A 138,599-nucleotide genomic window follows, 5' to 3' on the forward strand; every position below is an offset into this window, starting at 1 on the left:
CTGTTATAATCTATGGGCCGATTAAGAATTCCCTATATGCCATGTCCCCCCTCCTTCCTAACCCAAACCACAAAAACACCACTTTTTACTTTATGAAACAATTAAACAAACACGTGCACCTCCGCGAGAAACACCGAAGTTAGGTTTGCTGTGCTGTTCGCGAGGAAACAAACAAAAACCATCATAATCTAGTTTCAATTTGTTAAGATTTCTTTCTGCTTTCGTGGTTTTGTTGTTTGGTTTGTTTGTGTTTAAATGAGAAATCGTTTCCTGCATCTCTTTCTCTTTTTTAATGCGCCCACGGACTCCAAAAAAGAAGTCCTGTAATGTTTCCGCTCGGTCCAAAGCAGCAGCTTGCAGCACGATTGGAGCCTAAAAGACAAGATTTTAAACAAAGATCCCATTTTTTGCGGCACATTGCAACCTTCCCTTATCGCGTCGTGAGGGGTAGTCAGATTGTACTAAATTATGTCCAACCAAGCCCCCCTTGGATCCGTGGATTAAGAGATTAAAGTGGACCACTGGGCAATGCATCCCCTTTCCCCCCTCATATTACTCGCATGATAATTGCCCAAACTGATTTGCACTTTCACAAAAGCTTGTAGGGACTCTTTGTAGCCGGAGCGGAGCAGACGCTGCAGCTCCTGGAGGAAAAAAAATGCTTTCTATGTCAGACTGAGAAACAAATGCAGGGCTGAGGAAAACAAATTACATGCTGCAGAATTTTTCCTCTCTTTGTTTTTTAAATCATCCTATAAACGCCACATCAGCGCGCCTCGCTGTGCGCTAAATGATTGCGCATTTCCAAAAAAAGAAAAAAGAAAAAAAAAACCTTAAGGTTGCTTTCCGTAATCAAAAGCCTATACTTTTACTGCGCGCGACATATTGATAAAACTTTATTGACAAAATATTGACAATTACATACTTCTTGGAAGTATACTTTGTGTTAAAATTGTAGCAAACTTAACACAAACACAAAAAGTATTTACATTCTGTAAAAGCGGGTTTAACAGAAACATTAACTCTTTTTTTTTAGCATTTCTGTACATGGAATAACGCTCAGTGCTTTTTTATTTTTGCTCTCTCTCCTGTCTTTGCTCAATTCTTGCTTTTTAGTCCTTCATTGCAACTTTCACTGGAGGGTCAAGTCCTGACAGAAGCCTGTGTGGGGGCCACAGCGACACATTGGTAAAGCTTTAGGTTAAAGGAATGTCCTGATACCTTCCCTTTAAGTACTTTGTCTGTGGTCTGATTCACTTATTTTTTATTTTTTTTATAGAAAGATGTCATTTTTTCATCGAAATTCCACTTTTCTTTCCTTAAAAAAAATTAAAAATAAACACCATAACGCAGCACCGCTACTTCATATGTTTTCACAATCACTTTTACACGAGAATCATTAATTAAAGACTGCACACATTGTAAAAAGGAAGAAGCACGACATCTCTCTGTTTGAAAATAGAGTTAGAAACAAAACTGATTATTCCTCTTTTTTGTTGTTATTGTTTCTGTTTTTCCTTGGTTTGCGAAAACTCGTCAAATTAAAAACAGCTACCAGGAAAAAAAGAAGAAAAAAAAACTAGACCATGCATTTCAAGTTTTACAAAAAAAAAAAAAAGCAGTTTGGTGTTTTGGTATATCTTACGTGGAAACGATTTTTTTTTTTTTTGTTTAAAAAAATAAGAGGAGGAAAAAATAATAATAAAAGCCTTCTGAAGTGCAAACGTCCAATGTGAGTTGGAGAAAAATATAATTAGGTGTTGGTTGTAGGTGGGGGAGGGTGGGGGAAGGGGGGTAGTAGTGGTGGTTGGTGCGAGAAAGGGTTCAGGTAGGTGGACTGACACACTGTCGGTCACATTTCCCTGGGTCACTCGGACTGACAGACCCGCGTGGTGACAGCAGTGTCAGTCGGGCTTGTCTCACCCTCAGCTGCCGGTCTCCGGAGATCTGAAATGTGACATTGGCTTTGTACCCTCTCACTTGTCTCTACACGGCATCCTGTATCCATGTCCTCCTTCATTCAGGCGCATAGTCTTTATTTTAATCGTCCGAAGTGACATCAATTTCCTCCGGGCTCGCCTGTTTAGTCGCCAGTCTCCACCGGTTTATGTGATGCGATCCTTTCTTCTTCTGCTGAGACTCCGAGCCCTCCTCTTCCAACTTCTGTCTCTTGAACTTCGTCCGTCGGTTCTGAAACCACACTTTTACCTGCATAGAGAAGGGGGGGGGGGGACCAGAAAAACCCGTATCAGTTTCACGAGATAAACCGCGATTGGCCAGTGCGTAAAACCAAGCGTGAATAGGATAGCATGGCTAAAAACAAGCAGAGAGTTCAGCAGAAATAACAATACTTTTTTAAAAAGGCAAAATGTGACCTGCACCTAAGGAAACAGCCGCCAGGATAAACAAACATCAATTATAGTTCCAGTACAGCACGAATACATGCCATTAAAAATCATGTCATTGTTAATTACTCCAATTATTCTTATTAACTCACATAAAAAAGAGCGACTTCCGCCTTAAAAAGGTCAAACCCCAATTCTATTAACAATATAACAGGACAGAGTCTTTTCCACATCACGCCTTAAAATTATCGGGAGGGAAAAAGGAAAATGAGACAAGGAGCTGTGACACAAATAGAATATTTTAATAAATAAGGTTCACTACTGTTTTAATGCGCGCAGAAACTTTGACGCCATACCCAAAGTAGGTCAGAAATGTATTTAATTTTTTTAGATTTTTTAAAACAAAAATGTCAGCATGTGGATGTCAAGAGAAATAAATGTCTCTGAGGCACGTTTAACATATATGTCCACACGCTCCTCTAAGTGGATTTGTTAATAATCGGTACCGTGGGGGGAATTAACAACATCTAAATCGATAAATTATCTGTTCCTGTTTTGTCGTTGTGCAGCCCTTTCAGCTCTTTAATGGTGACCGAGGTGCGTTTAATAAGCCTTCAGTGGGCTAATTGAAGTAGGTGACGGTTCATTTCTCCCTTCAGCTCCTCCAAAAGGCCCCGCCGTATAAAGGACACACAGCGGACAAAAGACAGCAGGCTGATGGGCTCAAACAGCATCTTAAATATGGCAGGGGGAATTCACTGAACCCGCCTCGCTCTTTGTATCTCCTACCCTATAAAATGGTTAACTGGTTAATTTGCCCTCCATTTTGAAAAGGCAACATTCTCTCCCCCCACCCCCCACCCCAAAACAAAGTAATTCAACCCCCTCCTGGAATGAGGTTAGGCCTACACAATGACGATCGACTGGCTCCAGCAGAAAGCCTCTGTCTTCAAATGACAACGTGGAAACGGTGTGCCACCTGATAATTTCGCGTTATTGTTTGGCAAATGATAAGCAAATGATAACACCCCGCTTTAGTGCCGCGCGTAAATACGCACACGTTTTACAGGCCTGATTGAAGGCTCCATGACGCACGGTACCACGTTAAAAAAACCAAACACATAAAAAGTAACACACCGTCCTCCAGGACAAGCACCACGACACAGTCAGCTTCTATAATAATCAATAATAATCTCTCGAATTACTGTAAAATGAAAGTGGGGATTTCCTAAAAGCCAAAAACACGACACGACGCGCTGAGAAGCAGCACTGAAACAAAAAACACACACACAACGTGAGAGCAGGTGAGTGGAGAGAGAGAGGGCGGAATGTCGAGTAAAATCCAGTGCTTCTTACCTGAGTTTCTGTGAGGCTAAGGCTGTGGGCGAGCTGCTTTCTTTCTGCTCCCACCACATAATGGTTTTTCTCGAACGCGTGTTCGAGCCGCAGGAGTTGCGAAGGTGAAAACGCTGTCCGGATTCTTTTGGGCTTTCTGGCCAGCGCGTTGTGCAAAAGGAAGCTCTCTGGACTCGTTTCATTACCTGGAAGCGAGCAGAAAGTGAGGATCCTCAGTGACGTATTCAAATATATATGTATATTTTATAAGATGTTAACTATTCCATAAGAAACAACAGGCCTGGGCGCAGCTAGAGGACTGCAGTCTCCTGAGGGACTATAAAAGAGGACGATAATAAAGTCCAAAAAGAAGCTGGACATTAGTCAATAAAAAGCCACACGCCGTATTTATGAAAGTGTGTGTGTGTGTGTGTGTGTTTAAATTAATCATTACTGAAGGTTTCTTCTTTTAATATCTGTCAGTCCTTCCGTGTGAAGAGAAGAGGGAAACAAATAAAGCAGACGTATAATCCTGGACTTAATTAAATTAGCTTTTTGTGAACAAACTGTAAATCGACAACACACAAAACCATCTTAGAAATTAAACTGAAAATACATTCCAGTAAAATAAAAAATAAAAATAGCGCTGTCACTTGCAGGAAAAACAAACCAAATCAAACAAATAAAAATAATATTCAGTAATAATATTATTAATAATAACGATCACATAAAAATACCACAAATATAGCACCCGAAATCAACAATAGAAAAGTTCTCAGGCCAAACCAACTTAAACAATAAATTTACAATTTACTCATATTTTGTCTGATGTCAGGTTCAGAAATTTAGAAACAGCATAATCATATAATTACACGTTTAGCTCAAATAAAAATGTATTTATTTCTTTAAAAAAACAAAACTAAAAAAAACTAAAAAACAAAAAACCTGCTGTAACAGGTTTAAACCGCAGACTAGCGAAATGCTTTCATTGCGTTTCTGGATATAGATCATGCGCTATATATAACCTGCAGACTACCGGTGTACAAACATGTCAGAATTTCAATTCGTAAAAAAACAACAACCCGTTAACACATACTCCAAAGCTGCAGGCGTCCTCACAAGCCCAGCCATAAATATTTCTTTGTTACAGATTATTTTTCTTTGTCCAAAATCGAAGAAATTCGTTACGAGGTCATTTCTTTTTACAGCTGCGACACCTTTAGAAACTACTTTTGGCACTTAACGACGCTTCACTTTAAAACTGTTCTGCTACAGCTACAAATATATATTTATATTTTTTTACACCACCTTGCTCTCAGCTTAACACAGTCTAAAAAAACTAAAAAAAACAAAAGTGAAATAATAACAGAAAAGAAAATGCTACAGCCCGTAGTTGTTCGTGCGTAAAACTCATCCAAAGTCGAATACTTTGACAACTTACCTTGAAACCTGTGACCCAAGTACCTATATCTGTGTAATAACCAGGGGTAGAAAGTTGAGGGGTCTCTTTGCTGGCTGGCAAAAAGCGGGTGCGGACTGTGTGAGGATGAAAGCGGGTGAGCGGCCAGAGCGTGCGGCGGGGCCACCGGATGTACTGGAACGGTAGAGTTTGGCGGATGAGAGACCGCCTCGGCAAAAACCAAGTCCGGGTTAGAGTAGACGCCCCTGCCGCCGGAGTGAAAGCCGTTCAGAAATGGGTTCATCTGGCCGGAGTTTGCATAGCTGAGAGCCGCTGGCCTGATGGGCTCCTCGGAGCGGGACGCCGGTATCGGATTATCCTTCGCCACTAAAGACTCTATAGTAAAACACCTCTTGGGTGTAGGTTGAAACATGGTCTGATAGTCCAGATTCCCCAGTTTAGGTTAAAGTTGTCGTAGGCGCTCTTGCTTGAAAAATACTCCACACCCAAGGAAAAAAAGGGGAAAGTTTCTGCGCAGTAAACAAGTTGGGAAAGGGCGGCGGGCAGTGTCGAAGAAGCCAGAAAAGAAAAAGTGCTCGGCTACTCCCAGACTAATCCATGGATGTGATCGTTTTCCTCGCCGGCTTCGTGCAGGCAGATTTGTTAGTTCATGAGCCTAATTAGCGCTGCAGCCCCATAAACAGCTTCCTCTGAAGGCTGTAATGGCATGGTGATTGGTCGCTGCCGCTGCTGCTCGCCTTAAGGTGGAGAAGGGGGAAGACGCTTAAAAAGTGCGTCAATGGGAAGCAGGGGCGCGGAGAGGCGGACTCGAACGCGCAACACGGAACGGATTCGTTCAGAGAAGAGCCCCCCGCGTGCACGCACACATGCCCGCACGCGCACATGTAGACACACAGACACATGCATCCACTCGTGCGCACATATCTCCAGGACATTTAACACATTCAACTAACCAGTAGAAAAGGTAGCCTGCTTATTTGCATTTAGTGTCTACGACAGATTCAGGCAGATCTTTAAAGTGTGTGTGCTGTTACTACTAGAGGTGATTACTTTAAAATATGCAAAAACAATGTGGCGGCAACACATCAGCTCTGTTTGACTCTGTTTTTGGGATGCTAATGGTATGGAATAAATTGAATTTTTCAGCAGCCGCTTATTTGCGCCATTAGTCGGTTTTAATTTATTTTTCCATATTTTCCTGTTTTCTTTTTGTTTATTTATTTATTTGTGACTGGACATTTGTAGAAAATTCTTTTTTTTTCGTTGCTGCTTGTTTCCATTTGTCCCGATTCTAGGATCAACATTAGTATGAGTTCTATACTGACACGCTTACATTTGTGCAGAATGGTTTGTCGAAGACGCAGACGCGCTTAAGCTCAGATTTAGAGGTGCTTCTGCTTTTTTTTTATCTAGTGTGCGGGACACGATCCTGAAACAGTCAGTGTTCAGTAACACTGATGTGTCGCTGTGTGTTAGACGGTGAGAGCTGTTTATTAGAGTAGTGTACCTGTGCGAGTGCGACCTGTCACCCCTGCATGCAGATCAGCGGCTGACGGCAGCAGCACGAAGCTGCAGCCATGTCCGCGCACAGCGGGCCTTCACAAAGAAATAATACACACTTGGAGTCCGCGCAGGCTGCTGACAAGTGAACTGATGCATCCCCCGAAATGAGAAAATGATGTATTGCCTACCGACAGCCTACGTCCAAATGTTTGGAGATTATTTCATCATTTTATGCCTTTTTTTGTTTTTGTTCATTTTAATTTTTTGGCCGCTGCTTGTAAGCTGATACATGTTTCAAGGAAAGTTTCCAACCAAATACATATAATCAGAATAACTCCACTTATTATTATTATTAAATTATTATTATTATTATTATTACTACTCACATGGAGTTTAGGCTTTGCTCATTTATGCGGGTCCCTGAAATTAAATGTGGCCTATAAAAATATACTGGAGCACTGAATGGGCTTCTCAGCGCTATCAGAGCACCAACATGCCCACACACATACACCACACACACCATCTTGTTTAAGATGTTAAAAAACACATTCCAGTTTATTATTTTCAATACCTGGAGGAATCTCCCAGAGGTGGATAGTTTTTTATTCAATTCGCTTATACAGCTCAGATAGAGGCTTTTGGTTTGCATTAAATATCAGCCTATTATTTTTACTGTTATTATTATTATTATTATTACTATTACTTTTATTATCATCATCATCATCATTATTGTATAGTAGCTCAAATCGGGGAGCCAAATTAAAAATGCCAACGCAGTTTTGTTGTTGGGACAACAAACTCCCGCCCTGCTGAGGGTGTTTTCTTACTTTATAGCTCCAGCAGCATGTTACTGGTTTTGTAATTGCCTCCTTTCTGACCACCTTCTGCTTGTTTATATTTTTACTGAGTTTTATACCCTCAGTTAACTGATGATCTTAGGCATGAACCAACACGTTTCCCGTTTTCAGATGTAACGCGTCTTCTTTCTGGTGTTTTACCGACATCTAGTGGTTACAGAAAGAAAGGCTTTACAAAGTTCAGATCGCCAGCGTCGTACGGTTGTAGCCTCCACAAGCAGTTTTGAATTATTATTATCTTGTTTGCCAGGCCAGCAGTCTGACCGCTCCTAAATATTTGGGCATACATGTTTCAGTTTCAGCCTCAAGGTAGCCAAGAAGTTCTGGATTACGATGCAGCATCCCCATGTGTTGTTTATACATTAGCAGTGATGTGGGATTAATTTAGAAACCAGAAACCAAAATCTAAACGACAAGCTTCATCATGTGCAAGTATCAACATAGTTGCTTTACTCATTTAAATTAAGTATTGAAACGCATTTGCAAGCAGGCTTTATTTCTAAAATGTATGTTCATAAGGTTATCTGTGGCTTTATTGATCTAAACTAGGCAAAGCTAAGGGCAGCATACTCTAACATTTTTTATATCCCATTGAAGACAAAGAGAACATACTCCTGGTGAGCATTGTCTTTATTAATAAAGGCTTTATCTGTTCACATGCAACCTGGTGTGATACCATTGATTGCAGCAAGATAGAAGCACGCACTGGATATGAAGCCAGACCATTTCAATACTCTATGCATGCACAAAATGTAAATTCCACTAGTTCTTTAACAGGTTAGAAAGCATCTCATATTAGATGGAAGAGCTGAAATAACTGAAGCAGGTGACACGATTCCTAGTCACCATCAGCCATTAGAAGAGTTGTAGATCTGTGCCATAACATCTATGCAAGGTACAGTCAATAAAAGAGGCAGTTGGTGGTACACTGAGTTTGCATTGAATATTGTAGCAGGTTCACTGGTTTGCATGTAGGTCGGATTAACTTCACTAAGGTAAGAACATTTCCAACCACTGGGGGTTACAGTAATGCTTCACTGAAACCTAAGTGAACACAAGTTCATTGGTTAATGGTGTTTAGAAGGTGAGGAGGTTCCGGTTCAAAACTGCAGGTCAAAATAAAAATAAAACAAAATCACTTCCCAGGAAACTGCATTCTACAAATACTCAAATCAAAGGTATTTTTTGGCCACCAATGAAACACTGTGGCCAACAGTGATGTGGTATTTCTGATTATTATAATTATTATTATTTTAAATCATTTTTTATTGATTGAGCCATGAGCTGAGGTTCAGCGGCGAACGGTGGTCCAGCCATCATCATCTGTCTCGTTTTTGGTGCGGCGAAGGTTTTCTTTGTCAGTACGCCAGCCCTTCTCTCCATCAGCGTCACGATCACGGTCCCGTCCCGGTTCTCTGTTTCGGTCCCTGTCGCGCTCCTCACGTTTATCCTCACCTCCACGACGCCAAGAACCACCTGTGGGGAACAAAGATGTTTCGTAGAAAATATTCCAGCAACGGAAGTTTTTATGTTTTAACTTTGGAAGTTTCGTGTGTCCAAAGTGGATGATTTCTTTAAATTTAAAAAAAAAAAAAAAAGCTTATGTAGCAGAGCATGTATCAATGGGTTTGCAGTGCCCTCTGCTGGCTGAATAAGTTATCTTCACGTTGAAATTTTTGACAGTCAGAAGATGAGCTCAGTGGATTGAGGATTGAGAGTTGGATCAGGGACACCAGCGTCTACAGCGTTTTAAATCTCTCTCAACTGTGATTACTTTTTATTTGATTTCAGGAAGATAAAAACCATGGTGATGTTGTGCACATCAGTTTTCTTTTAACATCTCTTAACAACAAAAGTGTTTGGGAGCAAACCATACTAGTTTTGGAATCAAAATGTTCTCCATTCAAGCTTGATATTTGATTATTATTAATAAAAGCAGAGCTTAAATTATTGGTAAATCTATGCAGTTTTTTTTTAATTGTTTATTTACATTTCATACAGCAATTTTCTGAAACAAAGTTAACATTTGTGCATAAAATAAATTACTTAGATCACACTTAATGAGATCAAACCCAGCAAAGACACTGAAAGCAAGTCTAAAACATGCTCTGCTCACCATCATCAGGATCTCTGGGTGGGCCTCTGTTGTCACGATCATCACGGCGATCTCTATCACGAGGGTCTCTATTGCGGCGATCATCACGGTCACGTCGATCGTCTCGATCGCGTCGATCGTCTCGATCACGTCGATCATCGCGGTCTGCCTCCTCTCTGCGAGATTCTCTCCAGCTGCTTCCCTCATCAGTACCCCCTCTTCTCCAGATACCATCCTCTCTGTGAACGCACAGTGACACCAATTAGAAACTCTGCCAACAACTACCTGAAAAGCAAATTGTCACATCCTCCACGGTGCTACGAATAACTCAGCATACAGGCATAGATCTATTAGCCCCACCTGTTTGGACGACGGTCTCTGTTGCGGTCGCTGGATCTTTCGTCTCCTTCGCCATCATCTCCATCATCATGGGGGCCACCCCGGGGAGGTCCCCAACTTTCCTCTCTGGCCTTCTCTCGCTCACGCCACCCCCCTATATCAGAGGTGTTCATTATCATCATTTTATTAAGACTTGACATTTAGGCACAGACCAGCTGCCTGGCTGTTGGATAACAAGACTTTTCTATTATTTACTGATAGCCAATTGGCTACAGACTTACCAGGTCGGCCCAGTGGTTTCCAAGGTTTGGCGTCATCATCACCACGATGTGGCCCATCATCCATACCTCTTCTTCCAACTCTGTCATCATCTCCTCTTCTGGGGCCCCAGTCGTCATCAGCTCCACGCCTGGGTCCCCTGGAGTCATCCATGCCTCTACGAGGACCTCTGTCATCATCAAAGCCACGTCTAGGACCACGGTCGTCATCTCCACCACGCCTTGGACCACGATCATCGTCGAAACCTCTGCGTGGACCACGGTCATCATCCAACCCTCTGCGAACAGGGCGGTCTTCATCGTCACCACGGCGTGGGCCTCGTTCATCGTCAAAGACCCTACGGGGACCTCTGTCCTCTCCGCTTCTACGAGGACCATCTCGTCTGAAAGGTAACTCTTTCTCCTCCTTGTCATCGTCCTGTCTCCAAGTCCTAAGGAGCACACAGTTGTTGTTAGAGAAGCCATTCCTAGCTGAGTCGGCATTACAAGAAGAAAAGCAGGAACTAAGTGTTGGTGACACACACCTGTCTGGTGCAGGACGACGCCACTCTGAATCCCCACCCTCTGTGCGTCGTCTCCATCCTCCATCCTCCTTTTAACAGAATCACATGATACTTCAAAATTACTCACAGTCCTGTAGACCATATTATCCTTACACAGCCCATCCCAGCCATCTTGGGGTAAGCAAAAGCAACTTATTAAAAAACAGATCCAAACCTTTGGCTTCTCCTCCTGTGGGACCTTTCTCTCCTCCTCACGGCGTCGTTCTCGCTCCTCAATCTCCTGCTGACGAAGACGCTGCTTCCGCTCTTGCTCCTCAAGCTTTCGTAGACGCTCCTGGTACTCCCTCTCCTCCTCCTCTCGCTGCTCTTGTTCCAGGCGTTCACGCTCTTCACGCTCTATTAAAAAAAAAAATTAAAAATCCTTCCTGGTTCTCTGTGGAATATGAGCTCCTGTCCTAACTTTATGAGGACAGGTTGGATCACGGATTCGTGATTGTACAAACCTTTCTTGAGCTGCTCCTCATGAATACGCTGTGCCTCTTCTTCTTTTTCCCGGTAGTAAGCATTACGCCTGTCCTCTTTGCGCTGTCTCTTTCTGTCTTCCAGGCGCGTCTTCCTTTCCTCTATCAAGCGCTCTTGGAAAGCCTTCAGTTTTTCCTTTAAAAGGCACAGAAGTGAAGCTGAAAGCACTGCTTCAGTCCTCATAGTCAGCTAATGCTCAGAGATTGACTAAGCAGTCTTACCTCATAAATGAAGCTACGAGCAGCTGTTATTTTGGACAGGAAGTTCTCTTTGTCCTCCATCATCCTGGACATGCGCTTCTTGTGCTCCAGAGCCTTCTCCCGTTCAACTTTCATGGTACTAATCTACATAAAGAGAAGAACAACTTGTTACATTCCAGATGCTCAGATGTTTTACATTCGTTTTTATCTCTTTATGTAAAGCGCTTTTTTCCTGCCCACTTACCCTCTCCTCCTCCTGGAGCTCCCACAGTTCCATATCCTTGACACGCTGCTCCTCATAAGCTTTTTTGATCAGGGGAATCTCCTCAAGACGCTTTGCCCTCTCAAAATAGTCAATCTGAAGAGAGATAAAACTTAGGGCCCAGTACATATTTAAGTTATCAATACTTCTACTGATTTAATACCATTACCTTTTTCTCCTGGTTCTTCAGACGCTCCTGAAGTTCTTTCTTCTCCTTCTCCAGCTGCTCCACCTGTTTAGCCATGATGAAGTCAGGGTCCAGTTCTTCCAGGTCCTGCAACAAAACCAGTTTGTTAGATCTACATTAAAAATGTAATCCATGTGAAACTTACCCAGATCAAGTTGATTATGGCTACATTTCATCACCTCAATGTCGATATCCTTGAAAGCCTTTGCTCCAAGTTCAGTCTTCTTGATCTGCTCCAAGCGCTCACGGGCATTCTTCTTCTTGATCTGCTTGTGCTCCTCCATGATGCGCTCCTTCTCCCTTTCTTTGGCCTCCTGCCGCAGACGCTCCTCCTCTGCCTTGCGAACCTTCTGCATCTCAGCCTCCCGCTGTTCTAGCTCCTCCTTCTCACGCTGAATGTTTAAGCTCTCCAGACGCTCCTTGCGCTCTTCGATGGTCTGTCTACGAGCCAGGATGCGCTGGTGATCCTTGCGGGCACTTTTCAGGTAGGCAGCGATGGCCTGTTGGTTATGCTCCTCTCGCTCTTGCTAAGAAAGAATAATTAAAAAAATAAATAAGATGCACTTGAATTCAAACAAAGGCATAACATGAGTAATGTTTTAAATATAACATGAAAAATACCGTCACTGTATGTACATTAATAAAGGGGGGGGGGGGGGGGGGCGCTGTATATTAGGTGCCTCTGGTCACTGTGTATCGGTTAGAGGTTGAACTCACCAGGATGGAGGCAGGCTTGATGACCTGTATGGCTTTAGCCAAAGATGCAGACATGGCAGTGAGCTGGTTCCTTATCTGCTCTGACGGCATGTTCTGCAGGAAAGGTCCAACAGGAGCATCCTCTTTGGTCGAGTAGTTCAGATCAGAGCCGAAGCTCAGAGTTTTAGAGGTGTGGTCTATTCTGACCTACAAGACAAAAAGAAATGTTAGATAATCTACAAAAACGCAGCATGTTACTTCAGTAATAGCTCACATCCCTGTTTCTGGACCATCAGTGATGTCAGTGTCTCTACCAATGTGAGTCTTACCTGCAGATCACAATGCCGTGCAGCATCTACAATGGAGCGCTCCAGCTGGAAGGCGTCCACAAATGGAACCAGAGAGGCCAGACGACTGAACTCGATGCTTTGATAGATCTGTGCAACCTAAAATTTAAAAAATGAAGACAATTACACCCATTTCAGGGTAGAAGTGATTTAGAAAAAAAAGATTAACCAGAAGAGAGAGAGGATTACCTGTTGCAAGAGCCTCAGGATGGTGTTACTCTGCAGATGTGGGACATACTGCTGAAGATCAGGTTCCTTCTCAGCCTGATCTCTCACCCAGTTTAACACCTAGAAGAGTAGGAAATTACAAGCAACAAGAAATGTTAATTAAATGAATAAACTTCAAGCTGTATGTAAGAAAATGAACTGAACGACAGCTCCTTGTAATTATTACGTTTGCTGCTGCCACATGAAGCTGGACAGTTTACCTTGGTCACTCTCCCGCTCAGCTTCAGAGGATGAAAGTCGACCTCAAGCCAGTTGTAAAGTTCTTTCACATCAGTTACAACATACTGCAGCAAGTTAAATCTAACCTAAAACACAAAAATCATACATTTGACAAAAAATTTAAAACAAATTAAAGAACAGATAAAAACAAAAAACTATATTCTTAAAAGGGTGTGAAGATTTCTCTCTCTTCTTGAGCACATAGTGTACCATATCATTAATGAGACTTTGGCGGGTTGGTGGAGACTGCAGGGCAAGGAGGGTAGCTAGCCTTCGGTGTTTCTCAACAATGATGCCATCCATGTCAAGCAAGCGAGCAATATCGGTACGCTCAGGGGTGATGGGAATAGATAGCGTAGCCAGGAGGACTCGGGTAGACATCCTGAAAATTGAAAGTAAATTTCAATACATATTTGGTCATGATCAAATTTTAAAAACAAAAACAAACAAACACTGGTGCATTTATCCACAAGGAATTAATGGAATACCGCTGCATCTCCTCTTGGGTCAGATTCTTTCGCATCTCCCTGGACAGATGATAGAGCCGGTGAAGTGTGCAGGCATGGAAGAGAGCGTTTCCAGATTTCCAGAATACAGTAGACACCTTGTTGTAGTAGTTGGCCATCAGCTGTGGTTTGGGAGGCTTCTTGGAAAGAGCAAACAGGCCATGGATGTCCTCAACAGCCTTGAATGCTTCCTGAGAGGAAAAAGAATAATTGCATTAGTACCATTAATTTTACATTCATCATGTTTCAAAGCTACTATAATATTATACATTGCCAGCTGCACATTACAGCATCCCACAACAGTGGAGGCAACCGATCTGAAAATGCTTGTGTAGTTGTTGAAGAGTGTTAGGTAGACTAACCTGCCACAGCTCCATGCTTATGGCGCTGTCCAGCTGCACCAGACGTGTCTCCAGGTGCATGGACTGACTTTCAGGGTTGTTCAGATTGATGGCAGTGCTCTGGTTGTGATGGCGCTGGATCTGACCCAGATGCATGCGCAGGTTGTCACAGAGCTTACGAAATTCTGCCTTGCGGGTGTACTGAAGGCAAAACTTGAATGCTGCAGGGAAGGTAGGATTTTAGAGCCTCGTACTTAAAGGTTTTAACTGTAAAAATGTTTGCAGTTGCAAAACTATTCAGTTATTTAATATTAATAGTAACAACAATAACTGTTCACTTTGACAATTAATTTAATCTGTTACATTATATCTTATTACATCGCATTGCTTTGCGTAACTGCTGTAATACCTTGAGGATTAGCTAATCCTAGACTCACAGCAAACAGACTTGAAATACATTTCTGAATAATAATTAAATGACTTCATTGGGAAAGATTTTTGTTTTATAAAACATACTATACATGCATTGGTGTTAATTAACATCCATATACAGAAAACGATTAAAAATACAAAAACTTTATATTAAGATGGTAGTAAGCAGCCTGGAATATTGACTTAGGACTAGAACATGACATCATGAAAACAGACAGTATTTAAAAAGTAATTTGATGCATGTCCCTACCTTGCTGTGCAATGTCATGGTATAGACGCTCCACCTTGGAGTTGTTTCTCAGCAGGTCAAGGCACTGGCGGTAGGACTCCCACAAGAACTTCACCCACGGAGTGAGGAGCAGGCGATCAGTACGATCTTGAGTGTCCTCTCCACTCACAGCACTCAGGAGCACGCTAAAATCAAAGCAAGTTTCACATTAGTCCAGTTTATTTGTTTAATTGAAAAAAAAAAACAAAAAAAACAAATCAAAATTTAAAGTTAAATCAAACACCAGCCCTAAGAAATGAATTAAGTCATTTGTTAAACAGCTGATTTACTATATAAAAACTTAAGCAGCATCACCTTTCTGGGGTCTGGATGTTATCCAGATCTTCGATGTCCAGGACCATTTGCTGGGACTCCTCCTTGGCTGTCTCAGTCTTCTCCTCTGCCAGCTTCAGGTAGGCCCTAACCACATCCTCCAAAGACTTGATGTTCACCTGGAAACAGAAAGCGCTTACATTTAGACTAAACTGCTATTTTGCATAAATTATTTTGTGTGTGCAAAAATCACAGATTTTTTCTTGCAGACCTGCTGGCAGATGTTCTTGTACTGGTAGAGACCCTCCTTGGCCAGGTGACTCTTGCGAAGATCGACGCAGAGCTCCAGATATTTGAGCATAATGGGCTCGTGGATCTTCTGCCATGTTCGGTGTTTCTTGCTTTTGATGACATCGTACAAGACATCCAAGGCCGGCTGCTTCTTGCCAACCTCAAGAAATTCTGCGCAAACATGTTAAAATAATATAAGTCAACAATAAACGCGTCAAGTCCCGCATCATTAAAAAAAAAAAAAGCAAACGCTTCACACACCGTGACAAGCTAGAGCCGGCTGATTAGGCCGCTGTTGGTGCGTCGGTGATAGTAGGATCTACTTACAGCACCGATTCCCAGGCAGCGTTAACAACACCGTAAAGCTACGTGGAAGGTTAACAGCTCTCTGGCAGTCACTTACTTTTCTAAAAAGTCTTTCTTTTGTAATTTAAAAATCTGCGTAGACTGTTGGCTACATACCAACGTAGCTGCACAATTTCGATATGGCTTCCCCGCCATCCGGCTAGCGTTAGCAGTTAGCCCGGCCGGCTAACAACAACGAGTCACCAACGGCTAATGCCAGCTAACCCTTCGCCCAGTAGTTAGCATGGATGTGGCCCATCTGTTAAAACACGAAGCCGTTTGTATACTCACCGTTCGCTCGTTTCAGAGCATTCTCTGGCCGCTGAAAATACGCCGGCATGTCGATGACCTTTTAGCAAAGCTCAAAATTGGTTGACTTGGATTAATTTTAAGAAATTTTACCAGTCCATCAAAGCCACGCACTCACCCTGTGCAACGGTGCTGGCTGAGAAAGGAACAACCTCGTGAGTAGCCTTGGTAGGGTTGCCAGTTGCGTCACGTGTTATCCCTCCCCCCCAATCCCATACTGTGTGCGCCGCATCTATGAGGCGGTGAAAGGAAATAAAGACAATTAACTTAATACAACGTACAGTTCAGCGTATCCGCGTAGTTTTGTTATTATTTTTATTTCACTTTTATCATTTGTAAACACACCCTTTTCACATCTTGTAGACCTTTTTGGATATGCAAGCACATAAGACTTTAAATGACAAATGATTCCGTTGGCTGTGGCATGTTTTCAGTAACGGAAATATGATCATTAAAATGATACAATTTAAAACGGGAAATAACTTGTAACTCTTGTGCTTTTATGAAAGTTTCTATAGCGTTAGTACCAGTGGCCGTCTGAAGTCACTGGTCCATTTTAGAACGTAGAATAGCAATGCATAATCTAAACTTCCCAAGTGAGGGCTTTAATCAAACCTGGCAACTCTGATGGTACAAGGTTCCCGTATGTGCTCCCCCCAATGGTACCTTCAAGTACTATTCAGAAAAACATTAACTCAAAAAAGATCAATTCAATCAATGCGTGTGAAATAAGATAAGATAGAGCCCAGTTTATCTACCAAGTTCGTAAATTCCCGTGCATAGGTAGCAAAGAGTAAACACAACCAATAAAACCATGAAACAATAGCTAAACAAAGTCAAATAACTCAGTAAAACGGAATATGACAAAATTAAAAGTAGCTCTATAAGTAACATAAAAATGATAATTTAAAGCTAAATAGAATACAATTATTAGCTGTATAAATATAATCATTATGTTAGAGAATGTGCTCCACTGCCAGTCCAATATTGCCACTTACAGTACAGAATGCAATCTTAAAAGCAATCTTGGTTTTATTTTGACTGTTTTACTTTCAAAAACATATATCTGTGCTACAGATTACGTGAAAACGCAGACTTTTCTATCACATCATAATGTGAAATGCTATGAATTCATAAAATTTCAAATTTATATTTTCCTGCCGTCCGTGAACATTACTTGCATTTTGTGAGTTACCATGAACGCACCGTTACGGCTGCTGTGATTGGCTGTGAGCTGCGTAGCTCCTCCCTGCACAGCCCTCCTGTCCCGGAAGAGGGAAGCAGCTTCGCAGAGAGAGAGAGGGGAAATGTTTGTTGACAGCAGCAGAAATCTTCTGAATCAGACTGCTGGCAAGTTTTAGCCCACTTTCTGTCCCATTAAACCCATCCAGCATCGCTCTCTGGCATTCTGATCTCGCATGAACTCTCAAGGTAACTTTCCTGTTACAACTATGTCCGCAGAAGAAGACGCCCGGTGGCTGCTCTCCAGTTAACTTGTGCTTATGAACTGTTTCAGGTATGGAATATGGCAACGACTGAAACGCAGCTTATGTTAAGCGTGGGATTAATCGGTAAGTTTCGGTTAGGAAGTCGTTCTTTTGTCTTTTTTTTTAAGCGAAGTCGGCGTCTCAGATCCGCTGAACATGCAGGACAATCACATGATACTATTGTGATCCGAGAATGTCCCCTCACTGGTTTATTGCTCCTGCATGTTCAACCTGAATGGCTCTGGATGGGTTCCTGAGCGCCTCCAGTAACCTTGTTATTGGTAGTGATGCTCTTAGAAGACCCTGAAAGTCCAGTCTGAATGCATTTCTTTCTCCTGACATGCTAAATGTTGCTACATGTTGCTTTTATTTCCCCTCCTTCAGAGAAAGATGTGAATGGAGACACTTTGTGGGTGTGGTGCTATCCATCTGTGGGCGACGAACTAAGGGAAGTCCTGCTCAGCAAGTGCTGCCTGACACACGATGGCCGTGACTTTCACACTTTTGTGTTTGGTCAGTTTTCCCGTACCTGGTATTACATTACTACAATGGAAGTACAGGAGCCGACAGCACTAAACAAGGTAAGGTGTCTTTATCCAGGCATTAGCTTTATCCTTTTTGTCACATATAATATCTCCATCCCTCCATAGATGAGCATTTCTTTAATGTCTCTCTTTCTCTTCGTCAAGGTCACTCATTTTTCAGTAGTTGTTACAGCAAAAGACTTCAACCCTGAGAAATATGCTGCACTCAGTAGAATACTCTGCAGGTGACAGTCTTTATGAATACGAAGCATCACCTTATGTCTTTGTGCTTTGGGCTGAACTCACACAGTTACATTTATTTCTCAGGATGTATGTCAAACACGGAAGTCCGGTGAAAATGATGGAAGCCTACATCACCGTCCTCACCAAAGGAATCTGTCAGAGCGACGAAAACGGCTCGTTTCTCATTAAGGACTACGATGTTCGGAAAGCCTACTTGGCAGGTTCAGTCAAAGGTAGGACTTCACGTTTGTAAAGAGGAACACACATAAAAATACTGAACACCTTTCCCGGACTTTCCTGTGTACACAAATCTGCTATTTAAGATTTTTGTTATTTGTTTCATTTGTTTTGTTGTGGCCAAACACTATTTGAACTTTTTAAAAGCAAAGAATTCATGCTTTTTAGCTCTTATTAGAAACCCCCGCTGTTACTGGAGGTTTTTAGGAAGTAAAACATATCAGGGTCAGCTGATACTTCACATGAAAATGAAAGTTTTCTTACAACCTTATGCAGTCCTGAGAAAATCTAATAAACTTACCGCTTTAATAAGAGGGTACCCAGGTGCAGCTAATCAAATGTACTTGATTAACTTATCATTGTTAAGTGTGAGAACCTCTATAAAAGCAGAAGTTTTGTCAGTTTGCTGGTCTGGAGCATTGAGGCGTGTGTTAACACAATACCACAATCCTTCCAGAAGTGCACGTTACAGTCATTGAGTCGACCAGAATTCCCCTGTATACCAAAGAGGCCCATCTGTCTGATAGCTGAAGTTTTCCTTAAAAGAGCTGTGCATAAATGACTGACTGTAAAACGTCAATGAACTGAAGCTATGTTGTAAAGAAGACTGGGCCACAATGCCTCTAGTGTTGTTAGAGACTGATGAAATCAGAGAGAAAATTATGAGTTTATGTTATTGCTGTTTAAAGTGGTCGCACGAGCTACCGAATGATGAGGTGTACTTAATCACGTCTCCACACAGTCTCGTGAAAAAGTTTTTTTACACGGGCATAACAATAAATGAATAGCTGGGGACGGCAGGAAAACGTTATGCAAATGCAGTTTGGCATCTAAGTAATTATTATATCCATTTTTAGTTGATGTACAGCTTTTTTTAATTAATTCATTGAACATTTTAAAATGTTAGCTGTTAGTGGAAAAAGTCACAAGATCTCAAATCTTCGACCATGTTTTTGCTCTTGTCTCAGATGTGGTGTCTCAGTTCGGGATGGAGACCATCATCCTGTATACAGCCTTGATGCTGAAGAAGCGGATTGTTGTCCATCACCCTCGGATTGAGGCGTTGCTGGAGTTCACGAGGTGAATTTAAGACTTTCATAATCATATCATAGTGGACATAATTGTGTTGTGTGGGTAACTCTTTTCTCTGTTTGTCTCTCAGAGTTCTGCCGGCTCTCGTGTGGCACAGGAAAGACTGGTCCATCCTCCACCCGTACGTCCACCTGAGTGATGCTGAACTGGAGGATTTAAAGAAATGCCCCGGTGAGGCTGCCTACTGGTTTATCTGTGTAATTAACAGAAAACTCATCACGCAGCTTAGCAACTATCTGCACTGCCATGACTGGGGTGAATGGGTGAATTATTAATGCTCCAATATGTTTGCTTCCTCCACAGGATACATAGCAGGGTTTGTAAATCCGGAAGTGAGCAACAGAATGGATTTGTTTGATGTGTTTGTGAACCTCCCAGACAGCACCATCACAGTATCCCAGAGTGCTAAAGGTAGCATGTGTTCAAAGAGAGAGCAATATGTTGCTTTGATTCTCTCAGACTGATGCTGAGTCTCTCACAACAGAAGCCATGGCTATGGGGAAGTTGCACAAGGACATCGGCCAACTCATCGTGCAGTCTGCGGAGGACGCAGAGAAGTCAGACAGTCAGGTGATCAAGGTAAGAACGTAGTTAAAAACACCGGACAGGAAAGCGTCAGCTGCAAGAAACCTAGTCTTAAATCTAATGTGCCCTTCATCTGCAGGACATTTCTGTCAAGACTAAAGAGATCCTCGCTAACCTGGTTGCTCTTGCTGATGAGTGTGAAGACTCTAAAATCACACTGGAAGGTTTAAAGCAGCGTCATTTCCCTCCAGCGACGGAGAACTTCCTCTTTCATTTGGCAGCTGCAGAGCAGCTCTTGAGGATATAAAGCTGTTTTCAAACACTCTACTGCAGGTTACCATCCGCAGCATGGACTCACTGTTGGGATCATTACGTTTTTTTTTTGTTTGTTTTTTTTAAATGGCACACTGTTAATACAAGGAAGAAAAGTGTCCCTAGCATCAGATTTTATGGTGCACTGCTTATCTAATACATCATGGGACTCACACACCAATAATGGGAGCAATGAAAGGATTAGTTTGGTGATAATTAATGTTTTTTAGCAGAAACTAAATTAATCTACAGCTCGAGTTATTAAAAATATCAACACACAATGTGAACAGACTGGCTGCTGCCTGAGGTGTAGACCTCAGTGCACAGCTGCTTGAGTTTTTGAGTAATCTGAAACGATGGTCTTTATGTGGGATTTGCTGAAAATGTAAAACAATGCAAGTTTTATCCCTTAACAGTAACAGGTATGAGGGGAAAAGCGCCGCAGCTGTTGACTTGGAGTTTGTAGAGCAGAAACAACGAGCAGTGATTTTCCATCAGAGCGTTTTCCCACACGTTGGCTTCCTGTTCACGGTGCAACGCAGCAACTCCAAACGTCACAAAGCTTGTTCATGGCTGGGTACTCACTTTGTACTGTCACATGTGTGTGCAGGTTTTGCAATTACCGATTTAGCTGATAGAAACTTTGCTGTGCGGGGAAATCAGATTACAAGTGTAGCAGACACTGCACAACTTGTAGATTCTTGTTTTTCTTTTAAAGGAATGTCACATTTTCTATTTTGCTAACAGCATTAGCGCCGCGCACAGCTGAAACAGAAGTAAACTGTTGTGCGGTGGGGAATTTTCAGAGTTGTACTAACAGCTTCCACTTCAGTCTTGAGCTGATTAAATAACGATTAATGCTTCCATTCCCACACTGACTCACTTGTATTTAATTACACGTCTTATTTTCCAAGCTGTTTTTTTCTCTCCACTCTTCTAAATCAGTGTCGTTAGCGCCATTGTTGTACGGTTGAATCCATTTTCCACCACATTGCAGTATTTCAGGTGACGGTAACACATAGGCTCGTGCAACTTTGAAAATATATTTTCATGAAAATGTGTAATATTTGCTATATCTATAAATCCAACTAATACTCAAAGTGAAATAAATTTCTATCAGAAAGTAAACTGTTGCTTTAAATAAACTCTTTATTTTGGGGTGTGTGTGTGATGTGGTGGTTGTTCCTGTCATGCTCTCTGCAGTTTGTGGAACATGTGTCAGTGGATTGTGTGTCTTCTATCTAAAGCTGCTTTTCAGAGTCCTCTGTGGTAGAATAAATGTCTCCCAATTGCTGCAGCCTGCAGCTCCTCCTCCAACTGCTCCCTCTTTATCTGCAAAACAAGGTCAGTGTCAGCTAAGTTCAAGAAAGCAAAACAAAACCTGAGAGCAGAGGAGGACCCCGACCCTTACCGTTCCCAGCTGTGGAAAGAGACTGAATGAAACGGGAATCATCAGGCCAAGGACGAGCGCGGTGCTTATGTGTCGGAGAGGAGCGACAAGCAGAGAGTTCCTCTGGAAGGGTCTCACCCTGTAAAGAAAAATCTATTCGGTCAAACCTGATTTTATTCGGAGGGTGTTAAAGACGGCTTTAACAAAAGGCTGACCTTTTCATGAGTAGCACCAGCAGATTAGGAACGGCGGCGGTCATACCGAACAGTGCCGCTCTTGACAAGGCAGTCTCCCACACAGCCTCACAAAAAAGGAAAGATCTTTACTACATCAAGATTTCACTGAAATTACTGATTTTTCTTTTTTTAATTTAAAAATACCTTTTCTCCTGCTGCTTTGGACATGCCAACAGGATTTCCATTGTGATCAAACACTTGGATGCCAGTTTCTGACTCCTCACTTCTTACAGTTAACACATTGAAGAAAGCCAGAGTAGCTGAGGAGAGTAAAACAACATTGCAGAGCTGAAAGTATGCTAGTTTATTTGCTCTTTTAGGGTACCAATAGGCTCAGGCTTCATTTTTTTCCTATTATCCCCAATATGGTCTTCCCAGGCAAATATGTGAGCTCATACCACCTGCTAAACCTTCATTTGGCAAGAGGAAGCCAATCAGGATAAGAAGAAAGTTACTTTAAAAGCAGAGCAGCTTGTTTCAGACAGAGGGTCTGCAAAGCTAAGTGTAAAATACATAAGGATTATTCTGAACTGTAAATCATGCAAAGCTACTCTAATAGAAACCTAAAATGCAAACTTTAAATACAGTGTCTGCATTGGGATGATTTCTACTGTACGAGTCTCCACAATACTATTTATGCAGTAAGCACAGCAGCTTGTATTCAGCACACAGAACTTACCTGAGAGAGGGATTGGTAATATTGACCTAAAGAAAGTCTGCACTGCTGAGCTTCTTAAACCTAGTCTGTTGATAAAAATCTGAGGGAGGGCCTGAAACAGAAGATACAAAGTAGCAATGACTGAAAAACCAAAAGTTTACTTGAGGCATTACGGTTACGATTTCCATAATCAAAATGCACACACCCCTGCACATGTTGTATAGGAGACTGTACCAGTGATCAACAGAAGCTGCTTCAGAGAAATGTTGTACCCCTGGTGCTGGGAGATAAGTGCAGAAACAGAGGGAGGGCTCGAGATTAGAGAAAAGACACTTTAAAAAAAAAATGATTGAGCTATTTGATCACACAATCAGCTCATAAATGAAAATATAGGCCTGATCTAAACACTTTACCTGCTCTGATGAAGAATTTCTGTTTGCATAATTGAACCCAGCACTGTAACTCTGCAGCAGAAACTGAAAGAGTGCAGTGGAATATTTGCCATTAGTTACTTTGTTCATGTCTAATATATATATTTATCAATCTCATCAATATGCTTTGTTACCTGCCAAAACAGAGCAGGTTTCACAGTGCTGTGTGGCAAAAGACTGGCAACAACCTGTGAAATTAAATAAATAAACTTCCTTTTGAAAAAAAAAGTTATATATCTCTATCTATCTATCTATCTATCTATCTATCTATCTATCTATCTATCTATCTATCTATCTATAGATAAAGGAGAAGACACCTACCAAAGGTCCTGATATAGGAAGAAATGCTGAAAAGAAGCAGGTGGACATGAACTCATCAGAATCTCCTGTAAAACTCTTTCAGCGATATACAGCACTGTGCAAAATATATTTTTATTGTAAGGAGACAGTTTATTTTATTATTTAGAAGTGTTTTAAGTGCTTTTGAGGAATAGTTCTGCAGGCTTTCTAAACGTCTTTCAAAGTTTTTCTTTGGACATCAGCTGCTTTCACACTCATTTTCTGTTCTTTCGTTGTACCTGACCATTTTCAGAGGACTGTTCTGAATCATTCAAGCATAAAAGGACATTTAACTTAAGGGATGAACGATTGTTATGTGTAGACACAACAGACAGTCAAAAAAAAAAAAGAAAAAAAAAAAAAAAAAAAAAAAACTACAGCAGACGAGGAGTACCTGAAAGGTATGTGTGTGTGTGTGTGTGTGTGTGTGTGTGTGTGTGTGTGTGTGTGTGTGTGTGTGTGTGTGTGTGTGTGTGTGTGTGTGTATGTGGACCCATCTACTGCTCACCAAAACCTCATCAGAAATGGTCTCAATGGGAGGTGGCTGTCAGGAAGCCATTATTAAGAACTCGGAAACATAGGGATAAGACTGGAGTTCATTTGAGTTCCACCTTGCAAACACACTGCTAGTGCAGTGCAGCATACTTGGATAGAAAAAAAACACACAGTGGAACGCTATCGGTCATGGATTGGCCTCCCCAGAGCCTGGACCTCAACATTATTGAAGCAGTGTGGGATCATCTTGACAGAGAACAGAAGAAAAGGCAGCCAACATCCAAAGAAGAGCTTTGAATGTCCTTCATGAAGCCTGGAGAACTATTCCTGAAGACTACTTAAAGAAATCACAAGAAAGCTGCATGTTTTGAAATATTGTTGCATTCATTATCCTTTTTCATTGCACAATATATAGATATGGACTGCTATTGTGCCCATTTACTTGGATTCTACTAGGGTAGCTTTCATTTAATTCACAGACATAATGGACCCTGGTGCAGCCCATCAATCTGACACAGGTTATTTTCATCCCATTCCCCCCCCTTCTTAAGCTCCTTTTCTTCTACCTGATCACGCAGGTTACTTATATATATGTTATACATGTTAACCTTGTTATTTGAAACTTTATCTCATATAACACATGACCAAAGTTTTTCTTTGGAGATAAAATATGGAAAAGTCTAACAGGTCTATTTTAATGCTTCAGGAATACACATGGGAAAAAACACAGCTGATTGCTGTTTGAACTTACAGGTGTTTATCTGGAAAACCTGCAGCCTTTGTAGCATCTTTAACAACCGTTTAAATCTTTGTTATCACACATATGAACTGATCACACTGCAACTGTATGTATGGAAACTTGTAAACAACACTTGTAAAAGTATGTTACCTGGCGGCCGAAAAATTAGGGGAAGAGCAGCCCCAGAATCAGGGTGGACAGATGACTGTGGAGGCAAAGTGGTCATCCTCCTTTAAATCACATCTGCACAACATAGCTCCTTCCACTTAACAATACTTTAATAAGACTGATAGCGAGGAAATCTTAATTTAGGGTCACTTCTTGCAAGACTTACAAGTGAGATGGTCAGTGCAGCTTCATCCTAGTAGAGAAAATGAAAGAAAGAGAAGTAAAACAACCTGCAGCAGGTTCACAGTGTTGTGTACGTGACCACTGTGCACTCAGATCCTTCAACATAATCTGACCTTTTCATTTAATTTTTCTCCGCTTCCAAGGAGAGAGTGAGCCTTTTGTATCTCAGGCTGCGGGGAGCAAAATCACAAGGTAAACATCAGGTATTTTCCACTCATCCCATAATATCGGATCACTGCAGTGGTTGCTACTCACGTCAGATGAGAGCAGGAGGGTTGGATTAAGGAGATTAACCCAGATCTTGAGTCGACGGAGGAAAGACTGTAAAACAGGAAAAGTGTAGTCATGAAAAAGCACGAAAGAAACCAATTCCATGGTAACTGTGAGAGGTGATGCTATGCATGCTGTGCACCGTTACCTGTCCCTCTGCTTTCCAGTACAACAGGTTAGGATCCATTAGAACAACGAGTACATTCACGTTTCATAAATTAAATCACTCACAGTGACACTATTACAGTACATCGCCTACAAGCATGCATTTCTCATGCTTTTGAGGTCAACTTCTAATTAGACTCAACTTCCGCCACCAGTCACGTGTTCGCAAAGGTTTATGCTACATTCAGGGATGTGGGATATATCAGGCGTCGCGTTTTTTTTTCCTAGTGGCTTTCTGCTCAGCGTGTTCAACAGAGACCGCAACGACCAATTTAGCATTTTTACGGTCAAACAAACACAATTTAAATTAAAAAGAAAAAAAATATCAGCTTCGTGTTTCGCTCACTTAAAATATTTTTGTCTAAATATTACGAGCTGTACCTGAAGGTAACGTGACTTTAGCATTTTCTTTATGCGCCATAATTTGTCACAAAATACGTTTTATGGTCGGCATATTCGATAAATTGAGCTGGCAAAATATTAATACAATTCATTTATTTTTATAGTTTTTCCTTCAAAGGAGAGGTTGGAATTGAGCACGTGTGTAATAACCTGCTCAACCGTGCCTCCAGTGACATAATCCAAAATGGCAGCCACCATCGGAAAACTGCTCAGGACCTCTGTAAGTGCAACTTTATATAACGTTACTTTGCATTTGTTATTCGCGCTGTTGCACATAAGTCATTAGTCAGTGTTGATAGCAGGTATTGATTAAAATAAATAAATAAATGAAAAACTGTCCTCCGCATTTATGTTGTGTGTGCTGCACATTTGAACCTGAGCACCAACTGACACCGGTGTCAACCCGCGGCAACTGCGCAAGCCTCGCTTCATAAGAAGAGCGATGAGTGGAGTTGTGGTTATACCTAAACAAAACCTTAAAAAATGACGTTCGTGTCTTATATAGAAACGTTAATTTCGCCATCTTGATGCATTGTGCTAGAATTTTCTATGGTAAGCAGGGTCAAAGTTATGAACTGAGTTGCCTTGTATTAAGATAAAAAAAAAAAATTAAAAAAAGAAGCTCACTTGCAATTAATCCCATTAATTACACAAAGTCTTAAAGAAAGGAAGGCGGGAACACAGCAGAGGTTCAAATTTAGTATGATAATAATTACCACCTGTAGGCAACTGCTGTGTTCACTTTGTAGGCCATGACTAATATAGATTTATTATTATTATTTGTATGAATGGCAACAAAGCTGGGGCTGAATTGTGTTCAATATTAAGGCAGTTTGTTTTGCGTGATTGAGCTGATGTTGAATTTTATTCTGCAGTCCACATGCTTCAAGAGCCCCAGTTTTTACTTTAAAGGTATGGTGTATAAAATCTCACCACTAGATGTCAGTAGATCCTGCTTTCCAACCCCTCCCAATATAAGTGCATAATCCTAGCTATGTTGGGCGCTGTAGGACAACCAAATCTGGCTGCTGTATATCTTAGTGACTGTTTACCTCAGTTGTGGTATATCTATGTCCATTTACTCTGGAGGAGGCTGTAAAACTTTGAAAGTAGTCTGAAGCAAGTCGATTAGTCAGTGAAGCTCACTTCTATTTGAAAGCAATACTGACGCGAGTTGTTGAGAATATCCTGAACCTTTATGTCAGCAAGCACCGATGATTTTGCTGCAGTTAGCCATCATTAGTGAAACTTTCTTTGGAGTGGATGTAACATTGTTGGACAGACATTTAGTGAATAAACTCCCATACAATGTGAGAATGTAATCAACATATTTATCAGATGGAACTCGAGCTGGCATAATGTTGGCTTATGACCAGCTGTTGTTGTTTTAGCCGGCTCATTGTCAGCCGTTTGTTTGCATGTCTAACCTGCTACAGCTGGATGACAGTGTTCAGTGAGAGCATATTAGTGCAGTTTACCTAGTAGTGCAACGTTACGGTCCCCACCCTTTCCATCAGTCTACAGGTTTAACAACTCTTACAGCAGAAAACGTGCACAATCAGTAACATTTGGCACATGGCAGACATTAGCATTAACAACGATGATCCTCTATCTCGGTGGTGTAAATCTATTTTTGCTTTGTCCTTTTTGTTCTCCTTTTTTTTTCTTTTTTTTTTCTTAAATATAGTTTATGCTGGTGGGGATGAGGGTCCCTTTCTGGAAGCCTCAGCCACTGTTTGCTGTCTGACTCATTAGAATAGCTTCCACATGTTGTACTTCTACACATAAACTGATTTATGTGGAGTCTTAAAAAAGGAAACCATACAGAAAAGTTTCAGACGCATCATAGTGGTTGATTCTTTGCAGGCTGTAAACCAGCGATGTCAAACTAATCTTACATCATGAGCCACATACAGTCCACTTTGATCTTACATGGGCCACATCAAAGAAATTCCTATTTTACAGTTTAACCTCCTAAGACCCAAACTCTTCCACGACATGAATTTTTAATTTCTCTTTGATATTTGGGCATATTGGGGCCTGACGAATGTAAAAACAAAGAATTACCAGATTTATTTATTTATTTATTTATTTATTTTTTTACCTTATTTTTGTTTTTAAGAAAAATAAGAGCTACATATGAGGATATTCATTTTAAAATTTGATAGAACAGTAGCAGTATAATGTCCTCGTAAGTGGATATCAGGCCCATGTAGAGCAAAATTGAGTATTTTAGTTTAAATAACCCAAAATGTGATGTCCACATATGTGGACGCCAGGTCCTAGGAGCTTAAAGAAGTTTAACTACAAATTCAACGTGCAAATATATTTTCTCCACATTATAAAGCTTTTTTCTTTTTTTTCCTCTTTTTTGTAGTAAGTGAAACGAAATGAACGAAATCGGTCAGCACAACTTTTTAGGTTTAAATTGTAAAAAATACATGTTGAAAATCGCATTTAAAATTGTTGTAGATCATGGCCTAGACTGCCCTGTAATTATAATACAAAGTTTTTGTTAATTTATAGAAAATGTCTTTTTTGTTGTTTGTTTCTGTAAATAAAGACATTTATCTATAGGGCCATTTAATTTTTTATCCTTTACTCAAGTAACAGAGGTTAATTACGCAATGTCTGTTACTTAAGTTGTAGTGTAAAAATCCAAAATCCACATTTTCCAAAGGTGCCTAGCGACCAGATTGGAGTCTTTGCTGGGTGTTATTTAGAGGTGGGAATCACCATACAGCCCACAATACGATATTATTGCAATTTTTTTTAAAAATATTTTGCGATATTCAGATTCTGTACATAAAGGTAAACTTTATCAATATTCATTTTATCTAATAACAAAGTCTCACATTCAGTCTTTCTCTCATTTCAGTCAGTTTTATTGTTGACAAACTGAACGGTTTGTATTACAGTCTAGTCCAACTTAACTGAATGCAGCCATCTGGTACAATTATAGCTATTCTGAACTATGCAATTTGTGAAACCTATGCAGCCCATTCAGCAACTGAAGAATTTGAAAGTAAATTAAAACAAAATATAATTTTACATTAAATAAAAAAGTTTTAAACTTAATTAAAATAAAACATGTCTTAAATTAAAATAAGTAATAAGTAAGTCATGTTTATTGCTGCCATAAAAAAAAAAAGTTAAACACATTTGGACAGTGTCAGAATTCTTGCTCAGAAAAAGGAGCTGATCAACATGCTCTGAAGTCAGAGCATGTTCCAGTCCACAAAAACTTTTTTTGTAACAAAATATCGATTTCTGCTGTCCCTGTATCGATACATTATTAGCAAACAAAATATCACGATACTACACACCCCCAGTGTTATCTTTGACAGCCCTGCTGTAAACGGCTTTGTTCTGGTGCCTTTTTTAATAGGGATTTTTACAGTGATGTACAGTAAATGAGTCACTGCAGGGGAACTGCCTGCATAGTTCAGAGCGCTAATGTGGTTTTATTCTGAGCTGATGATAAAGTCATTGAGGTCCAGTGATTGCTGTCTCTGACTTTGATGCATGGTCAGGTTAAATGTAACGTCAATAATGCCTAACAGGGATTTCAGTATTCGTAAAGATACAGACTTCTGCAGATGAGTGTCCTTCAGTATGAGCTTTGATATCAATTATATGAATGAGGAAATAAAAACTGAGTGTCAGACAGCTGCTCCAGCTGCAGCAGGAGGGGAGGAGTCAGAGAAACTTGGTGTGGAGGACAGGGCACTCGTTACTGTTACTGCAGAGCGCGAGGATAACATGGACTAAAAATTCTAACTTTAGAAAGCTTTGTTGTGATTTATTTTTCCTTCTGTTAGTAACAGCACTTGCTGATATAAAATCCCTGCTGCCGTTTCACCGTTTGGGAGCCAAAGCAAGTGGATGACTTAGAAACTTACAGAGGCAGTGTAGCCTCAGTTTCCTCCTATTTTTGGAAATTCTCTTTGATATCCCAGCTAAGCAATTCGTTCAACAAGTTTTGAATAAAAAATAATTTCTTACCTAAAGGTGGTGCGTGTTGATAGACAGAATCTCCGCACACACACACACAGCGGGAATGTTTCCTCAAGCTACTCCAGAACACACTGTAGCCTACATATAACAGTACGGTGTCGCAAAAATAAATCCATTTAAATAATTCATAACCTATGTTGGAAGAAAAGTCACTTTAAAAAGTTAGTGGCACATGCGTTTTTGAAGTATTTATGGTGGCAGTGTATGTGCAGTAGGAACATTGAGATGTGCTGCTCACATAAAGTACTATCTGTATATAACATAGCAGTGGAATATCTCAGTGGGAGTATAGTAATTAAAGAATGAGCAGTACTCACAAAGACCTTGGTTTAGTTCAGTGTGGAGAAACTGTTGGGTTAGACCTTTAATTTTATCAACTCAAATTCATTAAATAACCTCTCATTTTAAAAGGTTTCTTAACAAGGCTTGTGTAATGCTGGAGGATCTTTCTTTCAGCACCACAATCACCTTTGCTCACTAGATTCTCAGGTGGTACCAATGAAGGTAAACCATGAAAAACACGATTAGAGGACATTTTCCTTTCACAGAGGACAAATTCTTTCACTCTTGAATGTATCTGCAAGCTTGAAAGCATTGATACCTTTTCATGTTCCAGTCGTCCTAAACCATTGTTGCAGTTAGTAAAATGGCAACTTGATAACTAAAAGAGCTAAATATCCTTCCAGATTATGGATTATTCATGTCATATTAATGTCTTTTTATTTATTTTTGAGGCGAGGGTTGCAGCAGGAGGGCTGAAAGTCGCAGCAGCTTGTCAGCATGGAGCCTGCGGGGCTGCAAGAGTCCTCACTGCTCCTGCACTCCAGAGATCCTGTTTCTCCACCAGTATGTACAGAACCAAAACACACAGCATGCAGTCAGAAATGAAACTGCCTGATTCAGCTCAGAATGATTTTTCTGTTTTCTACTTATATATAGCACACATCATGAGTTAGTCAACTGATCAAATAACTTACAGATGAAATGAAGTAAGTTATTTGCTTTCCAGGATAAGATGATAGCATTTTTCTCCCTATATTGTTTTTATCAATCTTATTCTGCAAAATAAAATATCGGGCAGTTTTACCAAACAGTTGGTTACAGCTGTACTCAAAAGGAAAAACTATAGTCATTATAATTAACTTTCCAGCAATATCAACAGTATTGTTATATTTCTGATCCTGGTTGGTTAAATTCTGCTCAAGTGTTCAGTGTTGTGGATATAAACTAAAAGCATTTGTTCAAATGTTAGCTTTGCTGTAATATCATGTTTGTTACAGCAGTTATGACAAAAAATACTCTTACTGTCATAAAATTGATGTGAGAGAATGATTCGACTTTTTATTTCTGATTTTTCTTGAACTCGTATGACGGCTGAATTTTTCAGAACTTTGCAACTCGGTTTCCTTTAGATAACATTAATGTTCTTGCTCTGTGTACTTAAAATACATTGCAGCAAACAAAGGGGAGATGTATCTATAAAACCAACTAAAGTCATGTTTGATGTTTGTGTGTTTCACTCTGCAAAAGCCTTGCTTTCCCACCCTCAACCCCACCCACCCATTGCCAGATAAACAGTGTAGATGTTTGTATGTCTGTGTCAAGCCAAACATTGACCAGATGACATTACAATAAATTACTGTTTTATCCAGCATGCATCTTATAGTCAGTTCTGTACAAAGGCAAATTGACAAAAAAAGAAGACTGTTGCATATCTTATATTGATAAATAAATGATAAATAAATAGAGTTTGACTTTGCTGTATCAGGCGCTTCCAGATGGGCCCCTGCTGTCACCCAGCCTGCGCCTGCTTTTAAAGGGACAGCTGTCCACAATGGGGAGTTCAAGGACATGAGCCTCGCTGATTTCAAGGGCAAATACCTGGTTCTTTTCTTCTACCCACTGGATTTGTGAGTATTTATAAGAATAATTTTCAGCATGAGATGAAGAAGTGAATAAAATGTTGGCATTAATGGCCTGAGATTTTCCAGTATTTCTGCAGATGTGCTATGATTTTTAATAAGTGCTTTTTATTTTTTGTTACACCACAGCACATTTGTGTGTCCGACAGAAATCATCGCATTCAGCGACAAGGCCAACGAGTTCCACGATGTCAACTGTGAGGTGGTCGGAGTGTCTGTGGACTCTCACTTCACCCACCTGGCATGGATCAACACGCCACGAAAGGTACATTCAGTGTAATAGTTATTCAGTAAGCGGCACACGGTGCAAGGTTCAGATCACTGTGCGTTCTCTATTCAGTCTCTGAAGTAGAACTTCAAGGAGCCTTTAGTAAATGACTGACCTCAGTGTGTTGTGCTTGCAGCACTTTGCAGTACTGTGAAATAATCTCAAAAGCTGTTATTTCTCGAACACTACTAGAAGCACTATGCAGCGTTTGTGTTCATGTATCTTTTTATGTTTTGTCAGGCTGGAGGCTTGGGAAATATCCACATCCCTCTGCTCTCAGATCTCAACAAGCAGATCTCCAGAGACTATGGTGTGCTGCTGGACGGCCCAGGAATTGCTCTGAGGTGAGTTCATTATGCGCTGTGAAACCACAACTATCAGTCCACAACTGGCTCACAGTACTAAAATATAAGACCAAAGACATAAAACACAAACCAGTAAAAATGTGCACAGCTGTAATAGGAACCCTAACAGAATCTGATAACGTGCATCACGGGGATTACTTTTTATAGAGCGTATTAAACAGTTTTTCTTTGATTTTTGCCATCCAGGAATGTTTCTGCCAGACTGTTTGTTTTGTAAAGTTCTATCCTCACGTCTTTTATTAAATTTTATTTTACATGGTCAGTTTGTATAAAGGCTTTAAATGGTAAATGTCATACATTCACACCCACAGTTCCACAACTCCGTCATCTATACCCAAAAAAACCTTAGAAAAAGCTCTTTTTTTTTTTTTTTTTTTTTTTTTTTTTAATGTCTGGAAAAGTGACTAATGTTGCTGCTACTGTTATCATTGTTGATTTAAATACCCAGTCCTCTGGGTATTTTTAATTTGAAGACAGGGAATATTATGCAACAGGCCTTAAAGTGTGTTTTCTCTCATTTGGTGGGTTTATCCAGATATATCACCAAGTGTTGCAATAGTGCCTGTAACTGGTCTTTTATGTAATTGCTCAATATTGAAGGGAGAACCTTCTAACACTGTTTATAAGCTTGGGGAAACCTGAAGTCACTTGGATGAGTGACGAAATGTTTCTTCCACTGAAAATGCTACGTCCAGATGAACAAAATCAACCTTTTGGGATTTCCTTACCTGGATGATTGAGCATGCATCGAGACCTAAACTTGTTTAGAAAGATGTCTGATGTTTTTGGTTTTTTTCCTTTAGGGGACTCTTCATCATTGATCCAAATGGCGTGGTGAAGCACATGAGTGTGAATGACTTGCCAGTGGGCCGCTGTGTTGAAGAGACTCTTCGTCTAGTGAAGGCCTTCCAGTTTGTGGAGACTCACGGGGAGGTGTGTCCGGCCAGCTGGACCCCTCACTCCCCAACAGTGAGTACACCTGGGCTCTGTGTTTCAGTCCATTCAAGGCTATAACAGCTAATGTGGATTTGATACCATACACTTTTTTTTTTTTTTTTTTCCTCCTTTCTCAGTTTTTGTAATGTTTGTTTTTCAGATCAAACCAACACCAGAAGGATCCAAGGAGTACTTTGAAAAAGTCAACTGAACACTTCACAGCAGATTGAAGGCTTAAACGTGGTACAAATCTAGAAATATACTGAGTTTACACTTTAGCATATGCATTTACTCATAACATCGGGATGCTCTAATAAACAAACGCTTTATAAACCACAGCTCTTTGTCTTGAATAATGCACCAGACCACAGAATAAAGTGGTCTTCATGTTTGTCTTATTTTTCCTGCCATAACTTCATCATCTTAGCTGCCTCTCCTTAGTGGTCCAGCTAGGACTATAATGCTGTAGTCTAGAAATAAATGCTGTAGACTGTTCTAATCAGGTTCAACAGTATTTACCATCAAAGTCAAGATCACGCTTTAATAACCCCTGTACATAAACATGTTTATTTTCTTTTTACAGCAAGTTAATATGGAGGTTCAAAATGTCTAATCAGACATTGGTACACAACATGAGGTGCCAAAATCAACTTCAGTGGGGGAGAACTGGAAATCAAGAGAAAAAAGGCAATGCCACTTCTCATACAAGTAGGGTACATACTGAATTTACACAAAATGGGGGGGAGCATTTGAAACACACCGCAGCACTGTGTGGTTATGAAAACATCTAGCTTTAAGTGTACATAAAGTTGAATTTGTACAGTATGTTTGCAGAAACAAAGCCACTGCCTCTTTCCGTTGAACATTCACAGACGATGTTTTGGGTTAGGCAACAGAACGTGATGGAAATGGCTTACCAGAAGATGTAGGGCCTTTTTAAGGCTTTAAATAACATATGGAATCAAAATAATGTGTCTAGAAAATCATCAAAATGCACCTTTCCATTTTGAAACCAAGAAGATGCCAACAATCAGGAAAAAGAAAAAAAAAAAAACTGACAGCACTGAAGTGAAATCTGATTTGGTGAAAACTTCATGCAATTTCAGGCAAGATGTAACAGCGCCACCAGCCCCACCCCAAGCACCAAACAAACAAATTGTTTTAACTGAACGATTCATTTTTGGAAGAAAGGAAAAAACAACACCCTGTAGTAAATCTGTACAACGAAAATACATTTGGGATCTACATCTAAAGGTACATTATTATGGTTATATACACTGCCCACCATCCATATATTATCTTTACATGTAGACTTCATTCAAACCCAAACATTTAGAAAACATAAAACTAAACAGATAAATGGGATCACATCAAACATCCATTTTTAAAAAAATCAGTTCTTGCTGTACCTCAGCTGTTGCTCAGTCCCTCTGTTCTTTGTCTGTACAGTAAACTACAGCAGGACTAAAATCTCTTGACTGGATGGACTGCTACCCTAACAGGGAGTTAAGAATAATTGAAATTGGTGAATGATTATTGGGTGAACATTTTTAGTTTTTTGTTTGTTTTTTCCCCCCAGTGGATTTCAATGGAAACAACCAATTGTACTATAGTAACAATAATTTGAGTGACTTCATGAATACAAAATAGACTTCAGAGTCAGAACACAAACACAAACCCAACTCTCCAATATTCTGACACAACAGAACAAAGGCTTTCAATACACTCAGGCCTCTTCACTGAAGAGAGCTACACTATTCCATCAATATCACATGTACTGTATGTTCTCTGGTCTCAGGTGGGACTGGGTTGGAAAAGAGAAGCCATGTCAGCCTTAAACATTCGCCGCCTCCCTCAATGTTTGTTTGAAAGCAACTGATAAAAATCAAAAGTTGTGTTTGATATCTCTTCCGCAGGTCTCCTGTTGTTCACTATTGAGTTGCGCGTTGAAAATCTTTCAGAGAGGAGAAAAAAAATATGGAAAAACTACATTGTACAAAGTGAGATTCTCACAATCTCTTTGCAAGAACGAAAAGTAATAAAGAATGACTTGTGCCCGCCGTCTTTTGGGATACGCCTAGGCAAATCCATTAACATCCCTGTGTTGATGCTGCTTCACTTCTTAGTCAATTTTCACATTTGTGTAAATCTTCCTCACAAAGGCACTTGTTCCCATGTATCCTACGGCACCTGAAAAGCAAAAGATGATCTGTGAGCAAGTTTCTTTTTGTTTGACAGCACCAGGTATCAAACTCTGCTGTTACTTTGCAGGTAAATCCATCACGAGACAGGATGATTACTGGTGAGGTATCCAATAAAGGTTTTAGCAGAGAAACGCACATCCCACATCTACAAAATGAGCATTCAGACACACAGCCAGCCCAGGAGGCAGTGTAGTACCTGATGCAGATCAGAGAAAGCTCCACAAAGGTCCTTCAAGGTACATGAGTGTCAGCCTTGGCTTATTACTCTTTCAGCTGAAAAATGAGTTTGGCTTGCAGCTGGTGGGGAAAAGACTACTTAGCTGCACTTAGAGCTGAATAACCGATGTAGAAAATAAGATTTCTCTAAAAAGATAATTGGTTTCATGCAAGAACTACCTGTATGTACATACGACTAACATTTTTCATACTGAATAAGCCTAAATCATATACAGTCAGTGTGCTTTTCTCCATGTTTGACTCAAGCCCAACTATGAATGAAATTTCAGGTTAACATCGTTTATAGGGAGGTGTGAAAAGCTTTTATTAGATTGCTGACCGTAGCAGATGTCTACTGTACTTCTATAGCCCCCTCCATTGTACCACCTGCTGTTTAATATTTTCACGTCCATCTCTATGACTGTCACGTCCCCTCGACCACCACCTGTCTAAACCGTAAACCACTTTCTGTTTGAGCAACAATTCTCCTTTATTCCTGTCGCAGTACCGTGCGCGTGTAACAATAAAATGTCAGCAGTTGTATTAATATCTTCAAATTATTGAGGTCCCCCGTGTCTGCTGACAGACTTCCCAGATTCTCTTGATTTCTGACAGCTAGACTTGCAGCTTGATATACAAAAATAATCCACCTGGGATGATAATTTGCAGCAATCTTTGGAGAATTTGCACAAGATCACAAAGGCACTCCCATTCATGAGCAGGTGGCATTCTTCATGTGAAAATGAGCAATTTAGAGGAAACTTGTGCAGGTAAGAGGAAAAGCAAACCTTGCAAGACATGAATTTAAGTAAAACTGTAAAAATAGTCATGTTAAATTATGGAAGCTGCTGCTTCCTGCCTTTAACATTTTTTAAAGGCAGGAAGCAAAAGGCATGTTTCAGTCACTAAGAAGTAAAGCGAGGTTAAATCCTCTAAATGGCCAAATTCAACCACAAACTGTCAATGTACAGTGTGAATGCTGCTAATAAACGGTTCTTGCTGTGACAGTGATCCATCAAGTATCACCTCAATATTTGCATTTTTACACCAATCAAATTGATCCACAAGTTCTCCAAATGATATTAAAAAAAAACAAAACAAGACAAAACCGCACTCTGAGATATTTGAAAACTGAACTTCAGTGAAAGGTGAAATTGCTCCACACTATGAGTAAGATGCAGTGTAAGAACTGTCTCAGTCTCTGTGCTCAGAGGGCGGGGAATGTGATGAGGAAATTGAGAAATCTTGAGCAGAATTTAATGTCAGACTATTTTTTATGGCGTCACGCCTCACTGGCACAAATAACACTCCTTATTTGTATGTTTCCAATAAAGTGGATGTGTTACCAACATGTGACACGAAGTGAGACGTGGTAGTTGAGATTTTAGCCCATCATGTATTCATCACATCTATTTATTTCTTTTCTCTTTTGTTAAAATGAACTGTGTGTAAAGTCACATAAACACAAAACCAACCCTTTATAAATGAGACCACTGGTGTTTATGCAGTGAACAGCTATTTACATTTGGCAGAACATCTAATAGTTCCTATTCTGAGATGAGTCTTCAACAAACTCTGAGTTTAAAAATAAATTCAAAGTTGATTAACTTTGAGTTTCTTGTTCCAGACCAGCTGAGTGGAGTAAGTTGAATCAACTCTGAGTATGTTCACCCCGAGTTAAGCATGTGAGAGTGGAGAAAGAAAGCATCATCAATGGAGCTCTGATACCACAGTTCACTATGGCAACGGGTGAATAAAAAGTGTTATTTAAATCCAGTAAACCAAGGGATATGAATGTGTGTCAGTGTGGACCATGACAGTCATCTTAAAAAGCAAAGAAGAGAAAAGAGATTTTAATGAGCTTGGTCTGCTGTCACCATCATAGAGAGAATAAAAGTTTGATAACACACATGTGTGTGCGTGTGTGAAGTTCAAAGCTGGATCATCACTTACCCGGCTTGAACTTTCATTAAATGAAGCTTGAATTCTAATTTTAGGTTTGATATTTAAATCTTATTATTTAGCTTTAACCCTACGGGGCCAGAGTGTAGGTGAGAGAAACTGAAGACAGTAGCAGACTGCAGGGTGGATCCACCTTCAAGACACGTTTTTATTAAATTAAAACATTTTTTCCCTCCCTCTCTCTTCTACAGTTTATGAACATTGAGTTGTTTGAAAAAAATATTATCTGGAAAAGTTAAGCCATTATAAATGGATCCAGACAGGATGAACCTAAACTGGATGAGGGCCTGATCTGGTCTGAACCTGTGATCTATTCATCTATTTTGGATCTCTCCTGCTTTGCAAGTAGACTTCGGTCCGTTTGCTAATCTGTTACAGAGCCTATGCCTTTGGGCAGATCCTGTTCTCTGTCGACCCACTGAGACTGATTTGTGATTTTTTGTGGGAAATATGTTGAGATTCAGAGTCTGAATTAAAAACCTTTGAACATGTTGAAAGCATGTAACAACTGAATCTCAAGCTGTGAACAAATTTCAGCAGATATGTTCAGAATACAGACTGCTTGCAGCTGCATATAAAAAGACACTTTAAATACATTTAGTCCAGTTTTCAGGTCTTAAAATCATCTTCACTCAAATATTCACCATCTCCAAAATCCCAGCTTTGACAGACATTTCCCCCCCATCAGTGTGGCTTTTACAACACGACAAATGATTGACAACAGATCATATATTATGCATCTTTATACAGATGCAAGCTATTATGCAGATGCATTTAAGTTAAACATTAACTGCAACAGTAATGTTTCAGAGGAACTGACTAAGAGTCTGACTGCTGGATTACTGTCCACAGAGTAAGAAACATGTAGACTACATAGACTTTATTCTGAGCTGTCTGTCTCTATCCTTATATATTGATGAGTGAATGGCTGTAACAGCCCTGATGTGATTTTTTTTTCCAACCTAACTTCTAAGGTGGGATTTCACTGTTTCTAAAAACAAACATCTGCCAATTAAGTTGCTTTTCCATTTGCTCTTAGATGGACTTTACAAATGAGGAATGAGTGAGTGTCAATCAGCTGGTTTAGGTGCAGAGAAAAACTCAAGAGTTTTTTAGTTCAATGATCCGTTACCACGGTAACCAACTTAGTTAACTTTTTTCCTGGCACAGAAAACCAGGGTTTTCATCTCATGGTTAACAAACTCAGAGTTAGCTAAACCTGCTTCATGGAATAGGGCCTGGACCTACTACGATATAAAATTAGGTGGACGTAAAACTTACCACACATGATTCCCAGGGCAGTGCTAAACACAGCCATGTAGCCAAAGTAGAAGGATGTCTGGAACAGCCCATACATCCTGAAATACAACAGGTTAAAATGTAAGAGGTGTGTAAGATGTAAGCACTTCTACAACAGGATGTTTCATCGGATTAATAAAGAGTAAAACTCACTTAGTTTTGAAGAAATAGTAGTAAAAGGAGTACATGTACACATAAACAGCAGTGGATGCAGCAGAGAGGAAGCTCGTCCATTGCCTGGAAGAGAGGGACAAGCAAACGAGAAAGAGGATTGATGACAGGGTGACAATGCCTCAGTTTTGTGGCTGATATTCCAGAGATCCATGTGGGGGAAAAACTCACCATCTGTAGTCCTCAGCATTGAGAAGAAAGTATGTACACACAATGGTGACACACACAGTCACAATGCACAGGATAACCAGGACCAGCATCATGAAGCCATACACATAGTAGATTTTGTAGGCCCAGAAAGATGTGAAGATGAAGTACCTGTCACATGAGGACAAAAACAAAAAACACTTCAACATGGCTGTCTGGATCATTTTAAACAGAGTCCCTCAGTAACACTGCAATACACTTACATTTCTATGAAAATGGAACCAAAAGGAAGGATTCCTCCAAGGCACACGATGACAGCTGGCTCCATGAACCTGAGAGCACAAAATTCAACATATTGACGTGGCCGTGTATCCTTGAGTGTTCGTGTCAGAGTCCCCCTTCAGGGTAAGGACACATGACAAATTGTGTTACGAATGCGAGAAGGGGGAAAAGTTGACAGATTGGAAATTCAAGTAGAGTCAGACAATGGCCTTAGGTCACATCTACCTTTTCCATTTGGCAGCAAGCCACAGTGCTTGGCAGAACGTTGTAAATGTTAATAAACCTGCAGTCGATCGCTTTTCCATATTTCATAACCTAAAAGTGTTTGTGCAGACAGCTAAAATGTTTTGAACTTTAAACCTGACATCTGGCAACTTAAACACAGGCCATTCAACACCTTGTGTCACCTGCATCGAGTACGACATTCTCACTGCCCACTGATCCGATAAGCTAAGCCTCCATCTTCTGACATTTTATAAACAAAATAAAGGACACTGCCACTTACGAGAATCATAAATAACTCTCCCCTGACCGGTGCCCCTTACAAACTAACACTAACGGCACTTGGGGCAGGGTCTGCATGAGAGAATTATTTTAGGGATACGTGTTCTCATTTACATCGTAGAGGGACAACACTAAAAACAAAAACTGTTGAAAGCGGTGACCTCAGGGTAGTCTTAAGTTCCAGTTACACTCTATCCATTATCTGACCCCACGTCTCTGTCACTAATAATAATAATAATGGATTGGATTTATATAGCTCTTTTCAAGGCACCCAAAGCGCTTTACAATACCACTATTCATTCACTCTCACATTCATACACTGGTGGAGGCAGCTACAGTTGTAGCCACAGCTGCCCTGGGGCAGACTGGCAGAAGCGAGGCTGCCATATCGCGCCATCGGCCCCTCTGGCCAACACCAGTAGGCAAATAGGGTAAAGTGTCTTGCCCAAGGACACAACGACCAGGACAGAGAGCCCAGGGATCGAACCGGCAACCTTCCGGTTACAGATGCGATTCCCAACCCCCTGAGCCACGGTTGCCCACGTCTCTGTCACTAAGGCAAAGACAACTGCGACTGTCCACGTCAAACCACACCTACCATTTCTTCTCAGGGATCGGCCGCGGCACAGCATTAACTCGGCAGGGAAAGTTGGGCTGGCCAGACAGATTCCTCCCCAAAATTGTTCCCACGAGGTTCAGAGGCAGGATGACAAAGAAGCAGATACAGCAGACAGCAACCTGCAAAGATGACAAACATTTAATTGTTTTAGTTGGGCGGTCTGTATTTACGGCCATTATCCAGGGTGTTTTACATCCCCAATCAGTTGTTTTAATTTTGTTGACTGTGTTACAGAAGTTAATGTTCACTGCGTGATCTTATGGTACAAACTCAAATGTTCATTAAACTGGAAGAGTAACAGATGAATGGATTTCATCAGCAGATGCCCTAGATGTTTCTGAGGTTTGGCTGAGTCAGGGGAACAATGGCTATTTCATGACACTTTTGATTGATCAGCTCTGCAGCGCTGAGTGGAGCAAACAAACAGCTGTTTGTAATTTCTGTAATTAGCAATTTAAAAAATATGTGAAATGTTTGTGTGTGTGCATTTTTTATTGCTGTAGTGTCTGAAAACATTTGGCACTGAATGAAGAAATAAAGCAAACAGAATTAAAACTCTACAGTGGGTTTGGGACTCTAGTGTCATAAATATCAGGTGAAGTGTGCATATTGTGTTTCAATTTGTTAGTACACTTTTCTCATTACTTCAGTTGTGTTCCCCTGCATGACTAAATCCCATTGCTGATACCAGAGATCTATGCGGCCACACAATTTAAATGCTGGCTCTTGACTTGGAGGATGTTCTTCATAACATTGTGGTTTTTAGGGAGGTGCTGCAGTGTGAAATCCCACCATGGTTCCAAATGGGATGGCTCTGGAGGCGTGGTAGTAGATAGCAATGAAGTTGATGAAAAAGGCAGTCCCGCACACCATGGCTGGGATCATAAAGGCCCCAATGAACATTTGTTTAATCCATCTCCTGCCTGTATCAAGCCAAAAAATAAATAAATAAATCAGACGGCAAAACACGACAAACTGCTTTATTAGGGCATGTCACACATATTTTGTTTGTAAGAAAACAAACTATTTTATTACCTCCTTGTTTTGCATACAAACTTCCCCCGAAGTAGCCATTGACAGGAGAGGTTGCAGCATACACAAAAATGGCTGTGCTCAGCATGGATCCTCTCCTACAGGGAAAAGAAAAAGTTAGGCCAAGTGAAGACCACTCCCCTTGGCGTTGCATATAATTTTTTGTAGTATTTTATAGCACACTTGCACCCAATTCTTTGTCTAAAACAAAAGAAGAAAGATAGAAATGAACACTTGATTCCTTGATTTACAAAATGGTTACCTTCTTTTTTTTTTTTAATTTCCTCTTATTTATACACAAATGATAATTAATTATTCTTTTTCTGTCTTCTTTCTATTTTCCTAATCATTTTGTTAATGTTAAGCATGACAGACTACAACAAACTAACGTAAGTTAGCAGACCCCTCAAAATGTAAGGTAATGCTTTTTTAACAAGTTAATGCAAGTTCCAAGAACACCTCTTTCAACATGTAGCTCCCAAATATAGCACAGATGTTCTTTTTTCTACAATCCCGTTTCAGAGTCTGTAGCTTTAAAATCAACTGAGCTGCTGCTGTTCACACCTCTTCTAGGAAAAGGTATGACAGTGAAATGAAGCCAATGGGAGCAGCACAGTATCTCTCCCACTTCTTTGTCTGAGTGATCTTATTAAATGTTATTATCAAGATCACAGCACGTCTTTAACTTTCTCAGATGTTATAATATAAAGTCTGGATTTATAGAGGGGAAAAAATGGCTTGCATGTGACACCAGGTTAACAGTCCTTCATACCCATTCTCTGCAGTGACGCAACACAAAAACACAACCCGCACAAAACTCTTGTCTATTGGCTTCAGTCATCAATCTTAAAAGTCTCCATTTTCCAATTGTTCTTCAATATTAGCATTTTGAGCCTTACATCAAAAGGTAATTGTAACCTTAGCCACATTAGCCACTAGACATACCAGAATGGGATTTTTACCATAGCTGTGGAGACTAAAAATAAAAGCCAACAACTCAGTCTTCACTTCTGCAAGAGCCAAGACTGCATGAAATGATTTCTTGGGATTATTTAGAATACTTTCACTGCCTTCCCATGCTGCCAGACAACTTTTTTTTGACTGAGAAACTGAAGTCATTATATCACTATAAAGCCAGCAGACTCTGCAAACAAAAACTGTATTTTTACTTTAGCTTATTTGTTTTGCTGTAGAACTTTTTAAAACACAGAATAATGCACTTTCTATATTTTTCAGGCTAAACAAAGAAAGCGAATAAAATTCGTAGAGGCTTTTAAACCTGGGAGCTCATGTAGTTGTGGGGGTGCTAGAAGAGAGCAACTTTTCACAACTTTACACAAAAATGAGCATTTTCACAGTACATATTTTCCTGATTATTTCATATTTGAATTTTAGCTGAATGATTTAAACCTTGCTCTTTGATAAAACCGTAAGTGAGAGAAGACAAAGACTTTTGATAAAGGATCCAATACACAGAAATCAACTTTGCAACTAAAAACCAGATCAAAAACAGTCCTCAGCGAAATCTTACAATCATAACAAAATGTTCAATTACTCACTCTGTGTACAGATCCTCAACCATAGCGACGATGATAACGATGAGGGAGACTGAGAAAATCTGGCAGCCGGAGCCAATAAGTGAAGAGAAGATCAGTGGATGGCTTGACGGCCTAAACACATCTCCATGTACCTGCTTCCACCCATATTCGTCTCCAAGGTCTCTATCCTGTTGGTACAAAGCAACATAAGGAAACTGAGAGAAAAGCATGATGAGGGGAAAAAAACAACAAGAACAGATCTTAGTTCCATGTTAAAGCATGCAAGTACAGCCAAAGTTTACCATGTCATCCATTTCCTCCTCTTTGCTGTATCTGGCATAGTCCTTTCTTAGCGTTCTCATAAGAATCATGGACACCAGACCCACCAAGAAAATGACCATCATGAAGGAATTAAAGATGGAGAACCAGTGAATCTAAAAAATATATATATAGTAAAATCAAAAATTTTCTTTAAGAGGTAGCAACACTGGAAAGCTCTTTGCATCAAAACAGTACATCAAATAGCCACACTTGAGTAAAACAAATGAGTTATGACGCTGCATGGAAAACAAAACAAAGACTCTTATTGAGCAGGTTGGTCATTTACATTACATCTGTTGCAAGGCTCAACTTGCATCTTCTGAAATGTCATACAGAGTTGTGCTATTACAACAAGCCAATGGTATCCCCACTGGCATGAGGAAGCATGTGAAACACCACAAAAGTTATTTCACTCACTCTGTGCTGAAAGAAGGATGGATCAAGGTACTTGTCAAATCTGTCTTCAAACTTTACATCTGACTTCTTCCATTTCACCTGGATAGGAGAGGTTCATTGGCATTTATGCATGTGTTTACATGTCCTATGTATCCCCAAGAGAGTATAAGTCAAATATGGCAGATATACAATGATTTTTAGCTTCCCAGAATGTTAATCAAAAAGTACTCACAGAATAGGACATTGGGATTCTTGTGTTTGGCACAAGTCTGACTTTCCCTTCGCTGGTCAGATTTACGTCAACGATTCTATTGCCATTGAAGCCGATCTCTAGTTTCTTATACGTCCACAGGTAGTGCTCTTCTCCATTTTCATCTGCCTCACCAACAATACCTTTAAAAAAAAAAAAAAAAAAAAACAACGAAAAAACAACTCGAGATCTCATTCAGCAGTGGTCCAATGGACAGGTGAAAATAAACGCTTTAGTTATACAACATTAACAATCAGGGTGCAAATGCCAAATAAAGGCCACTTTTGATAACTTTGTAACAGCATAATCTCTACTCACTTGTTACAGTCAGGATTTAGTTTTCATAAAAGGTCATTGCTGAGCAAAGAAGTCTGATGCAAAGCTAGAACTATGAATCTACTGTTGTGGCTATATATATATATATATATCTGTTTAATGTTTAATGCCTGAAAAATTGTTCCACATTCTGCACCACAAATTAATGTAGACAGGAATTTTTGTTCTAGCATACATAATATTATGCAGGCGAGCTCACTTTAGTAAGCGGTACTACAAGTGAGCAAGTTCTGAAAGTGATGAACGACAGGTCTGCAATTGCTGAGCTAAATAACCCTGATAAACATCTCATAAAAGAAAGGCACACCAGTGCACTTCTCACACAATAGCAACCCGGATGTTAGACTTATAGATATTCATGACGCTCCTAATTATGCGACACATAACTCAGCAACGTTTGAGCAAATACCAGCGCCCCTCCCACTTCCTTCTACATCAGCTTGCATAGTCTGTTTAAACAGGGTAGGAGTGGCACCATTGTACTACTCCAACATATGTGAGTGTTCACACTGACTGCTTGTTAGAGTGACAGTCTTGACTCAGTAACAGTAGTGAGTCATTAATATCCTTCTTTTGGTTTATATGAAACACTTTTGCACATGGGAAATGAATACTAAAAGCTGCAGGAGAATTTTTATGAGCTCTGTATCCAAATATTCAACTATTTTAATGTTCATTGGGTTGTTATTCAGCAATCAAATTGGAAATATAAACAATTTGTTGCCAATTTAACAATTGTTTTATTTTTAAGCTTCTTTGCAAAAGAAATAAAATACAAGATTGTATCCTACACATCTTAACAATGTCTTGCTTGTTTGGCACAGGAACAGCACTCTGACTCTTCCTGACATGTTCAGTGGGTGAGTGGACGGAGAGGTTTCAAAAAGTGAGACAGCAGCGGGGCACAGCGTGAGAGAAAAGTTAAACCTGCTGTTGCTTCCAACTTTCTCTCCGAGTTATCATTTTATACACAGATAAAGATGAAAAAACACCACAGCCATTGTCTTTAATACATGGGCTGAAGAGCTCACCTTGGGAAGTGTTTATTATTCTGGACAGCCCTAACACTCAGTACATCCAGTGTCTTTATTCACTTTATGTCAAAATGGTTCCACTCATTAGTATATTTTTCAGTCAGCATAATACCATAAAATTATTCTAAAACGTAAAGCTGTATATAAGCTAATCAACCGGTACACTGCACTAATTAAGCTGATTCAAAACAAAAACAATATAATACAACATAGACTAAATCTTGAGTGCCTTTTATTCTGACATTTGACACATGACATTGTGTCCGGTTACACCTCCCTACAACACCGGTAAAGAATAAATGGACCAGTTATCTCAAGAATAGGAACTGGTTTTACTTCTTCACCATCAGGATGAAAATGTCGGTCACTCTACTCTAAATATTACCACATCACCACTAATAGCCAGTAAGAGGGGATGCGTGAAATTCTGAGATGAGAGAGATGTTAAAAATAAATTTGGCTATGTTTTTTTTTGTTTGTTTGTTTGTTTTGTTTTTTTTTGGGGGGGGGGGGGGACTTTACTACTGCTGCATATTACTGTGAAAACAAATCTTTGTATGCTGTTGCAAAAAGCAATAAAAATATTGTTCACAAAAATAATAATTTTTCTATTTTTTTTTCATTGCTGTTGGATTTTGGTTTTTCTCCCTCTACTCCCTATACTGCTAGTAGTGAATGTAATCCTATGTGCTTACAGGGTAATAACAGTCAAAAGATGAATGTCGCCCAATATCAATCTTCAGCAGATTGACATTATACCTATTACATCTATAGTAATAAGAACACACCTCAGAAGCTAGACAAAACAAAAGAAACATGTAAAAGTAGATGTGTTAATAAAATAAAAAGTGGTTATCAACTTACCCCAGATTGGCAGGTCATCTATGTACATTTGGTACCAGTAGTGATTCTTTATGGCGTAGACAAAAGCATCTCGTTTGGCTTTGTCCAACTCTATTTCACAGTATGTTGACTGCATGACTTCCTCTACAAAGATAAAGATCACATTTTTAGTAAGTGTAGGAAGTTTTGTGGAATTAATAAAGCCAGACATCCAGAGACAAGCAACATTTTTTAGTTATAATGCTCTTGCTGATTCAAAAGTCCTAAAGAGGTGGAAGTCAGTGTAAGTACCTTTGAACTTTATTTGCAAGCCGCTGAATTCAAGCTCCACTCCCTGCAGAGCCTCTCCAAGTGTTTCATGGTAATGACTGATGGTCTTCTGGGAGCCCGCACAGAAGGGCAACGAGAAATACTTGTATGTCTCCTGTCGGTTGTGGTAAGGCCCCACTGTGTTCATCCATAAAACTACCTCCTCCTTATCTGTGTACTGCAAAAGGAAAACAGGAGGACTCTTATAATTAAATCCAGGAATGCTACACCAGTTCTGCAAGTACTGCTGATGTCCTATTCTTATTCTATCGATAGTGCACCAAAGAAACTTCTGTGAGTTGCCAACAACTTTTAAAACAATAGCAGCAACTTTCAGAGCACTATCGCGTTATAAATCATGCAAACAAATGTAAATTTCAGGCTCTTTTCACACTGTTATCGAGCCATCCTCGTAGCACTATTGTGTGTTAGCTATGTGTACCACTGGCAAGGAAGTTCTCGTGAATGCAACATCCGCCTCTTTACTTAACAGCTTCCACATTAGCGCCCCATTTATAATTAAGACAATGTAATGCACATTATTATCTTGTTAGCCAGGTGTAATTAGGGAGGCTGGATCTGACAACGGAGAACAAAAGTAATATGAAGAGGGCCTTAAGTTTAATCGATGTCAAGAGTAAATGTTTTTCATTAATTGTGTTTGCGAGGCTAAACGGACGGCAGTTTTATAAATCTTGCCTTTGATTAACTAACTAACGTTAGCTACAGGCTAACTAGCTGCTAACTTAAGTGTAGCTTCCGCCGGTGCTCAAGTAAGGTTGCAAAGACCAGCTTGGAAGATGTGCTAACAAGCTAGCAAGCAAACGTTACTCATAAGCACTTAGGCCGATAAGTAGTGACAACTTAGCCGGCTAAATGAATGCCTACCCGTTTGATAGCTCACCCAGTATCAGTATATAACCCACAAAGACCAAGTCATGAACCCTGTCACGTTTATAATTCTGTTTTGTGGGGTGTAGCTAGCCGTCGCGGCTACAGTTAGCAGGTTACACAGAGCACAAACGTCCATTATTTTCAAGGCTCCCCCTTTTCAGTCGGCCTCTCAAAAAGGTGTCTTACCGTGTGGTCATGTTCGTCTGCGTCGACAGGTGATAAAGAACATACAAGTGCGAAAACCACCGCCGCTACCACCTTCCACCTGGAATATCCCATTATTTTCAGAAAAAAAGTGTACAGAAAGACTGGGGATGTTAGCTTTGCACGGCTATCCCACCTTCTTCCTGGTTGTATGACAGAGGCAATTTTTAGGGATGCTCTCGTACGCATATGGCGTAAGAGCCTCATGAGCGTTCGTCGTATGCACGTTCGATTGGCTGAAAAGAGGCACGTGGCTGACGACGTCCAGTCAGCGCAGAAAACGATGGATACACGGTGATTATAGAAACTCTGTCGGCGCATCTACCGCAACCTTCGGCCACGTCATCCGACTGCAAAGACTGGAGCTTCAACTTTGACAGAGAGCTGGTGCATGAAACATGATCCTCGAGTACAACAAGCGGGTCTATTCACTGTCTGATGAGGCCTCTTAATGGACCCAAAGTTGTCCGAACATTTTGTCAGTCTGAGCCACGATAATGCACAATTTTAAGCAAGCGCAGCAACCTCTAAATGTCCTACTTGTTTGGATTGCAGTTCTAGGTTATTCTTTGGATAAAGCTGATAAGTTAAACCTGAGTTTAAGACTGTAACTTAAAAGTTCCTATGCACTTTGACTACATTTATCTTTAAGGACACAGTTCAGCTCAAGGTAGGCTGACTTGGTAGACTGATTTTCAAACAGACACTCGTCTTCCTTGACTACTTAAATGCTCTATGGTCTCATTTAATATGTACAATTGTCTGAGTCAGATTCTGACGCTTCAAAATCCTAAAGCTGCAACTCATTTAGAAACACAATCTTATAAAAGCTTCAAAAATTCTTTCAGTTCATTAAAAACTTTAAACTCATTCAATTTACAGTGTTCAGAATTCATTAAGATGTTTCAGTAAATCACTTTTTCTTTTGCAAAATAAGTAAAGCAACTCATTAAATCAGTGGTCTCCATGTGAAGTATGACGAGGCCTTTCTGCTTCAGACGTCTTTCCAGCATTACAAAGACTGCACAAACCTCCTGTAGAAGAGACACGAGGGAACACAGTACACATGTTGTGGAAATGAAACAGATTTGGTGTAATCACTACGAGCACGATTAGTGTGATGTTTTCTCACTTTACGATTTCAGGCAGACGGGGGTCTCTGTATAAGCCGTTGTGCAGATATCCCAGAGACCCTTCAAATGTCACCAGCTTGACTCTCTCTGTATTCTGGGCATGCGCTGCCACCTCGTATGTCTGGGGGAGTAAAGAGAAGGAATTTCAGTTTACCTAAAACAAAAATGTTCCTAGAAGAGTCATTAATTACTTACAGCTCTAATGAAAACACTGACTCAGTTTACTTTAAATGACAAGCAGCTGTCTGTGCCACTGATACCTGCTGAGCAACCTCAATGGGAACCAAGTGATCATCCTCAGAATGAAGGAAAAGTATGGGGCTTCTCATTTTCTTCAAACTGCAGAATAACAGAGCTATATCAAATCACAGCATTTTTCTAGTAATAACATTTTTAGCTTATTAACGTATTACATATCTCTTAATATTTCACTACTGTATGTACATAACCAACTTACTTTTCTTCAGTAGGAAAGACAAACTTATTATCTTCCCATGGTGCTCGGTATAAGTAACCAAGGCCTGGAAATTTCCAGTAACGCTTTAAACACAAAGAAAAAAGTCATTGTAAAGTCTGTTGTGATGCAGTAACACAGTCACATGAAATAAATACAGCAAATACTAAAGGTGGTAGGTTAGACGAGCATACCCAAGCAAAAGGGTTAAATGGAGGAATATTTTGCCGAACAGTATTGAATGCGCCTTCAAGGATCACCCCATCAAACACCACTCCTGAAAAGAACGGGAAACAATCACCATGTTGCGCTCACATGCTCTTATGTCCAATTTATGCTTCAGCGGGAACTTTACATCATAGCCCACGACGCAACCTGACGTGCACCTTATAAGAAACGCAGCTAACACGTCTGGTCGATGTAGCCGCAGATATTGGGTTATATATTGGATTCCTCCTGTGCTGCTTTTCACTGCAGTCTTTGAATATATCAGTGAGATAATAACAATCATCACCTCAGTATATGGAAAAATAATCTTAGCATCAACATGAGGACTCAGTAACTAATGGTTACCACGTGGTAACCATTAGTTACTGAACAGAATGGAGGGCACAAAAATAAATGTGGGGACAAAGGTTAAGTCGTAGGCCCTGCAAAGATTCCTCGCAGAAGTTTAAATTGGGCATTACTTCTATTTGCTTGATTCATTAGTAGCAAAACCTACCCTGCTCCAGAAGTTTGTCTGCAGTGTTAGTCGCCACTCTGCACGGAAATACAGAAAAGCATTTTCAGTTTATCCAATACGTCACCTTCTCATCTCATCGATGTTGCCAGATTCATTACAGCTGTCGACTAATTTCAACCAAATCCAATTTGATTATGTTTTTTTAAAGAAATGCAAACTGGTTCGAGGTATCTTGTTTTGAGCATTATAAGGGTGAACCAATACAATGAAAAACAGCTAAATGTGCAACTACATTCATTTCAAAATGAACACGTCTGTTAAAAAAAATAACCCAGATATTAGAAAATGAACAAAAAAATTAGATTAACATAAAAAATAGACATTAAGCACCGAATTATCTCCACCTGGAAAAAGACAGAAAAGCTATTTCTCAATATGAAACGGGAAATATTCAATTCATGAGGGATCTGCGTTGCATAAAGCATTTATCACTTGCCTATTCATAAGGCTTCCTCCGTTTCTATTCAGTCAGTCAGTACAGGTAAGGTTCCATAATTTGCTGCCTAGTGACAAAAATCTGAAGTACTTCCAAACAGGGATCTTCAGGGTGCCGAGCTGGGCTGTGAACTATCTGCCATCATTACCACACAGTTGCTGATGAATTATTCCAGATTTAAATTACCCTCCTGCCAGGCTTAAGCACCAGGAAATTATGTATTTTTAAGATGTTTTCTTTGACAACTGTTAACTTTGCTCATTAATGTTATTAGCCTCCTGATCCTGTTCATCATTTTTGCATATAAAAACAGCCTGGAAGAGTTGGTAGAACTAAAAATGCTATGGCTTCTCATCATTTACCTTCAGTTGTTCATCTGGTGGGTCCTGGTTAAGATCAGCAGCTTATCCTAAGCCTGAAGTAAAAAGAACTGTACCAACGCCATCCAGCTGCTTCTATCAGGTTTTATAGTAGAAATCCAACTTTGCAGCCTATGCAGGACTTTTTTGCCCCAACAAGCAAATTTTACTTTTTACAGTCGAATGGCATTATTGCTTTCTGTCCAATTCGATAATGAAATTTAGAATAGCTCTTGACTGTTGCAGATTATTACTTCAATATTTTAAAAGGAAGAGGATGTGACAAGTATTCCAAACATTTTTTGGGAGTGTGTAAAGGTTTCCAAAATGCTGCACATCAGGAGTCTTTCCTTACTGACCCAGTGCCAAGAGAATGTCCCCAGATAACGACAAGGCTGTTTCTGCTGCGTTCTTTGACCCAGTTGTACACGCAGAGGAAATCAGTGGTCAGACCGGCTTCAGTTGGCTCTCCGGTGGAGTCTCCAAAACCTGCCAGAGTTTGTCACATCATTTGCTATTCACGGTCACGTCAGAGAGCTGAGCTTGAGAGTAAAGCAGCCACAAGGTGGCAGTCACTTAGAGGAAAACCCTCATCAGACATTGACCTGAAGCTGAACTGATCTCTTTTGACTGCCTTACAACAAACAACTCATCAAGCGCAACAAAATTAGTTCACAGTGATTATATGTCTGCAAATGATATTAAATCAATGTGAGAAGGTTTTGCTTTACAATCAATACTAAGGCTAAAAAGCACTGAAATAGAAAATATGTTTAAATAAGAGTCATAAATCTCCATTTGTACCAACCTCTGTAGTCAGGCACTAGGACATGGTAACCAAGAGCACTCAATATCTGTTGACACATAACACTTATTTGTCATCAGAATGGCCACAAAGACCTTTTAAAAGATTAATATGTTTGTATTTGTGATCACTCACTTTTGCAACTCCCACCCGATGAGGAGCTGCCCTGTTGGATTCATTAAAAAAAAAGCCACAGAGCCAAAAAATTGGTATTTTTTCCAAAGTGTGGAACCTCTACTCTTTGTATCTGCAGCTGTAATACAAATGCATTATTTATAATACCTCGTGCCTGTGTTTCCATGAAGATATATGAAAACTGGACTTCCATCGCTTAAAGTGTTTTGGTACCACGCCAAGTCTTTCCCCTGTGCCTCCTTCCACCGACTTTCAGGGACAGTGTGCCTTTGACGGTCAAAACAATGCACCGCTTAGAAATACAACCAACAACTGGATCATTAAAAAACAAGTGTTGTCCTTTAGTCTTAGGATTTTAAAAGCTATGCTAGGAAAAAAAAGAAAAGAAAAAAGTTTAACTTAGCTTATGCTCACCATACGCCGAGGGAAATTCCTTCCTCTGATGTTAAGTACATGTTGATGGTGTGATTAAGGGAGAAATCAGCAGGTTGGCTGAGGTCAACAAAGAATGGCAGGCTGACTATAAACAGGAAAAAAGAGAGGTGCTTTTTTTTCTGAGTAGCAAGCTAAGGATTTACAGTACATCCAAGCGGCAAACTGGATTTTCACATACTTCTGTGTGTGTAAACAAAGTGCTGAATTAATTCTGGAAGCATTTTCACCGAGAAAGGCACCACAACCAAGATAACAAAGAGGGCCAATAAGCCCCTTTTTAGCCACCCTTGGGACCTATAAGGAGACAGAAAAAAGACAGAAATAAAAACAATGTGACTGGAGACTAAAGATGGATATTGATAAGATCTTATTGATTGGCAATTCTGCTTATCGGACAGATTCTTCAACTATTCCTCCATTGATTCTTGTTCCACTGTCTTTGTGTAAAAGAAAATAGGCATACGCAGGTTTTCAGCATGTTCACCTGAGACTTAACACTGTGTACAAACAGAGTGGGAAAACACTGGCAAGTGACTCAAGGGGTGCAAAATCTCCATGAACATGACTCACTGTTTTTGCATCAGTCATATAAACATGAAAGCATTTACAAAAGGTATAAAACAGTCTGGAGGCGTACATTTTCAGTAGACTAGGCCGTTCCTGTTTGCACTGACACCGACTTTCTCTCTTTATCCAAAAATTATTATAAACTTCTGATGACTTTATTCCGCCTACCCCTAACTGTCCAATCTGTGTTAAAACACCAAATCAACACTACAGCAACACTAAAAAGTTTGGCTCCCACTTCTCCTCTTCATGACATCTAAATTCAGCTGCATCCCTGCAGACAGTTTGAATGACTCAGCAAATGTGAGAAGCATCAAGTGAGGGGAGAGGAGGACGGGGGTGTGGTGGATGAGTTTGTTGAGTGGTGCAAAAAAAAGTGCAGCTCTATTCAGGCAAGATCTGAGAAACAAAAGCCCCCCCCCCCCCAAAAAAATAAATACATAAATAAAATCTCCCTCAGAGACACACTGAAGGGTCTGTGGACCAGGTTGAGCAGATGTACTTGGAAATGCTCACTTATTCCCACTGGTGTGCACCAAGCAGCTCTCCACATGTCCTATCAGTCTGTGAATGCAGCATTAATATAGAGACATTAATATGGGAGAGAAGAACTGAACGATCTAATCAAGACGGCAGGCTGTCATTGGAGTCAGTCTGGACTCCCTGGAGGCAACAGCGAAAAAAAGGATGCTATTCAGACTATTGCCAATTAATGGACAATACATCCCACCCCTTCCATTAACACTTTAATCAGCCAGAAGAGCCCTTTTAGTCAAAGACTGATCTCTCTGTACTGCTCGGGGGAAACATCTAGGAGGTCACTTGTTCCAAAAGCCATCACTATCTAAAGTTAACTCCTTGAATTTATTATTCAAATCTTTTCTGAAAAAATAAAGTTCACTGCAGATTTTTAATTAATCACCTCTCTTTTTTCCTGTTTATAGTCGGGCTGCCATTCTTTGCAGGATGACGCAATGCAACCTTTGTTTTACTGGGCAGTCGCTCTGTAGAAGATGCGTCTGTTAGTGATGTTATATTTTCACATTTTCAAGACACTTCCAGTCCCTGACACAGTTTAGTTTTCAACAACACTACAGGAATTCCTGTACTCTGGGAAAATGACTCACTTGTATTGTTCCACTAGTTACTGTATTGATCTGTAGACCATTATGCAAGACATATTTTCAAATGTTTACAACAACGCCCTTTACGAGTTTTTGATATTGTTGTCTTCGCTAAATGCGTTTGCTCAATGCTTCAATGTCCATTTAGCTAGCTAACAACCTATCAACTCTATTATGGTCTAGTAAAAGCGTGCTTGTAGTAGTAACACCATATAGCGTCATGTAGTAAAATGCCTGTCCTGCGCTTACAAACGTGTAACAAACGGAATAACAAACTACACGCGAAAACTGTCTTAGTGCAGACTGCTAGTGGACTTTTAATTCCACTAGCCGTTAAAAGGTAAAAGCTAATGCAGTAAGGTAAGCTAGCTAACTCACTGTGGTGACCGTGTCCCCTCCTTCTTCTTGGATTTGGAAGTCCGCTGTACCCCGCTATTGTGGGAGGATGGCTCATTCTGTTTAACGTCCCTTCTCTTCATTATTTAAGGTCAGTTATATTGAACAAAAAGAGACTTTATCTATACAGCTAAACGTCTGGGACAGTTATATGGCTCGCAAGGAACTTCAGCAAACTTTGACCGAAGTCCGTTCAAAGACCTGATTCGCGGTGAAAGATAAGATAAGATAACCTTTATTAGTCCCACACTTGGGAAATTTGTTTTGTCACAGCAGGAAGTGGACAGTGCAAAAGTTATGAGGCAAAAATTAGAATACAATAAGAATAAATACAGTACACAACTGTACAGAATAGAATAAAATAAAATACTATATACAGTAGAATAAAATAAAATAAATATACAATAAGATAAAAATAGAATACAAATACAAATACTATATACAACTGAGTAAAAATACAACGATGACAGAAAGGATTATTGCACTTAGTATTATTGCATATGTATGGATGTGTGTGTTTGTTCAGTTAAAGTCTTTGTTGTGTAGTCTGACAGCAGTGGGGAGGAAAGACCTGCGAAATCTCTCCGTCCCACACCGTGGGTGCCGCAGTCTCCCACTGAAGGAGCTGCTCAGTGCTGTCACAGTCTGCTGCATGGGGTGGGAGATGTTGTCCATCAGGGATGACAGCTTAGCCGCCGTTCTCCTGTCACTCACCACCTCCACTGGGTCCAGAGGGCATCCTAGAACAGAGCTGGCCCTTCGGATCACCCTGTTCAGTCTCTTCCTGTCCCCAGCAGAGATGCTGCCGCCCCAGCAGACCACGCCATAAAAGATAGCAGAAGCCACAAGGGTGCGGTGCCAGAGGCTGTTAAGGTAGCACATGTTTGCACTACAAAGCACAATATATGTTACACACCTTAAGACAGCAATCTATACAGCTCGATACAGTCTGTGGCAAAGGGTGTCAAACATCAGGTCCGGGGTCAGAAGCAAGAGTCCAGTCTGGCTCTCTGCAAGGCTTTGTGAACAGGGGCATAAATCTTTTTAAAGCTTTTCCTCCTAATAAAAACCTGCGTCTTGGCCATTCACCACAACCACAAAGTAATTAAGTGATAGATAAACAACTAAATTATAGAAAAGGCTCAGTTCTTTCACTATCTACTAAAAAAAGCATTTAAAGGAGAGTTTGGGCAAAATACTTCCTAAAATTAAGTATTATGTAAGTACTCTTCGGGAATACTTCTCCAGGCTACCTGAAGTTCCCCAACATTACTGACTGAAATGCAGCCCCAAAACACTGCAGAGATTTAGGGCTGTAGACATTAACTGTTATCCCTCTCGCTTTACCTCCCTTGCACATATTGATCACTAATTGAACCAACAATTTAAAATGTGGATTCCTCACTCCATAAGACATGCTTCTTGTGTAATTTGACGCACCTCAGCCTTTCCTCCCTGTTTCTCATCATTAACAATGGCTACTTGCCTGCCAGCCTTCCACTGAGAGCATTTTTCATTGATCAACTGAAGGGCCAGATGCATCTTTCAGGTCCTGTGTCAGGTCTTTCCTGACGTTTTATGTGTTTCATGAGGACATGATTTTCTGATCCAGTATTTTAGACCTGACACTTCTTCTTTTGCCCCACACTTGTCCAGTATTGTGAGACTTATTTAATAGCGTGCTGAACACCGTGTAAAACGTTTTCAGCTAAGAGCCCTTAGAGAATCTCATTTCTGGTGCAAAAACATTATTTTATGTCTGTCAAACTGTGTTATCTATTGCGTTTTTTGTAGATTCAGCTAAAGCAATGAGAACATATCATGTGTTATGATACAGGCTGCTAGTGATAAAGAGCCAAAAGATACCATTTAAAATTGTTTTTTTTGATAAGTGTGCTAAGTTATGCGCAGACAGAACTCCAGTCCATTCTTTGAGTAAGTTTATTTTAATGCTTGAATGATTCATAGATCAGCATTAAGTGACAAAACAAAACAAAACCTTTGAAAATGGCCAGCTACAAGCACTGGACTGAAACTGACAAGCCTGGAGAGCTACTGCTCAGGACCACTTTAAAATATAAAATATAAGATGCAAAAAAGAAAAAAGAAATAAATAAAAACAGATTTGCAATCCACACCAAAAACACTAGTGCACCCTTGGGAGCATTTACTGATCACCGACACTCTGGGAGGTTTCTATACTGCAAGAAATATGTTTTAGATTTTTGGCAGCAGTCACATTGGTGGTGTGTTTGGGAGGAAATGTCAATAAAAACCTTCATGGGGAAAACCTTCACGAAGAACTGTCTGGAGGGTTAATATAAGCTGGGATTAATGCACCAAGCTTGACATGTTCTGGATCAGATAACACATTGAAACCACACAGCGTGCACAATTATTGGCGCACTTTGACTTTGTCATTATTTCTATATGCCTATTTTCCAGCTCTGCATCAGATGAATGATAATGATGATGAGGCCCAAAGTGATCCACACCTTGTATTAAGTTGCAGGATTACCTCAGCTACGCTGGAGCACAACCACCTCTGAGTAAGAGTTCTCTGTGCTGTGTTGTAGGGTTCTCTGGTCAAGCCTTGCTCTTGCACTGAAAGTCGTTATTGTTGACTGGCACTGTATAAATACAACTGAACTGAATCAAAATACATAAAGACACGGGCTGCTGTTACTGCACATCATTACGCATGCATCAAAGTAGTTCACTGTGTATTGTCACTAAGCCAGCACACCTCTCTGAAGAGCATTTGGGAGTCTGCAGTTGCTGTCTTAGTGAAAGTTGACTCTGAGATGAAGAAACGGACACTCCACGATTCAAAGGCTTATGACAGTTATTGAAATGAAAAATTGCTAGGATGGTGGATGCTCATATTATACACGGCCAAAGTTTCAAATAATGAGGTGGGTGTATCCTCTATGAGCCAAAAGCTGGGGCTTCATAGGGATCTAAACATTCTTTTCAGTCATTTTTTTCTACTCTTGGCTCCATTAATGTGGTCATCTAAAGCACTCAGCTCTGGCTGTGAGCACAAGCCACTTTCTTTTCTTTTCTGTGGAAGGAACAGCCATTGAAGACAAAGTTGGTTTAAAGTGATGGGGATTGCATTCTGTTTTTTTTATTTACCTTTTACACAGCAACCCAACCTTTCTGGAATTGGTTTGTAATTGTACACATTTCTATTTCTAGAGAGAAAAAAAACCCTCCTTGCAATGCATTTGCTCAACAACAAAGTTGTGACAGCAGTTTTTTTTTTATTTCACATCTTCTTTACATTAAAAAAAAAAAATCCCCAAATGTCATACATTTTCCATCACAACAATCTGAAAGCCTGAATGATGTGGCATGAAAAGGACACTTGAGGACCACTCAGGTTATACAAAGAAAATGAGCAAACGTCTCCAGTAACTCTGTCAGTGTTTGACAGGTGATATTTAGGATGCACAGCAGAGAAAAGGCCTCTAAGGACCAGAGATGTCACTGAAATAAATTAAGAGGATGTTGCAGACGACTGCTTTAAGAACTGTTTGGCTTGGGCTGTATGAGGGAACCGACCGAGAGGACATTGGCTGCTGCGGTGGAGCCCTCTGTTAGCTGATGGGTCAGGTAAACACCAAAGGTCACCTGAAAAAAAATAAAAAAAATCACAAAATAGCAGAGCGTTTGAGTTGCCACACACACACACACAAACAAACACACAACCACACAAAGCATCTACATGAAGGTGCAGTAATTGCTTTTGACTGACCTTCCCGCTGCGGTAAGCAGATAGAGACATTAGCGGCTCTTTTGTTTTGCTTCCTGTGTCTTGGTCAATTCCAACCATGTGACATCTTCCACAATGTCCTGCAACCTTCAGGTTAATCACAGAGGGAGCATATTCATTTTGGACAAATCCGCAGTTGAAGATTTCATCATTTATCTCAAAGTGTCAGCTCACCATGAATTGAGTACTGCCAATAACCAAGTGTGACCAATTATCCTCCTCAAACGGTTCGACACCAGCGATGACTAAATTGGCCCGGAAGCGGCTAATGACACTCTGTGTGTCAAGGAGCTGATCGCCCTCAGAATCGTCCTGCCTGAGAAGGCAAATGGGGAAATTGCATGTTAGTTTGCCTTGCTGTGTAAATGACCCACTGTGATGCAAATGTACAGACATCGACGCATCCTGAATATTTCACTGGAGCCATGTGTATTTTGAATAACATGCCATGTGTTCAAACCTGCTGCTCATTAGGTTCTGAATGAGCTCCACGCTGGCACGGCTGATCATGAGATACTGAGCTTCATTTACCAGGGAGAGCGATGTGGAGGTGGCAGCTAGAAGGGAACAACTTCATATTAGCACAGTGAGCTGAGGAAAACATTTTCATTAACACTGTCGTTTTAAAAAGTCTGGTAATTGAGGTTTTACTGAAATACAGCATTTGGAAAATGTAAGTGAATCTTGGCACACATCCAAATGCGCACTCACAATTCAACACACAAAATGTTTTGTTGGGTTACACGGATGAAATCTTCTATCACTGTGTCCTTGAAATATTCTTAAAAAAAATATCAGAGAATGTACAAGGAAGTGACAGCTGCAGAAACTGTAGCAGAGAAAGAGCAGCCACAAAAAATGAGATGGTTATACCACAATAAATACATTTTTGTTTTTTAAATTAAAAGGAAATAATTATTGATTAGATATTATGACAGAAGTTGTCTAGTAAATAAAACTTGTCAAGAAATATTATACTGAAGCAAGAGTTAGTTTTTCCAGACTGCAGAATTGCTCTCTGAGTGTTTATTTGTCAAATTGCCAGTTATGGCCTAACAAATATTAAAGATTCGAGTGAAATTTCACTCGATATGAGGAAATTTACTCAGGCTGTGAAAACAGTTGCAACAAGTTTCTTAGTGCTCTACAGAAAATGGACAATAACCTGAGATCATAACATTCCTAAAGACGTAATCAGCAGTGGTACTGTACACTGGATTAGTGCATAAACTGATGGATTCAGCCATTGTTTTCTTAACTCCGTGCTTTATTAATGCTGTTATTAATTTTTTTTTTTTTTAAATCAGTTGACTATGGTTAGCAAGCTCATTTAGCAAGCTCCATAAACTACAGTGGTGGAAAACACAAATGCACTTTGTTTTATGCACATGCAATTTTTTTGGATAGTCTGCACTATACAGTATAGCATATATACATATTAGGGGTGCAACGATACTCATATCGATATTGAACCGTTCGATACAGTGCTTTCGGTTCGGTACGCATATGTATCGAACAATACAAAATTTGTAATTTATTTTATCAACTTTCCTTCTGACGATGCTGTCTGTGTTGAGCGCTCAGTAAATCTGCGTTCGACTACTCAGCCTAGGCTGCACTGTCGAGCGCAGATCCACTGAGCGCTCAACACAGACAGCATCATCAGAAGGACGAGCGCAGGGCAAGCTAGCGAGACAGAAGTTAAGCTCTCCTTGCAACATGGCAAATTGAACCTTCCCCACCCTCATTCAGATGTGGCGTTTGGAATTATTTTGGTTTTCATGTGACATATGACCCTGAAGGTAAGCGCGTCATGGACTAAAGTAAAACAGTATGTTGGATGTGCCACGCAATGCTCAATTACATGGGTGGGAACTAGTGTGTTAGCGAGCAGTTAGCTCGTTAACGTGTTAGCCGTCTAGCCCCACGCAGGGGTAGCTCGATAACGGAGCACTAGTGGGAACACAACGAATATGACTGCACATTTACGCCGACATCATCCTAGTGCAAAGACAAGTGGAAGCAGACAAAAACAACAAGCATGCATGTTACAAACTTTACCCGAGTCATTTAGACAGCCGTTAGCACATGATTCTCCTTATGGGGACCTGATATGTTTAATATTGTGGCGAGCTCAGACAAGGAGGAGAGGGAGGTGTCGTTTGGTCTTGCTTACCGTGAGCTAGCCAGGGAGCACAGCCGTTTATTGACATCTGCAGAAGAACACTGCCGCTAGCTAACTCCTCAGCGCGGCAACCGCACAGCAACAACAACACACAGAGCGCCCTCTGACCCCGGAAGGACACACCGTCGCAGCGAGAAGGCGTCACCCGTCACTATGGCAACATAAACAAAACATAACTGTACAAACAGAACCCCGAACAGCCCTGACCCGCTACAATATGCTGCTGAGAATATAGCCCAGAAGAAGCGTATAGTATAGCTTTTATTTTGGAAAGAGCCATTTCTCTGTAATAAACTCTCTTTTCCAAAGATGAGTGACTCCTCAATCAGATACAGGTGTTACCGCGCCAGATCCGCGGCCCCGAACCGTAGTAAGGAAACCTCTGGCAGTTACTTGAAGGTTCCGTAACTGACTCGTAGCCGGCAAAGCTTACTATACAGGTCAACTCCGCTAGCAAAAAGATCGAAGGAGGCGTAGGAAACTGCTTCACCGAACTTTATTTCTTCTCTAAGGCACGAACATAGCGTACAGTGGGCTGAAACAGTTTACTCACAGCGAGCATCGCCGACACAACTCTGGCTGTCGAGGGAGTTATTATATTCCTTTTATTTATTTTCTTTCTGTCTCTTCTGTAGCTAACCGTTACTTTTTCCCCTTCTCCGCTCTCTCTCTTCACACACACACACACACACACACACACACACACACACACACACACACACACACACACACACACACACACACACACACCAGGCAGTCCCGCTACACACATCCCGAATACATTTCCCATCAGGCTTCATCCTTAAAGGGCCATGCCTGTAACACAGGGCTTGCAAAATCGGGCTAGCGATTTTTCCAGTCGGGCTACCAAAATCTATCTCTGCCCTGCCGGTCGGGCTATTGTAGGAAGGAAAAATATATGTCAATGCTTTTGCATTCTTTCGGAAATGTAGCTGGGTAATTATGTCATTGGCATCGGTGAGCCACTGTCAATATGTGACATATTGAAATCGCGTTTGAATTTGCGCTTGTTTTTTGCTTTCACTTTGCAAATATCCAGGTGCCTTCTTTTGGCGCACCGCCGGTCACGACAGGCGGGGGAAAAGTCACTCGGGTCAGAACATGGGGTGCCACCATCATCCCACTTCTGACACCAATGTGGCGAGCTCAGACAACGAGGAGACGGAGGTGTTGTTTGGTCTTGCTTCCCGTGAGCTAGCCAGGGAGCACAGCCGTTTATTGACATCTGCAGAAGAACACTGCCGCTAGCTAACTGCTCAGCGCGGCAACCGCACAGCAACAACAACAACAACACACAGGGCGCCCTCTGACCCCGGAAGGACACACCGTCGCAGCAAGAGGGCGTCACCTGTCACTATGGCAACATAAACAAAACATAACTGTACAAACAGAACCCCGAACAGCCCTGACCCGCTACAATATGCTGCTGAGAATATAGCCCAGAAGAAGCGTATAGTATAGCTTTTATTTTGGAAAGAGCCATTTCTCTGTAATAAACTCTCTTTTCCAAAGATGAGTGACTCCTCAATCAGATATATTTATTTTTTTAATTATTTTTGTTTCAGCAACATTAAATTTAAAAACTGTACTTTTGAGTTAAAATATATATTTATAATTTTAATAAATGACAAATTAAAAAGGCATGAACATTTTTTTTGTATCGAAAAAATATCGAACCGTGACACCAAAGTATCGAACCGAACCGAACCGTGAATTTTGTGTATCGTTGCACCCCTAATATACACATATACATATATACACATATATACACATATACACACACACACATATATACATATATACACACACACATATATACATATACACACACACACACACACACACACACACACACAGTGTAGTTGTCATATAGTTGTACTGTTGTTATTATTAAGTGAGATGTGACCATAGAGATCAAAATTATGTTCTGCAGCTTTTATGTGTATAAATTTGGGCTTTTTAACATTGCAGTCTACAGGGTTTTACTCACTTTTGGAGTAAGCCTCAAGGCCACTCTGGGAACGGCAGCTTTTTTTCCTTATGTGCTTACAACCCTTGGCCTTGTTGCTTAGCTTGGATACAAATAAAAAAGTTCCAAAGATGTGGAGTGTGGGAAATGAAGATGTCAGAAATGTATATTAAACGCCAGGATAATCTGGAGACTCGCAAAAGGCAGATTTCAAAACAAAGAACGATCGGCATCTGCACAGGCGAGGCTGAGATGTCCTAATTTGCTGTAGCTCAAAAGACACAGCAGTACAATGGCACCGACTTCACATGGCTCCTCTCATCATACTCTTTCAAAGTGGTACGATAAGAAGAACTGTGGTGTCTGGATTTGTGTGCATTCCTCTTCAAGGAGCATAAGTCAGGCCAGTGGTAGCAGCCACAAGTCCATTTGTTCATAACAAAGTGGGAGTGACTCTGAGGTCTGCACAGAGCCTCAAGTTCACCATCTGATGGGGAAATTTAAGTCATGCAGACCCAAGCTGACCGTTGTATACATGCAAAAGTATAAGTAAGTATTTCCTGGTATAATCCTAGCCTTAGATTCTCCCTGGATGCTAAATGTCCAGAGCTTTCAAATCCCTCATCTCCAGTTTGTAGCACAGGCTTGCCATTAAAATCCTGGCTCTCCATACTCAGATTAAGTTCACTTTTATGAAGTCATATTAACTATAACAACTGAACTTGATGCACTTTATGCATTTATTTATTGTGTTTTGCTTGCCTTTATATTAACGCTGACATGGGACAGTACTACAATTTCATTGAACTATTGTACAAAATTTAAGTACACAGTTTTAAGCCACTGAGTTGTGACATTTAACTCATTAATCAGGTATGCACTACTTTTAGATAAGCACTTTAAATATACATATCTTGTGTTTACAATGGAACAGCCAATCAGAAAAACGTTGGCTTAAGGCTGGGAGAGTGAATTAGCTAAAATGGCTTGTGTCAGAGTGGCGCACACAAGCTAGGAATAAGATAAATAAGGATTGTTTTGAACTGTGAGTCATCCAAAGCTACTCCAGTGGAGCCCAAAAAGAAAATATAGAGGATGAAATGAACATATTGGGGCATGTTTTCTGCTCCCTTATTAATAATTTTCACACATTGCAAAGTGCAAAAGGAATCAGGTGTGAATGTTTGCTCAGTAGGTGTGATTTTTTAAAATCAAATCGCATGTTCCAGTCTAAATGAGGGATTCACATCCTTGGCTGAGAATCCCTGGCATACGCAGCATTTTCACAGTCTTTCGGATTACAATCTGACGCTCTTAAGCAGTGTTACAGAAAAAGATGTTGCCAGCATTACTGAATGCAAGGTCACACTGCTCGTGTACTGTATTCCACATAAATCTGGAGTAAACAGAGAAAGGCGAGGCAAAACAGGTGAAACGCTTGTACTGGTACCTTCACTCGGCCTTTTCTTCATTTCTCGGGTGAAATCAGGCCTTTGTTTTATCAGGCGGCACGGCTGTCCAAGGAAGTCTGAAAGCCATGATGCAGCCTCATCCCCACAGTCGACAGTCTCCACCCTTGGGGAAGGAGGAAGATTATATTCAGGAGACCCCCGGGGGAAATCTACAGAGTTTTGATGCTGCTTACTATTTGCTGTGACATCTAATCGGAGAATCACTGGGTGAATGGCTTTTTTTTTAAGCTTGTGACTCGTCATGTGGGGATCTGTCAGAGGAGATTAATATCATCCAGTGCTCTATTGTTTGTTTTCCCCTAAAAATGGTAAGCAGCAGGAATTTCATAAGAAGCTGGGAGAGGAGGGCCTTATAATGCCATCCGCAAAGAAGGGGTAGCATAAAGAACGACACAGGTAGGGAGAGCGTTGACACGAGAGAAAAACAAAGAACAAATGACATGTGTCACAATATTTCCTGCAGCTCATGCTTTTCGGATGTCTCAAACGCTGCCAGCTCACCTGTCACCACAAACTTTACTGTGACACACCCTCGTGTGCGAATGATTGTTGTTTTCCAGGGGAACAGAAATGGTATCCATCCCTGTAGGGCGATTGAAGAAAAAGCAAAACAAAAATCCTCGTTGAAGTTTACGGCACAAAAATCGGACTAACTGAAATTTAGACATATATTTTAAAAATGTATTCCCAGTGAGCCATGGACTGAGTGTCTGACCTGGTGCCTGCAGGAGCAATTTGTTGGAGCGAATGTGGACTTGCGGGCGAATGAGACACAAACGTGGCTCCCTCTTCTGACTCAGGCAAACGCCGTTTCCATTTACCACCATCCAGCCTCTGTCATACAGTAAACCCAGCGGGCCCACCGGCCAGTCGTGGACCTGCATGAAGAGCAGAGTCAAATCAAAACAGGTAGAGTGGAAGAAGGGGGAGGAGAGAAAAAGGTTAGAAAAGAAAGACGAGAGATAAGGCTGGGCTGTTCTCAAACCTCATACGCTCCACAAGATTTGATAGGATAGATGTATATGTTGGTCAGAGTATAAGCCACCCCATGGCTGTTTGAGTCTCTCAGTTGAAATCCCTTCAGTGATGCTTCTGTGGGCTTCTTTTCATCTCCTTTATATACTTCTCCATTAGTAATTTTGATTGAAGGAGATTCATTGGAGTCCTCTGACGCTGCAGCAGCTCTTTTTAACTCCTGTAGCCTCTCTTGGTCTACTCTGACGGGTTTCTCTACGAAGCACTCCGCCACAAAGTTCAGGAACTTTTGACAGTCTTCAAATGTTGACATGTAGCCGAAGGACACTCGAACAGATCCGGTCGGCTGGCCATCCACTATGTCGATGTTGTCTCCACAGACGTGGCCGGCCTTGAAGAGAAAAAGAGAGAGAGAGAGACGTTTCATTCTACCTACGCATGCCCTTAACCGACTTTGACAATTTTCTCTTTCTTTCATCTCTCACCTGCAGGTTCCTCTTCACCCGCTGACTGGTGATCCCGAGGAAGGACTGACATGCCCCCGTGTTGCAGAAGCAACCCGTGCGCACGTGAATATTGTACAGGTTGGCCATTCTGTCGACCTGTGAGTGACAGAAATTATTTCACCTCCTTTACATAAACACACAATTATTAGACTGTTATGAAATAGAAGTAAATTCTGTTTTCCACATGCACCTGTGAATAGCCAATTATCTGTCCATTTGAATCCATTAGGCTGAAGTTCAGGACTGCGCCCTGTGTGATTGGACTGTCAAACTGGCCTTCGGTGTATATGTGAGCCACTGGTCTCCCGTTGCCATGGCAAAGACTTGACAGCAGCATGTAAGTGTATCGTGCCAGGCCGAACGTGTGCTGCTGGATGTTGTGCATGCCCCCTGAAGGGAAAAAGAAATAAACGAAGGTTGAGGGTTGTTGTTTTTAACCTGAGGCAGATTATAAACAACCCGCATACGCATCATGATTTCGCTATTAAACAGATTGAATGAATCGCCATGCTCTGGCAACAGTACCTGTGATTCTGTAAAGAGCTTCAAATGCGTGATTTAAGCCAATGATGTCCAAGAAGGACACAGTGCCATCTTCAAATCTTTATCGGGGAGAGAGAAAACATTGCGTTTTGAATACAGATGCTCACAACAGTGAGTTCTCAGAGACTATCTGGCCTTCGATGGGCTGTAAGAATGTTTTACCTGTCAGAAATATTTGCTGCCTGCACATAATAATCTTCTCCGGAAAGGTAAGCTGCTGCTGTGCCTCCTCCAAAATAAGTCTTTTTTAGTATGTCTGCTGCGTCGTTACGGACAAGAAGCGCCCCCAGACCTGTGGGGAAGCCAAATATCTTGTAGAAAGAGATAGGAATGAAATCAGCAGGGCAGTCCTGTAGGCTTAGAGGCGAACAACTGACATAAGAGGCTGCATCGAGCAACACAAACCAGCGGCCTTGGTGGGCGCACGCTGGGTAAAGGCGTCTCGCCTGGATGCCTTTCACATGGCTAAGGGGATACTTCCTCCCTGAGAAGTTGCTCTGTGCTGGGTAGCAGAAGAGGTGCGGTGTCTGGCAAATAACATCTTCAACTTGAGCTTCATCCTTTGCTCTGTTTTCCAATTCCTGCGGGGAGACGGGCTGGGTAACCACCCCCCGGCTAGAAGTCAGTCCTCTCATGCCAACTACAGAGGTATGGCTGTCAGTGAGGTAGCAGAAGTGACTCCCTGCTTGGCTCTCTGTGTGCGACCTCCAGGGAAAGCTCTCAGCCACTAATTTAAGAGCGGCTGTACAACCAGAAGTGAAAATCACAGAGTACTCCTCAGGGGTGGTGTTAAAATGCTGCAATACCCTGTAAGAAAATGTTTTCACTCATTTATTCCAGCAAAGTACCAACTGAAGGAGTTGCTGGCCCATTATTAAGGCTTTTGAGAGCATGCACAGACTTTACCTGTATCTGACCCGGTCCACCGTGTCATGTGTGAGTCTGCTGCTGGGGTTGTGGCTGTGGGGGTTTCCTATTGGGGGGAAAAACAAAAAGGAGATGCTTTTAAATTTCATGGCTCAAGGAAAAATAACCACATAGCAGTAACACTTGGTGGGATTTTATGTGACTTGTCTCACCGTACAGATTGCTTGTAATGTCCCGGCAGTAGTCCCTAAGCACAGACTCGGGATACAAAGTAGCTGCTGCATGATCCAGGTATGTTATCCCTGTTTACAACAGAGAAGCAACGGTTTACAGCCAGCGGTTCCGTCACTACAGCTGCTGCTCAGGACTGAGCACAATCATTACCTTTAATCCGCGTGAACTCCTGCTCGATCACGTCTCTGAAGTTTTCTCCATAACCGTAGCGCCCCGAGACCTGCTGAAAAGTTTCAAAAGTGCAAAGTTGGTGAAAAGCCATTATGACAATTGTTCCGCCGAACAAAGGTAACACAAAACACAGCGGGACTGCTCCTGCTTCAGATATTTCAAACGCAGTCCTTATCACTGCGTAGGTTACTGATCGACTCTGCTAGAGTGTAAAGTCCGGCGGACAGCAGCTGAGCTTTTGTAGTCCTCGTCCATTTGTAGTCCCTGTGCGTAAGACCGGCCGACCCAGCAGATGTTGGTGTTACTTTACCTCGGTGTAATGACTATTTATTTATTTACTGCTAGGAAGACGGAAGACGGAAGAGAGCACCAAAACATGCTGCTCCTTGGACCAATCAAAACTGTTGTAGCTGCACTGCGGTCACGTGGGAAAAAAAAATCTCAACCTTCGCTTTTGGCCAATTTTTGTAGAAGAGCATCAGATAAACGGTTGGCAATCTTAAAAATGTTTAGCTTAGAGAAAAAAAAGTCCTTAAAAATGTACACTGGTTTTTAATATAGGTTAGTTGAATCTTGTAAGCTTATTGGGAGGCCAGGTATTCTTTGTGAATGTGATTAACGATAAGTGAGAGTCATGCAGTTTTAAGTCTATCTACCTTAAAAAATGTTCTTTTATATTGTGTAATTTTATGTGTTTTTACTGTAAAACAGATGGTGCTGTGGGATATAAAACCAAAAGTTGGGACACAGTATATTTCCTTACATCAACATTTCTTAATTATCAGATGAAATATATATTTTTAACACATTCCAAAGGGGGCGCTGGCTGTAGAAATACATGCATTATGCACGTACATATGTTTCTGGCAGCTGATGAGAGATCTGCACTGACACATAATCTATAGCTGTCATTTTCATATATGGGGCATCCATCAGATTTTTGAGTGCGTTGTGTCCGCCCAGCAGACATGAAAGGTTCACAGGTGCTAAGCACATATATACATTTAAATAATATCATGAGCATGAACTGTGTATTCATCCTGTACAGGCATTTAAATTCCTTCCAAGACATCTGAAATCACTGCTTTGAGTAACAAGCATGAGAAATTGCTTCTCAGTACCTCTTACATATCATCCGACTCCTAGCCTCGCTGGCTAACAGGGTGCACAAACGAGGGCATTAATCAGAAGTGACTGATTAAAAATATTGATTAGTTCACAATAATACTGTGTGATGATTAAGATGTGCTAGCTATAGAGCTAGAAAGCCACAGAAAATCATGCAAGGGCAGTGTGTATATTTTATCCTTTATCTAGTTTTTCCCATTTGGGTAACCACTACATGTACTCTGCTTTCAGTAACTGTAACTGATTACACCAGCAGGTCTAAGTAATCACTTCACTGTAATCCAATTACATCTAATCCCTGACTTTTTAATCTAGTTGACAGACAAGGTACATGAAGGAGAAGAAATTAGTCACAAGTGATTGGCATGAAATGCCAGATCATCTCATGGTCTCTGAAAGGATAGAAATAGCTGTCACATGCTATGCCCTTGAATGCTTTGATGCTCCTCTTGTGCTTCTGATTCTACTTGCAGTTTGGACACAAAGAGACACCCTGTTGAACCTGTTTTGTTATAACTGGATAAAACTTTGCTTACTTTTACTGCTTAACCTCTAACCTTGTCTTAACTCTGAAATAAAGGCCTCCTAAAAAGTGAAGCGAGTCAAATCAAGTCAGTATCGAGACTTATAAAGACAGCCTTCCTTCTTCTGTTCTCACGAGGTAAAATCTTTTAATCATAGAAGTGCAACTTGGAGGCTGAATTGAAATCATAGCTGAGAAGTGAATGTCTGCTTACACGTCTGATAGACGGCCATGAGACTCGCAGCAGCCATCATTGTCTCCGTGCAACGCACTGAATAGTAATTAAATATGCCACTTATGCTTCACTGATTCATTTCCTTCACAAATTTGGGTCTCAGCTGAATACATTTTTTCTGTGCAGAAGGGCTGTATTGTATCCAGTATGGCCTCATTACAAGGGCAGAAGGGCTTGTTGTGGGGGAGGGCAGAGGCCGTATGAAGGGGGGTGGGCAAAGCCCCCCACGAAGACATTGTGCTTAACATCACTAAATACCTCAAACGCCACATTGTCCTTTCCACCCCTCAATTAGTCAAGTTCCTTGTAAGAAAGCACAGATTTCTTACAAGGAGATTTATTTTTAGAGAAAATCCTGCCCTGTGCTGGCAGGAAGCTCTCAGAAAATCTAATGAAAAACACAGCAGTCATGCAGAGCCGTTAGACACGAACCAACATCGGTTAACAAAGCTTCTCTTCACCATCTCACTGTGCTTTTTTGATGACTGCAAAAGGCTAGACCTTCCTGGGTCTTTTTGTTGTGGTGTAACTGTAGCTGGTTCTATCTTTGCTGGACACTGTCCAGCCGGAGAGCCTCTTTGCCCTGCCCTTAGGCCTCTTCAGCTAGTGGAACTCCATGCGGAGGAACGCCTCTTTGGTGACTGTGACAGGGAGAATTAGGCAAGAGATGCGGGTTCACTTGCCCTGCGTAGGGGCTTATCTTGGGCTAAGCTGAGGGACTAATAGCAAAGCCAGCCTCCGCTCCAGCCGGTCTGAGGGCACAGGGAGCCATCTGTCCACTCTGTGGATAACTGACAACAAAGGGTCATACGTTGAGCACGGACTACAAACTAAAGCGCCATTCTTTTTGAATACCAGAAATAAGAGCACGGAAGCAGTATTTTGTATATAAGGTCAGTACTTTAAACCACTCATTCTTGATGCATTACAGGCCTCGCACTGGGCTTCAAATGCAAGCTGGTGATTGTTCACTGAAGAGAATTTGTTGGGAACATTGTTGCATACAACAGTAACTTTGGGGTTTAGCCAGAAAGAAAGCTGAAGTTGTTGGTTGTGGACTTTTAATGGAAGCTGAGTAATGAGAGGCTTTGTTTTAATGCACTACTCCTGACTCCCATTAGGTTGAGATAATTTGAGCTGCTTGTTTTTCCTGTACTCTGTGCTGTGCTGTAAATGCATTTTGTTGCACCGTTCCCCTAAGAGATAGTTTGGGCTTGAATTAATTAACACATTAAGCCAGACATGTGATGAATCTCCAATACTGGAGGCTTTGTGTTGATGGAGGAATGCCACACTGAGAGGACTCACACTTATATACTGATATGTGGTGGCTCACAAAATAGCTATAAATAGCCATTGCTCGAGATTTTTAAGAAGCGAATGCTGTTGGCTTGTTGTGATAAGCGAGATAAGTAATTTGAAACATTGTCTTTTAAGAGCATTGCTCCTAAACTGGAGAACAATTGCAAGTCATAATCTCCTGAAATGCTGTAATTTTATCAGTACTGTTTCAATTTCAAAATGTTCTATCATTCTTCGTCTTAGCCTCCAAATTTGAATATATTTTCATACGAAATCCTTCAAGTAATCCACTTAGACATTGTTCTCCATTTCCCCCGAGGGATAATACCCTGTTTTTATTGTCTGAAGCACACTTCTGGCTGCCTGTTCCCGGAGCTGAGTTCCTGTAGATTATCTGTTTTATCATGTATACTCTGTGGGTGCTGTTGTGCACCAGCGTTTTGTTCGGGAAGTCTTGAGTGGGTGCCTGCATGCTAGAGGTGACAGAAATAGGTCAAAAGGGTCTTAGCATTAGCTAAACAAATCCCGGCCTATAGGATTAGACAGAGATGTTTCGCTTTATTCGATGTATTCACAGGAACTTTATAATGATGCACAGAGGAGAGAATAGCTGCGCTTCTTGTTAGCAGAAAGACACCCTCCACTTATTCAAGATATTGGTTGGATTAAGGCCTTTAGCCCAGTCTGGTATTATCAACACTGGAATGTGCTAGAACAATACCATATTGTAAGCTTCTCGCTGCTGCTGGGAAACCCCGTTTTTGTTTGCTTGTCATCACACTGATATTACCAACATTTTAACTGGATACCTCCTGAATGAATTTTGTTGTTAGTGCTAGCATGTCTTAATCAAACCCACACAATCACGCTGTTCTTCTTTTTTCTAGGTGTGGAATGGCGGCACAGAGTACTGTATTTATTGGTTTGTGTGAGTATAAAAGCTGGGATCTATGGGAAGGTCATAAAAATGACACTTTTTGTGAAACACTTGGCATTGAAGGGTTATCCATCTGTACATATGTATGAGGCCACAGCCTGTTAGCTTAGCCTGTTTCAGTCCAAAGGTCACTAAATCCTTGACTGGGTTCAACAGCTCCTGGAGAGCTCCACTGTTTGCCTGCCAACTGGCTGAGCCAGTGAAGGAGGCAGGCAGATAAACCATAGTGTATTGTTTTTGTGATTCATTCTGTTATTGATTAAACAAAGATGCAGAATTGTGTCTTCATGCTAAACTAAGCTGACTGGCTAGAACCCTACTTCATAAAGACAAAGGAATAGTGTCAATCTTCTCATCCTAGGGGCGTAATTTCCACGGGGGTTACGGGGGTTATGACCCCCCAATAATCAGACCCTACCAATATAACCCCCCTAATAAAATTATGAATTATTTTGCATAAATAGGCCGTTAATGTCTTTACTCATTTCAAGTATTACCAGCAAAATAGTTGCACGTTTAAACATCTGGGAATTTATGCAGATTTATTTATTTATTTAGACAGAGATCTTGACCCCCCCCCCCCCCCCCCCCCCCCCCCCGATGTTCAGCACAATGTTACGCCAATGTCTCATCCAACTCTTTATTAAAAAGTTAACAAGTGTACAATACTAAACAAAAGTCCTGATTAACCCCTCATTTCTGTATATTTTTATATCAAAGTGGAAAACGGATGCAGTGCCTTAGTTAAACGATAGATGGAAATACAGTAGACGAAGCAAACCTGACCACCTTTATTCTTCAACACAGCCTGAACTCTTTTAGACAAGCTTTCTTGTAATTTTTCTAAGTAGTCTTCAGCAATACTTCTCCTCCATTCAAAGCTCTTATTTAGATGTTGGCTGGCTTTTCTTCTTTTCTCTGTCGAGATGATCCCACAGTATCAGAGACGTTGATGACCAGGCTATAGGGAGACCAATACATGACTGATAGTGTTCCATTGTGCTTTTACTGCATTGGCAGTGTTTTTTTGGATCAATGTCATGCTGAAAAATGATATTGCTGCCCATCTGACGCATGGTGGGTGGAAATCTGACATCTCCAACACCACTGGCTAAAAAATACAGCCCCAAACAATGACAGAGCACCCACTATGTTTTACAGATGGCTGTAGACACTCACTGTTGTACCTCTGTCTGTGATGTACGTCTTCCTCATTTCATAAGACCTGATACTTTTGACTTTTTGTATAGTTCTTAAGTAATTCGGCCTCAGCCTTTTCTCCCTGTTTACTTTCCTTAAGAATGGCTTCTTCACAGCCACCTGTCCACTAAAAACATTTTTTTGACAAAGTCTTTTTATGATATTTTGGTATATGTGTATTATATTTTATGTTTCCTCATACATAACAACATACAATATGGAGTATATGAATGAAAATAAGAGAACAACTAAAACTAGCTTTTAAGTGAGAAGCAGCCAGTATTTAAAACACCTTCAGAAATCCTGGAGAACTATTGGTCAAACTCAATAAGTAAAGTTTGGCTCCTTGGATGCAAAATATAAAGAAATGAGAGATGGTTGTCATTAGGCATACTGTTAAAACGAGTAGGATTGACTTTAACTGCAGATTAACTGGGAGTACTTCATGCATGCTCGCCAACAGCAAGCCACTATAGCCAGTATATTCCTGCTTTTTCTGACATGACCAAGATTTCAGCTGAAGCAAATCTATCATTTGCAAAAAGGTTTTAGATAATGTCTCACATGTGAGTGATTACTAAGTTAGTCCACAATCACATCAATCTCTTGTTAAATTACTTTTTTTTCTCCATTTAGATTATCTTGTTTATTAGCTACAAACTCTCCATCGTGCCCAGCGTTAAAAGTAAATAGAAAAATCACTTCTCAGCAGAACCATGATGATCTAATGAACACTGCGACCTTGGCGCTTTATAGACTTGAAGTCGTCTCTCTGTCTGTTACGGTGCAATAAGCTGGCCGTCCTTCACTGCATCGAGACATTCTTTATTTGTTCTACAAATACAAAGAATTGGATACGCGGCCACAGCAGAGTCGACATTGCGTGGTGTCAGTGTGATATTAAGAGACACGTCTCTCTCTCTGTCTCTTTCTCACACAAACAGACACACACATCAATTGATCCTCAGGCCTCCCCAGCACAAGTAGCTTCCTTTATATCTTATCTTCTCCAAGAGAGTCACACAACTTGTATTTAGCCGGAACTAAAGACACAGTCCCATGTGAAGATTGCACGCAGCGATAGGCTTATCTTCCCCCGCTCACAACTACATGATCAGAAGACAAGCAACAATGGTCCATGACTCTTCAGAGAGCATCATTTAAGTTAAAAATCCCCCAAAAGGGTACGTGGCTCCGTAAAGCAACATAAAAGTGAGTGTTCCATCTTTGGAGAATTTTCCACTTACTCAACGTTTATCCTCGTTAAGGTAATAATCCATAACAATTTCAGATGGAGGTCTACTTCATCTGTGCCACAGATGGATTCCACAGTGGTAATGCAGCTTACACGCACTTCATGAAAGCTTTTAACATTTATTTTGCCAGAAAGGTCTTTCCAGCTGAATCTTGTTGAGGAAAAGAAATGATGCATATTTCAGGCCGCTCTGGGAATTTAGCTGTAAACAGAAGAACAGGGTAGTTAGCACGAGTAGTGAGGATAACCCAAAAATCACAGGTTTGCTGGAAATTCAGAATAAAAAGATAAAAAGCAGCAGTACCCGATGGAGGCCTGAATGAGACCCTGTGCATAAATAGTCAAATGTTACAGCGGTAATGTTCACTTCAGCCTGCATGCATTCAGTTTACATGTTATTTCCTGACTACCTGACTATTTCTCGATCCTTGCAGAGTGTTTTACTTTACATCTGGGAAAACGAGAATGTCTGACAAGGAAGAAATGGCTTCAGATGGGAGTTTGAACGTTACACTGACGCTGAGGCTGCTGATGCACGGAAAGGTAATGGACATTTGTAAATAGTTCAAATCATTCAGTGCATTTTTGTTGTAATAGCCTAACGGTGTCGTAATAGCTTTTAAAATGTTTACATCCTGCTGAAAAACTGTTGAGAGAAGTCCCGCTGTTATCTTTTCATCCGCAGGAAGTTGGCAGCATAATTGGGAAGGTAGATTTATTTTACAATCCATCACCATTTATAGATTTTTTGGCTGTTTTACTTCTGTTTGTCTTGTTATATTCCTCTTATAAATCCAATCTAACCGACTTCTTTTCCTGCCTGATTTCAGAAAGGAGAAACAGTCAAGAAAATGAGGGAGGAGGTGAGTGTTTGCTTTGACATCTGTAATGAGAAAGGGCGTATAATTTCACGTTGTCAGGCAGATCGAATCAAATCACAGCTGGAATAACCGCGGGGCTTTGCTTCCAGAGTGGCGCTCGCATCAACATATCAGAGGGCTCGTCCCCTGAGAGGATAGTCACCATCACAGGACCTACAGAGGGCATCTTTAGAGCCTTTTCCATGATTGCGCAAAAGTTTGAAGAGGTATGCCCAAAAGCATGAAAGACACTGGCTGCACCTTTTCTCCAGTCTTGCATCACAACACGCGCACACACACAAAAAGACTTGTCAAATAACGCTGATGTTCCGTACAGTCGACACTGAAAAACAACATATTTTGGAAATCTCCCTCAGGATATTACCGCAGCAATGACAAACAGCAACGTGACAAGCAAGCCACCTGTGACACTTCGCCTGGTTTTCCCGGGGAGCCAGTGTGGCTCACTGATTGGCAAAGGAGGCTCAAAGATCAAAGAAATCCGAGAGGTATGAGTCGTTTTCTTTCTTTTTTTTCATGTTGCAGCAGGAAGTTGGTTTTTTTTGCACCCAAACAAGCACAGAAAACAGTCTCCCTGGCACTCTGACACCCTGAGTATCAAACACTCAAGTCAAAATCTTCTTGTTTTTCTCTGCCTTAAACTACATGAAGCTATGTGTATGTTTTCTGGAGGGGTGGCGGGGAGGGGGGTGGGTGAAAATCCCATTGATTATGCCTGCGAGGATGAGCAGGGCCTGAATACTCATTCCGAATGGACAATATTTGTGTGCGCCTCTTCAAATATTGGAGCGCACATTGCTATTTGGCTTGCAGCTGCTCCCTGCATGTCAAAATGTGTTCAGGATAATTTGTGGGGTGCTCGAAACGGCATTTCAATCTGGGTGATGGCGTGCTCTTTTCAGCAATAAATAGCCTTTGTATTTTCTGTTGTCTGGTGATGTTAAGACCACAGGCGCTCAGGTTCAGGTGGCAGGAGACATGCTGCCGGACTCCACAGAGAGGGCTGTCACAATCTCCGGCACTCCACAGGCCATCACTCAGTGTGTAAGACACATCTGCTCTGTGATGCTGGAGGTAAGCGCTGTCAGCCAGCAGATGATCTTCACGTTCAGCGGCTCTATTTAGAAGTCAAGTATGTCACATTTATTTAGAGAGCAGAGGAAGGTAGTAAATTCAGGATGTCTTCAAAGCTAAAGCCCAGATAATTTATATTGATAGTTCTTAACCTTGTCTGTCTGATATACCCAGACGTGTATTATATAACAAACATATAAAACTGGATATTGATGCAGTACTTTTCCCATATCGTTAAAATGTCAGCGTTTAAATTACCACTGTACTGTCAAAGCCTCTTCACGTTTTTAGACCCCGTTTTAAACTTTTCTCACACTGCCCATCGCAGCACATGCTCTTAATGTATTCTGAGGAGCTTTGAGTTTGGATTTTGGGTTTAGTATCCACTTGACCTCTTTCTATTTTGATCAAAAACTTGCCAATTCCCCATTTTTAGCTGTGCTCCCAGTTGTATCGCAGTTTTCTTTGGTCCGATCTTTTATGTTACTTTCTCTGCAGATGAATGGGATATAAAAAGATTCAGGCAGTGCTATAAAGGAGGATATAAAACGCATCAATGCCAGTGAGAGTTCTTTTTCTCAGCTGCGCCAGTGTATAAATTTTCTCCCTTTTTGGTTTGCACGACTGTGTCTCCAGTCTCCACCGAAAGGCGCAACTATTCCCTACCGTCCCAAGGTCGTACCTGCTGGAACCCATGCAGTATTAGCACCACAGCACTCTGCACAAGTAAGTAGCCATAGGGGAGTTGTTTAGCTCTGAATTTAGCTTATTTAAAGACACGCAGCAGTTGAGTGGACTTATTATTTTGTGTGATTTCAAAATTTCACTGATCATCAGGGGGTGTTTCTATTACTAAACGGGCAAAACAGTGTAAATATTAGGGGTGCAACGATACTCGTATCGATATTGAACCGTTCGATACAGTGCTTTCGGTTCGGTACGCATATGTATCGAACAATACAAAATTTGTAATTTATTTTATCAACTTTCCTTCTGACGATGCTGTCTGTGTTGAGCGCTCAGTAAATCTGCGTTCGACTACTCAGCCTAGGCTGCACTGTCGAGCGCAGATCCACTGAGCGCTCAACACAGACAGCATCATCAGAAGGACGAGCGCAGGGCAAGCTAGCGAGACAGAAGTTAAGCTCTCCTTGCAACATGGCAAATTGAACCTTCCCCACCCTCATTCAGATGTGGCGTTTGGAATTATTTTGGTTTTCATGTGACATATGACCCTGAAGGTAAGCGCGTCATGGACTAAAGTAAAACAGTATGTTGGATGTGCCACGCAATGCTCAATTACATGGGTGGGAACTAGTGTGTTAGCGAGCAGTTAGCTCGTTAACGTGTTAGCCGTCTAGCCCCACGCAGGGGTAGCTCGATAACGGAGCACTAGTGGGAACACAACGAATATGACTGCACATTTACGCCGACATCATCCTAGTGCAAAGACAAGTGGAAGCAGACAAAAACAACAAGCATGCATGTTACAAACTTTACCCGAGTCATTTAGACAGCCGTTAGCACATGATTCTCCTTATGGGGACCTGATATGTTTAATATTGTGGCGAGCTCAGACAAGGAGGAGAGGGAGGTGTCGTTTGGTCTTGCTTACCGTGAGCTAGCCAGGGAGCACAGCCGTTTATTGACATCTGCAGAAGAACACTGCCGCTAGCTAACTCCTCAGCGCGGCAACCGCACAGCAACAACAACACACAGAGCGCCCTCTGACCCCGGAAGGACACACCGTCGCAGCGAGAAGGCGTCACCCGTCACTATGGCAACATAAACAAAACATAACTGTACAAACAGAACCCCGAACAGCCCTGACCCGCTACATAGCCCCCGCCTAAGGGGTCAGTCGTCCCCGACGACCCCATTGCCCCACACAAAGTCCTGCAAATGTCCAGGTGCCTTCTTTTGGCGCACCGCCGGTCACGACAGGCGGGGGAAAAGTCACTCGGGTCAGAACATGGGGTGCCACCATCATCCCACTTCTGACACCAATGTGGCGAGCTCAGACAACGAGGAGACGGAGGTGTTGTTTGGTCTTGCTTCCCGTGAGCTAGCCAGGGAGCACAGCCGTTTATTGACATCTGCAGAAGAACACTGCCGCTAGCTAACTGCTCAGCGCGGCAACCGCACAGCCACAACAACAACACACAGGGCGCCCTCTGACCCCGGAAGGACACACCGTCGCAGCGAGAGGGCGTCACCCGTCACTATGGCAACATAAACAAAACATAACTGTACAAACAGAACCCCGAACAGCCCTGACCCGCTACAATATGCTGCTGAGAATATAGCCCAGAAGAAGCGTATAGTATAGCTTTTATTTTGGAAAGAGCCATTTCTCTGTAATAAACTCTCTTTTCCAAAGATGAGTGACTCCTCAATCAGATATATTTATTTTTTAAATTATTTTTGTTTCAGCAACATTAAATTTAAAAACTGTACTTTTGAGTTAAAATATATATATTTATAATTTTAATAAATGACAAATTAAAAAGGCATGAACATTTTTTTTGTATCGAAAAAATATCGAACCGTGACACCAAAGTATCGAACTGAACCGAACCGTGAATTTTGTGTATCGTTGCACCCCTAGTAAATATATACAACCATTGATCATATTTACATGCATTTAGCCGAAAATTTAGGAATAACTTGCTTTTACATGAATAATTCACATGTTTACATGTTGTGTCTAAGGCTGATGTTTTCCACGAGCTGCCCAGGCGCTGTCCTGAATTTGGCAGAGTCTGCTTTGACCTATCAGACATCTGTTTATGTTATTGGATTTCCAGCTAATGGTCGGAGAAGGAGGGGGGGGGAAGGCAGATGACATTTAGATGAAATTCCGTCAGATCTATAAACATTAGAGCCATGGAAAAGGGGAAAGGAATGGATTTTCACTGCACTGACTTTCCTCTTGATGGTCTGTGACAAATTCATTTTTCAAGTAACACGTTATAACATGTCTGCACCACCCGATTACATAACCGTATCTCATCTGTTCTTCCTTCCAGGCCTTTGCAATTCCAGGGCAGTATGCTTTTGCACATCAAGATGTAAGTATGTTCATTTGAGTGACTGACATCAGTCCTAATGACCTACTCCTGCCCACTCCTTCCAAGCCACCGATACGCCCTCTGTGTACCCTATTGTGCGAAGATCAAATTTCAGTAACCCTGATCTGTTGACTTTACTAACACTAACCCACGGTAGCAGCATGCACTGATTGAAATGGAAATGAAGATTTGCAGAGTTCATGATCACTTGTAGCTTTGTAGCTTGAGATGTGACTGTATTTTCAGATGACTGCTATGAGAAGTCAGCATGCTTTCTGAGGAAAATGAATCTCTTGATACTGACACCATGTGTGATGTTTGTGAACTTCAGATTGGCTCTGTTTTGTAGTTGTCAGCTCCTCTGAAATAATCCAGTTTGATTGGTTAGTTCTAACTTCCTTCCTACCCTGCAGTTGACCAAGCTTCACCAGTTGGCTATGCAGCATATCCCCCTCCCTTCCCTTGGGCAGAGCAACCCTACCTTCCCTGGTACGTACCCACGGCTCCCCAGGGAAGTCCATCTATCCCTCTCTCATCACTCCTCTTCGACTCACACCATCAAAACACTGCTGTCACTTCAGTGAGGATCAAGGATTTCTTTGAGAGTAGACGGTGGCTTTGCGGTGATGTATCTGCATTTCATCGATTTTCACAAGAAAATAAGATGAAAAACAAAACAAGAATAATCAACACAATTGTAGGTTTTTAAGGTTAAGCCACCCAGCTTTCTTTTTTTTTACCTTGAAAGTTAGTCACTGAAATATTTATCACTGAAAAGAATATGCGACAGACTGAAGCAGACAGAATGATATATAAGCTAAAAAAGGAAAAAAACAGCAGCTTTCTCTGACAGGGAAATGTGAAAAATGTCAAAAATATTTACAGTTTAGTAAATATTTAACAATTTCTCACCATTTCTCCCATCAAACCCAAATTTCAGCCCCATTTGCCCAGTTTCCCTCTCCAAAGAAAAACCAAACAAAAACAAATCCTAAGTTTTTGACCCCATCCTCCACCTTTTGCAACATTTCTCCTCCAAATCTAACACTGTCTTGGCCAGACCATCCCTGACCTCAACCACCCCACGTACTCATATATTCCGTCACAACTAACTCAGCACAATACATTACAATATTTTGATTAAATAGCGAGTATTGGTGTGGTAGTCATAGTCAAGCAGCATGCATGTATTATGTATATATGTATTGTCTTTTTAGAATGATTATTTTGCCCTATGCTATTTTCTGCTTCTTAATTTAGCAGTGTAACAGTGATAACCTAGACAAAGTAGGGCAACTTGTCGTGCTATGAAAGTGGAAGCCATTAGTGCCAAACTGTTGGTAGCGCTCCTTGTCCTACTTTGCAGGATTGGATGCATCTGCCCCCACAAGTTCACAAGAGCTGGCAATACCTAATGATGTAAGTGTTACATTGTTTGTGTTCTCCCGGCACTAAAACCTGAACTGATAATCTCCATGCATTTGGCTTCATTAAAACTTTCTAGGAGGACAGCTTTAATGAGGAATTGTTTGGACACAAATGTTTCACCTACTTAGCTGCGGAAATTAAATAGTCCTTGCTTTTGGCTGACATCGATTATTGCAAAAGGAATCCACAACAGATTTATTGAAAAGATGTCTGTGGACGGCTGTTAGAGGACTGTTAACTGTGCTGCTTCAGACACAGACAGTCCTGGTTTCATCTGTACTGAATCATGTCAGAACTTGATGTTGTAGGAAACATCTTTTTGGTAAATGCACTTTTCTTGCTGAGACTTGGATGAGTGAGACTGACTCTCAGGTGTGTAAACATAAAAACAAAGCCAGCAGCCTGTTAGCTAAGCTTACCATGGAGGCAGGGAAAGGGGGAGAAATACCCAGCTTTGGTCTGTCAATTCTGAATTTTAATGTTGTATCTTGTTAGTTTAATAATGACTGAACCAAACTGTAAAATCAACAAGTTGTAATATTTAATGGGTGTCTATTTCTTGGGCAAAAGAAGTGTCTTTCTTGAGCATTGAGGGAAAATAATGAAGACTCCAGGAAGTCACTGTACCATCCAGTTTCTTACGTATCCAGTTCAGAGTTGCAGAGATCCGCAGCTTATCCTGTCATAGGACGAGAGGCAGGGTACACCATGGACACATCACCAGACAACCATTCACAGCCAATTTAGAATCTCCAATTAACCAAAACCCACACGTGTTTTTAGACTATGGGAGGAAGCAGGAGTACCCCAAGAGAACCCACACAAGTGCAGGGAGAACGTAAAAACTCTAAACAGAGAGGCCCAGCCCTGATATGAACTCAGGACCTTTTTACCATGAAGCAAGAGTGCTAACAAACGTAGCACTACGCTGTCCAAACAAGCAACATAATTAACAAGAACCACCCTGAGAGCACAAACCTCTGTCAAGGCATCTCATTTTCTTACTTTTAATGGACTTCTACTGTATTTTATGCAAGAAGTTAGTAGTGCAGTTAAAATAACACGTTTTGGGGTCAATAGGCAGATCTAAAATGTAAAAGGTCAGAGGTCAGTTATCACTTTGACCTTCAGATCAATCTTTTAACCTTGAAGAAGAGGTCAGAGGTCAAAATCTTTTTTTTTTTTTACATACCATACTTGTAAGAATCACAATTTTTGAGTCAAAAGGCATTTTTTCCAATTTTTGACCAATAAATCATTAAGTTGACCTTGAAGACCCTGGTAGGTCTAAGCCAAATTTTAATGGATTGTTAACATGACCTCGCTCTGCTCCCCTGCAAAGTTTTATCAGAATTCATTCAAACCTTTTTTGAGCTAATGTGTTTACAGAAAGAATGACACAAACGCTACCAAAAACATAACCTCCTCGGCGGAGGTAATTACTGAGCTTTGGAGGTGGATTTTGCTGACTTCACACTGTAGGAATATTAAGGTGTCAGAGTTACAGTGCACTACTTAGTGACCAAAATAATTCACAATGTTATTGCTGCGTTTACAGAAGAGTATAATGAAGTCACTCAGAGTAGATAGACAAGCTATCTACTTCTTTTTTCTATTACATAGCAGGTGGGACCCAGTGATAAGGTGCAACAGCCACTTATTCTCTTTGCACTGTCTCCCAGATAATAACGGCTGCTGCTGAATTATTTACCATATGCATATTAACATGTTATCATATAATTTTTAAAAAATAATTTCTTGTTTATCATCAACACTACTACTTCTACTGCAGACAGAGCCAAGATAGATGCTCTTTCTGTTTCTAATATATCATCCTGCCTTCTCATTTAACTCAGACAAGAAATAAACATATTTGCCAAAATACCAATCAGTTTGTAAAAAATAAAAGCCAGTGCTTTAGTGGTGATAAATTATGTATCATCTGTTTTATCTGATGGGCATATTGGACCGTAGATATGCTTTCTGTTGTCACAATAATGAAGAGAAATGTGGTTTCCCTCTACAGAAAACGGCCACGGCGGTTGCTCCCAGGTTCTTTTGTAAAATCTAATTTCTGCATTCCTGTTTTGTTATTCGCATGTTTCTGATCTCCAACTCCCAGTTCATTGGCTGCATAATTGGAAGACAGGGTAGCAAGATCAATGAGATTCGCCAGGTCTCTGGAGCTCACATCAAAATTGCCAGCGCCACTGATGGCTCAGCCATGCGCCAAGTCACGATCACAGGTTCACCAGCCAGCATCAGTGTGGCCCAGTACCTCATCAATGCCAGGTAAGACATTACGCAGGACAGCCACGTCCAGCAGGGCATCACTCGCAGCCTGATGATAAGACAGCCAAACACTGAGCTATTATATTGGGACAGAGATATTGTGCTCAGGGTGAGGCTGGATTTGTTCCAACTCACTGCTCTGTTCTCTTGACTGCATTAAAATCCTTATTGTCTCTGCTTTTTAACACATTCCTTCTTTGATTCTTTTGTTTTCTCCTTTCTCACCTCCCTTATCCTTTGTCTCTCCCCCCATCCTCTCCCCGTTTTTCTTTCTCCATTTTTCTCCTCTTAACCCTTCACCGTCTCCAACTACCCCTCCAATCGTCACGGCCTGCAGCGTAGAGATGGCTAAATACACAATGCAGGCCGCTTCCTCTGCGACCCCAGTTGACCTGAACATGAGCTTCTCACAGTCTGCTTCCACTGCCTCCACTTCTGCAACCTCTATGGCCGTCCTGGCGGCCACCACCCAAGCCCCCACCACAATTAACGTCCACTCTCCCTCCACCTTACCAGCCATCCAAAACCCACACTACGCCGTCCCCGTTTCCAGCCTGCTTGGCATGAAAACGCTCCCCGTGCTGGCCGTCCACCCAGCAGCCGCTTCCAGCCTAACGCAGGGTTTATGCCCTTACACCGCAAAAATGCCAACCTCCGGCGTCAAAAAGTCAGAGCGGCAGAAGTTTGCTCCTTATTGACACCTGCTTTTGAGCCCAGGCATCGTAGCCGACCGATAGGACCTAATTAAAAAGGATGGCAAGTATATAGGCCTAAAATCGGCTTACACCAGTGTGTAAGTTTTCCCCGTGTAACATTTGTTCCCCATAAATCAGGATGACATTAGACAGAGGCAGAAAGGCTGGCAGTATCAAAACATGTTCTCGTTAATTAAATGAGGCAGTAGAGGTGCATATTAAGTCAGTATTATCTCATGGACATGTATAACAATTAATGTGGGTAACTCAGGCTTGTATTCATAAAAAAGCTATTTTTCAAATGGATTTGTGTTCCAGAGCTTTATACGAAGACTTATCCCGATGCAATTATTGACTTACCGTAGTTTTCTGTCTGTGTGACTAGTTTTTCCTAGAAAATGTCAACTAGCAATAAAAGACGTGGTGCTTTTGTTGGCAGCAGGCTGTTAAACCTTTGGTTTTTCACTGTAGAAGTTAAGTGTTTTTTTTTTTTGTTTTTTTTTAACAAGGATTGTTCCACTCTTCTGTCATATTCCCCTCCCTCTCTTTCACTATAGGCTCTCATCAGTGCTAACAGGCTTGGGTGTTCTGTAGTAGCGTTGCACTGTTGCAGTTCTGATGGGATTATCTTAAAGCCACATTGGATTCTAGTGGATTTCACCCTACACAGTAATCATGTAAAGCAGGGACTGGCCTGACTAACTCTCGCTCGCTCGTACCGTACACCGGCTTGTTTCTTGTTTATTCTCCAGCCTCGGCAAGTGGGGGAAGGCTTCGACTTGTTTCATCCGAAACGGGGTGCTGATCAGTTATTTAAATAAATGTTTTATTCATGTGTTCCTGGTGTGGCACCCCCCCCACCCCCACCCCACCGCCACCCACCAAAAAATACCAGAATGCAGATTTATTATGTTTGTTGATGAAATGACTTTGAAATAAATGGGACTTTTTACAAATGCAGATTGGTTGCTTTTGTTCTAATTTTGTCGGTGGTGAAAGAATTCCATGTTTTTGCTGATTTCTCCGAGTCATAAATATAAACCTGGACTCTTGAGGATTTCTCCCTTGTTTACTCGTGGCTTTAAGCCATAATTGTATATACCACACATACCCACTTAGCCGAAATTATGGATAATATCTCAGAGTGTTGAAGCTATTTTGTTGAATATACACTGTTTAGGATTTGTGTTTTTTATTCCCTTTGTAGAAATGAGGGATTCTGAAGCCTTCTGGTGTGATTCAGTTTTCTACACTTGGAAACAAACCCCATAAACAAAGTGATATTAATAAGGTCGTAAGATCAACTTTTATTCTTTATTTTTATCCCCCAAACACTGAATTTGCTTCCACAGATTGTACGTGTAAAACATTCAACAGCTGAAATATAGAAAAAATAGAGGGAGTCCATTAGCAGGACACAGCCACATAGAGACTAGCAGGAGTGCGAAGACAACTCTGCACAAACTACTCCATAGTATTAAGGATGCAGTTTGTTTGTGGCAGAGGGCATGCAGCTCCTGCCCAAACAAACTTTTCTACCTGCACTCTCCTGAAAGAAAACAGAAGCGAAGCTGAACCTCACAGTAAATATTCAACACATGCTGTGGCAAAATTCTCATGGGTGCAAAAAAAAAGAACAAGTTAACCTCCAGTCGTCCGCTCAACCGTGCTGCTAGTGGGCAGGTGGGGGTACAGTGCAGTCACTCCTTGTTTCTCCGTGTCCCTGCCGGCTTGTCCCTCTTTACCCTCGCCCCTTGGCGAATCTGACTTTGCTCCCTTTTCAGCGTAAAAACCCAGGAGGAGGAGGAGGGGAGCACTTCTGTTCCGCCTGATCCGTAGCAAGCCACGAGGGCCATTTCCACAGCAGGGCTCCAAATGCTGAAGTGGAGATAATCAATAGTTAATGGGGGCAGAAATGTAATGACAGTGAAGGATGACATTTCAACCTGGGGGAAGGTGTATGTGCACTGAACGCTGCTGCATGTATGTTGATGTGTGCCCAGGGCAGTTATGAGTTCACAGCCAGCTTCTAATGTTATATTAATGATTTCCTTTTTCAACCTGACACAGGCAGGAGTGAGCGGGCCATTGCTGGAGCTTGCTGCCATAATGCAGTTTTGGAAAAAAAAAGCTATTTAGAGGTAAATAAGAAAATAAATAATTTTTTAAAGGTGTACAGGCTGTCGCTCAGGCCCTGATGAAAAACGGCTGCAATACTTTGCAGACTTGCATGTCTGTGGTGCAGATTGGGATTTCTTCTTTTAAACTTCCATCACACACAATAAGTCTGTATGCTAGACTTTTTATTATGAAGCTTCACATTCATAATCCTTAAAGTGAGGCTTTATTCCAGCGTATAAGCAGTAAATATGCAACCAATAGTCTGCTCTTATAAATAATATCCCTTAGATTTATATTTCAGAAGCTTTGCTTTATCTTAAAGTTTGTTTGTTTTATCCATATAAGGAATACTTTTTTAGAGACCTGAACAGCATATAGTCTGCTGCTGTTGTTTTACCAACTGCATTTCTAGGATAATTTCTTTGTGTGCTCAGGTAGTGCTACCAGTGATGGAGAAGGTAAAAGTACCAAAACGGCTTCATAAAAGGGAACAGAAATCCTACAAATTCACTTTCAAAGTAAAATTAAAAGAGTGGCTTCAATAATCTGAAGTCTAAATGTGCATCCAGCTACTATATAGGTAGACTGTATGTGCATTTACATATAATGTAGCTGGGCAAAGTGGAGTGAATGTGGAAGAACATCAGTTATGGCTGCATCAGGTCAAACTGTCACTCTGCTCAGCTTTGTTCTGTGACCACATAGTTGCTAAGCTAATGGCATTTCCTTTCTAACAGCACCAGCTAAGATAATACACCTGCTGGATATTGTGCTGTGAACAGGTTATCATGGTGGTGTTAGATTTTTTTTTCCTCAGCTGCTGTGCCCAGGAATTTATCTTTTACTCACAGCTGTCAGGTAAATGCAGTGAAGTATGAAGCATGCTATCTCCTTGGACTGCAAGAAAAAAAAAGTTTTAGGCATGAAAATGAAAATAAAACTAAGTTGAAAATAGGCTAAAACTGACAGCGTGGCGACTTATTGGCGACTTTGTGCTGCTAGTCATTTAAACTCACCTCCAACTGGCAACAATAAATAATGACTAACTAATGTGAAATAATGTCTTAAACCATTTAAGACCTTTTTGGTAATGAAACAGGCAAATGAACAATAAAACGGGATCTCTATGGATTACATGACTATGTGACACTGATGAACAGCGGGCTGTTGAGGGGATGCAATTCACAGCTTCAGTTAAGATAAATCAGGTAAGAGGAGGAATCTTGGCCGCACACACACAGAAAACATCTTTATGCAACAATTAATCAGAATCTTACATCAGGTGCTTTAGTCTTTTTCTTTTCTGGCACCAAATTACCCCCAAAGACCAAAGTGCGCCATGGAAAACGACTCCCTAATTCCAGATAATTAGGTAAAGTCGTTAATCACAGCAGCGAGTGAACCTTCTGAACCGACCTGTGAAACATCCATCGGGCTCACTAATTGACTGCCTGTTGTCTTGGAGCCATATTTAACTGCTCCATCTAGCGGTCTCTCGGCTGAACGTGACGTCGGAGCGCTGCTGCCTCTCTTCTCTCCCCCATTTATTAAATTATTTAATTTTTTTTGTCACCGTGAGAAATAAAGTGCCAGTGTAGGGCAGCAACATCAGTAGCGCTTTGAAACCGTGGCTGTTCGCCGCAGACGGAGCGCTCTCACTCACTGCGCCGATGAAAGTTGAGCGCAGCACGCTGATGACCTGCGAGCTTCCTCCGAGGAAACTGTGCATTTGACTGGCTTAACGAGCGCCTGTTCCCATCTCTACACTACACATCATTTGTTGCTGTCTTGAGCTCCGCTGTCCAGCAGGCTGAAGGCTGTGTGTTTGAACCCAGCGCACTCACGGATACGGACTCACTCCGAGGATCACAGGTGAATAAGGATGCATCAGTGTTCCTGTGTGGAGGTTTTTTCTTCTTCTTCTCTTATTTGCTTGTCTTAAATTGCTTGAACGCTCGGGCTTCAGATCAACTTAGTTGACTGTGAATAAGCTAATTTATGTTTTCTGCTCTAATGTTCTTTTGCATTTCCTTGATGTTCCCACTCTCTGTGTCACAGTAAAGCCACCGTGCATGCATTTAATTGCACCTATCACCTAATCCCATGCAAATTAGCTTGATTGGAGAAAACTAACGCAGATTGTCGCAACCTACTGTTGCACCTGTGGCTGTTATTGTAAGTTCATTATGTGTTTTTTTAAATATGTAATATAGGACTGAGGATTTTCTAAGAGAGGTTTCAGACTCTGCTCACACACTTAGGGGTGCACCATCCAGTCAGCACAGCCTTTACCAGCAGAGCCGAGCCGAGCAGGCAGCCGAAACCCACAATCCAATGTATTCATTATTTAATATATTCATAGTATCCAGAAAAGTAGGGGGTAGGGTCTCAGGATTCTATATGTTTTGTGATACTGTAGGCTTGTTGTTGTTATTATTATTATTTGGTAAATTCTGTTCTGATTTGTTCATTTTTTTTATTGAAATGCTAGTTCCGTTTTGGGCGTGTTCCAGCTGCATACCCATCACTGTCATCATCATCATCATCATCATCATCATCATCATCACTTCTCTTTGTTCTTATTGAGAAACACACAAAAAACAGCTTTTTAAATTCTCTTTTCCTTAATATAGTTCCAGCCTCAGACTTTCCCTAGTTGGCTTTGTTGCAAGAGCAAACCACTTACCTTCTTGCACTGCATATAACCTTAAAGCCTGTATGACAGTTTTGCAAGGGCTGTTGGTTTGCATGTTTAGGCAAACTTTCTTCTGATTTGGGTCACTAGTAAGATTTACAGTCAGAGGACAAAATTCAATTAGACAGCCCTGCAGCAATCTTTACTCACTGGCAGATGGCTTTATGCTCTTGGATCCTGCCTTAGTGTCCCTTATTGCTCTAATTGGATTTCATCATTTCACACTGTTTATCTGTATGAAAATGAATTTTAAAACGCAGCATCATTAATTCAATACTCTCTCAGCCCTGTCAGATCCAAGCCCACAAGTCACCACCGCCTAAGCATTTCACATCTCATCCCCTGCGATGGGCTTTGTCATAAATTGAAGCAGACCTCAGAGTAAATTGTTATGTTGATGGCATGTTGGGTTGTTGGAGGAGTCTAACTAGGAGAATCTGTAATCTGTGTGCAATAAATGAAGTGCATGCAGTGGCGAGGGCATATTTGTCTGTCTGAGTTTATTCTAGCCCTGAGGAGATGGTTTTCCTCTCAATGACATCCACTTTGATTTTACATAGGGACATTCGCAGGAGTTGCATTCCCCAAGACAATGTGAATATGATGTTTGCTTATCTGGTAGTGCTGCTTGTCAGACATACATTGTGTACTATACCAGCCTTACACAGAGAAGGAAAAAAAAAAGGGTGCTGATACTGTAGTCTCGCCACTGCTGCATCCCTTTCCCATCGCTTTCTGTCACCGTGAAGCGTTTCACTGGGATCAGATTTGCAAATTGTCCTATTTATTCTTTTAAATACCACTCCTATTAATTAAGATTAAATGCTAATTAGAAACAAACAGCTTAGTTGGGGTGTAGAAAATTTCTGGAGATGAGCGAGCTGCCTCAGTACATTTGACCCTATTTATAGCATTATTGCGAGACTGAACAGCCATCAACCGCCCTAACTGAGTGACATCTAAGAAGAAAGTAATAGGGAGGTCAGCCTTTACACAACTCAAGCGCCACGGTTTGTGTTATTGAAACCTTGCCAGTTCAATTTATATGAATAATAGTATCGTATTTGTCAAGGTGGAGCTAAAAATTGCACTCAGATCTCAGGTTGTTGTGGCAGGACTTATCGTCCATATTCGCTCTGCTGTGTAATGAAAACGACAATAATTTATGAGTCATGAATCAATGCGATGGTGAGCTTCACTGAAGCGTGAAGCTGCAGCTAGGCTGAATCCCGTCTTGATTAATCATTGTTGCTGCACCTCAGTGGTCAAACCTACTATGTTCGGTTGCCTGAGATGTAAACAAAACTCTGGCCTTTGACAGAGGGGATTTATAACTTCAGCGACGATAATGACTGAACTGGTGCTGGTTGTGATGTAGCATAACTTAAGCAGCAAGGAAGGTGATAAGTAAATAGCATTAGCAGACAATTGAAGTTCTTTTTAAGCATACTTTATTGCTAGCATCTCCCTTTTACCATAAAACAATCAATCAGGCATGCAAAAATCCCACTGGCTTTATACAAGACTTTGCCCACACCTGACCTCGTTAGTCCCTACCATTGAACAAAATAGGTCAAACCAAATAATACAATTCTAAACAAAGAACAGGAATAAAGTCATGCATGAAACTGACAAACTCATTTACTCAACTAAATGGTTTGTAAAGTAAAACACTGCATACAATATAACTCAAAAGGCTACTTTAAAGAAAACAAACAATACTATACAAAATGAAAAACCCTCCATTTGGTTACACCCAGTGATCCAATCATTGACCTCATGACCCTATATAAACAGGAAGTAGTGGGCGGCCCTTCCCATACACCCGTCTCACATACAGGACCTGAATGCACAACATGGACACCATGGTAAGTATAACCAAAGCAACATAAAGAAACATAATTTACTAGACATGTGCCTGTAAACAGAAGAAAATTCAGATGATCTGATGGTTAGTAGTGTTTGCTTTAAAACACATGCATGGATGTAAAGAATGTAACTACTGCTACCACAAACAAAACCCGGGATATTGTGCGTTAAGAGAAGTTACACCAGCACTGTCTAAATTAAAGCATTATGGCTGACTGTAAAATAACAGAACACAGAATAACAATATACGCAAGTGACAAATGGCAAATGAATTCTGTCCTAGCCACTTTGTCACACTGGTGCCAAACACCGAGGCTGGATGTTGAGTCCGTTCACTCCGGCGCAGGAAGCCACAGAAATATTTAAATGTCAGATGGAAGTGGAAGCATGGTCGGTCCTCAAAAGTAATAGCACGGGGACCGGCAGGAGTTAGATTTGCAATTTTAATGGTTGGAGCAGAATAACAAAATGCAATTGTATTATCAAGGGATAATTATAGTGCCATGCAGAAGGTTGGTCCACATTTCTGCAACAATGAACAGTTAAGTGAGTAGAAAATGAAGTGAACTCCAAAAAGGGAAAAACTATTTCAACATTTGAAGATAGATTTGTCTGTCATTTCTATTGTGTAGAACTGCAGAGTGTGAAAACAGGAAAGGTGCGTGCCTCATTCACACAAGCACCTTTTCCCCCTATGCTGAAATGCTTTCTATCTAATATGTACACACATTGGCAATATAATGAATGCATTGGCAGCAACTAGGGGTTCAGTATCTTGCCCCCGAGTATACTTTGCCATGCAGACTTGAGGACCCAGGGCTTGAACCATCAACCTTTCAATTTAATAGTTCTGCCACATGAGCCACAGCTACTACCCCCAGTCTTTCCTAACCTTGGATTATCTTTTCCAAGGCTTTTTCACACTTGTCATAATGAAACACCATATTGGAAGTTTCAAAGTTTTATAAATACTCCGACTTCTTCTTCAGCTTGTGTCAAAAAATCCTGCACCCAAACAGCACTCTACCTACAAAGCAAGGGACTGCTATGAGGGGAAGACATTCAGGGAGCTCTTTGCTCAGTTCGTTAGGAAGATGAAAGCTAACGGGAGTGGTGGAGATCAAGTTGAGGTCTGGAAGACCAAGACAATGTTCAGAGACAGCCGCCACCTGGATTGCAAGAAAGGCAAAACACAGATGTGTTTGAGGTAGATTTCACAGAAAAAAAAGAAGAATTCATGAAAAGAAGACTTCTTTAACTTCACAGAGGTGTATAGGTCGTGCTTTGGGCTTTTGTTGCAGCCAGCGGAATAGGGAGCATTTCACCGGCAGAGGGAAGAATAGATTCAATTAAATACCTGCAAACTCTAGAAGCATCACAGTTTGAGTCTGTAAAAAAAGATGAGAAGATGAGACGAGGCTGGCTTCTACATCGGGGCAATGATCCTGAACACACCTTAAAATTCAGAGTCAAATACGAAAAGAAACTAAAGGCTGTTTGTTTTTTTTTCCCATGGCTCTGATAGTCTGTCGGCCTAAATACCATGAAAAATCTGTGGCCAAACCTCAAAAGAACACAGAAGTTGAAGCTTTTGCAAGAATATTTAACAAATTCAGAGTAAATAAATAAATGACTCTTAACTTCTACAGCAAGTTGTGTTACTTGCCAAAAGATTAGCTATTAAGCACTGACCATGCCGGGTGCCCAGCAGGGTGCCCAGCTGTTTCCTCGTTTCTTGATTTTCTCACTCTAACTTTATTCCTAGTGGAAATTAGGACATCTTTTATTCATTTAACTGTACTAACAGAAATTTTCAAGAGGGCAAGCTTTTGCATGTCCCTGTAAAATTCCCTTCAGTTAGACACAAATCCAAGGTTACATCCTCTGTGTATATGGTAATTGTTGCTAACTGCATGCAGAGAATTGAAGGATAGAGCTACATGAAGGCATATCAGCTGAAGTTTGGGGTGGACGAGGGGAAAACAATCTGTAACATACAGTAAGGCAATTCCCATTCTTTTAATATGGACATGCTGATATGCATCCATCTCTTACATCTTCTTATTACCCTGGAATTAAATTTTGGGCTAGCACTTAGTATCTATAAATTTGATCTAATTTATCCAGAGAAAATCACATTATTTAGTATTTTTCCCAGGAAAAATATAGGTGGAAAAAACAACAGGCTGCTTTCGAAGGCACAGTCGAAACAAATAGCGTAATAAATAATAAATTATAATAAAAACGTGCAATATTTAATGGCAAGTTTCATGTACTGTGATGTAGCTATGATCAGTGAAAGTGCATTACAACAGGAGAACACTGTCAGTGCTTTTCTTCTTGACCTATGTATTGCCTGGTTACAGAATATTAATAATTGCATATGTTCTCCCTTAAATATGTTATTTGACCTTATTAAAAACCAATTTGCAGGAAAGTATTAAGGCAGAGCCCTTCCTCTGCTCTAAGCTGGGTATAATGAAGGTGACAAAACACAGGAATGTCCATAAAACAGTGTTGATATAGCAAGCAAGGAAATATTAAATAAGATATGAATATTTAATAGGTTACATCAGCCATGCAAACAGAAATAATTACATTTTATGTGCAGTGAAGTCATTTGCAGACAGTACATTAACCTACAAAGTGACATGAATAATGTTTGGGGATGGCTAAACCCATGAGACATCTAACTCCCTTAGACTTATATTAGCCAGTAAAACAAATTCAAAGACATTTATCTGGGATTTGGATGGTGTAGTGCAATATGAAATGTATTGACAAGACAGCCACAGTTTTCTATAGTAGTGCATGATTTATAGCGCATGTGTTGCAGGAATTTAGAGACCCGAATCTGTTTTTATACTAATGAATGCGATGTTGTATTTCACGGGAAATCTGCTTCCTTTGCTGTCAGTTTCCAGCAGAGGTCTTCCTGCTGTTCAGCCTGTCAGGCCTGAGGTTTGAACCGACAACTTTCACATCGCTGTCTGAAAGCCGGCCGACCATAACCTGCTTTAAAGTCCCAGTCATTAAACTTTAATACAATATGACCACTCCAGAGACGTTTTAGTCTTATATTTGAGATATATATTGTATTCCCGGGGTGTGTGGTTTGTTCTCCTGGAGTCTGTTTGCATCATTATTTATTAATCAAAAATTGGACGACCGTCAGATCAAGTCTCAGCACAACAGCAAAGATAAGCTTCTGTTTTTTATTGGCATTATTATGATGCATGTGTTAGTGTAACTGTTTTGGTCCAAGGCACTGTAATATAATACAAACTGCATGTCTGGGGATTTGAACTTTTCTCATACATATTTCTTGTTTAACTGACTTAAAAAAAAGTCTTTGCCTAGACCTTAATCTCATTTTAGCACCTTATGTCACTTAATAATTGCTTGCACCACTTCACTTGGCACAGTACAGAATCCTGCCACTTGCCAAAGCGATTTAAAAAAAAAAAAAAGGGGGGGAAATGCGCATCCACTAGACTCTGTGTGGTTCAAAAAGTGACTGCTCTCCCATAAAAACAAAAATATATACACATAAACACACCTAATTTTCCATCAAGTGTTTGTTTTCTAGCGATAAGTATTTGCTGTTAATTGGAGAGTTGCTTTTCCACTTACAAAGCTGAATTTCCTTCTTTATTTTGCTCAGAAGTGGGTGTTCTGAAGTGTCACACGTGTGTGAATGAACTCACTGATACCAGCTTATATAATCTCTGGTATGCTTTTGATTGATGGCTGCAGCCGGTAGTTAGCATAAATCTGAGATGTGCTTTGAGGTCACACCTGTGCAGGGTTTGTGACCGAGCGCAAGAGCGCTGTTGTTACCTCGGCAGGCAAAAACACAGACTTGCTACATCACAATTAGGTCCCTAAAGAGACTATGGTTGCAGCGTGAAAGACACTAGGTGATTAATGCAAATAATTTATGTAATATTCAATGCTGTATTCTGCAGCGACATGTAGACTGACACTGTATTGTATGTTCATGTCACTTCTTAGTTGTGTTTTTTCTCTTCCTGCCAGAACGTCTTAGCGAGCACTGAAGATAGAGCAGTGAAGCAAAAAACCCAGAATTCTTTGCAGAGCTGTAGGCCAAAGATAAATCCATGACCTTTCAGCAAATAGCTTATATGCAACATTATAAATATAAAAAACGCTTGCCATCACTTGAACCTGAGGAGTGGTAATGAAGAAGTATCCACAAAGGCATCTTGAACAGTGAAAATATTTTCAGTGTTTTCAATCCAGTGTGTAAATCTTCCTGACATTTGGTACACATTATGCTGTGTGCTGGAGAATTAATTAGATAGACATTTGGAAAAGATGTGATCTGTATGAAAATGGCAAGATGGCATAAGGATAAGGCTAATGGATGTAGGCAACAACTTGATTTGCCGATGCTGGGAATCTGCATAATTTTGTAAAGAGTTTGTTGTCAAGAGATAAAAAAGATGCTACTGTTTCCTTTTCTTACCTTTAACAAATCCAATAAGAAAAATAAATAAATAAATAAAACCAGAACCAAAACCTGTCTGCGGCTTTTAGTAGCTATCCCATTGATTCCTGAAGTAATGAAATGGGTCTTAGATGTAATAGTTTTTATTTTATTTTATCAGGAGTATGTGTTTTCATAAAAACAGCAGGGAACTGTGGCTTGAAGTAGAAGTTATACAAAAGCAAGTAAATGGTACATTTGTTTAGGACTATTTTCAGCCATGGGTACACATGTAGTTCTGTAGTGAGCACTCACGTCACCAGTGTATATCATCTCTGTAAGTGGATAGTTAGCAACCCTTTGACTGTGTTGTATGTTGGAGGAAGAATGGAAAAGAGACTTAAGTGTGTTCAGTGCTTATTATTGTCTGAATAGGAAGAGAATAAATGTACTGGTTATGGCACCACAGAGAAGCCAGTGAGGATGGATCTTAAAGCTGGTCTGAAAAGCTTGAAATTAATAAGCACAAACTAAAACGATTGACGTTTTTTAGTTTGTGAGGATTTTTCATCTATCAACCAAGAAATGTCTTAAACCTTCATTCCTTCTAATGGCCAGCAGGGGGCGACTCCTGTAGTTACATAGTGTTGTATATTAGTCTGTGGGGAAATGGCTCATCTGTGATCTTCAAAACGTTTTTAAACGTGTTTATGGTCTAAATATCTAACTTGAAGTGTTACTGGATGGAAAAAGATCAAAATCGTGTTTATGCTGATTACATTCAGTGGCATGTGCCAATATTTTTGTGACTCGTAGTCATGCACCTCTTGATTTTTGTAATCTGGTGCATTAACCCTAAAATGCAGCTGTGTTGAATGCACAAATGTACCATTGTATTGGTTTTTATGGCTGTTTTTATGGCTGTTTTAATGGTATATCAGTACAGAATCTCAGAGATATATAGATATACTGAAGAAGATACTGTAACTTTGCAATGTCTTTGCTTCCAGTTTTGACTTCTTCGCTTCCTATATCAGCGCTGATGTGGCGGCACTGTCTGAGTGGTGACCTCTATCGTACAGGAGAATAATGCACCTTAACAGCAAGCATAAATAGAAGTGACTGTGTGATGATGTTGCAGCAGCATGCAAAGCACAGTCGGCAGTCCAAAGATCTGCATGGGGTTAGGTTAATTGGTGATTCTAAATCGGTCATAGGTGTGAGCATGAACGATTGTCTCTCACTCTGTGTTGGCCCCGTGAGAGAGTAGCGACCTGCCCAGGCTGTGCCCAACCTTTTACCCTATGACAGCTGGGACAGGCTCCAGCCCCACCGTGATCCTAAACTGGCTAACCGGAAACGGATGGATGGGAAAGACATGATGTTTTTGTACATATTGGTCCCAATTAGAGTCATGTTGTGTCTGGTGTCAAAACACCAAGATGCTGACGGCTGAAAAGCACTCAGCTTGAGGCTTCACAGACGTCACAGTGGTTACGGTTGTCTTACATCTACAGCCTATTCACAGGACACAAACACAAACTGTTATTTCATGGCACTTAACCAAGTGCACCTTTTCGCATTGCGTGCCCGCTTAAAGGTTATAAAATGCACCGCATCTTCTTGTTACGCTGCACAGATGAAGTTTAGTAAGTCACAACGCTGACGTTTTCATTACAAATTTGCCACATTTGTGCGAAGTGACAGTGAGAGTTACACAAACTCGAGCAACTTTTACGTAATGAGAAAAGAGAGAACGCCCGCGAGACACGACACCCACATGACTCATTACCAGCTTGTTCACACACCGTACCGACCGCGTTACCTTTGGAATTAACTTGTTGCCGGTTATCCGTGGGAGCTGTTGACAGTGAAGGGCAAATATAGATCTATTGGCATCCTTGTGTCCTTTAACATGATGTTACGGATGAGGTTCTGCTCCCGAATGCCAGCAAAGCCTGAGGGCCACCCAGAGCTCAGTCTGGATGGAGAGCACAACAGCAAAAACCTCTCTCTTTCTTTCTTTCAGCTGCAACAGTGTTATCGGTATGCACCTCGTTCTGCTTCCTCTCAGTTCCACAGCAGCTCCAAGGCTAAAACACTACTCAAATACCACTGGTGTGCCAGCAGTCAATTCCAGCATTTTTTTTTCCTTCAGAATGGAGCAGAATTAATGAATATCAAAATGCGTGGCTTAAAACATGCAGACTTTGTTTTCCTCGCAGTAGAATTAATGCGGCTGCTATCTCTGCTGTATGTGTTACCATTTCAGCTCTTCACCTGCTGTTTAGGGCTCCTAAACACTCTGTTGGAAATTAGTTGTGTTCATTGACGCTGACAAACCAATCAATATGGTGAACTATTTCTTAAACAAACGCGGACAGGTCTTAAGTTAATTGTCGAGTCAATCGATGAGGGGTAATCTCACCTTTTCTGTTTAACGAAATAGGCCGCGGATGTCAACTCTTAGACGAGCCCGTCAGACGGAGCTCGGCGTCGAGCTAAGCCGAGCATTTGGTGGGAGTAGGGAAATGAATGGAAGTAGGCCACTGAATGCAGCAAAGCATCGTAGCGGGCATTTGAATTTCAAGGCGGTGCGGTAAATCAAGTTAAGCAGGAGACAAAAACAAAAACATTGACTACAGCTTTTCAGAAATTTGCAGTGTGTGCAGCGTCAGCAGTTGATCCTGGGATTTTCCTTAACTTCAGCTGTTGTATATTGACTCCTGGCAGTGCTGAAAACTATAAGGAAAGAGATGTGCTTCTACTTCTGATTTAAAAACAAAAAACAGAGAGACAGAGCTTTAGAGGGAAACTTTTAATGCTCCTCTTTGCAAAAGCTGGCCACTGCAGTCAGTTCTAGCAAAGGAAATTTGTCTTTCCAGACTGATATTATGTTCTATTTTCAAATCAAATCTTCCCTTTGTACAGCTGACTGGGATTCATTTAAGAAAAAAAATCTAGACATTGATCCTGATTCTCCCTAAGAGCTTACGAGCTTACGAGATTCAAGTTGTTGGAGGTTTTTTTGACCATTTTTCTTTTACTTTATCACCGCTGAGCCCGATTGATGCAGGGAAGTGTTACAGTATGAAGCAGCATCGATTTCCTACAACGGCCCCATGAATGCTCCCTGTCCTGATGATCCAATTCACTGATCCTGCAGGCTTGCATCACACTCAGCGGGGTGTTCGACAGACATGATGAAGCAGTGCTCTGAAGTGAATTTCTTGCCCTGTTCTCGAGGCTAAATGAGACAAAAGCCACACCTTGGATAAAAAGTGACAAAATGCCGAGCACATAACCCCAGTTTAATTTTCTCTTTCCAGATGGACTGGCTCACACCTGAGATGTGAAGTGTGTTATGTGAGCCAAGGTGTTTTCCCACCTCGCTGGTGGTGGGGAGAGATGCTGCACTCCGTTGCCATGACAGCAGAAGTTCTCTTTGTTCTTGGGTTCCTGATGATGAGCGGCGCTCTGTGTAATCCTATCGCGACCTTACCGGTGAGCCAAGAGCGTCTGGAAAGGGTGTTGACCCAAGCTAGGGAGGACAAACATCAGGACAAGCAGACTGCAGAGGAGCCGCTGGGATACATGGCCCAGGAACAGCCGCAGGAAATCAATGCTGTAGGGCCCAACAGGAATGCCAGGTCAAACCTCAGCTCTCAGGCGCGAGGATCTAAAGGCGAGAATTCCCAGGAGCTGTGGAGCGAACAGGACAGCCTGAACCAAATAGACGAAGCTCCGACCAGTGACGTCACCCTCTCCCTGGACGCCATCGATGAGTACGCGTACCCAGACTACAGGGGGAAAGGCTGCATGGATGAGAGCGGCTTTGTTTTTGCCATCGGCGAGCAGTTCACCCCGGGCCCTTCAACGTGCCCTTGCCTCTGCACAGATGAAGGCCCTCTGTGCTCCAAGCCAGAATGTCCCAAGGTCCACCCTCGCTGCATCAAAGTGGACACTAGCCAGTGCTGCCCGCAGTGCAAGGAGAAAAAGAACTACTGTGAGTTTCGGGGCAAGATCTATGCTTCGCTAGAAGAGTTTAAGGTGAGCCCATTAACTGCATTCACTCATTTTTGACATGCTCCAACTTGAAAGAAGGGCTGACAGAACACTCCCTCGCCATGAGTGGAGTTTATCACAGGCACTACACAGGAGCTAGTTACCTCGCCTTGCAGCATGCAAGCAGGCAGGCAAATTTATAATGGCAAAGGTCAGCACTTGTCTTTTATTTCCCTTTTTTTCTCCTCTGCACAATGTTACTGGAGGCTGAATTTAGCAGTGCAGCTTCAGCAGAGTGTTTCCATATTTAGTTTGTTGATACACATGATAAAAGTTACAGTTATAGTAGTGTTACAACAGCACAGCGCAGCACACTGCTGCATGTGGGTGTTTGAGGAAGAAGAAATACACTGGTGAGATGGTTGTTTTATCTTCTGACACCACTTTGAAAGGTTCAGCTCAGGACTGCACCACAGTCTCAGCGTTAGGTCTCATTTATCAGCGCCTAATGCTCCTATTTATAATGGATAGTGTCTCACCAGGTGGTTGGGGCTAATATGGGATGTCTTCCTCTAACTCATGTTGTTGCCGACAGCTCTCTGCTGAGCCAAATCTACAGAAAGCCTCTACTGCCACTAGCCGCATACATCAGCCTTTCTGCTGTGTGAAGAGGGGGTGCTTTGAAACTAAGCAACAGGCAGGTTTTAATGCTTGATTGCTGCATTCTGGGGCATTGTGCTAAGTGCTACCTCACTCCATTTTCACAGTGGAGTGCCATGCGGAGGCGCAAGCCTCTGCAATCTACAGCAATGCTGGAATTAACCTTTGCTCTCTTGTTAAGACTACATGTATATGACTTTATACATGCAGCTGCTAAACTGAGCTTTGCATGGACACTGTAGGCTGCAGGCTAAATGTAATTCAAAGTGCGCTCTGCCTTTGTGCTACATTTGCTGTACTTTGAGATATACAGGAACGCTCGGATAACTCAGTAATTCCTGACTCTGATCACGCGGCGAGAAAATTGGAAGCATCTTCCTTCTTGTTTCCCATTCCTATTGATTTCTCCATATCCCCCTGATTCGATTGTGAAGTTCAATTCTCGACTCAGCCCTTTCTAAAATGAGGCATTCATTGGCAATGAAGTTGAGAAAGATGGGGCTTCCCTATAGATGTGGCTTTGTGACACTGAGTGCACACAGTCTTTAAAGGAGGCAGACAGGCAGGCGTGTTTTGTGTGTGCAGGTTGTGTGTGTTTGAGAGACAGAGAGAGCTGCAGAAAGGCAGACAATTGGCTAAACAGACATGAAATAAATGAATCTTAGACAAAGATGGCAAGAAATCAATTAATATGGGAGGAGTTTATGTCACCTGTGTTTACTTGTGCATGTGATGAACTGTTTGTAAGAGCGTAAATTGATGTTTTTTTTCTCTGCTATCAGGTGTCTCCGTGTGAGAAGTGCAGGTGTGAGCCGAGCGGAGAGGTGCTGTGCTCTGTGGCAGCCTGCCCACAGACGGAGTGCGTGGACCCGGAGTACGAGCCGGATCAGTGCTGTCCCATCTGCAAGGGTGGTGAGTGGAGATGATGATTTCTTTCAACAAGCCAGTTCATTCCAGTGCAGTTGGTATCCCAGTGGCATTGGCATGAAAGCCCCACTAGTGCCAGTTTTTGCTCAAGGGCACCACAACAGGAGTAGCGAGGTAGCAAAGCATCATTTCGCTGACGCAAAGCAGGCAGCATGCTGCACTGCAGTGTGTGCAGTATCTTGCCACATCGGATCAAATCTGTTTAAATGAAGTCACGGCAAAAAAATATGGCTAATTAGCTCTGAGTCGTGGCCTGTTTTTGTGTAAATATTACTTTTTTCTCTGCGTCATTCTTAATGTCATTTCGAGAGTCGTTTGATTGATTCTGTAGCATATGTTCCAAATCCGTCTACTGTCTGGTACTGAGATTTGAGATACGCTTGCATTTTTTGCTGCTTCTGCTGCTGTTGGGGGGGCGGGGGGTGGAGTTTATGATCCCGTTGGTTTGAGAGCCTGCCTGAGAAGAAGGAATTCTGCAGCTCAGAGTCGATTATATGAAGTTGTTTCCGATGATTCCAGACAGCATGTCCTAGATTATGCCCCCTTGTTTTCTTGGCGTGACTCTAATGCAACATGGCAATGTCAGCAACATTGCTTCCTTCAGCAAAAAGAATGATGACTTGCGATATGTATCTCTGACTTGGAATCTTAAAGCGGCGCAGGCTGTCTGCTATAAACAAGAGCAAACAATCTGCATGTGGAAAACAGAACCCGCTGCATGTGAAAGTGCTTCGTCTGTATGAACCGCTTACAAGGTGACAAGCGCTGCTGGTAGTGTCTCTTTTTTTTTCCGGGTAAAACTGCAAGTGAGATATTTTGATTTTCCGGGCGTCTGTTGGAACTTTTTACACATTAAATGCCAAATGGGAAAATTAGAAGTCGATTTGAAACAGATGATCAGATGATGATGAATGAATTTGGCTTAAATGAACAAAACACACACACGCACAAAAACACCTCTTCTTCAGCATATGTCTGCCATCGGTTCATTATCATTGCACCCAGAATATCACATTAGCATTAGTCATGTATCATTTTAAACTCTGGAAGTATTATAGACATTAGAATTTGCATGTAATGAATGTTCATGACTAGTCATCAATCAGAGATCGTCCCGCTCAAATGAGAAGCCTGTCTCACAACCTTCCAGTGGTAGCAAGTTGAAAAAGATTGGTAGTCATAGAGCGTCGCTCGCTTTATTAATATTTGGCTGCTGTAATCTTGGGGAGTACATGTTGGTCCTTTGTTCTTCCATATTTATTTATTTATTTATTTATTTATTTTTGCTGGACACCCACATTTTATATATATGCACATATTGATCATGCTGAGAGTGCTTTTTGGGCAGTTTTGGGCAGTGCTCCATAATTTCCCCCCTGTGAAATGCCCAGTGGATTAGCTGGGCCACATTTGTAGGCACGGCAGTCCAGGAGACGAATGTAGATCCCGTACAGTATGCACAGAGATGTGGCAGATTGAAGAGAGCGGGCATTTGTATTCTCAAGTATCCCCAAATCCACATGCTCGTTCACCCGATAAGGATTTTCAGTTTTAGGTTGACGTCAGTCCCTATTACCATAAGATTACCACACATTACCTTTCAATGAATGCGGCTTGCTATGCAAGGGATGACACGTTATCTGGCCACAGCTAATACCGTCGCGAGGAATACTGTAGCCCATGGGGATTGTGTGGTTAAAAGTGTTAACTACTCAGCCTGCAAAAACAGTAGGGCACGTCTTCTGTGGCGTTGTTAGAGCTTCCTAAATTGATGACCCTAATAACATCATCAAGTTAATCTCAGCTTGGGCTGGGAGATTTTATATTTTAGCCAACTGACACCCTCTAGAGCTGAAAAATGAAGCCAGTGTAGAAGTTTCGCTCTTTGTCAGGGGCAAGGCTGATGCTGTTTCCTCAATGCAGCCATTGCCGGAAATTATAGAGGGTACAAGAAGGACTGGGAATCCTTTTTTATGGGGGAAAACAAACTTGTCCTGCTCAATACATCATTGTCAATATTGAATAACAAAATGCAATAAAAGTGCTAATAATAGAGGTGATATAACAGGTTTTTTTTTAATGGCTGCCCGTTGTTTCCTGATGTGAGATTATTTTTTCTTCTACCCAACAATGAAATAAAACATATTTATGATTGTAACCAGACTGCATTTGGTTTGCAGTTGTGCTCTTTTCTTATGGACAGCTGCATCTCCTCATGCATGTTTATGGAGGCAGGAGGTCTGCTCACAGTTATTTGCATATTGTGATTTATGTCTTGTTCGTAACCCCGTGACACACCATTTTAAAAAGTCCAGGAAACACCCATGCTCCTTAAAGTTAATGCTATCAGCTCAAATGTCTAACTTTGATAGTTATATATGTTTAAAGGCGTGACTGATTTGAGTGGCACGTGTGCGCGGACCCACGCACACGCAGTGTTGCTGCTAGACATCACCTCGGCTAATTGGAGGCACTCTACTGGACCTCTTGATCTGTAATTATCTGACAAATAATACGGCTTGTTGTGTGGTTAATTATACCAACAGACCGTCCAAGATGTCTGTGCTCCAGTTTTTTTGGTTTGTTTTTTTGACTATGATTCTGTACTGATGTATTTCACATGTACAATTATGCATGCAGCTTGCAAACCAAGCTAAATGGTGTTAAAGAACACCTTTTTCACTTATAACTTCCAAAAGAAAGTGATATCTTTGAAACACTAGTCTAATCTGCAAACAGTGATTGATGGGCAGCTAAGTGCATCTTTTATGTGTAGTCTGTTGCCCTTTAACTTGGGGAAAATTTGTTTTTTTTTAACCATATTTAAGAGTTTTCCAGTGGGGGAGTACCTGCTGGTTCTGGAAGCATTATTTCTCCACTCTTAAAAACGTTAATGAAGCCCTCGGTGTGCTTCCACAGAGAAACACAGGAGCCTGCTGCTTGATTTAACATTACAATTATTTGTGTGGTCAGCTGGAAATCTGGTTACACTTGTGCACCATATATTCTGAATTACACCCAAATTGGCCAAAAGTTCAGAGCGATCTGTTTTTAACAAACACTGTTATGTTTAGCTCTGACGATGATGATGCTCAATTTTCAGCTTAGTGACTGGATGTTTTGTCTCGAAATGCGACCAGTGATTTCTCCCACCAGTCGTTTTACGATCAAAGGTCGTTGCTTTTGTACCGATGATTCAGTGATTCATTCATCATGAATGTCCAAACCATTTGTCGGCTGCGTAAAGCCACTCGTTATGTTGTTTAACTAGAAACTGAATTGAATCTGCGAAGAAACATGAGAACCCAAAATTGCTTCCTCCACTTTTGGGCGCAATGAGACTCTGCTCAGTTCCATTATGGAAATCTGGACTTTCCTGTCTGTGTTCCTTAATATAGTGAAGTGAAGGACTAAATGACCAGAGTGCTCTTTTAAACTTGTCTCAAATACTTGTTTCCATGCATATACCTTTATGACATTTAGCTAAAAGTAGAAGCCTCGTCATCGTCATGCAGCGTCTGTGAGCCTGCTCTCAAACTCCTTTAGGGAGCATAATCTACAGGAGCACAGTGATATTTATGAGAATACAGAAATAGGCTTTGGCAACATTTACGCCTCATTTGTGCAGCAGTCGGGCTGCTGTGCTTTTTTTGTTTGTAACTCTAGCAGGTACACTTTTTATGTATTTTTAGGATCGTGCCAATAATTTACACTTCCTTCCTCACTTTTGCTCTGCCTCCTGCTGGTGTTTTCGCATGTTCACGATAGCTGTGAACATTAGAGCCCAAAGTGTTAATTGACACAGAATCGAGAGTCTGGTATCAGTGTGTGTTTAACAACTTCTTATTGGACGGGGAATCATTTTTGGCTCGTGATTTTGCGACCACGGCTGACGGGGTTGCGGCTGTGCAAACAGGAGGCGTGAGCACTCGACAAACAAACACCAGATATCTTTTGTGAAAGTCTGACTCTGCGCGCTACGCCATCCGCTCCCAGAAAATTAAGATCTCTGTCAGGAACTAATACAAAAATACCCCCAAAAGATGCATCTCTTTGTGGACTTAATTGGACTTGACAACAAAGAACAATAAAAATGTGAAAAATTAACTGGGGGACATCTTATTAAATAATTGGAGGCTATACTAATTAGATGTAAACAGAAGTAAATGAGACATCACTCCAAATGACACCACTGATCTTCCCTTCAGCTCCTCTCAATATCAAAACGATTATCCATCGGATTTCACTTTGTCTTTTATTCATGATGCTTCTTAGCCAGGTATTGCAGGCGCCATCATTTAGATGACGAGGATCATCGATTGTCAGCTCCCATCTTGTCGCTGTTGATCATGCAGCACTCGATATGAGACAGCGCCGAAGAGGTGGCTCCGTGATAAAATACAGATGATGTAAAAAGGAAGAAAAAAAAAAGAAGGGGGCGGCGGGGGGGGGGGATGGTAGAGGTCGTCGACGGAGAGTTCCTCCTCTGGTTCTGTTGTTTGTCTTGTCTACAGATGTTGTTTGAGTTGTGGGCAGATGTTAAGACCTCCCAGGTTCCGCGGTGCATCCGATGTGTCACATCAAAGCTCGGGCTCATTAATGAGAAAGAATTAAACACTCACCCAGATGACACCAAACGGGGAAGGAGGCTGGTAGTGTGCACAGGAAAGTTTTTTTTGTTTTTTTTAAAAAAAGCACCGAAGAGAAGTGAAAATGAAAGATTAAAATCTGTAGAGATAAAAACACCCTCAGATGTGGTTTCTCGTTCAACAAGTAATCCCTCCTGTCTTTTACCTTCATTCCCCAGCAAACAGCCACTTCGCCTCTTTACCATTTTCCTCACTATTGATAAAAATACAACGAGGTATTTCAATGTTTGATAAGTTCATCAATTATGCACAGGCATTATCTTGGCCTTTTCAGGCATGCAAAATCAATGCTTATGGCAGAGCACCCTGCCTCAGATGTGTTATTCACCCTGTATGCTAGGAGACACTCGGGGAAGAGCCAGGGGAGGAAGATGAAAGTAAGAGGTATCACTAACATCCACCCCAGACATTTGTTCATGAATATCAAAGAACAGCTGTGAATGGGGGCAGGTTCTCATCATTTTTCACTCATTATCTTAAAGCAGTGGAACATATTACAATTAAATGGTCTCATAGCCCTCAAAAGTTTGTGACCATCATTCGCTCTATGCCATAAAGTTTAATTAAACAGCATCGATTCATGCAAAGAACATCTAGTCAATGCGAGCTGAAGGGGGAAAACATGTTTTCTATACTCTAAGCTGGAGTCTGTCTTTTTTCTCCCTTTTTTAGTTTTTTTCCTCTTGCCAATATGTTTTGACGTGTTGCTTTCCTTTTCTTGGACATATTGGTAAAGACGTGGCGCTTTCCGTTCTTGCAGATTCAGATTTCTCTCACCGCATCTGCTTTTGAAGAACGCTTAGAGGAAAAAAAAAAATCAATGCAGGAGAAGTCGCTCTCATCTGCACCTCAGCCGTGGCTCCCCTCCCTCTTGTCCTTTGCTCTTGCAGGGTATTGCCTTGGCAACGCACGAGGAAACAAGTGGTGCTCTCCAAGACTCAGACATTAGGGTCAACACTAATCTGGAAGGGGGGGTGTGATAAACAGTATGAACCGGAGCCAAAATCACTTCAAATAGAGCAGCACGAGACACGGTAGCCTGGTTGCCAAGAGGGATACGGGCTCATTTAAACTAAGAAAGGCATGATTCATAGACGGGCCTTTTAAAAAAACAGACATCAAAAAACACATGAGTCAAAAGGGAAATTGTTTGTATGGATATAAAATGGTCTGGTTTGTCCATTTAAAGCATCCCCCATTTCACCCTGATGCCACAGATAGGGACCAGTGCAGCTGACAGAGCTAGTTTCAGTCAATGAATGCAAAAATAATGCTGCTTCATTACTGACTGTTTGCTAAGCCCCTTAGGCTAATGTTGGTACACTTATCAAACACTTCTCACACCATAATGTAGCTTACAGTAATAACTGTGACTAATTTATCATTGAAATTCCAGTAGCATTTCAGCATGTACAGCGATGGATTTCTCGCGGAAGAAAGTAAAAGCAGGCTCTTGGAGAAAGCTACTGTAAGTGTATGAAATATGCACACACATCATATGAGGGTAAAAAAAAATAAGTGAGGCTGAAACTGTTCATCCAAGATTTTTTTTTATTTTGAAAAAAGGGAAAAGTAAATTAAACCGTAATGAGAAACTTATCGATCGATGTTTCCTTTTTTCTGTTACATGAGAAAGAATTTAAAAAATGGGGAATACCTGATGAGTTGGAGTATCTAACACCAATCTAGCTGCACTTGCTGGAGTGTGAACTTTCCCAAACCGAATGACGAGCATGAGAACATTATTCTAATTTCACACATTGGCTCCCACGCTGTGGCTGTTCCAGATAATTTTCTAACGTAACCTGTAACCTCACATGATAATAAAGCTAATGGCATACTCCTCACGTTTGGAAAGGACACAAGACTACTACCGATGCCAGTCTAACATACACACTAACGCTTATGTTTTTAGTCTTGGCAAGGCTACTTGGAAGGTAGCAGTGACCTCTAAGTTTTACCCTACAGAGTGTGGCATTTATTAGAGCCTCGTATGTGCAGAGGAATCCAAAGCTTTCCTTATTACACGACAAACAAAATGACATCCAGCAACAGACTTTATGGGTAGTATTTGTTGTTATAAATAATGTCATGAGGAAATCAAGATTAATGCATGCACTGGTTTAATTTTTTAGGCAAACGTGGAATTACATGCAGGGCATTTTGCATCTGCTCTAATAAGCTAATCAATTCACAAAAGGTTTAGTTTTTTCTTTCCCCCCCTTTTTGTTTGATTTTTTTTTTTGCTGGACCACAACATTTTTATTATTTAAAGGCCATTTTCTTTCCCATTACTGGACTTTGAGTTATTACAATAGCGAAAGGTCGCAATAATGACGATAATAGTTAGTCGCATTATAGTACTACTGGGTCACTGAATGCTTTTCAGCTTTGGTCTGCTTGTTAAGTGTTATTTTCTACATTTTCTCCTGAATAAAAGTCCATTTTAATGTGACTTGAAAATACATTCTCAGTACAGGAAAAAACCCCATAGAGGAACAAAACGATACAAAAACATGTTCTAGGCCTGATGCCAGACCTTTAAACACGCTGGTTTTTTTTTTTTTTTTTTAAAGGATTATGTAAATGAAGGTCTTGCAGCAAAGACTGTCACCTGGACACTGCTGTGATGGCTCTCGAGGCTCCTTTCTTTAAAGGACATTGGTCACGACAGTCGAGCTGCTCGAGTGCAGCTGCATAGCTTGGCTGCAAAGATCATCTGTGCGCGTACGCGAACCTTCACGCAAGGTGCCACTCCCACAAAACCAAAGAGTCAGCGGCTCTCTAAGCGAGGCGGTTACTTAGAAAACCAGTCTCACCGAGCATCTCTGAAAGAAATTATTCATATTGTTGTGAAATCCCTGCAAAGTCCCCCCTCTTTCTGCCCTTACAAAGCAGCCTCGTTTTTATTCTGCATTTATAATGCAAATGTACCCAAGAAATGCATTAAGATGAGTGATTTCGGCTATTCTTCTCTTTCCATTACCTTATAATGCGGCTGTTTTTAACATGTCAGAATTAAGGGGTGCGATCATCAGGATGTGTCCTCGTTTCTCCATCCATTATCTGGCGCAGTTACAGAGCCAAAAGCCACAGGTGCTAATGGCTATCTCTTTCACATGCTTCCCATGCCAACTTCTAACACGCTGCACTGACAGTTTGGGTCCAACTGTTCATGCACATGCACAGTCCATTTGTCTCTGCCTCTTCGGGTGTTTTTCAAAAGCTCTTGTGAAGCCTGATGTGCCCATAAAACCCTTTTTTTTTTTTTTTTTTTTTTTTTTTTTTTTTTTGCCACAGTGAGTGACGGAGAGATGGGGATATATTATATTATATTAATGAAACGATGACAAAAAGGTGGTGTGATATGAATGGCAGAATAATAGGGTGAGAGGAATGAGTAAGCACAGCAGGGCTAAATCCATGCATTAATTAACACAAATGAGTGTCATGCAACTGTCAATGATGGGCTTTAATCCCAGCTCCACGAAGGAAGTGCTTTTGATTAATGCCGCGAAGTGGGAGATTATTTTTCGCATTTTCCCCCCTCTCTCCTAGTACACCCTTGACATATGCATCCCCTTACTGGAGACTCAGTGCTTTAAATGCTACTAATGATGATGAATCAGTAGCGACAGCAGCCCGGGCCACAGGATGAGTTGTTATTCAGATAGCGTGCGCGCACGCGCGTTCATGTACAGACTTATAAACGTGTTGGGGTTGACATTTTGACAGGCCTCGGTAAACTGTTCACATTGATTGATGCGCAGGCTCGCTCCTTCTGGGCGCTGCGTCCAATCAAACGCAGTGGCTGCAGCTGAAAGACTCCCCATTTATCAGCATCTTAATTATACAACAGAGTGGCTCAAGACCTTGTTAGTGTAAGGGAAATAGCCATTGTTATGCTACACCTGTTGTTGTGGAAGCAATTCCCACAGTGTTTATATTTTGCCGTGCGGCTGGAGAGATAATGGATGATTTATGAGCACTTTTTCTGCAGCCACTAGTCGAGGACGCGGGCACATTCACTAGACAAAAACATTCCCATTACACTTTAGGACCAAAAGAAGGTAATTCTGTCCGATAGGAGGAGGACACTTGTGTTTTTGTATTGTAAGCATGGCAAGTAGATTTCTTTGTACACTCCAGTGTTGCCAGATGGGAAGAAGCACCAAAATGAGTTGGACTACAGCTTTTATTTCCTCTGTCGACTCTCTCGGCTAGTTGTTCAGGTCTTAACAACCACTACCTAACAACATCAAAATTTCCATTAGCGAGAGCCAATTTCCTGCAAAATAGTTAAAAAAAAAAAAGAAGAAAAAAAAGATGCAGTCCCTTGGGGTGCACTTCAAAAACCATATTAAACCACTGTGTAACAGTGCTTAATTTGTTTTTATGCACAATTCACAGTCCAGCCTTGAAGTTGCAGAGGAGAGCAGCTGCCTTCAGCCAGACATATGCTTTACAGTGCTTGTGGTTTAGCCAATCTAAGGAGCATGGAAAGAAATGTAATTGAATACCTCTCATGTGCAAACCATACAAAAATAAAAGACAGGATTCAGTTGAATGCCTTAATTTCAGAATATGACAGTGGATGAGATAATCGTTTGATTCAGGTTGTTGAGAATTCAGTGTAATCTTTATCCTGATGGGAGCTGGGTCTGAATCAAAGGGCTGTTCTGCTTAAACCATAAGTGGTCAATCAGTAGTCTGAAGAACATTGTAATGATTTCCCAGGAATGTGTATTTTAAGTGGATTCAAAGCCGGTTGATGATAGATGGCAGAGTGGAAGCTGCATAAATTCCACCTTTAAGAGAAGCGCAAGCCTGAGATCATAAAGGTAAATGTGAAAAGCCTTTCATTTCCTTGCCATCAGAAACGACTCTAGAAAGGGTGTTAGCAAATTCTTGATGCTTCTGTAGCCATTATTTTTTTCCGGGCCTCTTATATTCCCATAACAGAACACTATTTTGGGAAACAGTCAATGAAAAGCCCAGACGAGAGAGCCCATTTTCCACTGAGAGAAATGAACTGACGAGCAGCAAATTCATTCTTTTCTTTGACTGACTGCTTTCAGCTTCTCCTGGATGTCACAAAACTGTCTTAAAGCAAAATAAAAAAACAAACAAAAAAAAAAACAACCCAAAAAACCAAAAGACAACCAACTGCACTGAACTCCATCTGGTCAATGCAACAGATATAACATCTAAAATTAGCAGTTTAACAATAACTGAAGTCCTGCCCCACTTTCAAACTGGCATGTGTCCCACTGGCCTTCATTGCACAATGTACTTTTGCACAAAAGGTTTTCTGTCACCAGCCTTTGTGAAAAGCTGAATTATATGGCCAAACAATTCTGCCAGTCCTCCTTTATGACTAATTTATATTTATTCCCATCCAAATAATTATTTGTACATGATACTGAAACTTTGCCCTCCATAATAGCAACCTACTTCAGCTTGAATTGCACACTGCATTAGAAACATTAGAAAACAATTAAAAAATATGAATGTTAAATGTATAAAATGCATTCAGATTGCATCAGCAAGAGTGACAGTATATCTGATGTATTGTAGAACAGCACCAGCTAAACCACAGTGGAAATAGAGCTGTTGCTCTGTCCTGAGTGGAACTCTGTGTTCTGTGTACTGGAAATAGCCGGGGTTAAATCAGTGCAATTGTTAAGCATGCACATTTGGCAGCGTCAGAATGCAGAGAACAAACTCCGGTGCTGTTGGTGGTTGATGCAGTCAGTGTATGGGATAATTGGTTGGTTGTAGCTGACTAGCTAACTGATGCATAGGTCTGGACTGCATCAGAGCACTGACTGTCTGGCATTAGGCTGTGTCCTCTCTAGTCTTTAGCCATTAACATTATGTTTTCATAATCCCCCTTACCAAAAACACTCAATGCTGGCATTAGCAAAAATATACTCTAAAACATACTCTCCTTTCAGTTCTTCAATGCAAATAATTCATCCGCCAATGAACAACTCAATGCATTAAGGCATATAGACATGGTCAAGACATCCTGCTGAGTGGCAAAGTCATGGTTGTTGGTGCCAGGTGGCCTGATGTAAGTATTTCACAAAGTGCTGATCTGCTGGGATTTTCCCATCTCAGCCATCTCTATGGTTTTCAGAGAATGCCCAGAGAAGAGACAATACACAGCGAGCTGCAGTTCTCTGGTTGAAATCGACTTTTTGGTGCCAGAGGACAATGGTCAGATGCTTTGAGCTGATAGGAAGACAACAGTGAGTCAAACAACCGCTTGTTACAACTGTAGTATGCAGAAGAACATCTCTGAACAGACAGCACATCAAAGTTTGTGGCTGATGGGCTACAGCAGCAAAGGTCCAGCCTGGTGGTGATGGTGGTGGTAATGGTGTCAGGGATATTTTCTTGGCTCACTTTGAGCATCATTTTAAGACATCGTCCTTCCTGAGTATTGTTGCTGACCCTATCCATCTCTTTACTTCACCACTGTCCATCTTCCGATAGCTCCTTCTGGCAGGACAAAGCTCAAATAATCTCAAACTGGTTTGTTTAACATCACAAATGAGTTCACTGTACTCAAATGGCCTCCACGGGCAGAGCACCTTGGGGATGTGGTAGAAAACGAGGTTCACGTTATGGATCTACAGCAACCGTGTGATGCTGTCATGTCAGCACTGAGCAAAATATCGGGGAAATTTTTGAATGTAGGGTTTTACATAAAGTAAATGTTCCCAGACGTGAGTGAAAACAATGAAAGTATCTTCATGTTGATGCTTAATGTCACTCACCAGATTCAGGAATTGAAATGAACTGGAGGTCAAGCACCAGTTTACCATCCTATTTCATAAATAGGCCGGCTGACACAGGTGTCTGCGAATTTGAGGAATTTATAACTGATTGAGATCCACTGAGAAGCACAAAAGAACATGACTTTCAGTCGTGTTCGGTCTTTGAACTGCGTGTTCCCCTCACACCGAGCAGAGCCCTTGGCCGCTCAAAAGGCAAAAAAGAACCGACAAGTGCAACCTTAAAATGACTTCTGCACGTACATGAAAGGAATTTTCAGAATTTTAACAATAAATCAATCCCCTTGACTATCATCAAGTTTGTATTCGTTTAATCTGACCACAGCACAGGTCCCACAGCATTGTAAATCAAAGGAACAAAGCAAATCACGCATTTTTCAGGGCTCTCAGTGTGAGTCTGACCTCGATAATGTGACACTGTGCCAACAACACAAAAAGAAACATATTAAAAATGGATGAGCTAAATTTGAAATTCCACTGTGAAAGATTTGAAAAAGCCCTGTTGTCTGTCGTGCCCTGTTTTCCTCTTTATTTATTTCTTTTATGTCTGTACCACCTACAGGGCCAAACTGCTACGCGGACACGGCGGTGATACCGGCTGGCCGAGAGGTGAAGATCGATGAGTGCACAATCTGCTACTGCACATACGAGGAAGGCACGTGGCAGATTGAGCGTCAAGCCACCTGCAGTAAGAACGAGTGCCAGCGGAGCTAGAGACTGGCACGGCGACGAGAGAGGGACATTGGCACGCAACACCAGTGCCGAGCCTCATGCACACTCTCAGCCTTTCACCCAGTCTAACGGGCATCAGGGTCGGACAGCACCCCTCAAGCATTTCAGCATTAATACTGTAGTCATTACTGAAACGATGCTTTTATGAAAGTTTATAATCCACACACAGAATATCTATTTATCTATGTATTAAATTATTTATGAATATATATATGAAATATAGGAGTCATTAATGCTGAAACAGTGGAAGACTATTTTTTATAGTATCTGTATTTTATTAAGCAATGTATTGGACCAGAGGTCAATAAAACAACAGAATGTATAGAACACACACAGCTGTCTTTGGAGGTGCAAGCCTCAACGTCTCTTAACCCGCGGTGTCATCCGACAAATCTCGACACCCGTCCCTCTACCACCAAAGTGCAGACTAGACTGTGCGCGATTCATTTTGCAGTGCTAGGGTGCAGACTTGCTGTGCAGGACAGCGCAGTGCAGAGTTACAGGCGAACAACAACGAAGAAAGATGAGTAAATTCACGAGGACTCGACTGTTTCCTGATTTCTTTTATCCTTTTTTTCTGGATGTTCAAATGTGCTTTGATTTGAAAGTGCTTTTTTTGTATTTCTCTCGGTACAGTGTGTTCATGTTTCAAATAAATGCCATTCTGTGCTCTGTAAATGCTCCGACGATACCTGTTTTTTTTTTTTTTTTTTTATAGCTGTGAGTTTTTATGTTGATGGTGATTTGCATTTACAGACTTGCTACCTGGAAAAAACAAAAAGCTCGCAGTTTCACTTGAATCAACAAATGATTGTCGATGGTTTGTTGTTTGGAATAAATGATCAGAGTATCAGAGGAGCCTTTGAAAGTGACAAATCTTCCCTTTTTAGATGGGAACGTTTTTCGGTTTTGAAGTTCCTGGATGATATCTCTGTGAAAGCTACAGGTAAATATTTAATAAGTTGTCAAAGAGGATATTAAGTTCCTCAGTAATGCAGGGCTTTCATTTCCGGTAGTTATAAGCAGCCCTATATAAACATGAGCCCTTGGAAGTGCAGACGCTCCGGAGTTGCCCCTGGATTTCCAACTCCATTAATAAAGCCCAGACTGGACAATTCGATCTCATTGATTCCAATTTGCTTCCAAAATTTGGAAACCGAAAGGTCATCCGACTTGCTGCATATATGCTTTTTTGTTTTTGCCTTCGTTATTTTAGTTTGAAGATTAATCAAACGAATGCAGAGGCGTAAGGGCCAATCAAGCAGCAGATCAAAATGAAGATGAATAATTTAGGTCCAGGTTATGAACACTGAAAGGCAGGCTGGCGTAAACGCGTGCATATGTTGTGTTCACGCTTTCGCCTGTCATCTTTTGCATTAGCAGCAAAGCTGTGTCACCCTCTGTGCAGCGTGCTGGCCCCGCTGCAAAACTTTGATCAAGAGGTTGCCAGACAACGATGTTGCATCTCCAGCGGTGAGACGTGCCTGTCAGACAGCCGAAGGGATCGAGGTAAATAAGCCTAAATGCATGTACATGCTACGTGACAGGCTTCTCTCAGAGCAGCGGGGGAGCAGTGGCACAGATCTATTAAGGTTTTCTGGGTGTCCTTAACTCCGCTATTCCTATGACTGTAAGTGTCCTCTCAAATCAGGCTCATTCATTCAAGGAAAGCTGGACTTGCTCTTGTGCATACAAGTGGTAAATGATTGTGGGATTTTTCTTTCCTACACCCGAATCCCCCCCACAACACACACACACTCTCTCTTTTCTTCCATTTAGAGGGATTGCTGCCATTTTTATCTGTATAGTCTTTCATTTTACAAGATAATACTCCCTTATGTGTAATTTCCCAAGCAGCTTACCTGCTGTGACTCAGCCTGTAAAGTAATGGCTCCATCACAGGGCCTCTATCAGTTCCCTTGAGCGTCTCTGTCCAGGTCATTAACATTCAAGATTCTCTTTAAATCACTTCATATTTCAGCAGTTACTTAAGATCAGATCTGTGTATTGGACAAAAGAATTAGGACTGGGCATAAAGTCTGCTCATCAGAAACGAGGCTGGGTGTTTTACTTTGAAATAAAATTCCCAGAGAAGTAGCCATCTACATTTCTTCAAAGACAGGCCATTAATTGGATACATCTGTTAGAGAAACCCATAAGAGATTAAGCCCGGTCTTCCCAATGCTGTAGCTATGTAATTAGGCTTCTCCCCTGTTCTGGACAATGCACGCTGCAGCGCTGAGATGAAATGTGTTCATATTACAGTAGGTAATGAAATTCATTATTCATTTATAGCAATCGGCCGGCTCTGTCATTTGAAATGAAAGCATCGCGTATTTTGAGAAACCAACCAAAACTCTCGGTCAGCGAAAGAAAGTTGAAATCTTCATCGGTGTGAAGACGTGACTTTGAGTGCAGCAATGTGGCATAAAATCAAATGTCTTCCGGAGTTATTGGCTCTTCACAAGAGATTATGAAATATGTTGTAAACTTAATGGCAAATGACACAATCGCTGAGCTGCAGTGTCGGCTAATGAGTAAAATTCTGCAGCATAACACACACCTCTAATTCCTTTAGTCTATTTTATCAGTTAAGCCATCTCTGTAAATTTTTTTCCATGTTAGCTGTCTGTCCTGGTGGCCAGGAGGAATGCCCTCACTGAAATATGTCCCATTGGTGGCTACCAGCAGCTCATATTTTTCACTTATATTATTTTATTATTTATCTGATAGACTTTTGCCCATTTGTTTTTCCAAATCTCATCAGCCTCTGTTGTGCAGTTTTAGCACACCTGATATGCTAATACGTTAAAGACTACAACTGGTAAACGTCAGCATGCTCGTACTATGGTTGGTGAGCGTCAGCAGTTAGCCCCCCAGAGCTCTACCATGGCCATACAATAACACACTTTAATGCTTTGAAGATGGCAGATCTGCAGTAAACACACACTCTAGATCAAACCAAAGCCAGGGCTGGTCCTACCTGCACAGTACCTTACATCAGTGGCTCAGTCGCACTAGATTAAAAATAGCACTGCTTGCTATTGATCATTGCCAGGTGACTGCACTGATTTCTTTTTTTCTGAGAGAGACCAACTCCAAGTAGTCGCAGTGACCAACTGATTGCCCAGAGGTTGAATGTGCAAAACACTTTATATCTGGGCCACCATGTTTGGTTGCAAGGTGACTGCACAGGTTGCGTGGTGGGAGGCAACCTGTTTCCAAACAATCTGGTCTGATTGAGACTGACTGCAGTCACACTCTCAGACAAACTGCCGTCTAATTTATAAATGCAGACAGATCGCCATCAGGTTGGCTGGATGGGTATAATGGTAAATGGACTGGTTCTTATGTAGCACTTTTCTACTCAACCTGAGTACTCAAAGCGCTTTATACAACTCGCCTCATTCATCACACATTCACACATATTCACACAAGTACTTTTTTCTGTGCCTAAGTGCTTTCTCACTGTGCATTGGAGAACAACTGGCGGTTCAGCATCTTGCCCAAGGACTCTTTGACATGCAGACTGAAGCAGCCAGGGATTCAACCTTTCGATTAGTAGATGACCTGCTCTATATGCTAAACTACAGCCAGTGGTCAAGCAGTTGTGTTTTAGTTATATTCCTATGTAAAAGGAAAGCTGCGGAGCATCTAAGCAATTTTGACTTAAATCACTTTCCCACAGCAACTGTGTTGCTATTTGTGGACGAATTTCTGAAATTCAAACCTGTTTTTTGGCTGGACTCTGAAACTAAGCACTCAACGTGAATTTCTGTGCATACACTTAGCAACAGATTTGCAACAAACAGCAACAGATTTGCAATTTTTTGCCAGTTTGTCACAGTTAATCACCATATCATCACAAACAGATTGCATGTAATTGCTGATTTGACCCCATTCCATTGCATACTGAAAGACTTACTCTGTCTTATTGCCATTTTATCGCTGTCTTAGCACGACAAAGTCACTTTGAAGATGGCAACTGGCTGTGACTGATCCCAGACGCAGTAGAAAACACATATTCTACTTCCTGTGATGCAAAAAAAACCCCAAAAAATTCTTTAAATCTTTAAGAGAGCTTTAAAAAACCAAAACCAAAAAACCCCTAAAATATCATGATGGATGAGAAACAAAAAACAGGAGGAGCTGCAAGTTCTCCCAGAATAGGGTTATCATCACTGTAGTTATTACAGTGTTTAAAAATGATCAGCATATGTATTCAAATGGGATCCAATCCAGTCATTAGTAAGTATGGGGTATTAGTCTTGTTTAACTTGTCTCTGCTGTCAAACTGTCTTATGTATTTTTCTGCCTCAGAATCATTTTAAAAGATTTATTTTGCATATAGAGAGTCAGTGTAGTCCTAACATTAACCTTATGGTTCAGAATAGGGGCAAGCTGATTAATATGAGGTGATACGTTGATATTCACAAGTCACTAACACTCAGGAAGATTATATAGATTTTAAAAAGGTGTAATAAGATATGTGACATGTGTATGGCTGCATCACATCAAACTTGCAGAAAGACATTAAAAGACTATTTTTAGACCTGAGTCCAGTGTAACAGTGCACTCAACTTCAAAGAACTTTAGAAGACACATAAGGTGCCTGCCTGGGCTCAGAGAAAGTAAAAATGAAAAAGGATGTTGCTACTCTCTGAAAAAAATATTTCATTGTATTTATTAAAGAGTCCTTTAGGACAACATTTTTATTTTATTGTACTGTTTTTTAAACATTTGCTAGGACTGATTATGAGTGTGTAATTTGTCTTTAAATGTCATCATATTAAGAACATTATTTATTTATCTTATACAAAACCAATCCCTGGTACATAAGAGGCAAAGCACTAAAACGTGGCCATTAAGTGGCATTGGATTGTTTATTGTTTATTATGCTGTTTTTAAAGGTCATGAGCAAATAATGTTATTAATTTCAGCTTTTGAAGTAGATCTACATTCGTCAAACACTTGTGCATTTAAGGGTTTATGACACTCGCTATACAGCAGGGGTCTCAAACTCCAGTCATCGAGGGCCAGTGTCCTGCAACTTTTCCATGTTACAACACACCTGAATAAAAATTTGTGGGTCATTAGCAAGAGTATAGAACTTGACTGCATGCTGAAGTGGTGACTCCTAACCCCACTCAAGTAAATTTAAGTAAATGTAAGTGTTTGGAAAATGATCTACTAAATGTACACTTTTTGCACCATGTTCATTCACTCATGAGCTGCTGTAACAGGAATCAAATGGCTGAATTGCCGCCACCTCAGCATGCAGTCAAGTTCTGGAGTCTTGCTAATGACCTACTAATTGTATTCAGGTGTGTTGCAGAAGGGACACATGGAGAAGTTACAGGACACTGGCCCTCAAGGACTGGAGTTTTGAGACCCCTGCTATACAATATGTTGAGCCATTAAAAAAATTTTTTAACAGGGGCAACACATGTTACCGAACATCAGTATACCAAACATATGAAGTGTAAACATGGCAAAACTGCCAATTTACATTTACATTGCCAAGGTGGGTTATGTAAAAACATAAATGACATATTAGACAAGAAGGAGTTAAAGATGGTCACAGACCCGGTTTGCTGTTTAAGATATGCATCAAATGCCTTTAATAATGAAGATTACAGCTGTCCATTTTTTTGCCCACGACTAATGTGTATCCTCTATAGGTACTATTCTTAATTTAAAAACTGACAATAAGGCTCCTCCTGTTGCTTTGTGTAGAATCATTACGTCACATAGCAGAGCAAAACACGACATAAACACAGGTAGTTTCATTAATATGTCAAAACAATATGAATTTTTTTTCACAGGCTGGCGCTTCTTCAAAGCTCAGTATAAAAGTGCAGTTTGATTGAAGCTTTAGATAAAACCTTTTCAGCGCCATATTCCATCTAAAGTTTTAAAAGCACCGGTTTACTGTCATGATTTCTCTTAGACGCACATAAGCCTAAGTCAATGGGCCTATCTGTCTGCAATCTTATCAAAGGCATTAAAAGCTTTGGGAGACAACGATTAGACAGATGTGAAAATGTTCCGTGAGAAAGAGGGGGAAGAAAAAAAGGAAAGAAAAAGGAAGTTACCTGCCTGCATTCATGAAACTCAAGTGTTGGGAACTTTGATATAAGTGAGAAAAGCAGCTCATGATATCTCAGTTGGCTTTGCTTTCCCTTAACGCCCCACTCATCTACTTTCACACTTATTAGAAGTGCGTAATTACGCTGGATCATGTTTTTTGTTGCACGTTTGTCTTGAAACGGGGAAAAGCTAGATGACAGCTGAAGGTTATGAATATTTAATATCACATTTGCGGCATTTATTTCAATTTCAGAGGGAGCAGCGAGCTTTTAACTGGAATCGCTTTAAATAAAAGAAAGCTTGTTATCTGTAAGTGCATTTAGGCTTTCTGCTTAATGCGGGACTGTTATCAACAGTGCGGTTCATTAGCAGATTTCTAAATCTTCTTTCAGAGGGCCACGGCCCTTTGATTTTCTGCTGTGAGAATACTGAGTAAATTCCAGCCTTCTGTGTCTCTGACGGTGAATTTATTCCTCTGTTCTGCACATTAATTTCACCGGACAGCTGCTAAATGCCAGTAAAATGCTCTGAGGATTCTATTTGCACCTTCTGAAAGGATTTCTAAGCACATCACCTCAGATCCATTAAATCCAGTTTTGAATCTCTTGACACTTATGCGAGCCGTCTTTGGAGCCAAATGTAACATTCCCATGTGATTACAACGCTCCTTGATCAATCTGAGTGAATCACTTCATGATTGAGCGCCCGAGTCTCAAGAGTGGAGGGCCTCAAATTGTCCTTTATAGATCTGGTATTATATCTCCAGCTCCCTTCTGCCATTAGCTGGATATTCACATTTTCAATTTCAACTCATTGCCTTGTCTTGCCTCCAAATGAGGTCACCGTTGCAGCGTTGACTCGATTCCCATCCATACCCCTGTGCCACACAACTTAGCCGCTGACAAACACAGCACTTAAACGCTTTTTAAGAGCTGTTTTCTTTTTTTCTTGTGTGATTTTTCTAAGTCGCGTAGTGTATGGGAAGCAACCCATAGCTCGGTTTTGTTTAAGAGTCAAGAAGTAATCTAAGCCTAGGAGCAAGCAAATCTATTTTCTCTAAATGACATGGGTTGGACAGGAGACTGCAGGTTCAGTCTGGGCCTATCCATCACAGACTGTTATAGGCCAGGTAGGTGAGTGATAAGGCTTTAGAGTGTCTCGGAGCACAGTGTTTCAGCATTTTATCCACAACAGGCAGCCCACGCCAATGTGACCTGCTTGCTGAACAATTTCAAGGGGGTGGTGTGTGTGCGTGGGGGGGTGATCCTCAGTACAGCAGAGCACTCCTGAGCCGTGCACATCTGCATAAGCTGCTGTTAGACTGGAGATGGCACAGTGAATTGTTAGGTTATCATAAAAGAAGCCACTTTTGTCTCAGCCCTGCGGAATACTAAGTGTTTGTATTTGCAACACAACATTCATCCTGGGGTGTTCTCATTTTTTTTCTCAGGCCCTGCTATGGTAATTCATCATCCAGGTCTTGATACATACTGGGAGAGTGGCCGGTGAAAGTATTTGCCACCAGCTCACATGCTGCTTTTCACTCCCTTGGGATATTTTGATTATGAAAACTATAGGGATGTCAGACCTCAACAATGCATATTTTGTTTGCTGCCGCCCTAAAGAACACAAAAAGTCCTGCCGGGCAGTGAAGGCTGAGACTGTGGGTGACAACTCTGCGGCTCTTTTTCTTTCTTTTTATAATGCTTAAGGTTCAAAAGCAGGTAATTTCACCTTGGTCAGAAGGGATGGAAACTGTAGAGGTGGGCACTGTGCAGGTGGTTTAATAATGGAAACAGAGGTCTTGAGGGACAAGTCCATCTTACCGAGCAACAGAGGAAGTCCATTACCTTCCGTGTATCTTTGCCTAATGCAGTGTCTTATTTGTAATTGAAAATCACATGTGTTATTACGCAGAGATCAAAAGCAGAGATTCGGAGTGGTGTCTTCAGACACCTCGAGGCTGAGAAAAAAAAAATCTCTAAAAGCAGAAATGATACGAAACAGCCCAGCATCCTTAACAGATGAGCTAAAGTACCTTTTCCTCAGTGTAACCTGTTATCTGTTCATTTCATTCTGAAGTCAATGTTAAGTAAAAGTGCATAAAGTGGATATTGTTACAATACCTTTACCATACGGTTCCTGTTTTTGTTTGGGAAGCTTTTAGCTAGTCATTTCACGTCTTTATTTTTCCTTTTTAACTATATTTTGATTTTAGTCTTAGCAATTGTGTCTTAAGTTGTTAACCTTCTGTATCTGGTAGGTCTGGAGACCTACAGTACGGTGCAAGTCTTGGGGAAATTTTATTTGTTTGTTTGTTAAGCCACTTAACCCTGACCTACAAATCCTTCAAGCATAAAAGGCAACTTGCTTAAGTGATGAACCAGTGTCTACACATAATAAACAAAGTAAGGAACTGGTTATAAATTATATTATTACAGCAAACCATAGTCTTAATTTTTCAGAATGACAATGATCCCAAACACCAGACATTCATTCCCAGTGTTAAAGTAATGCATTACTGTAATAACACAGTGATGTAATATGTTACTGTACTAAATTCAGTAATTACATTACAGTTACAAATATGTTGTTATTCCTGTTAGCATTTCCAACAATCAGCTGATTTCAATTCATGCTCGGGAGGAGAAAAATGGTGGCTCATGCAGCCATTTAAGGAGTGAAGATATAGACATCAATTTATTTTTATTTCACAAAAGGACAGTATGGTAAAGCACAAACAGCATCCAGGACAGGGACAACCGCATTATACTGCTAACACAACACCAGCTCTTTGCAAGCTCTCACATCTGCATAGACAGTTTGCTAACACGAAACTAGCCAACAGCCCAAAGGGATTTTAAAGCTGAGTGCACGCTGACCCCCCAGCCCAAGAGCCAGACCCTGCTCATCAACAAGTAACAAAGCAGTGATGAGCACTCAGACTTGCAGTCTCCATTAGAAGGACTGTGGCGATTGCTTTAAAGTGTCTTTGGACTGGTTTTTATCTTTGCTTTGTCCCCATACCTAAAAACTAAAAGAATTACCATGTGTATAGAGATGTGTGTTAGTGTGCACTGTAGCCTCAGATTTATATTGTTAACTATTTGTGACAGTACCTTTTAAGTAATTTCATAGAGTAACAAGAAAAGAATGTAACGCGTTGTGTAACTAATTACGTAATTAAGTAACATGCTGTGCTGATTTTTTTTAAAAGGTAAGGCAAGGAGCTTGGATAGCTACTCCTTAAGATTATTTAAAGACATGACAAGAAAGCTTGCCTAAGAGAGTTCAGGCTGCATTGAGGAATAAAGGTGGTCATCCTCGATATTGACTTTCAAGCTAATTAAATTAAAACTATGTGTTTGCCTTCTATACTCAATTTCTATGTCTGTTTTCACGTTTCCCATTTTCCTAACAAAATATAAAGAAATGAGGGGTGGCTCAAGACTTTTGCACAATACTGTATAAATGTACTGAAACATTCCACCAATTTGTATGTTTATTCCTAAACACAAATATGTGAATATGCAGTTTAAAAACAATTTCAATTGATTAAAATCTGTCACAGATTTGCATGATTTACACGATTCATTATAATCCTTATTTATTGCAAAGTGGGCCTTTGTGCAGCTCCCAAGTCCATCCACTGTCTGAAAGATGCCATTTTAACTCCTCCCCCTCCGTGTAAGCCATTTGATTCGTTGCCCCTCAAAAAGGCAGGTGGGTGAAGCATCACTCAGAAACAAACTATCTGAACCCTGAGCTTTTTGAAGCCACTGTTTGAAGCCACATTGTAATCTAAACATCCACATTGTAACAGTAGCACATGCCCTGTTTGTCCCTCAGTCAGCCCTCAGCATATATACAGCGCTGCCTTTCCTTTGTCCTTTGCCAAGACATCAGTTGTCCTTCCCTGTTTGCTCTTGTGTTTTCCCCGTATGGCTCTCTGCTCCCCTTGTGTATTTTGGATCTCAGCTTTTGTTCCCTTTTTCATTTGCTATTTGGACTTTGTTCATTTGGACTTCATGTATCAGCCAAATTAAAGGTTTGACTTTGTTATTTCTGTCTGCTTTGGTGTCAGCATTTGCATCCTCGTGTCTAACGCCTCTCCAGACAGAAATGTGAAAAAAGGAAAGATCTGTAGTCCTAATATAATTTATTTAGTTTGTATCAGGAGCAGTGATGTATCAGTACTGCCATCTTTGTTAGCATAATGTTTGACTATTTAGATCTACTGCGTGGGTATTTGTTTTCTTGTACGTTAAATAATTTTAAATAGTTCATTTAAAATAATTGCAAACATGCCAAGCCGGAATCATTTGCCTAATTATTTACTTGTTGATTATTCCTTGTGTTTGTTTGCGTTTATCTTTGAATACTTAATAGCCCTCCATTTTTGGAAGCTTATGGTTGCGCTTCCTGATAAACTAATTCATTACTGTAATGATGTGCCTGAGTCACCCATTCAAGTGACAGAATTGGCCACCAGTTTTTTCCCCCCATGCAGCTAAAGCCTTCTCTCAAAGGAGGGCAGACGCCACCGTTATCCCAACTTAGTCATAATATACAGCTGCTTGTATGTCTGCTGCAGTCACCATATTCATCACTGAAAGTGACATTGCGTTATGCTGACTCTCCCCTGGGGAATGTTAACATTAAACCATCATGCTCATGCGTCTCCATGATAGCTTGGAGAGGGCTTTGCGGGGGGAAGAGGGTGTGTGAAAACTTCCATATTAAAAGCATTATAAGGAGCAGATTTTTCACTCCCACCTCCCTCATGAAAAATTTACAGCGGCATATTCATTACTTCATTGAGCTAACTGAGTGTGACAAGCGGAGAGCTGCAGCAACCGAGGGCCGGGAAGCAGCGCTACAATAAAGCCTTCGGCCACTCTCTGAGGACATGGCTACCCCTGCTGCTCGTGGGAGCTACATCTATGCACTCTGTTTGGATTTTTCCAAATGGTTGAGGGTGCCACACACAGCATGACACAGACTACACTGCAGCCAATTTGCCCTCTAATCTAATGCATTCATGGTCAACGGGCAGTAATCAATTCAGTGCCTTTACAGTGTGATGAATTTGACCTACGAGTTATGACTTAGGGCCCTTGTGCTATAAATATGGTCATGCATTTTCAGCAGTTTACAAGACATACGGACGAAATCCCAGCCGCGGATGCTTTATGCAACAAACGTCGATGGGGCTCTGTTGTATGAACTCTATTGCATATCATGCATACAGAGATGGCTGGATAGAGGAATTGCTTTTATGAGCTGTGGCCCCAAAGGTATTGCTGCCATCAAACCTTTATGCGGGACTGATACGAACACATGCAGACATTAATATCTGTCTTTCATCTCTTTGCGTTTATCTGTTTAATTTTCTTGCAGCTCCTTCTTCCAGTGATAAACGATGCTGTCTATCCCCATTCTAAAGCATCCTCTCCACCCCGTGATGATACGCTCCCCACGTGCCAGGTGGCCGCCTCACCTCCTAGCCCTGCCTGTACGATTCTGAGGTGTCATACCGACTCACCCTCAACCCTCTAATTAACAAAAATACTGGCTCTGCTGCCCCGGAGCAGCATCGGCCTATATTGTCTTCAGAAAGCCGGCGCTACATTTGGGAGTTTGCTTTGATGACCCTCTGCAGCGACAGCATCATCGGAGACAACAGCGGCTCTTAATCCAGAGCAACAGTTATTTCTCAGATGAATGCAGACCGTGCAAATTAGTGGCTGCCGCACTATAGCATTGGACCTGGCACCACAGGCGAGATGTGAGATTTAAATTATTTCTGAGACTGTGGAGGAGTCTAGAGAATAGCAGACAAGCTGACTAATAACACAGGATTCAGTAACAAGGGCTGCTCCAATGGTAATGACTGCTTGCTCCAGAAATATCTGATTCCCTGCAAAAAAGGAAAAAAAAATAATACAGTCATCTCAAGCCTAGTCTGGTATTTAAAATCCTGCAGCAACAAAAAAAAACCCCTCTGAAATAATTGGTAGACAAAAGCATTGGAAGGAATACAGTGTGATGCAGTTATAACCTCTCATAAGGGAAGGATTAATGGAATCCAACTCCAGTAAGTCATGTGGACCTCTAGACCCACATATAACCGAATTCCTACAAAATACTTGAAAATCTGCACACTTCAAGCCACAAGACTGTTGTGACAATGGTGTGATATACCAGAAAAAAAGTAATTTCCAAAAAAAAAAAAAGCCATAGAAGATTTCACAAGTGTCATTCCTGCTCTCCTTTTGTGGAGGAGCACTGTGTGGGAGTTGGGCATATTCACCAGTCGGTTATCAGAATAACTCTAATTAGGCTATTTTTAACACATCCTTTTCAACAGCTCTTGGGTGTTTACATTTCCTAATGACAGCCCGAGTAAAAATCATCTATCAGCAAGCATCACCATCATCACCACCACTGACACATTAGCATCAGTTCTTTCCCAAGAAAAAAAATGCCACTTAGCCAGGGTGCCTTCAGTATTCATTATAAAGCACGCACGCCCCATCGTGCCTGTAAATTTGTGGGGCATTTATTTACATTTGTACGTTAAATTTCAGACAACTCGAGGAGGCTAATTAATAGGCAGCGAGGCACATAGTATTCCTGTGCTTTTTGGCTTCAGTGAATATGAGACAGCTCTTTCAAAGCCTGCACATTCACCAGATTACAGCCTTTGTAAAAAACACTTTTTGCTTTGGCTGTGTGATTTACATAATTTTCATTTAGTTTACTGCCGGCTTTAAAAAAAAATTTAAAATAAAAACAAAACAGAGCCTACATTTGAAGTCTCTCTGTGCTAAAAGCACTTCAGGCTTGGAAAACAACTTGTTTAGCCTTCATGAGCAAAAATAAATAAATAAATAATTTAATTTAATAATATGTCTTCAGGGACTTCGGTCAAAGTCGGTGTTGGACTTGTGGTCACCTTGGTAGTTCTGAATTCATAGTGCATCATCATGACAGTACAGCTGAGACTTTTATTTTTTGCTGTGATATTTGTAGACTGTCATTGAATTCAAAAGGGACTGGGTTGCTCTGCTTCATCTTACGTCTAGGCTCTACTGCTCCATCTTGTGGTTTCTTGAGGGAAAAGCGGGCAACTTTTCAAAAGGAGGGGGTTTAAACGGCTCCTTACCAATCACGGGAAGTAATGTGGCATTCTCCGAGGAGGAGACACACAGTTCACTAACCCTGATGCTGGGCCAAGTCTTCCCTTTATCATTTGCCACTAAAACAACATTTGTGTAGAGTATTTTTCCAGGGCATGGCTGACTAAATGTTTTTATGTGGTCAGAGTGATAAATTAGTAGGTGTAGCTTGCCAAAATATAGAAGCTCAGAGGGAACATTATTAGTTATGAAAGCTCCCCTGAAGTGAATCGGCGTGGTGTGGCATCCAGAATGGATACGATGGGATGTTTTTAGACCTTTGCTTTATTATATTATTACAAATACAGAATAATGTGCTCAGGTATGTGGAGCTGCACCTCCACGCTCAGCACACAGGTCTACATGTCAGTAATTTGATCCGAGCAGGAAACGAACCCAGTCTCTGGGCAACGAGCGCTCACTGCACAAACTCACAGGAGCCTTCGAGGAATTTCCTCCCAGGCAGTAATGACTGCAGTTTTGGATCCCTTCGAGCCTTTTTCCTCAGAGCTTCACGTCATCAGGCGGCTGAACTCCAGTTTGCACCGAGATGGTAGGAGAGATAGACCGAAAACTGGACACGTAGGCTCCCTTAGACTTCAGCCCCCCGCTGAGCGTGTCACCCTGGCTCCTTTGCGAGATGATGTCCCCCTGTTGGACCCCTGCTGTGGTCAGCTGAGTGCTGGAGCTGAGGTAGTCCTGGGCTTCAAAGGTCGAAAGAAATTCATAGATTTTGATCATGTCCCCTCTGCTCTGTGGGTCCCTCCCGGTTTCAGAGAGAGGCCTCAAACAACCCCAAATTTCTCAGTGGTATGTGTAGACCTGAGCGAGGACGAGGCCTGGAACTACAGGAGGATCCCCCATGCGGCTCTGAGAGCAAGACTGAGTGGTAAAAAACAAACAAACAGAAGCATATTTTAAATACTGTGCAAGTCAGAGCCTTGAAATTGGATAGTTAATCTATTGTTGAGTGATAAAGGCTTGATTGCTAACAGGGCAACTACCCCTAGAGGGAAAAAAACAAGCTGAAATTTTGTCAAATATGAAGACCTTTTGCTTTTCTTTATCTCATATGGGAGTAAATGCTCCTTTAAATTTGTGCTTCGATGTTTGGAATTACATAACGTTTGACTATATTATATATAGATATTATCTCAGTTGTTTTTTCACGATGCACCAAATGAATAACCAAAAATTGAAAAAATTAAGTGTCAGTTTAATATATCGCTTGCCCCCCCAAAGGAAAATCTGCTGAGCTGTTGCATTGTGAATACAAATTAAAAAACTGTTTAAAGAGTAAATTATCCCTTGGCTGAAAAGCTGCAGTATCACCACGCTCTCTGGTCGAGTTTCAAGGTTGTTTCATCAATCTTCTTGTTTTCGTTGTAATGATTATGGATGATGGCTGCGGCAGGGTGACAGATCGAAACACTAGATATTTTATTCTCATAAAAACAATTCTAAAAATAAGTTAAATAATGAATAAATGTATAAAATCTTAATATATTAGGCTCTACAGAAACAGTAAGCAAACAAACAAAACATAAAGCACCCACAATGATTCAAATTATTCGCTGTAGCTACCTGCTGTTGGGTGCTGCAGTGCCCCCTTCTGGTCACTTCATATTAGTGGTCTTCATGCAGGTACAGCGTGAAGTTCAGCGTGGAAACCAATTTTACTCGAAAAATGTTAGACACCTGTTCAACGGCTCATTAATGTAAGTCTCTAATCAGCCAGTCAACACATTGATTATTGTGTAATTACATCTAAAAAACATAGAAGCGCATTTGTGTAGCTTTAAATTGAAACTGAGCATAGGAGAGAAAGGTGATTTATTGGTTGCGACAGGCTGGTATGAGTATTTCAGAAAAAAATTTGAAAGTTTTACAGCAAAACTGAAAAAAAATATATATATATTGGAGTATTCTTAACAGAAATTTGTTGTTTAAGTTACAGTGTGTAAAATCTTACCACTAGATGGCAGTAGATTGCAGTCAACGGAATTTTGTTTTCTTTCTCCTCCCAATTCAAGCGCATAATCCAAACTATGGTGGCCACTGCAGAACAAATATGTTTTATTTCTTTAAATTATGTCTTTTTTAAATTATACCTTTCACAGTTTAGTCAGCCAAGAGTAATCAACAACATTATACTGCATCCTGTTACAACCATAGCCAGCTGGTGTGCGTGACTGTTTGTGTAAAAGATATTTTTGGACACACTATATTATGGCACATTAAAACAATATAAACACTTAGCAATAAATTACTCATATAAAAAAGAAAGGGCTATGCATGAATATAATATTCAGTTTTACGTTTTTACCCCTGAGTTAACTACTGTTCATTTGTTGTGAGTGTTTGCTGTTAGTCCACTGTTTTCCTCAGCTGTCAGAGAAGTGTCTAATTTTATTTACTCTGGAGGAGGCTTTAACACTCTCTGAATGGGTCCAATGCCAACTGATGAGTGAGTGAAGCTTCTGTACAGTGATAGTGATACTGAGGTGAATTGTTGAGGATATCTTGACCTTTTCTGTCAATAAGAGCTGCTGTGTTTGCTGCCTTTGGTGAAATTGAACGTCAAAGTTGATCTAACTGTTGTCAGACTTGGACACTTAGTGAATAAGAACTCGGGGTAAATGCCATGAAAGCATGGATCCCTACATTTTGTATCAACAGCTCAGGCTGCTGGTGTTTCTTGGCAGACTTAGTGCCCCTTACCTGAGGATTGTTGCTGATCATGCTCATCTCTTTACAACTAATACGGACTCATCTTATGATGGCTGCTCTAGCAGGATAATGTGCCTTGTCCCACAGCTCAGATAATCTTGAACTTGTTCTTTGAACATGACATTGAGTTTACTGTAGACAAATGGTCTCAATAGTCACCAGATCTCAGGCGAATAGAGCACTTTTGGAGAGATTCACATCAGTGATGTGCAGCTAACAAATCTGCAGCAACTGTCAACATGGCCATCAATAATGTTCCCAGCACCTTGCTCAATCTGTGCCGGAACAATTTAGGCAGCTCTAAAGGCAGAAGTATCTATTGTTACCCTAAAAATTATTAGCTAGTAAGCTTTTTGTTTTATAAAATATTAAACATTACATTACTTTAAGCTAAATATTGCTGCTTTTTTTTTTTTAGCTAGCATTGGCTAGCTCTAAACAAATATTGCTTGGCTCATCATTTTCTTAGCGCAGTACTTTCCACTGTAAGTTAAATTTGTTTTATTCACTCTCTCTCTCTTTGACATTTAAGCTCCCATTACATTTTTACAGTAAATATGCAAATATTAATGAAAGCCTTTTGTTTACTAACGGACTTAAAACTGCTAGCAGTGCTAACTGCCAGAGCTAGCTTTTGAAACAACAGCTCAGCTCATTTCATGTCATAATATGGTTTTATAACATATATAAAAGTTATTCTGCAATTAAATTATTACAACAACCCAAAGCATAAAATACCTGGAGCAGCTACTAAAGAGCATTGGTAATAGCTAGTTGGTATGTACATCTCCAGGCTAAATACTGTATAATTAAGCTTAAGCTGGCATTTGTAGTCTGTTGTGTGCTCTGTGCCTGATGGGTAATTAGAGGCACAACATCCATACACATCCAGACTGGGAGCTGGTCAGCAGGGACCATGGCTGTTTGTTGCTCCGGGGCCTTCTTGCAGGGTAATTTGACCTTGAGGGCAGATACTGCTGTGCATAGTTATAGTTCACAATTTGTCAGAGAATGTATTGTTGTTGTGTCATCCTAAGGTTCAAGTGATCTTGTTAAAATTCAACCTCAGTCACTGAGGACACCAGCAACAGTGATGATCAGTAACAATCTGCCTGATACACATCCTGGAAATCAGGTGAGTGATGACTGACTGAACTGGTTTCTGTACTGAAGTGCGACTGTGTGACATCTTCAATTTGCCTGTTTTTGCCCAAATGAGAAATGAAAGACTTCACACATTAACAATTCATCAGTTTTCCCTCTTCAGTTTTTCCTCTGAGCACATTAAAGTTTTGTTGATTTATATACTAAATCTTACTACAGTGCAGACGCTGGAAACATTTTGGTTGAACTAATGCTGTTGGCTTGCTTACTATCATTACACTTCATCACAACTGCTGTATTAATCACTTTCCTATCATAACACAAGCACATATTAAGTATTAAATCAGAAATGCGTACCTCATTTACAGTCTCATCACACCTCACATAATACTGCTTATTATGTGGGCAGGTTTTCACTTTGAGGACATAACCTTGCTTTATTATTTTGTTTCTGAAACTGCTAATTGAAACGTCCATAATTACCTTGACACACATTATTGTTGTTTAAGAGAGGTCTCGCAGTGCTCAGTTATTGCAGATAGGTATTTTGTTCAGTGAATAGAGACTTGATTAAAGCCTGTATTTAAGTAGTGTGAAGTTCAGGATTACAGTGGTGATAATACATTTTTAGTATGGAAGTTAACACATGCGCAGTGAAATCAATGGACCTTCTCAACTCTTTTCTGGCAGTGCAGTGATTGATGGCCAGAATATAAAAAGCTCCAGGGTGACAGATTCATGATGATAGTGTTTTATCAATGTTTTATTAAGTCATCTTCTTTTTTATGTATCTGCTAGCAGCAACGCTCAAGGTCACACATATTCACATATTAGTTTTCAATACGATCCCTGATATCTACAACAAAATAATTGGAACAGCGCAGAAAATACTGCAGGATGAGTAAAAAAATAATTATATCAGACAGCAGATTCCATACAGCTGATGTTATCTGCTTAGATCGGCAAACAACTGATATTGGCTTATTAGTTATTTGGTGATCTAAGTCAGTTTACAGCAGACGATGATAGAAACACCCTGATGTCCACAAGAGGGCACGCTGCAACTTCTCTATTGGGAACACAGGCTTTTGCAACACTGCAGACATCCCAACCAGCTGATCAGCAGTCAGCCAGAGCTGAATCCACCACGATAAGCCTTTTAGTCTTCTTTCCTCTCCTGTACTGCATTGTGCTAGTTTTTTTCCTTTTGCAAATATAGTAATGTAACATCCTCCACATACTTCTACTAGCTAAAATGATATATATATATGCTATAATTAGTTCAAACAGTCCTTTATACTGGAAGCTGGGACTCACGAGAAAGTTCAAGATACAATATTATCAAAAGACTTCCCTCATTATACGATGTTATTGCATTTTTATTTATTTTTTACATTTTGTGATATGCTGAGTAGTACAACAGGTGTTGCAAGTTAGGTCCTCAGAGTTAAACTTTGTCAGTATCTGTTTTATCCAATAAGATAAACTTATCTCACTTCTGCCATATCACACTTTCCATAAATGTTGACATAAGATGAGCCAGTCCGTTATCAGTCTGTGATAGAGTGGGGTGAAGTTGGCAGTTACATGCAGTCTGTTTCTGATAACACAGAAATTAAGTGTAATAAACTTTTGACATAACATAGCTTATAGTGTCTGCATAGAAATAAATACACAATGAACAGAAATTTATATTTAACTGTTATATTTGCAACCTTCCTGTTCAAGAGGAAGATAACCAGAATACAACCAGCCGGCAGCCAGTTGAGTCGAGTCCCCTGGAGTTGTGCTCGTGCAGACTGATAACAGAGGTTGCCTTCTGTCTGGTGATCTTCGCAATCGCCTTGCAATCAAAAGTTGTCATGAGTGTGCAACGGCCTCAAGCTCTGAGCAATCATTTGATCACCGCAAGTTGCATGTAAAACAATTTAATGTGGTCACCAGGCAGCCACCATTCTTTGTAGAAAGAAGGATGTTGTCCTATTTCTACACATGTGACTGAAATTAGTTGGCTCTGAATTAGGTGGTAGCTAGAATGTTTTTTTGGTGGAGTCTACGTTATACTCTTATTTCATCTCCCTCTTTAACTAAAGGAGGAAAAGCCAGTTTACTTTTGCTTTGCATTTGCTATTCCTCTGGTTTTGCTGTGTTTTCAGCATTGTGTCAACACGCCTTGTTCTTTTATGCACAAAGCTGCAAAACCAATAGAATCTGAATGCTGCCCGCTGATGTGTAAAAACGTCAAATACTGCGATTGACTCGCTCGGATGCACTTTGGAGTGAATATAGGAATTTGTGTGTCTTTGTTTTGCATTAGTCATTAAGAGAACATCCTGATATTTTGTGCTTTTAGGCACACTCAGCTTTAGGGGTGGTAATTACAGCCTGTTTGTTGGTCACGACTGAAAGATCTCGAGCACTACTGGATGGATTTCCATAAATTTTGATTCAGACGTCATTGACCCCCGTAGGATGAGCCTCATTATCCATTTATGTTTACTTGATGAATCTGAGCTCAGATGAATTTTCACAGATTGTATCAGATTTTCTGCATTTATCAGAGGTAATTTGAAAGATCATTTGGCTGGTGCCATCGCTAATTAATGGTCTAATGCCAGGTGAGAATTTAAGTGAGAAATTATGGTTTTTAATAGCGTTTTTTAAAATAATGGTTTTCAATACTGTTGAGTATAATTATATTAATAATAACAGGTAAAAAAATAAAACCTACACTCATCATTAGATGTGTTAAAAATACATACGTGAGCCTCATGATTTCCAGTTGAACACGACACTGATAAATCTTCTGATATTGCTTTTTAAGGATCCAGGAGTCGGGCCAGATATCTCACCGGCAGTTCGACACTTCAGATACACTTCTGCAACACAGAGGTCAGAACACAGGCACCTTTAATTGGCTCCTTTCAATAACAATAACATTGAACAAAGCTTACCTCCTGATTACTGATATGCGAAGTCCACACACGATGTGGTTGCTTTGAGGGTTATCGGGAGGGAATAGGTTTGATTTTGTGCTCCGTTGATGTCATCAGGGAACAATGCGTCCTCTTGTTGTGTTAATTACTCTTTAATGAAATCATGCAGATGAACTGTAGCCTTGCTTAAAGCCTCGGGGAAGAATCGGCTCCCCAGTTAATAAGCTGTCTAATATATTTTCTGCAACGAAGGAGGCTGGTTAAGAATTCAAATGAAAGCAAATAACTTTCGGGAATCAAGTTAATCAATTGCACTCAAGGCACTCGGTCCACGTGTCTAATGGGCAGAAGTCCTAATTTCTCTGCAGGAGTTATGAGGACGCTGGATGGATTGCAAAGGTACCGCGGCACTTGAAGGCACCAGAAGCAACCCTGGAGAAACTGGCAGACCCAGTGAGTGAGCGTGCCTCACTGAGGCGCTACAACAGCCGACCTCAGCTGTGGCAGGTGAGCCATGGAGAGTGTTTGCATGTTGGCAAACACTGCCGAGGCATGAGCTCTGTTTTCTTGGCCCCAGCAGAGGGCTTCTGGGGGTTTGGGGCAGGGATAGCTCAGTAGGTAAAGTGGTCGCCCCATGATCGGAAGGTCGGCGGTTCGAATCCACTTAACGGCTACCCTGAGGTACCCCTGAGCAAGGTACCGTCCCTACACACTGCTCCCCGGGCGCCTGCTTAGTGGGCTGCCCACTGCTTCACTGAGTGAATGGGTCAAATGCAGAGAAAAACAAGTAATTTCCCCATGGGGATCAATAAAGTATCCATTAGATCATTCACACAACTGAGGGAAATTGGATTTTTGGATGGTTATTGTTTCTCAAAGGCAATTTTCATAATAACCCATGCATAGGTGTGCTAATATTTTGTATTTGGTTTTAATAAAAGTGATAAATGTGATTGCAGTTCATTACCTGTCAGTCTTGACCTTTTGGCATACAGTGTGTGCAGCAGGGAGACTGAAAGAAGCAGATATGCAGCTTAATATTTCTTTATTTCTGTAGTTCTCTCCTTTATGTGAAAAGGCCAAAATAAATCTGGTTCTCCTGTCTGGCATTGATGCCGTGGATGCTGCTACATCCAGGAGCTACTTGAACTAACAAATTAATTTTATAGCATGCCCCAAATTTCTGACATTTCAGTTTTTTTTACATCCTATTAAACATGACATCCAAAGGAACAGAAAAACTCCCTCGCTGTGTCTCACTTTCTCTGCAGTGTTTTGACTGTGTATATATATGTGTGTGTGTGCATTTTTCCCACCGCATTGATCCAGTTTGTGTAGCACCCCGCCAGCAAACATGACTGAACACACCCTGGTGAGCCACACTGTAGCACTGGGGTAACATGTTCCTTCATTACAGTGAACACATGCACTCCAGTTTATTTTTGAGCCAGTCTCACATTGGACTGCTGTTTCACAGTAGCTGAAAACCCCATCGTTAGTCTTTTTGTGGGATCAGTTAGAATAAGAAAAATACTCGCAGGCCTATCCTTGCTTCACATGAGTGCGGTAAAGATTTTAGTGTTTGATGCTTTAGTTTAGGGGTTAAAACATAAACACTGCTGCACATGTGTTGTACCTATAGTGTTAAAATAAAGGTGATCTGTAGATCGGTAAATTGTGATGAAGCGGTGATTGTTTCCGTTCTTTCTAAGTCTGTAGGAGCTGAGTGGAACAGGCGACAGCTTCGACTGAGGAATGATGCCAAAAAACCAATATCTTTGTAAGATTTCGTTCATCAGTGGGAGCTCATTTTCTCTTTTAGTCCCTTTTATGATGCAAATTTGTCACACACCTTCCTGTTTTTTTGGTTTGTTCAGCTGCAGTACATATCCAAGATCAGGTCAGATCCCTCTGTACACGTGAGTATTTTATGTTTGAGCTGCCACCACACAGAGTACTGTACAAAATCTTGGGGTCCTTTAGCTCTTTAATACCTGCCACATTTATTCTGCTGCATGATGTCTTTAACCTGCTGCTACCACGAAACACTGAGCAACTTTAAACAGAAAATGTTTTAGGTGATCATGTTTTGATTCTGCTATTTTCTTAGCGGCGCAGTATTTTGTTTGAATCCAGCTACTCTGCATATTTTCTCTGAGCACTGACCTTCGCGTTCATTACTGAGTGGGCTCTCGTGTATGTGCAGTGGCACCGTCGGCTCTGAGAACATGGATAACATTGACAACATAGATGAAGACTTCCAGCCACTGACAGTAAAGAGGAGCGTCGTTCCTCCATGCATGCCGACAGCACGGTGAGACTCACTGTCATTGTATACATAAAAAGCAGAGGTTTTTTTAATGGTAATTATTCTTAAAACAAAGTGGACTTGGACTGTGAAGCCTGTTAGTGTGTTTCTTATTTATTGATGGTATGACACTTTTAGAATAATTATGAACTTCATCTAAACAAGTCTGAAGCTTCAACAAATAACCACTAGAGCATTTTAATTGGTTTATTTCAAACATAGTCAATTTGCACAAGTGTATTCCTATTGGCCAGGCTGAAAAAAAATGTCCACCTTGTTGACAGGTGTTTGCTTTGTTCTCTGCTTTCCTGTGAGCGAGTCATCTGCAGCACTCTGCCCGTCTTTAGCCATCATCTGTTAAAATGTCCGCACAGACAGGGAGGAGAGCAAGTCCTAACTTGTTATTCATGCTGTGCATGTCAAGTTAGGATTGATTTTTTTTTCCAAGTCTAAGTGTGGCTCCTCTGTGGAATCGTTGCTGCACCATCAGTTGGAAAGCCAACAAGCAGGGAGCGTCACATTTTTTGCAGGCTGCAGTTCAACAAGTGGAAATAAGACATTCCAGATCTCACCAGATTTCACCTTGTAGGGAATTCTAATCTAAATGATCAGTCATGTCCATGGTGCTGACATTTAGAAGTGTCTACGGTTTTATTTTTTTTATCTGCTGCTCTGAATGCTTTTATTTTGCTCTTTTTTAGCTTCCTGTATTGTTTCCAGGCTGAAAAAGCCTGTTGGGGCTTTGTACAGTGCTGAAAAGTGATGCAAGGATCAAGGTAGCTTGGAAACAGGACCGAGATACTGTCATGCTGTCAGTCTGTTTTCTGATTTTGTTGTTGAAATCTCAACTTTAAGCACTAAAGATCAGTATGGCGAGGTGGCAGGTGGTGGTCGTCCTCATTCAGGATAAAACAAAAATAAACCAGAAGCAAAAATATGCAGACCTGATGGGTTGAATGCCATCTATCCCTCTCAGAAAACTGCACCCAGTACACACACACACACACACACACACACACACACACACACACACACACACACACACACACACACACACACACACACACTTACATTCATTGTGGTTTTTCTAGAACTGTTTGTTAAGCACAAAGTATTTTTCACAATTTTTTTACATGTCAGGTGTAAAAAATTGTGTGTTTTTTTGTCTCACTGTGTCTCATTTACAAGTTACAGTGTCTGTAACATCTTTTCCTTGTGCCAGCCGAACCACCATCCCTGGCTACACAGGCATGGCTGCCTATGCTGACTCTGCTGCTCCTGCAACTTCTGCAAGCTCATCTGGGTGAGTCTGAATGAAACTCTGATAACAGACTTCCGTTGTTATTGCTAACTGATTATGTCCTATAAAATATGACATTTAAAAAGTATATAATATATCGTCTGTATTGTTTATCTTGTCATCTTGTGAAATAAGTAAGTCATAAATTTGTGGGTTGATTGAGTTTATCATTTTACTATTTTGCACACCTTGATATTTCTTTCTCCCAGCATTTTATCCAGTTAGACAAAAAAAGCAAACATCACAATTCTCCACTAGAGGGCGGTCTAATGCAATCCATAGACATGAGGTTGCACTCTTAACTTCACCATACAGGTGCCCATTATTTACTGGTGTCTATGAAAATGTGACTACAACTCGCCACAGTGGCAGAAATACACACAAATGACAATACTTTCAGCTTACCTTATATATCAAAGTGTAGCCAGAGACTGGCACTGGGCGCACACTAACTCCTGAGGTTAAGTTTGTATCACCCCTAAGAGTCAAACTGGGGACCTTTTAGATGTGGGGTGCACGTGTTAACCACTACACCACAGAGCCAAGAAAAATGCAAAAAATATGCATAAACATGCGTGCAGTCTGGAGAAAAATAAACCAAAGAGCATGAAATTAGTAAAACTAAAAGAGCGGACACTGTTTTAGGGAAATGGGCAGACAAGATAAAAACAGTGTCAACAAAACAGCTAAGAGAAATAATATAAATCCTGAATAATCACTGTTTTCTCATGCTCCTACTTTTTAATTTGATTTGTTGTTGAACTTTATCTTTTTTTGGGTGCTGTACATATTTGAGTGGCATTGCTTAAAAGCTTAGTATACCTTATTTTTTGCATGAGTGGGCAGGTGAGGTGCAGGTTAATGGTCAGCTGGAAAAGGCTTCAGTAATTGGAAATGTTAAAAAACAGATTAAAAACAACGGCCGTCATTCCTAAAGACAGACAGGTAGGAATTTGAGAGATGTTATATGTGTTGTAGGGGAGGATTTCACCGATGATTTTCTAAAATTGAGCAAATTTCATCAAAAGAACCTGAAAAGGTTTATTTAAAAAGGAAATCTTAAGGTGTTTAATTCCCAGTGCAACACTGAAAATATGTGCGTTGACACGAGTGAGCCCCTTAACTGTGCAGAGCAAACATGGCTCCACTCTGGGAGTGTTGGCTGTCTGTTAAGGATGTGCAAACCTGTTTCCTAGTTGGGCCCCAGTTTAGCGAACTTTACCGGCTTTTGGAGCAGGCATCTCCAGATGGCTGAATCCAGAGCAGCTCGTGGTAATGGTGGTTTTTCACAACCCAGATCCATTTTCCTGGTGCCTGACACCCCCCTGCGATCTGTTTCCTCTGCTGATTAGGCTTGGCCTCCCATTTTTTTCCCCCAAAACAGAAAAAAAAGACAAGCTTGGATTGATTAACTGTCTGCTACAACGGTCAGACATCCCCGGGATTTTTGCTTACTAACGCTCACTCATAACAGAAGTGCCTGAGGGTTTTTTTTTTTCTGTCAGTCTGTGTTTCACTACAAAGATTAGCTTTAGGTTCTTAGATTTTTGCGTCATCTAAAACAACGTGTAATTCAGTGACTCACAGATATCATTACATCTTTTCACAGAGCATTCGAAGAATTTGGAACTTCTGTTTTCAGGCACACAGCGCCCCTGTCCAGAACGGTGACCGCCGTGGCTCCCTGCAACCCCTTCATGAGACCCGTGCTTCCTGTCTGGTGCACGAGCGCCACAGCAAGACTTTAGACAAACGAGATGAGAGAGGGCTCGAAGGTGTCAGCTTCCTATTCACGCCATCCAATCTGTTTATATGAATACATCTACGATGATGTGATGTCAGTGAGTTATTCAGAGTGAGTTAAAGAATAATGAGATGCCCCATTATCATAATTTCCCTGATTTAGATGAGTGGTTTTCTAACTCTGGGTAGTGAGTGCGTTGCATTGTCCTCTTAAATATTTGCTCTCTCTCACTGACTCGCTTGCTTGCTCGTTTACTCTATGTGTGTGTGTGCGTCTGTCATGAAGGGCAAAGAGAGGGGCGAAATATTGAGGAAAGTCAGGATTTTTAGCGCTATCATTACGTTTTTAAAAGTATACAAATTACGGCAGCTTTACAGATCCATTATGACTAAACAGGCTAATCTGCATTCAAAATGCTGTCTGTGGGCTTCAGTATATACATCGCTTAGATTTCTGTAGATGCGACTGTAACGCACATTGACATTATTATGATGTGCCTAGCAGCAATAGCTTTATGTCTGCGGTTAGTGCAGCTTGACGCTTAGACAGGAAATAGGGATGAGATGGTTTTCCTGTTTCTCTTCATCTATACTTTGTTTAGATTTACATTTCATGAGGATTTTGTACTTAAGCACAAAGTTGATACACGTGAGGACTTTGGGTTGTGTGATCACTAATACATGCATCTTTTCTTTTTAATTATTGTATATTTAACGTCATTTGTGTTTTATTTAGCTATTTATTGTTGCACTTCTAAAAGTGAGGGCACTCAAAAGAGATTTAAATTAAAAATAATCCAAAAAAAAAAAAACGTTTTTAAACTGAGAAGCCTAGAAAGTCCTAATTTTTGACATGAAGACTTTGGAGGCAAAAGTTACTTATTGCTTTAATGCTGCTA

The 138,599-nt window shown here is 40.9% G+C and overlaps 11 protein-coding genes across 18 annotated transcripts; 5 read left to right on the forward strand and 6 right to left on the reverse strand.

Moving 5' to 3' along the window:
- Nucleotides 1–827: 827 nt before the first annotated feature.
- On the reverse strand, nt 828–5,850 carry emx2 (empty spiracles homeobox 2). The gene is made up of 3 exons (XM_085428752.1): nt 5,122–5,850; nt 3,702–3,886; nt 828–2,208 (listed from the first exon to the last, which is right to left on the reverse strand). Exons 1-3 carry the CDS (start codon nt 5,510–5,512, stop codon nt 2,041–2,043), a joined length of 744 nt encoding a protein of 247 aa, XP_085284878.1. The 5' UTR covers nt 5,513–5,850; the 3' UTR covers nt 828–2,040.
- A 2,222-nt stretch (nt 5,851–8,072) lies between these two features.
- eif3a (eukaryotic translation initiation factor 3 subunit A) lies at nt 8,073–16,263 on the reverse strand. The gene is made up of 22 exons (XM_085428753.1): nt 16,084–16,263; nt 15,428–15,618; nt 15,199–15,335; nt 14,866–15,029; nt 14,205–14,404; nt 13,825–14,033; nt 13,547–13,718; nt 13,318–13,422; nt 13,079–13,177; nt 12,872–12,988; nt 12,564–12,749; nt 12,026–12,373; nt 11,829–11,933; nt 11,642–11,755; nt 11,419–11,541; nt 11,179–11,332; nt 10,890–11,071; nt 10,697–10,764; nt 10,176–10,603; nt 9,916–10,048; nt 9,577–9,794; nt 8,073–8,936 (listed from the first exon to the last, which is right to left on the reverse strand). Exons 1-22 carry the CDS (start codon nt 16,130–16,132, stop codon nt 8,752–8,754), a joined length of 3,687 nt encoding a protein of 1,228 aa, XP_085284879.1. The 5' UTR covers nt 16,133–16,263; the 3' UTR covers nt 8,073–8,751.
- Nucleotides 16,264–17,351: 1,088 nt separating this feature from the next.
- On the forward strand, nt 17,352–20,531 carry dennd10 (DENN domain containing 10). Its single transcript, XM_085428755.1, has 10 exons — nt 17,352–17,532; nt 17,618–17,672; nt 17,973–18,169; nt 18,278–18,357; nt 18,440–18,588; nt 19,561–19,672; nt 19,755–19,855; nt 19,988–20,095; nt 20,169–20,263; nt 20,349–20,531. Exons 2-10 carry the CDS (start codon nt 17,627–17,629, stop codon nt 20,514–20,516), a joined length of 1,056 nt encoding a protein of 351 aa, XP_085284881.1. The 5' UTR covers nt 17,352–17,532; nt 17,618–17,626; the 3' UTR covers nt 20,517–20,531.
- Nucleotides 20,532–21,650: 1,119 nt separating this feature from the next.
- Nucleotides 21,651–25,749, reverse strand: sfxn4 (sideroflexin 4). Of its 2 annotated transcripts, XM_085428756.1 has the most exons (14): nt 25,579–25,749; nt 25,416–25,481; nt 25,274–25,330; nt 25,144–25,170; nt 24,960–25,014; nt 23,558–23,583; nt 23,371–23,424; nt 23,219–23,281; nt 23,011–23,085; nt 22,827–22,917; nt 22,292–22,407; nt 22,127–22,212; nt 21,933–22,050; nt 21,651–21,853 (listed from the first exon to the last, which is right to left on the reverse strand). In XM_085428756.1, the coding sequence occupies exons 1-14, from the start codon at nt 25,615–25,617 to the stop codon at nt 21,776–21,778; spliced, it is 951 nt and encodes a 316-aa protein (XP_085284882.1). In that variant the 5' UTR covers nt 25,618–25,749; the 3' UTR covers nt 21,651–21,775. The 2 variants fall into 2 exon arrangements, with proteins under 2 accessions (XP_085284882.1, XP_085284883.1); XM_085428757.1 differs by lacking the exon at nt 25,579–25,749 and having other exon boundaries at nt 24,960–25,052; nt 25,416–25,443.
- A 318-nt stretch (nt 25,750–26,067) lies between these two features.
- On the forward strand, nt 26,068–33,838 carry prdx3 (peroxiredoxin 3). Its single transcript, XM_085428758.1, has 7 exons — nt 26,068–26,217; nt 30,749–30,860; nt 31,783–31,924; nt 32,066–32,201; nt 32,445–32,548; nt 33,373–33,538; nt 33,666–33,838. The coding sequence occupies exons 1-7, from the start codon at nt 26,182–26,184 to the stop codon at nt 33,714–33,716; spliced, it is 747 nt and encodes a 248-aa protein (XP_085284884.1). The 5' UTR covers nt 26,068–26,181; the 3' UTR covers nt 33,717–33,838.
- A 743-nt stretch (nt 33,839–34,581) lies between these two features.
- tm9sf3 (transmembrane 9 superfamily member 3) lies at nt 34,582–48,270 on the reverse strand. Its single transcript, XM_085428754.1, has 15 exons — nt 48,049–48,270; nt 46,951–47,146; nt 46,681–46,803; nt 44,429–44,589; nt 44,218–44,295; nt 43,782–43,913; nt 43,501–43,667; nt 41,945–42,039; nt 41,702–41,832; nt 40,889–41,028; nt 39,768–39,836; nt 39,529–39,675; nt 39,340–39,423; nt 39,169–39,245; nt 34,582–35,695 (listed from the first exon to the last, which is right to left on the reverse strand). Exons 1-15 carry the CDS (start codon nt 48,253–48,255, stop codon nt 35,628–35,630), a joined length of 1,875 nt encoding a protein of 624 aa, XP_085284880.1. The 5' UTR covers nt 48,256–48,270; the 3' UTR covers nt 34,582–35,627.
- A 583-nt stretch (nt 48,271–48,853) lies between these two features.
- On the reverse strand, nt 48,854–54,891 carry LOC146655988 (lysophosphatidylserine lipase ABHD12). 3 transcript variants are annotated; one of them, XM_085428759.1, is made up of 14 exons: nt 54,638–54,883; nt 54,058–54,139; nt 52,747–52,862; nt 52,548–52,653; nt 52,281–52,400; nt 52,134–52,164; nt 52,002–52,047; nt 51,553–51,682; nt 50,378–50,415; nt 49,848–49,930; nt 49,657–49,739; nt 49,460–49,538; nt 49,199–49,320; nt 48,854–49,100 (listed from the first exon to the last, which is right to left on the reverse strand). In XM_085428759.1, exons 1-14 carry the CDS (start codon nt 54,711–54,713, stop codon nt 49,079–49,081), a joined length of 1,134 nt encoding a protein of 377 aa, XP_085284885.1. In that variant the 5' UTR covers nt 54,714–54,883; the 3' UTR covers nt 48,854–49,078. The 3 variants fall into 3 exon arrangements, with proteins under 3 accessions (XP_085284885.1, XP_085284886.1, XP_085284888.1); XM_085428760.1 differs by lacking the exon at nt 54,058–54,139 and having other exon boundaries at nt 54,638–54,884; XM_085428762.1 differs by lacking the exons at nt 51,553–51,682; nt 52,002–52,047; nt 52,134–52,164 and having other exon boundaries at nt 54,638–54,891.
- A 3,277-nt stretch (nt 54,892–58,168) lies between these two features.
- Nucleotides 58,169–67,756, reverse strand: mocos (molybdenum cofactor sulfurase). Its single transcript, XM_085428763.1, has 15 exons — nt 67,356–67,756; nt 67,184–67,273; nt 67,011–67,077; nt 66,267–66,911; nt 66,087–66,163; nt 65,752–65,951; nt 65,541–65,657; nt 65,066–65,446; nt 64,796–64,958; nt 64,582–64,663; nt 64,059–64,183; nt 58,894–58,990; nt 58,608–58,749; nt 58,416–58,520; nt 58,169–58,291 (listed from the first exon to the last, which is right to left on the reverse strand). The coding sequence occupies exons 1-15, from the start codon at nt 67,465–67,467 to the stop codon at nt 58,184–58,186; spliced, it is 2,511 nt and encodes an 836-aa protein (XP_085284889.1). The 5' UTR covers nt 67,468–67,756; the 3' UTR covers nt 58,169–58,183.
- Nucleotides 67,757–69,553: 1,797 nt separating this feature from the next.
- LOC146655990 (poly(rC)-binding protein 3) lies at nt 69,554–84,353 on the forward strand. 3 transcript variants are annotated; one of them, XM_085428766.1, is made up of 14 exons: nt 69,554–70,155; nt 71,452–71,492; nt 74,391–74,499; nt 74,642–74,665; nt 74,787–74,819; nt 74,927–75,043; nt 75,194–75,325; nt 75,783–75,911; nt 76,548–76,637; nt 78,941–78,982; nt 79,396–79,471; nt 80,349–80,401; nt 82,533–82,702; nt 83,955–84,353. In XM_085428766.1, the coding sequence occupies exons 3-14, from the start codon at nt 74,422–74,424 to the stop codon at nt 83,989–83,991; spliced, it is 981 nt and encodes a 326-aa protein (XP_085284892.1). In that variant the 5' UTR covers nt 69,554–70,155; nt 71,452–71,492; nt 74,391–74,421; the 3' UTR covers nt 83,992–84,353. The 3 variants fall into 3 exon arrangements, with proteins under 3 accessions (XP_085284892.1, XP_085284890.1, XP_085284891.1); XM_085428764.1 differs by having other exon boundaries at nt 69,559–70,155; nt 83,040–84,353; XM_085428765.1 differs by lacking the exon at nt 69,554–70,155 and adding an exon at nt 70,266–71,291 and having other exon boundaries at nt 83,040–84,353.
- Nucleotides 84,354–87,025: 2,672 nt separating this feature from the next.
- vwc2 (von Willebrand factor C domain containing 2) lies at nt 87,026–112,942 on the forward strand. 3 transcript variants are annotated; one of them, XM_085427757.1, is made up of 4 exons: nt 87,026–87,390; nt 97,862–98,582; nt 99,980–100,109; nt 112,139–112,942. In XM_085427757.1, the coding sequence occupies exons 2-4, from the start codon at nt 97,941–97,943 to the stop codon at nt 112,288–112,290; spliced, it is 924 nt and encodes a 307-aa protein (XP_085283883.1). In that variant the 5' UTR covers nt 87,026–87,390; nt 97,862–97,940; the 3' UTR covers nt 112,291–112,942. The 3 variants fall into 3 exon arrangements, with proteins under 3 accessions (XP_085283883.1, XP_085283884.1, XP_085283882.1); XM_085427758.1 differs by lacking the exon at nt 87,026–87,390 and adding an exon at nt 110,916–111,027 and having other exon boundaries at nt 97,474–98,582; XM_085427756.1 differs by lacking the exon at nt 87,026–87,390 and having other exon boundaries at nt 97,474–98,582.
- A 13,105-nt stretch (nt 112,943–126,047) lies between these two features.
- Nucleotides 126,048–137,718, forward strand: spmip7 (sperm microtubule inner protein 7). Its single transcript, XM_085427256.1, is given in 10 exon segments — nt 126,048–126,468; nt 129,347–129,444; nt 132,238–132,305; nt 132,718–132,856; nt 134,062–134,129; nt 134,227–134,268; nt 134,556–134,663; nt 135,880–135,960; nt 137,567–137,690; nt 137,692–137,718. Coding segments are annotated over 10 exon segments (1,176 nt in total).
- Nucleotides 137,719–138,599: the final 881 nt, after the last annotated feature.

The sequence above is a fragment of the Rhamphochromis longiceps genome, linkage group LG13, assembly GCF_057381845.1.
Source record: "Rhamphochromis longiceps isolate RC_006_pf linkage group LG13, R_longiceps_female_GT1.1, whole genome shotgun sequence".
Taxonomy (NCBI): Eukaryota; Metazoa; Chordata; class Actinopteri; order Cichliformes; family Cichlidae; genus Rhamphochromis; species Rhamphochromis longiceps.

Bases quoted from the DNA above. Each gene is read 5' to 3' on its own strand.
- emx2 (XM_085428752.1), bottom strand. From the start codon at position 5,512: ATGTTTCAACCTACACCCAAGAGGTGTTTTACTATAGAGTCTTTAGTG. The intron at 3,887-5,121 runs GTAAGTTGTCAA...GCTCGCTTCCAG, and splicing joins CTTGGGTCACAGGTTTCAAG to GTAATGAAACGAGTCCAGAG. The intron at 2,209-3,701 runs GTAAGAAGCACT...TTCTCTATGCAG, and splicing joins TTAGCCTCACAGAAACTCAG to GTAAAAGTGTGGTTTCAGAA.
- eif3a (XM_085428753.1), bottom strand. From the start codon at position 16,132: ATGCCGGCGTATTTTCAGCGGCCAGAGAATGCTCTGAAACGAGCGAAC. The intron at 13,719-13,824 runs GTATTCCATTAA...TTCAATTTTCAG, and splicing joins ACCCAAGAGGAGATGCAGCG to GATGTCTACCCGAGTCCTCC. The intron at 12,989-13,078 runs GTAATCCTCTCT...TTTAAATTTTAG, and splicing joins TCCTGAGGCTCTTGCAACAG to GTTGCACAGATCTATCAAAG.
- dennd10 (XM_085428755.1), top strand. From the start codon at position 17,627: ATGGCAACGACTGAAACGCAGCTTATGTTAAGCGTGGGATTAATCG. The intron at 18,170-18,277 runs GTAAGGTGTCTT...CTCTTCGTCAAG, and splicing joins AGCCGACAGCACTAAACAAG to GTCACTCATTTTTCAGTAGT. The intron at 20,096-20,168 runs GTAGCATGTGTT...CTCTCACAACAG, and splicing joins AGTATCCCAGAGTGCTAAAG to AAGCCATGGCTATGGGGAAG.
- sfxn4 (XM_085428756.1), bottom strand. From the start codon at position 25,617: ATGGATCCTAACCTGTTGTACTGGAAAGCAGAGGGACAG. The intron at 25,331-25,415 runs GTGAGTAGCAAC...TGCTCCCCGCAG, and splicing joins CCCTCCTGCTCTCATCTGAC to CCTGAGATACAAAAGGCTCA. The intron at 23,425-23,557 runs GTAGGTGTCTTC...TTAATTTCACAG, and splicing joins TTCCTATATCAGGACCTTTG to GTTGTTGCCAGTCTTTTGCC.
- prdx3 (XM_085428758.1), top strand. From the start codon at position 26,182: ATGGCAGCCACCATCGGAAAACTGCTCAGGACCTCT. The intron at 30,861-31,782 runs GTATGTACAGAA...TTGCTGTATCAG, and splicing joins GAGATCCTGTTTCTCCACCA to GCGCTTCCAGATGGGCCCCT. The intron at 32,549-33,372 runs GTGAGTTCATTA...TTTTTCCTTTAG, and splicing joins GGCCCAGGAATTGCTCTGAG to GGGACTCTTCATCATTGATC.
- tm9sf3 (XM_085428754.1), bottom strand. From the start codon at position 48,255: ATGCGTACGAGAGCATCCCTAAAAATTGCCTCTGTCATACAACCAGGA. The intron at 41,833-41,944 runs GTAATAAAATAG...GGCTTGATACAG, and splicing joins TTTGTATGCAAAACAAGGAG to GCAGGAGATGGATTAAACAA. The intron at 41,029-41,701 runs GTGGGATTTCAC...TCATCTTTGCAG, and splicing joins CCATCCCATTTGGAACCATG to GTTGCTGTCTGCTGTATCTG.
- LOC146655988 (XM_085428759.1), bottom strand. From the start codon at position 54,713: ATGAGCCATCCTCCCACAATAGCGGGGTACAGCGGACTTCCAAATCCA. The intron at 50,416-51,552 runs GTCAGTAAGGAA...ATTTCCGTGCAG, and splicing joins GGACATTCTCTTGGCACTGG to AGTGGCGACTAACACTGCAG. The intron at 49,101-49,198 runs GTGAGAAAACAT...TCTCTTCTACAG, and splicing joins CGTCTGCCTGAAATCGTAAA to GAGGTTTGTGCAGTCTTTGT.
- mocos (XM_085428763.1), bottom strand. From the start codon at position 67,467: ATGGCTTTTCACCAACTTTGCACTTTTGAAACTTTTCAGCAGGTCTCG. The intron at 67,078-67,183 runs GTGAGACAAGTC...TCCCCCCAATAG, and splicing joins CATTACAAGCAATCTGTACG to GAAACCCCCACAGCCACAAC. The intron at 58,292-58,415 runs GTCAGTCAAAAG...ATTTTTTTTCAG, and splicing joins CTGCTTACCGCAGCGGGAAG to GTGACCTTTGGTGTTTACCT.
- LOC146655990 (XM_085428764.1), top strand. From the start codon at position 74,422: ATGTCTGACAAGGAAGAAATGGCTTCAGATGGGAGTTTGAACGTTACA. The intron at 74,820-74,926 runs GTGAGTGTTTGC...CTTTGCTTCCAG, and splicing joins TCAAGAAAATGAGGGAGGAG to AGTGGCGCTCGCATCAACAT. The intron at 75,326-75,782 runs GTATGAGTCGTT...GGTGATGTTAAG, and splicing joins AGATCAAAGAAATCCGAGAG to ACCACAGGCGCTCAGGTTCA.
- vwc2 (XM_085427758.1), top strand. From the start codon at position 97,941: ATGCTGCACTCCGTTGCCATGACAGCAGAAGTTCTCTTTGTTCTTGGG. The intron at 100,110-110,915 runs GTGAGTGGAGAT...TATGGTTTTCAG, and splicing joins CTGTCCCATCTGCAAGGGTG to AGAATGCCCAGAGAAGAGAC. The intron at 111,028-112,138 runs GTGAGTCAAACA...TACCACCTACAG, and splicing joins GAGCTGATAGGAAGACAACA to GGCCAAACTGCTACGCGGAC.